At 36.2% G+C, this 144179-nt stretch overlaps 3 protein-coding genes across 11 annotated transcripts; 1 reads left to right on the top strand and 2 right to left on the bottom strand.

Moving 5' to 3' along the window:
• The first annotated feature begins 39759 nt into the window (after positions 1-39759).
• Positions 39760-87023, top strand: LOC114286712 (uncharacterized). 9 transcript variants are annotated; one of them, XM_028229922.2, is made up of 39 exons: positions 39760-40005; positions 41233-41309; positions 41863-41962; positions 42271-42378; positions 49406-49522; positions 50521-50671; positions 53266-53513; positions 53713-53901; positions 56579-56655; positions 56735-56852; positions 58071-58154; positions 59681-59776; positions 59959-60060; positions 61439-61507; positions 62478-62573; positions 62649-62756; positions 63615-63728; positions 64603-64686; positions 65295-65423; positions 67058-67256; positions 67418-67561; positions 67679-67722; positions 69291-69374; positions 69482-69550; positions 69715-69791; positions 72579-72648; positions 73886-74035; positions 74574-74639; positions 74729-74873; positions 74968-75032; positions 75137-75202; positions 82156-82249; positions 83102-83138; positions 83249-83306; positions 83442-83552; positions 84423-84490; positions 85743-85809; positions 85891-85959; positions 86441-87023. In XM_028229922.2, exons 1-39 carry the CDS (start codon positions 39943-39945, stop codon positions 86525-86527), a joined length of 3900 nt encoding a protein of 1299 aa, XP_028085723.1. In that variant the 5' UTR covers positions 39760-39942; the 3' UTR covers positions 86528-87023. The 9 variants fall into 9 exon arrangements, 7 of the variants coding, with proteins under 7 accessions (XP_028085723.1, XP_082729480.1, XP_028085722.1 ...); XM_082873354.1 differs by having other exon boundaries at positions 39787-40025; XM_028229921.2 differs by having other exon boundaries at positions 39793-40005; positions 53713-53907.
• A 4153-nt stretch (positions 87024-91176) lies between these two features.
• On the bottom strand, positions 91177-92606 carry LOC145793179 (short-chain dehydrogenase TIC 32, chloroplastic-like). The gene is made up of 3 exons (XM_082875931.1): positions 92486-92606; positions 92023-92069; positions 91177-91634 (listed from the first exon to the last, which is right to left on the bottom strand). The coding sequence occupies exons 1-3, from the start codon at positions 92604-92606 to the stop codon at positions 91470-91472; spliced, it is 333 nt and encodes a 110-aa protein (XP_082732057.1). The 3' UTR covers positions 91177-91469.
• Positions 92607-128508: 35902 nt separating this feature from the next.
• On the bottom strand, positions 128509-134715 carry LOC114278349 (catalase isozyme 1). Its single transcript, XM_082873357.1, has 8 exons — positions 134535-134715; positions 132536-132632; positions 131247-131524; positions 130135-130911; positions 129788-129877; positions 129038-129105; positions 128855-128948; positions 128509-128733 (listed from the first exon to the last, which is right to left on the bottom strand). The coding sequence occupies exons 1-8, from the start codon at positions 134547-134549 to the stop codon at positions 128674-128676; spliced, it is 1479 nt and encodes a 492-aa protein (XP_082729483.1). The 5' UTR covers positions 134550-134715; the 3' UTR covers positions 128509-128673.
• Positions 134716-144179: the final 9464 nt, after the last annotated feature.

Consider the following 144179-nt stretch of genomic DNA (forward strand, 5'->3'; position numbering starts at 1 on the left):
ACATAGACAAATAAAAGTTTTCATTTTAGAAGGTATAGTCGCAAAAAGGAAAGTAGCTTCAAATCAAAATTTTCGGGTACCTCATGAAGCCTTTTGGAAAGGCGAGGAGCGGAAGGACTGGCATCAGAAGTCCTCTTGTGAGCCATCTTCTTAAGGCGGGTCGTCCGAGGACCAGAGGCCTTATTCAAAGGGACTGGCTCCGGAGAAGTAATTGCCAAGCTAGAAGCAGTTGCCCGAGCAGAAGGGTCAGTTGGAGCAGATGAGGTGAAGAAACTCTCGTACATGTGGTCAGATTTTCGACTCTCGGGTAGCCGAAGAGAAGAATCCTTCTTATAAATCGGCGGAGGCAAACATACGGTCGGTCTGCTCTAGACAAATGCAATAAACGCATCGATATTCTTCTGCCAATACCGCCTGAAAGAGGAGGTGAAACCCCCTACTCGACTCAAGCCTGGCATCGTCAAAGAGCCGAATATGGGAAGCACGGTGTGTACAAGCCCGCGACTGAAGCGCCCGTAGCTCGCTGAAAATGATAATAAAGGAGGTGCTGGCCCCGTGGCACATTGATCAAACCCGAATTGACATGCTACGCGGTCAGGCCTATAAACGGCACTATCAACGCCTTCCTCATGCCATACCGGTAATGAACTCGGACGGATCATAATCAGCATATCAACAAAGGGTGCAGAGATGTTCTTCGGCAAAGGAAAGGACACCGAGCGGGAGGAACCATGATAGATAAGCGGTGTGGCCACACCCATAGGCGGGCATACATACGGCCGTGCCACAAAGCGTCGGGGATCATCCACTAGAGTATTCAAGGATAAGGTGGAAATGGTACGTGACCAACGTGTAATCAACGGCTGGCAAGACTTCGCTTTCCCAAATGTCCGAGACCCATCAGTATCGAGCGCGGGGATGCCATCTTTATTTACTATCTCCCGAAGAACCTCCGCCTCGAATACAGTCAGAGCAGGGGCAAATTTTGGGAACCTCTCGAAGAAGAAACAAAGCAAGAACTGGCTGTGAATAAAGGAGACAGGCTCATATCGACCCACGGAGCGAACCATATCTCGATGTAGTAGATCCAGCCGATAATAGAGATTCCCAAGAAATAGGGGAGCCAAAGGGATCCGATCTCCTCTGAAGAGCCTGACTGCCAAGGGGAAAACGAAAGGATTGAGGGAATCCGGAGGCGTGCTCGGAAGAATGAAGAATGAAAGGAAGCAAGCCAGAAATCCCAAGAAATAGAGCTTGGAGTCATACATCGGACCGACCTCATACTCCCGAGAGTTAGGGTCAGCATCTCTGGCCAAGGGCTGAAGATCTTGAAGAAGTGGCGGATCCATGCAGTATAGGAGGCACGGTCCGTCCTTACTCGACTAGTCCCCCTCGCTGAACCATCAAAAATGGAACTCCACCGACCACAAGTTTGAAGATTTAGCTTCAGAGATTGGATCAAAGAATCATCTTCGGGGGGTGTCTGCTCAGGGTCGAAGGCATCAGGGCCGGTCACTTCCAGACGCAGCAACATGAACACATCCTCAAGGGTGGGCCCCATCTCGTGCTGGCCAAGTATAAAGGTGTGTGTCTCGGTGCTCCACCGAAGAGCCATGGCTTCCAGGCTAGCATTGTTGCGACGGATGGATAGGGATCGAGATATTTTCACTGGGATCAATAGGCGGGCCTCTTGAAGCCGCTGACAGAAGCTCTTGTCCGAGAGAACATCATCGAACCACTCCTGCCAACCAAAAGGAGGGTTTGAGAAGGCCTTGAACTGAGGATAACAGTATGGAAAGTCCCTCCGCTCAATCCGAAAGCGTAGCACCGAGGAAGGAGAAATGAGGGCCTCGTGTCCAGAGTCAGTGTCCTCAGTGAGACATAATGGAGCCCCCTTCGGAGATAGAAGAGAAGTGGTGGAGGTAGCCGCCCGCCAGAAGGGGTCCTTCCGACTAAAATAAGGAGATTTCCTCCACTCAGATGCCGAAGGTACATCCCTCTCTTTCATGAGAGCCGGTTCTGATGACCCCGGAGCTACGGGTTTCTTTTGAGAAGACATATGGCTGAAATAACCGGTATAAATATTAAAGAGTTGACCGTATTAAAATTCAGAATATTGTTACATGCAACATGATGGGTTTATCAACAAATTCAACTTCGGACGTCATCAACAATTCATTTTCTCGGATATTCTTCAAGCTCAACAAATTTTAATACCAATGGGTGCATCATCAACATATAGATTTTCGTCTTCTATCATCAATAAGAGGTGCAATGTCATAGGTCGCTTCATGATGAAGTTCAATCGGGTCAATTTCTTAAAGTCACTATGTTCCATATTAAAGGTCCAATTTATACGGGGCTCAAAATTTGGACAGAGTGAAGTTCAATAGTAAATTTCAGGCCCGAGATCCGAAGTATATTACATTGCTTATCAGTAGCAAGATTCAATGGATCATTATGCAAATTACAAGAATGTCCTTTCCAAAGTCCATATTCATAAGTCCAGGGTTTTCTCTCTCCATGTCAAAAATGGAGCTCAAATACTAGTCAACAAGTTATATTCGGCCTTTCCTCAGTGATAAAGTTCAACAAATTATGTTCAAGCCAAGCACCTCAATAAGGTTTCAAGTGCTAGTGCATGTTTCCATATGGCCAAAATCACAGTGTTTGAGCTAAAAAAAATATCATTAGGATTGCCACAAAAATTGAGTCCATATTCAGATTCAGTTTTTATTTATTTATTTTATTTTTATTTTCATCAGATTGCTTGAGCCCTCTACATTGCCACAAAAATATATTTATATATATTTAAATATATTTATATTCGGAAGAGGGGGTCGAATGTCATACTTACAAATTTGGGCAGTTAGAGAGGTGAAGTCCGAAGCCGATACTGGAAATTTAAGCTGAAATCAGAGAGGCTTTACAGACTGTAATCAACAAGACTGGGCTAGGCTTGGGCAAGACCACACACGTTGCGTTGAGAGGGCGAACGTGCGTGGTCAACGTCGGATAAGCTGAAGCCGGAAGCAGCGATGTGGAGCTAGGTTGGGCAAGACCACACACGTTGCGTTGAGAGGGCGAACGTGCGTGGTCGACGTCGGATAAGCTGAAGCCGGAAGCAGCGATTGATTGTGCACAAGCCAAGGCTAATGTGGGTAATCCGAGCTCTAAACAAAAAAAATATATAAATGATAATCAATATATATATATATATATATTTGCCCAAAGTTTGTCAAGCAGCAAAGTAAAAGAAAAAAAAAATGAAGCACCAGCAGATTCGAAGCAAAAAATAAAATAAAATAAAATAACATATATATATAATAAAATAAAATATTATATATATATATACATCATAAGCCATATATATATATATATATATTGAAATGCTAGCCAAAAGCAGAGATGAGAAAGAAAACCAGTGGCCACAGGAATCAATTGCGAGTTGTGCCGGTGTTGGTGTGCAGTAACGACAACTCCGGTCGCGTTGCCGGCGGTGCCTAGAGCTACGGTGCAAACCACACACGACGCGTTGAGTGGGCGACGTCTGTGGGTGGTGCTGAACAGCTGGGGCAGAAGGCAAAGTCGGGGCAGAGAGGAGCTAACGGTGGTCGGTGCTGGGCAGCCGAGGCCGAAAGTTGCAGTGATGTTGCTGGGGATGTCGCAGAGTTGGGACTGTGCAGAGAGGTTCGTGTCGGTGCTGGTCGTCAGAGCTGGAACAAGGTCGTGGCTGGGCCGCGACACCTGCGGCAGTCAGAGTTGGGATGGTGTCGGCGTGTCTGGAATTGCAGCAGTCGGCAGTGAGCAAACCCGAAGCAGAGCTGCTTGAAGAAGGAGAAGGAAAGCTGCTTAAAGGAGAAGAAAGACGCTAGGTTGGTCTCTGTAGAGAGAGAGAGCAGGATCAGAAATAGTGTGGCGGCTGTGCAAAGTTTGTAAGGTTTAGGGTTTGGGACCCTTTCCTTAAATAGAAAAGAGGAACATTATCCTTTGAATATACACTCAGAATATTCTGAATATGTGTATTTGTGTAATTGGTTCGTTGTGTTTGCAAAAAAAAAAAAGAAAAAAAAGAGGGACACGTGTGAGCCTTGTTTGTAAATAAAAAAAAATAAAAAATAAAAATATTTTTGCTTGTCAATTTTTTCTGTAAATTGAAGTGTGTCATCAACTTTATCCATAGGCTCTGTCGTGACAACATGTTTTTTTTTTTTTTTTTTTTTTTTTTTTTTTTGGGAACGTGATGCGAAGCAGGGTCGAAGAAATGACAGTATGCATGTCTGAGAAATTTAAATTTCTCATACACGCAAGGGGCAAATGTAAGAGGAACTAATTTAAGCCCACTAAATTAATTAGGCCCAATAGTCCAAGATTGGTGGGTCCGAATTTATCGCACGTCCAAGATTGGTGGGCCCGGATTTATCGCCATCAAATGGGCTGAATCGCTCTAAGCCTCGAAAGGGTTCGGATCCACGAACCTAGAGACTTACTCGAGCCCGGACTCAAAAGGGTATTAAGCAAGCCTAGAGATCCGAGGCACTCGGACTCGAAAGGATTCGGATTCACGAATCTAGAGATCCGAAGCACCTGGCTTCGAACGGATTCAAACGCAATCTAGAAGTCGCTCCGTTAATGAGTCTCAGAACACTTGCGGGCTCGGAGCTTTCTGGGATCTACGCACCAGAACCATGGGCGTAATGGAGTTCGAACAAAGGACCCGATCCCGAGGACGGTGAGTGGAGATAAATTCACTCTTCGGTTAAACTAGCCTATACCCGGGTCGAGGTGGCACGACCTCGGGGGGTCCATGAGACTCGGCAATATTTTGCGGCAGGACGTCCTCTGGGACTACCCCTGACCCTTTGGGATGATTGGGGATCATTGGTTAGGTGTGGCTAAGAAGAAGGGTTCGCCGAGGGATTGATCTCCTCTTCGGGGTTTTCTCATCCTCGGAGAAGTCACCTCCTCGGAGAAGTCACCTCCTCAGACAAGGTGGTTAGAGAGAATATCCCCCATGTGCCTTGCACATGGGCTCCATCCTACATCATGAGGTGCCTATAAATAGCACCCACCCATAGCTTTACAAGGGATGGATTTTGGAGATTTTTAACTCTTGGGAAAGAACTAATTTCCCTTCTCCATTATCAACCTTGAGAGTGAAAGTGGGAGATCCCTGTGAGAGCCTTGCCATTATTCTCTCTCTAGCCATTTTGCCTTCTTCTTCACCCAATCTCTTATCTCCATCATCTCCTTTGTTGTTGTGTTCCTAAGTTGAGATTATTGAAGAATCTAAGCATCTCATCATATTCTAGAGAATTCGAAGTTGTTCTTCAAGGATCTTCGAAGATCTTCGAATTTTCCAACTCCTTTCTTGAACCCTCTCCTACAGAGATCAGATGGAAAATACTCAAATTATTTTTCACTGTAACATATGTCACCCGTTGCTAATTTTGGTTCAAATTTGACATATGCATCGCTCGAACTCCCGAAAGTCGATTGAAAATGTCTTGAAACTTTTTAGTCATTATACTAACTGTGTGGGGATATTCTACATCGGTCTGTGAGGGACTACTTTCCCACCTTATAAACTGATTGCCTCCTCTACCTAGCATAAGGCTTTTTTTCCCAGTGGGGGAGGAACAAAACCGTGAGGCGGGTTTACACCAAAGCGGATAATATTGTGCTAGGCACGGGGCGGGAGCTTCATTTGGCGCCGTCTGTGGGAACTCCCTCCGGTACGCATGATGGAAAAATCTCGTGTCAAAGCCAGTCAGCTAGGGACTAATGTGCGGGGAAATCCCACATCGGTCTGTGAGGGACTACTTTCCCACCTTATAAGCTGATTGCCTCCTCTACCTAGCATAATGTCTTTGGGCCGTGGTAGAATCCGGACAGAAGGAGAGTCGAGCTCGTTTGGGCTGAGCCAACTTGGGCTTGTCCATAGTTGGTTTGCTCGGTCGAGTCCCAGGTCCCATGTTTGGGCCGAGCTAACATAGCCGAGATGATCGTCTACCAACCTAGGTTATGGTTCGCACATTTAGCTCGGCGGTAAAGGTCTTCTGAATACCGGCTTAATCTGTCTGGAGCTCAGTTTTATCGGAATGCTACTAAGCTCGGTTGTGATGCAGCTCGGCAAGTGGTGCCGTCGGACTCGTTACGTAGCACGGTCGTATGAGACCGAGGTGATGTCGCCGGGCTGCCCAGTTCCCGCTAATGTTGTCTGGCGGTTTGATTATGTGGTTTTTAGCTAGATTTGCGCTGACGGATGGGAAAGCAGCTCCACGTGTCAATAGACGAGTGGGTGCAGAAGTGAACACAGAAAGTATATAAGCATGACTGCACCCCCCATGCTGGGCATGGAACATCATTTGGTGAGAGAAACCCAACATTCATTCAGCTCTTCTCTCTCTTTCTCTCTCTCTCTCTCTCTCTCTCTCTCTCTCTCTTAGTATGTACTAACTTGACTGTCGGAGGGGTTTTCCGGCAACACACCGCCAGGTAGCTCACCGCCGTTGTGTTCGCAGGTTAATCGGATAGAAGCGGAGCTTGGACGCAAGGAGTATGGGCGTTATCAAATATTTATCCCCCGTACAATTGGCGCCGTCTGTGGGAATTTTTTGCAGACACAACCTTGTCCTCCAAACTTATCTGATCGCCTTCCATGGCGAACAACGACGAAATACCGTTGTCTGCCATTGACGGTGTTACCCCGGAGTCAGCCAGACGGAGAGACGGACTCCCCGTCGCTCCAAACAAGCCGGACCTGGAGACTTCCCCAGGAGGACTTCCGAGAGATGCACGAGATAAGCGCGCCAAAAGTTTTGGTCGCTCACGTGCCCTCATGCGCCAACTGAAAAGGCGCGTGAACACTAATCTTAGGTACGTGCCCCACGCACCGTTTACTGTATCGGCGCGCCATCTTACTCTCAGGCACGCATCTGACGCGCGGCGGAAGAAAGAAATAGAGTGCACTGCACGTCAGCGCCACATCATCGACACGTCATCGGCCAAGTTAGTGACACGTGTCACCACATCATCGTCACGTGTCTGTCACGTTAACGCCACCGTCTGCCACGTCAGTACACGTGTTTGTCACGTGTCGTCCACGTCAGTACACGTGTCTGCCACGTAGCATTCACGGCGGCCATTTTTGACTAGTCAACCAATTGGGTTGACCCGATACGACCCAGAGATGGAGTAGTTATCCGGTGCTACGCGGCTACAGTACATCAGCAGATCTGAATCGTCGAACTTATTTTGGCTAGATCTAAGCCATTTGAAGTCCGATTTTGGTGATCCAATTATGGTTTCCAACTATTTAGAGTATTCCGGAGAGATCCGTACAGTCAATTTTTTGAATCAGAATTTCTGTGAAAAGTAAGAAGACAATGGAGAAATCCACATCAACTTCAAGATACATGATCAAGTTGAATCCTTCCAATTATGCAATCTGGAAGTCACAGATGGAAGACATCCTATATTATAAAGATCTGTTTGACCCTATTGCTCTAAAATGGGTTAAATCGGAAGAAGTAAATGATGAAGATTGGATAAAAATGAACCAGAAGACTGTCGGTTGTATCAGACAATGCATAGACCACAGTGTGTTCCACCATGTCGCTTAGGAGACAGATGCATATGACCTTTAAACAATGTTAGAATGAATATACCAGTCAAAGACTGCCCGAAACAAAGCCTTGGTGATGAGAAGGCTTGTAAATCTGAAGTTGAAGAATGGTGTGTCTGTCGCCGAGCACACCAGTGAATTCAAGAATCTGGTGAATCAACTTGCAACCGTCAAGATGCCCTTGGATGATGAAATGCACACCGTTTTACTGCTCAGTTCTTTACCGAACAGCTAGAAGACATTGGTGGTTTCTCTCAACAACCTTGCACTAGAAGGGAAGCTGACTATGAGTATGGTCACAGACGCCATGTACAATGAAGAGACAAAGAAGAATGACATGAGAGGTAATCAGTCCCATGCTCTTGTCACAGAAGATAGAGGTAGAAACAGAGATAGAGGAAGAGGCAGAGGAAGAAGCAAGAGTAGAGACACATGGAACAACAGGAGTAAATGCAGAGACAGTAAAAATCAAGGTAACTCTAGATTCACTTGCTTTCGTTGTAATAAGGAGGGTCACATAAAGAGGAACAGCCCAAGCTGGAAAGATAAACGTCAAAGCAGTAAGTCAAAAAGAGATGAGAACACGACAGCCATAACAACTAATAAAATACTTCTTGCAGTTAGTGAAGAGGAAGATTGCCTTCACATGGCTGACCACAACTGTACAGAGTGGGTGATAGATACAACTGCATCCTATCATGTCACTTCCCACAGAGAACTCTTCAGCTCGTACAACATTGGAGATTTTGGCACTGTTCGAATGGAAAATTCTAACTATTCGAAGATTGTGGGCATTGGAAACATTAGTATTTAGACTAATGTCAGACACAAGCTGGTTCTCAAAGATGTGAGGCACATTCCAGATTTGCGCCTCAATCTTATCTCCAGAAGCACCCTAGACCGACAGAGCTATACAAGTACATTCGCAAATGGCCGTCGGAAGCTGACAAAAGGAGCTTTGACAATCGCCAGAGAAGAGATGTCTTTAACACTGTACAAAACTCAAACGAAGATCTGTCTAGGAAGTCTTAATGTAACAAAGACAAGGAATAACTAGACTTATGGCATAGAAGACTGGCTCACATGAGTGAGAAGAGATTCCATCTGTTGGCAAAGCAATCCAAGATACCCTTATCCAAAGGGAGTGCCCTGAAGCCGTGTGATCATTGTCTTTATGGCAAGCAGCATAGAGTATCATTCAGTTCAACGAGCAAAAGGAAAACATAAGTGCTCAGTGTAGTATACTCGGATGTTTGTGGCCCAATCGAAATGGAGTCACTTGGCGACCTCAAGCATTTTCTGACTCTCATTAATGATACATCAAGGAAGTTGTAAGTGTATTTCCTGAAGACGAATGATGAAGTATTCCAACACTTTCAGGAGTTCCATACAATGGTGGAAAGAAAGACTGGGAAGAAGTTGAAGTGTCTTCGCACATACAATGGTGGCGAGTACACTTCCAATACTTTTGAAGTATATTGTGCTAACAGAGGTATCCGGCACGAGACAACAGTTCCCGATACCCTACAACACAATGGTATGGCAGAGAGGATGAACCGCATTATTATTGAAAGAGTCAGACGCATGCTTAGAATGGCAAAGTTGCCAAAGTCATTCTGGGCCGAAGCTGCCCGTACAGCTTGTTATCTCATCAACAGGTCGTCTTCAGTCCCGTTGAATTTTTCCATACCTAAGGAAGTCTGGTCTAGAAGAAAGGTATCATATTCTCACTTGAGAGTCTTCGGGTGTAAGGCGTTCGCACATATCTCAAAGGAAAATAGACAGAAGCTTGATGACAAATCCACTTCATGCATATTTGTAGGCTATTCAGATGCAGCATTTGGGTACAAGTTATGGGACCCAGTGAACAAAAATATGTTCAGGAGCAGAGATGTTGTATTCTAGGAAGACGAGACAGTAACAGATTTTAAAAAGTCTACAAAGTCTAGAGATGTCATCACTCTAGACTTGTTCCTAACTCCCGAGCCATCACAAAATGCTAGATATGATGATGTGCAACAAGAAGTGCCAGAGTTGCAGGATCCTATGCCAGAAATTAATGATTAAGAAGAAAGAGATGAAGACCCGGATGAAGAAGGTGTTGAGCAGGGGAAGCAACCCCCTCAACTAGAGGTAACTAGCCCTCAGTTGCGAAGATCTGGAAAAGTTGTCGTGCCATCAACCAAATATCCTATTTCTCAGTATGTTCTGATTACTGATGAGGGGGAGCCTGAGAGTTTTTCGGAAGTAAAGAGTCATACAGAGAAAGATTGTTGGATGCAAGCCATGAAAGAGGAGATGATTTCTTTGCAGAAGAACCACACTTATGAGCTTGTTTCACTTCCAAAGAGCAGGAAGTCATTGAAAAAAAAATGGGTGTACAAATTGAAGAAAGATGACAACGGTAAAATATTGCAACATAAAACTCGCTTGGTGGTCAAAGGTTTTGGGCAGAAGAAGGGAATTGATTTTGATGAGATCTTCTCTCCAATTGTGAAGATGACTTCCATTCGAGTAGCTCTAGGATTAGCAGCTCGCTTGAATTTGGCGGTAGAACAAATGGATGTCAAGACTGCCTTTCTTCATGGTGATTTAGAGGAAGAGATCTACATAGAGCAACGAGAAGGATTTGAAGTTAAAGGAAAACAAAACCTAGTCTGCAAACTCAAGAAGAGTCTCTATGGCCTGAAGCAAGCACCGAGACAATGGTACAAGAAGTTTGATTCATTCATGGTGAATAACGAGTACACAAGAACGATAGCAAACCAGTCTGTATATTTTTGAAGGTTTTCAAATGGAAACTTCATCATCCTATTGTTATATGTCAATGATATGTTGATCATCGGATAGGATACTACTATGATCAACAAGTTGAAAAATGACTTGTTGTAGTATTTTGACATGAAAAATTTAGGCCCAGCACAGCAGATTTTTGGCATGAAGATTGTTTCGTGACAGGAAAGTCAAGAAGATATGGCTGTCACAGGAGAAATATGTTGAACGGGTGATTGAAAGGTTCAACATGAAAGATGCCAAGCCAGTCAGCACACCACTGGCCAACCATTTCAAGGTGACAAAGCGTTCGTGTCCCACGACCAACTCTGAAAGGAAAGAAATTGAGGCAATCCCCTATTCCTCTGTAGTAGGAAGTTTGATGTATGCAATGGTGTGTACCTGGCCAGATATAGCTCACGTAGTAGGCGTTGTGAGCAGATTCCTCGGCAATCTAGGAAATGAGCATTGAGAGGCAGTCAAGTGGATTTTGAGGTACCTTAAGGGTACATCTAAAATGTGTTTGTGCTTTGGAGGAGCTAAACCAGTCTTGGAAGGCTATACTGATTCAGATATGGCAGGCGATCTTGATGGTAAGAAATCTACATCAGGATTTATATTTACTTTTACAGGGGGATCTGTGTCTTGGCAGTCCAAGCTGCAGAAGTGTGTTGCTTTATCCACAACCGAGGCAGAGTAGATTGCCGCAGTAGAAGCTGGGAAAGAAATGTTGTGGTTAAAACGGTTTCTCCAAGAACTGGGACTAAAGCAGGAAAAGTTCACGGTACATTGTGATAGCTAGAGTGCCATAGACCTGAGCAAGAATTCTATGTACCATTCTCGCACAAAGCACGTCAATGTTCGGTATCATTGGATACACGAAGTGATGAAAAAACAGTTATTGGAACTGGTCAAGATCTACACAAATAAAAATCCAGCTAACATGCTTACAAAGGTGGTCTCGAGAGACAAACTCACAGTAGGCAAGGACATTGCTGGGATGGACTTCCAGTAAGGATCCTACTCCCTATAGGTGTGAAGGGGGATAATTGTTAAAGATCCACACCATGTGCAGATGGTTTTTGGAAGTCAATAATGGAGGCTTCAGTAGTTTTTTTTTTCAACTTAGGGTGGTTGTGTATTAAGCTTGCCATTTATGTTTATGGTTGATGGTTGGCAAGCAAATGTTGAACTTTGGCACTCCCGTTTGTGTATAAAATGGGAAGAGTTGTGAGCTTAGATCATTAGAAAGAGAAGGAAACACAGAGAATGTAATATGTGAGCGAGAGTGCTATAGAGAGAGAGTGGGGTGTTAGTGTTGTAAACTCCCTCCGGGAAATTCTATAGTGGATATCTCTCCGTTGGCGTAGACAATTGCCGAACCACGTAAATTTCTTGTCTCTTTTCTGTGTGTGATTGATTTCTAGGTGCGTCTAATCCTAACACATACAAGGGTAAATTACAGGTATATCTTATGTGATTGATTTAAATACCTATATATCTTGTATATTATATTATTGTACAAATAAGTCCTAAATTTTTTATTTTTCCTCAACACTTAATAGGATATTGATAAGAGAAAAAAAAAATCAAAATTTATAAGTAAATAAGAGTGTCCCATAAGTTTCTAAATAAAAATCTAAAAAATTTGAAAAAAGTTTCAAAACTAGTAAACGATTTATGTAATTAATTATTTAAAACTAACTAGTGATTGCTTTATTTAAAAAAATTAAAAATTAAAAGCCGATTGATATAGTGAATTATTTAAAATTAATAGATGATTATTTTTCAAATACATAGATTGTATATAAAATATGATTAATTATATCAATTACATTTGTTTATGGAGAAATAAAATTTTCAAAATTAAAAGTTATATTAAATTTTACCTTTGGTTAATTATATCACAAAAAAAAAAAAAGAATGGATTAGCAATTTTATCCATTAAAAATAATTTATTTGATAAGTTGGATAATGAAAGTTTAATTAGTAATTTTGTAACTAAAAATGCGAGAATAATGATGTTTTGTTATAGTTTGTTCACTTTTTATTTAGTGCTTGAGTTTGGATTATTTTGGTCTTTTTTTCTAATTGTAAACTTAAGTATGAAATGCTTCACATTACGAGTTTTTAAGTATGAAATGCTTCACTTTTTCTAATTGTAAACTTAAGTATGAAATGCTTCACTTTACATAAGTTTTTAATAGTTATCTATGTAAGTGACCTTTTGTTAGCACTGTCAAATACAACTACAAAAATATATATATATATATATATATATAATAATAATCTTTTAATCACAATTTTTTTGAAATGTATGAAATGCTTCACATTACGAGTTCACTTTGGGACGTGAAAATATCGGAGCCTACCCTAATTGCGAGGTCACTCATTCATTCCTATTACGGATCACCGGTTACTGTTACTTAGAGACTCCATTTCCTAGTAGACTAGTTTGAATTCTCAAAAAATAATATAAAAAAAAAATGAGAGATTAATGGCAATTCATCTTGCTTTGCCTCAATATATCTCCTTTTTTGTTTTTAATAATTTTTATTTATATAATTTATTAAATATAATAAGAATAAAATATTAAAATTTTCACACACACAAATCCATAAAAAAAAATGATTCTTTATATCAATATTTATTATTTTTAAATTTTAAGCTTTCTTGTATATGCTATGAGTCCGTTTGGGAAGAGCTATTCTAGACTTTCTTTGACTATTTTAGTCACAAAAGATAAAATAGGCTATTTTAGTCATAAAAAATAAAACATTACACTTAACCCATAATCATTACACTCTTATCTCACAAAAAAAGTCAAAAAACCAAAAAAGTCCTTCACAAACCAAGATTTTTAGCTCAGGCTAAAATAGTTAAAAAATCAAAAAGTCAACTCACTTTCCAAACAGAGGCTACATCATTTATCTCATTGGTATTATTTTCCAATGAGAGTGATAAATTTTTTTCACATCTATTTGCTCCGGAAATTTTTTACATAATGGGTTGGTATGTGAATAAGTTGACATAATATATCCTTCTATGTGTGTTATCATGTGATAAAAGTGGAGATTAAAAGGTTATTTTGTATTCAGCCTAAGATATTTAAGTAATCGATCACATCAATATATGATATTGTTTTTTTTGACATAACAAACAAAAAAACTATATCACATCGACTCTACTGTGTGATATAACTATTACATAAAATATTCTTATCAAATATTTTGGGTTAATTATCTTTTTCATTTGTACTTTTATTCAGATTTTATTAGTTTCTATTGTTTTAAATTAAATAATTTAATTTTTTTACTTTAAGTATAGTTTTAATTTGATTATTCTATCCAAATTAGAGGTTAAAATTTATATTTTTGAGACACTTGTTAATTTTTTTTTTTAGTATACACAGACATAATTAATAAAATTTAAAGTATAAAGATCAAATCAAAATTTGACTTAAAGTAAATAAAAAAGTTAGGTCAAAATTTAGATGTGAAAAGTAAAATACTTATTCCCTCCACATGTTCAATTTTCCAGTCTTGTTTTCACCCCTAAATAGGGAAAAAAAACAGAATCGAATACCGTAAATTGCAGATCTAATTCCGCCCATTTTCGATCTTACACTTGGATTAGATTAGATTAGCAATACGTACAAAACTCCACCTGGCAGGTCAGGATAACTTTTGGAATTTTGAAGAATGTGGCAAAAAGCATTTTTTTTGAGTGACTCTTTTTTGGAGACCCCAGTTGGCCAAAAAAAAAAAAAAGAGCATATAAAAGGGGGAGAGAGAAACAAGAGTGATGGATGTTTGTTTTGGGTCTTTCTCTCTCTATCTTTGGCCAATGTTATTTTTTGGTTTTTTAGATTAAAATTTAGAAAAATGAAATAGGTTAAAATAAATAATAAAATAAAATATTACATTAAATTTATAATCATTTCACTTTTTCTCTCACAAATATCATATCTAACTACAAAAAAATTTAATTATCGTCCTAAACACAAAAAATTTAGTCTACTAAAATAGTTAAAAATTAAAATAACCTACTAAAATAACAACTTTTCAAACACCCACGTATATGGATATATACCACCAACACTATAACATCAGAATTATGAATTCAGAATTTATTAAAAAAATTAATTAATTGTTTAAATTTAGGCCAAGTTTGGAAAGACTAAATAAGGGCACCTTTTGACTTTTTATGAAATATGGGTTGGGTTTGAAGTGATGTGTTAGAGAGGTGATGTGACTTAAATAAAATGATGTGACTTAAATAGGATAGTGACTTTTTGACTTTTTGAATTTTTTGGAGATGCCAAACTTGACCTTAGTTTAATCATAAATTTCACACTTTATGAATTTCATTTTATCATATAAATATATTTTTAAAAAATTATGAAAAAATAAAGATAAGTTCATATTACTTATGTAAAAATGTTAGAGACTTCAAAAAATTTGATTAAAATTTTTATCAAATATCTTATATCAATATAAATTTTATACTTATAAATTTTTAAAATTTCTAATATTATTATATTTATATATATACACACACATTGGCATGTGAGAATTTTGCATGATCGAGGCGTGGAGTGGAGCAATGAAAAAGAAAAGAAAAAGAGTGATGTGATGATAACATCATATGAGTGCGAATGATGAGGGTGGAATGCTGTTTTTTTTTTTTTTTTTTTAATTATTTGTTTATGAAAGAGTCTCCCAAGAGTGGGCGTAAACTTCTAATACTCTATCCGTCTTAAAATAATGATTTTTTTTTATAGTATAATTATTATATTTGAAAAAAATTGATTTTCTAAAATGACCCTTTTGATAGTACATTTTTTTGATAATATCAATGTCATAATTGTACTTTTTATATTATTTATTAATTTAAAAGAAGGGCAAAATAAAAAATTTATATTATTTTTATACTTGATTTTAGAAGATGGACTAATATTTTGGGACAATGAAAAATAGAATAAGAGATTAATATTTTTGGATGGAGGGAGTAGTATGTATTGTTCTCTCATCTAATAGAATAAATATTAAATACAATGGTAATATTATGTGATAAAATTATTATTTAATAAATAATTTTAATTTATAATAATAATAAATTAATGAGAGAAAAAAATTATTAATTTAATTGATTTAGTACTTTTTATTAGTCATAACACCATATAAGATTTTAAATATTTTCTCATCTCACCCATGCCTCTTTATTTGTCCCCACCTACCACATCTAGAATCTCTCTCTCTCTCTCTCTCCAATTCTAAATGGCTCATCGCATCTCTCCTACCAATGACTCCAATGGTCCTACCCATCCCATCTACTCATCATTAATTCCATTTATTATTACTATTTTTACTATCTTCTCAACTGTTTGCCAATCAATGTGTTAAGTCATTGACCCAAAATTTTACATTTCATTAAAAATATGAGCAGTGTTGCATCTATTAATTAGGCCTTGTTTCAATTTTAAAAAAAAATTAAAAAGTCATTATTTTATTTAAGTCATATCATCTTATTTAATACAACAATACTAGAAGACCACAATTTTTGTGGCTACAATGGCTCAAAACTGTCAAAACGACGTCGTTTTGACATGTTTTGCACCCAAAACGACGTCATTTTGACAGTTTTGAGCCATTGTGGCCATAAAAATTGTGACCCTCAAACATTTTCCTATTTAATATATCATTTCAAATTTAATTTATATTTCATAAAAAATTAAAAAGTACACTTATTTAAATCATTCCAAACCACCCCTTAATGTATTGATTGATAAGGTGATATAATTTAAAATATTTTTAATATTTGTAACTTCAAAAATATAGTCAAAATAAATAAAGAGTAACTTATACAATTGACCAATTTTTTAAATTTGAAAATATATATATTATAATTTTTATATAATTACATTAATTTTCTTTTTTAATAAGATTAAAATGAATAAAATTAAAGCAAATTGTTTGTAAACGCAAATATAAATAAGGATTGTGTGGGTGATTTTCCGACCACACTGCCCGCTTAGTAACCAGCTGGAGAGCACTGGCAGAATAGATGGCCCCTGACTGACCTGCAATAGAAATATAAGAATCCCGCGGTGGTTTCGACCACCCGGGGGCACTCCGACGATCAAGTCAGTATATCTCTCAAAGATAAATCAAGTACTGAACTCACAAGCTTGAGTCTCAAAAGCATACCTTAGACCCATGGGGGTGCCTCTCTTTTATAGCCAATACAATCCTAGTCCCAAAAGGAGCCTGGCCCTAATAGACTTAGGATTACTGCTGATCTGGAACTCCCAGTGGATTTAGGATAAACTCTCTAAGAGTCTTGTCTTTACCCAAACTGAAGTCTTCTCCCAATCTAGGACTCTTGTCCATATCTAAGTTGAGTTCCCTCTTCATTCTAGGACTCTTGTCCCTTATCCGCTTATCTCGGATTCCGATATCTTCGGAGGAAACCTCGGCCTAGCCGAGATGACCTCGGCACAACGACCAAGACACGTGGCACCTCGGCTGACACGTCGGCGTCACCTTGCCACGTGTTGGTACTCAGAAAATATATCCCCACAACTGCCCCCTAGGTTCTATTACCTCGGCATTCTGAGGTGATGGAACCTACACTGTTCGTTCATCTGTGCCCCTCTGTCCGAGATCAAACTCGCCGACCTCAAAGTTCCCTAGACTTTACTGTCCACTTCTGTCAAGTATCAAGCTTCATGCTTTCCAAGCCGCTCGAGATCATACCTCCTAGCCGAGGTTCTTGTTCCATTACTTCGTAAACTCCAAGAGCTTTACAACTGCTCCACTCACATTCTTGATGGGTTCCTGACTTCCAGTCATCTATTTGACTCCGGCGATCTTCATATCGGCATTCATTTCTCTTGGTAGTTTCATAAACTCTTTTATTAAGCTCAATCGTTCATAACTCTTCTGAATCCGTTTACTTGCCCTTTGTTGTCTTCTTTTTTCCTCCGTTTTCAAGTTTTGAGTTTGTTTGAATGTCTGGCACTGTTCTTCGCTTTATCTACTTTCTGTTGCTAGCATAGTGCCTGGGTCATTACTTTCTTGTTCTTCACATACTTACTTAGTGTCTGTGTACTTGGCTTTATTCTTTGAACTTTGTCATCTTCTTGACTTCTGTTTTTTCATTCAATCCTCTGCCTTTTTCTCTTTCTAGCTCTTTTGCTTGAATCCGTCATTGTTCTAAGCTTTCAAGCTTCTGCAACTGTCTTCGTTTCTCTCCTCCGGTGAAGCTTTACGTCATTCTGTTATTGTCGTCAGACTTCGGCAATTCTCATTCCGGCTTCCCTCTTTCTGGTAAGCCACTGTTCCTCCTGGTTTTATTTCTTGTTGCTTTCCAAGAAGCTCTGCTTTATTGTTAATCCACCATTGTTGTTTTACCCGTTGTTTCCAAATCATCATCTTCTTGAATATACACTGTTTCACATATTTGTTGATTTCTGCCACTGTTCTTGGCTTGACACACCTGTACAACCTTTTTGTCTTGATTTCTTGATAGTTTCACCACCATTTTTGTTTTACGAATTACATTCTTGTTTCTGTTTTCTGTGTCTTTTCCCAGATTTTTGCTTTAAATCCTTGCTTTCAAAACTCCGAGGTGCCAATTGCCGAGAAGAGCTTTGATCAAACTCTTCAGGAGATTGATGCTGAGCTCGTGGCTGAGAAGGCTGTTGAGAAGTTCTTTCCAACTGTTTTTTTGGGGTGAGACACAACCTGCCGCCGATGCCGAGTAGTTTGCTTCCTTCTCGAAATTGATGCCGAAGTAACGGTAGAGAAGCTCCTCCAATTGACTGCCGAGGCTGAACCATCGTCGTCCGTTAAAGTAGATCAGTCCGACGTTCTTGCTTTCAGTCCCTAGTTCTTTAAGGTCTTCATTTCTGTACTTGCTAACCTTCTCAGCTCTTAATAAGCTAGTGGGCCATCTCAGATGATCATATCTCGGAAACGCCTTTCAGTGTTATCTCGGCTATACCAAACTTGTAAATTTTCAACAAGTGGTAGACTTCATAATCTTTGGTTAACTCATCTTGTATTTTGCTCAAAAATTTCAACAAGTGTTAACATTCCTTGCTCCTTAATTATCATTCATTCCCCATGTACCTTCTCCCTGCCCCCTAATGTGAACATAAGTTGCACTTAGGATCACTTTAGGGAAGTTGGCTTCGTACCGTGGTCACAGACCTGATGTGTTCTTCTTTTGCCGATGTATTAAACTTCTGGTATTTTAATTCACCCCCTTTAGACCCTCTTTCTCTTGGCATTTGCAAACTATCATCCCTGTTTCTTGAAGCATTTATTCCTTTCACAATTCTGGTCACCACTTATGGCGTGTACTTAGTGGTTCTAATCAAAACGACGTTTGACTCTGGCGAATCTTTTGCCGACATTTAACTTTGTGCACTCTTTAGCTTGTAAATTCTCTCAGAATTTCAACAAGTGTTAAACATCATTTCGCTTTAACTTCGGTTAAACATCATCTCAATTTAACTTCAGTTAAACATCACCTTAGTTTAACTTCGGTTAAACATCATCTCGGCTTAACTTCGGTTAAGCATCATCTCAGTTTTTGAAGTTTTTCCTTTGTACTCTTGTACCTTTTTGTTCTTGAATGTCTATTTCAACTTTCCTTCTCTGAATGAAGCGCTCTTCGTCGCCCTCCTGGACGAGGATTTTCCTCAGTGTCTCTTCACTCTTTTCGGCTGGCTCCTTGCCGACATCATCTAGGACCTCCATGTTCTCGTCTTCAATCTCTGGCTTCCCTGGTTCCTGAATGTTGCAGGTAGTTTTCATTGCTGCCATGGAGCAATTCTTTGCCTGCAGTTGGTCTCCTCTGACTTCCTCAATCCCATGTTCTGTGGGGAACCGCAATAGTTGATGCAACGTTGAGGGAACTGCCCCCATTGCATGCAACCATGGCCTTCCCGAGATGATGTTGTAAGGTGAAGGCGTGTCAATTACGACGAATTCTGTTTTGATCTTCTTCTAACTGCTCTTGCATGATTCTATACTTAGAATATTTTGTATGCCTTTCATACTTTGCCTCCTTTGTGCGATCTTCTCGGGGTTACATACCTCGGGTATAATAGCTACAAAAACTTTTACTTCGGCAAGATACTGACCTGCAAACTTTTCATAAATTCTAACAAGTGCGAAACATATACTACTCAATGTTAACTTTGTAAACTTTTTCTCAAGTTTCAACAAGTGTTTAAACGGTGATCTCGGTCTAGTCTACTTGTAAATTGTTACAAATTTCAACAAGGATTAACATAAACTGTAACAGGGATCAACAAGGATTAACATAACAAGTGTTAAATAATAATCTATTTGTAAATTCCTACGAATTTCATCAAGTGTTTAAACAATATACTTAGCTTTTACCTCAACCTGTAAATTGCTGCAAATTTCAACAGATGATCACATGTCGGCTTGACACTATCTTGTAAATTGCTACAAATTTCAACAAGTGTTAAGCATCTTCTCTGGTTTAACCAACCTGTAGATTGCTACAAGTGTGCAGACTATAACCTCGGCTTCACTTCGACTTGTAAATTGCTACAAATTTCAACAAGTGAAGAGAAACAGAAATCTCGGCTTAACTCCAACTTGTAAATTGCTACAAATTTCAACAAGTGAAGATAAGGAATCAGCTTAATTCCAACTTGTAAATTGCTACAAATTTCAACAAGTGAATTAAGGAATCAGCTTGACTTCAACTTGTAAATTGCTACAAATTTCAACAAGTGAAGACAAGGAATCAGCTTGACTCCAACTTGTAAATTGCTACAAATTTCAACAAGTGAAGACAAGGAATCAGCTTGACTCCAACTTGTAAATTGCTACAAATTTCAACAAGTGGAGACAAGGAATCATCTCGGCTTAATTTCAATTAAGCATCATCTCGGCTTAACTATGGTTAAGCATCTTCTTGGCTTAACTACGGTTAAGAATCTTCTCGGCTTAACTACGGTTAAGCATCTTCTTGGTCTTAACTTCGGGTTAAGAATCTTCTTGGTCTTAACTTCGGGTTAAGAATCTTCTCGGCTTAACTATGGTTAAGCATCTTCTTGGTCTTAACTTCGGGTTAAGATTCTTCTTGGCTTAACTATGGTTAAGCATCTTCTTGGCTTAACTACGGTTAAGAATCTTCTTGGCTTAACTACGGTTAAGCATCTTCTTGGTCTTAACTTCGGGTTAAGAATCTTCTTGGTCTTAACTTCGGGTTAAGAATCTTCTCGGCTTAACTACGGTTAAGCATCTTCTTGGATTCAAGCCGGAGTTTTCAACCCGGCCAACTTTAGTCTGATCTTCTGTGTTTCCTTTTTATCCTCTGGGATCTTAGATCTGTTCGCTGTGCTCTTCTCTTCTCGGACTCAGTTGCCGAGATCTTATCTTCTAGAATCTTGGATTTGCTCACTCAGGTTGAGCTCTTCTTTTCTCGGACCTACTTATCTAGGCCGAGATTATGTCTTCTGGGATCTGGGATCTGGGGTTTGGAATCCGGGATCTGCTCACTCAGGATGAGTTCTTCTATACTTGAATGTTATCTCCTTGGAAGCGCTCATGCCCCCTGTCTTTGCATCCCTTCTGGAAGGGTCTTCGTTCCTCCGCAGGTATCTATCATTCCATACCTGGAGATTGTCTTCGTTGCTTCGATCTGTTGTCTTTAGTGCGTCACCTTCCTGGCTGGCGTCTTTGACTCCGTGACTCTGGTCACGGGTTTCTGTGTTGCGATCGTCCCCTTCAATGTCGAGATCGATAGGTCTCCTACTCCCAGTAGGAGCATTGTCTCTAATCTGATCCTTCTGTCCGTCATTGGCCATCTATTCTTCTTTCTTTCCCACAGACGGCGCCAAATTGTGTGGGTGATTTTCCGACCACACTGCCCGCTTAGTAACCAGCTGGAGAGCACTGGCAGAATAGATGGCCCCTGACTGACCTGCAATAGAAATATAAGAATCCCGCGGTGGTTTCGACCACCCGGGGGCACTCCGACGATCAAGTCAGTATATCTCTCAAAGATAAATCAAGTACTGAACTCACAAGCTTGAGTCTCAAAAGCATACCTTAGACCCATGGGGGTGCCTCTCTTTTATAGCCAATACAATCCTAGTCCCAAAAGGAGCCTGGCCCTAATAGACTTAGGATTACTGCTGATCTGGAACTCCCAGTGGATTTAGGATAAACTCTCTAAGAGTCTTGTCTTTACCCAAACTGAAGTCTTCTCCCAATCTAGGACTCTTGTCCATATCTAAGTTGAGTTCCCTCTTCATTCTAGGACTCTTGTCCCTTATCCGCTTATCTCGGATTCCGATATCTTCGGAGGAAACCTCGGCCTAGCCGAGATGACCTCGGCACAACGACCAAGACACGTGGCACCTCGGCTGACACGTCGGCGTCACCTTGCCACGTGTTGGTACTCAGAAAATATATCCCCACAAGGATTATACATATTTTAGGATAAAAAATATGATAATATCATTTTTTTATTCATACTACTAACGAATTATTGATAAAAATGAAATTAAATGTTTTGTGAATTAGAATCTTAAAGAAATTTAATGTATTTGTGTCAAACTTGTGAGCCTCAATATATGTTTTTGAAATCTCTAAAGAGGTTAGGATAATTTATCCAAAAATAAAATATGTTGAATAAATTTACTTAATGTATAATCAAATCAACATGGAGAAATAACGTTACAGTGGGAATTAAAAAAAAAATTATTACGAAAAAATGATAAATATTATAAATATTAATAATTATAATTATAATTTTTTTGTTAATTTATAATTTTTTTTCCCGACACCCCTGTCAAGTAATTGTCTCAATCATCATTTTATTCATTTCATATTTGCATCACTTTTTGTTTTTTGTTTTTTTTGAGGAATATGGGGGTGTTTGTTTCAACTTTTCAAAGCTAACTTATGGTTTTTAGCTTTGAAAAAGTTATTTTAGACTGTTTGGTTAAACTTATTTCAAACAGCTTCTGATTCTAACAGCTTATTTTAACTCAAAAAAGCTGATTCTGAGAAGCTGCTCACCCCTTGCTTCTGATTATCAGCTTCTGCTGTGGACATGTTAATTTTTGGTTCTAATATTAAATTTTTTTATTTTTTATTTTTTTAAAAATAGAAAAAGACCCAAATGGACTATAGATTATTATTATTATTTTTTATGAGAAATGTAGACAAACAAAAAATAAAAATTAATTGAAAAAGCTATTTCACAGTTTATTTAACAAACACTACTCAGCAACTTAAATCTATAATCCAACAGTTACACCAAACAGATTAACAACTTCTGATTAAAGTCATAATCTATAATCTGTTAAGCTATAGTCTATAAGCTATTTTAACAGCTACACCAAACGGGGCCTATAACCTGAGAGAGTGGGAAATGGGATAATACGTCACTTGTTAGGGAAAATTTTTTATAAATTACAGTCATAGTAAAAGAATAAAAATATATTTATCCAAGCATGAAATCTTTAAAGAAAATAACAAAAATACTCTCATCTCTTTAAATTTTTTTCGCAAAAGCCCCTAGTTTCATCCACCCTCATCTACCACCTCATTGGCCATCCCTCGCCACCTCAACCATCCTCCACCATTCCTTCACCTATTTCAATCACCTCTACCTAGTGGCGGAGCCAAGAATTTAATATAGGAAGCACATATTAATTTTAATTTTAAATTTTTTTTCTCTAATCAATAGCAATAACATAATAATAATTTTTCGAACAACTATTAAACATTAAAAATTAATATTTATTATAAAAAAAAATTAATTCTAAACTTTTACAATTGACCCCAACGAGTTTTTATCTTTTGAAATCTTTTCATAATAGTATTATTGTCAATGCCATCAAAAATATCTCTCAATGTAGACAACTAAGCTATCATTCATCCATTTATCATTCATTCGGTTCCGCAATTGGTTCTTCACAATATTCATAGCTGAAAATACACTCTCAACAGTAGCAGTTGCAACATGTAAGATTAATACTAAAGTCAAGAGCAAATACACCAATGAATATACTTTGTCTCTTCTAGTCTCCACCATTGTCTTAGCAAGATCAGCAACTCCATTCAACATTGAAAACTCACTATTGGATAGCATGTCGATAATATATGTATCAAGTTGATCATTAACTACCATGAGCTCCACTAAAGAAAATTCTTTGAGGTAAAAGTCAGTAAGATGAATTAACTTTTTCCTGTCAAAACTAGAGAAAAAGTGTAATAACCCTGATCTATAATTAGCCACTAATCGATAGTTAAGGATGTTAATTAAGGCCTCGTTTGGGAACAGACTAATTTAGTAACTTTTTGGCTATTTGGCTAAAAAGGTAGGTAAAAAAAACTTGTATGTTTGGAATGACTTTTTGGCTAATTACGAAAAGATGTGCAAAAAGTAGAGAGAAAAGAGAATCTTTGACTTTTTGGTATGGGTTGTTGGCTTTTTGGCTAATTTAGTAACTTTTTGACTAATTGGTTAAAATAGCCTCTTGCCAAACGAGGCCTAAGTGAATAAAATAAAGTATGGGTTTATTATGTGATTTGCATGATATTTGGCTTACTATCTGTTACTTGTAGAAATATCTGTCTGAAATTCACTTTAATATATAAATTGAAAGCCTAATCGGCATCCGAAACCGAAATTGACCCCACCAATATGTTATTTGGAATTTTTAGAACCATATGGCAAGTTTTTTTAAAAATTAATTCAGTCTGATTCGTAAAGTCGCGTTTGGCAAGCCTTATGTTCTAATTAGTGTATTTTAGCATCATAGCTTTATATGTGAGCCTTAAGCTCATTTTTGAGCTCAATCCTTTTTCCCTTAGTGTTAAAATCTGGTGAAACATTTTAGAGAGAGAGGGAGCACAATTCTAGAGAGAGAAATGAAGAGATTGAAGAAGAATTAAAGGTTATAGCTTGAATTGATTAAAGATTGTGCTAGTACCTAGCTAATTGAAGACTCTAGGTAAGATTACAACCTCTAGATTGTGTAACTAAGTCATTTAACATCAAATTTCTTCAAGATTAAGAGTTTGAATGTGTACATTGAGCTTAGAATAAAGATTTGAGTTGCAATTCATGCATGCATGTGCATTTTCTCACAAATTGAGAATGAACTCCAAGAATTCTCTCATGCATGTTTGAAATTCATCTTAATTATGGGAAATCTTCAAGTTTCAAGTTGTTTTGTGGTGTTTGATCATGTTTTGAGAAGTTTGACACAAGAAAAATCCATGCAGGTTGTGTTCATAAACATTCTTGAAGTTTAAGTTGAAATTGGGAACTTCTGGCAAACCCTTGGGCCATGATTTTATGAAATGATCCTAAATTCTTCATGTTTTACAAGTTTTCTTTGTTATCTCAAGTTTTGGGGCTCAAGAGATGTGTTTTGGATGGTGGAATTCGAGTTTTGAACTTGGGAGGTCAATCTGGATTTTTCAGAAATTTGACCCACGCTCGAGCGGGAACTTTCACGCTCGAGCGTGAACCCTGAATACATGCACCACGCTCGAGCGTGGGTCGAACGTCCGTCGAGCGTGAAAACGTTGCATCCAGTACTTTTTGAGTTTACAGTCCGCTCGAGTAGGGAAATCCATGCTCGAGCGGAGTCTTCATTGTCTGCATCTCCGCTCAAGCGGGGAAACCCACGTTCAAGCGAAGCCTTCATTGTCTATACATCCACTTGAGCGGGGAAACCCATGCTCGAGCGTAGACCTCATTTTCAGAAAATTTGACTAAGTGTTCCAATTCATGTTTTGGCATTCTCATTGTATCTTAGGCATTCCTAAGCCTTAATTAAGCTATAGTAATGAGGTTATGGGTTAGAAACACACTAAGAAAAGAATGTACTAAGTTATGAGATTCAAGAGTGTGTTTTGAGCAATGTGTTAAGGAAGAACAAGAATCAATGTAGTGAGAGCTAAGCCTTAATGGCCACTTGAATGTGTAATGATAAGACGTACTTGTGTTATATATTTTGTGATTGTAGGCCAAGACTTGAGGATTGATTGACCGCTTACTGGAACCACTGTGAGTAACGTTACCGTAAAGATACGTTTATATGAATTATGTTCCAAATGAAATGTGATAAGCTATGTTTTCCGAAATGATATCTGTTTTTGTGAACGAATATTCCGTATTTGAAATCTATTATGGCATCCATAGATAGTCCCAAGTCATGGGAGACGGCATGGAAATGCGGGTCCATGATATTCATGTGTTTACGAGATCTCGTTAGCCACTTCATTGTGGTGATATGTGTTTAATCGGTATCCGGCAGAACCGATTACTCTAGTTGGAAGACGTTCTGTGATGTGTTCTATGGGATGTACCATTATTAAGTCCTGATATGGAAATGACTATGCTATGATCTGTTTTCCGCTTATGATATGATCGGATTTCGTTCACTAACCCCTTTATCTTAATGTTATTCATTGGGCTTTAGCTCATTGTGTGTATATCTATGTATAGGTGAGCATTCTGGAGCCTAAGCCTGAAGGCTTTTGTCTGGATCTATGTCCTGTTGTCAGCCAACCATTGTGCCTTACGTGGAGGTTCCCGAAGTGTCCTGTGTTCAAGTTCTGTTGGTTCTATGTATATGTATGACTTGTTTTAATTCTGTTGGCTGGACTTAAGATACTGTAATGTGTGTGGGTATGATGTATGAATGACTTTGATTTATGTATATAAAGTTTTTAAATATTCCGTTTCATATAAGTCAGCACAGCTCATTGGACAATTATATTTATGTATTTGTTTCCGCTAGCCCCTTAATCTTGTTAATCTGATCAGAGGCCTTCAGTAGTCCAAGGATTACTGGTCGGTTACGATGCTAAACCTATAGGGGCGGGTTTTGGTCTTGACAAAAATTTAGATGGATTCAAACATGCTAGGGGTGAGCATGATCCGAATAGGGATAAAACCAGGACTGATCCGTTACAAATAATTGTAAGTTAATACGCATAATTTTTATTTAAAACTAAAAAATAATAAATAAAGTTACTTGTAAACAATGAAGAGAAGATACAAAGGTTGTATTATGGTTCCAAATCTGTGTTGTGTGATCCTAATTTGATGAATCGCGAGTTAGTAAATTGCAAAGCAACAAAAGGAGACAAAAAAGACAAAGAAAATACGAAAATACTTAACAAGTATTGTGAATAAATAAAAAAATAAAGAATTCCATACACTTTTAGGGTTTTAAGGTTTTAGCCTTACCGTAATTAGAGTTGTGTGCACTCACCAAAAAAGAGAGTTGTGTGTCAGTGTTTGGTTGAGATTGTGATTTTTTTTTTAAAAAAAGTGGGTGCGTGTGGTGTGTCAGTGTGTTTGGGTAAATTGGGAGGATTGTGTATTATGTATAGGAAGGGCACTGTGTGTAAGTAATATCCCACCAAAAAGAAATAAAATTTTTTGAAAAGTCAAGAAGCACGTGACCCCACCGCCCCTATATCCCTCTGTCACTGCCCCTACCCCTACTTTGCCTACCACCACCAGTTGTTCACCCATTCTTGTCTATCCTACCAATTCCTACCACCTCCGCCACCCTTAGGCCATCTATACCCAATCTAATGTTCTAGTTGATCCAAACTCTAGCTGGTAGAACCACTCAAACACCTTGTCTGAGTTCATTATTATTTTAAATTTTCTTCTCATAATGTCTAATGGCAATTTTATGTGTAGTTATTAGTTTTTTAATAAAATATAATTTTTTCCTAGACAAAATAGTCATTACAAAACACAAGGCATTACATGATTGGTGGATTAAAACTGTTGAAGACACTTGTCAATGGGCGTCAAGATGGTATTTAACACTTGAAGACACTTTAGATGTCGTTTGGTCCCACCACAAATGGACTTGGGTTGGGTGGGGTGGGTGTAGATTTATATAGGTGGAGCTTGGGGTACTATGTTAGGATAATATTATAAATTATGATCATTACCATTTTGGCATTTGCAAACATTTTGGGTGTTCATTGCGTACCATATGTAATCATATATAAAATTATATAAATTTTTACAAATTTATATGAATGGTGTTATAACAATATGTTAGTTCAACACAAATTCATATAATCACATAAATTTTCATAAACTCATGCAAAATTATGTTTAGCTTATTCATTTTTGTGTGTTGTGTAGGGTTAAGTGTATATTGCATACCGAAATATTTTTCATCCATGATTATTTTGTTTTGTACAATAACATTCACACAATGTGAATAAAATGCAATTTATTATTGACTAAATCAATAAAGTGGTCTTATAAAAAATGTATTGGGATGGAATTTTTTGCAGTCTTCGTTGCCATTTTGGCATTGGCATTGGCATTGACATGGTTGTTTTGTTTTCTACAATAGCATTCACACACAATGCGAATAAAATATAAATTTTTATTAACTTAAATCAATAGAATGGTCTTATAAAAAATGTATAGGGATGGAATTTTTTGCACTCTTCATTTGGATTAGAGAGAGTTGCTCGGATTATTGTTAATTTTTTAGAACTCTTTGTATATATATTGTTTATATAAAAAATTAAGTCAATCCAATAACTATAGTATTTTCATTTTTTAAATTTTTTTTAAAGATAAACTCAATAAATGAAGATATTGTAATTATCATATTGATTTATTTTTTTTATGGGCAATATACATCAATAATCTTAAAAATAAATGGTTCAAATTATTGAAATAGATTCAGCTCTTTTCCAAGTCAAATAATCCGAAGACAGTCCCAACTCAAATGTAAAATTGACCGATAAAAAAAAAAAAAAAAAAAAAAAAAAAAAAAAAAAAAAAAAAAAAAAAAAAAAGAGTATATTCTATTCACATTTTTGTGAACAAAATCGCACTCAAGTAGTGCATGAAGTGGGTTGGTGATTAAGACATAAGAATGCTCTGTTGGCTCATAAAATCAAAGGAACGCCTAAACTGTGTTCAGACTGAGACTTTCAATTCAAGAGAACCGTGACATTCATATGAAAGAAATGTTAGGTATCTTTCCAAAATTACTGAAAATTCCATCCATATATGTAATAAGTAGAATTTTGAAAAGAAATGAAGTTAAAAGGTCAAAAAATATTACAAAAAGATAATTCATAGTTTTTGTTTTTTAAAGGGGAATTACAGTACAATGAAAATAAGAAAAAAATTACAAAAATATATGAGGTGCGTGATTTTGTGATAGGGGTCCAAGTGAAATGTTATACCCCTCCATATTTGTGTAAAAAAAAAAAAATAACTTTATCCCATTGTAATGTAATTTCCTTTTCTTTTTTTTTTTACACATGTTTTGATAAAAGTAAAAAAATTACTAAGAAAAATTAATTCTTAAACAAACTCTTACTTCTTATCTTTAAGGCTTAACTCATGGGCAAAAATTGTTTTTACTAATAACTACTTAAACTAATTTTTTTTTTTTTTCCAAAAAAAAAAATTGGTGATAAGTCCACTTTTATGGATGTATATGTTTAGTGATTGATCTACTTTGATTTTAAGGATATAGTTAATGAAATATATTGATAAAAAATTATAAATTATAGTTTTAAAAAACTTACCATTGCACTTTTTTTTATTTTTACTTTCTCTCTCTATTTTCACACACTATTAGTTAGGTGAAAGTGGACAAATAGGTGGACAGATGAACAGATATGTAAGAGTAATAAGATCTTTCAAATTATTGTTGTCTTTATGGTTAAAAAAGAATATAGTTTGAAACAACTGCCCTAAAAAAATTGAATTTAAACTATTGGTCGGAGTGTTTTTTCTTAATGTAATTTTTTTCATTTATGGAGTAAATGGGACGAATTCAAATTTATAGTTTTTGTTTTAAGGAAAGTATTCCAATTTGAGTGCTATTATACGGACATCTCTCATTATTCTAATATTTTATGATTTACATTGAAACAAAAAATTGTTAAATGGGTTTTTAAAGATTTTATATGATTTGTATTTCAAAAAGTTTATGGACCATGAAAATCAAACTCAGAAAATGTCCAAAATGCTAAAATTATAGTGTAAAATCAAAGTTGTATGTGTGGAATCATATCATTAATGAATCTGGATCTTTAATTTCAAATTTTATGTAGTTTCTGGTTCTTTTGTCTTGGTTCATAGAAATGCTCTTTGTATTTATGTAACTAGTCAGTTTAGTGTACAAGTGTCACAAAACCATTGAATTCAATAAATTCCTAAGATAGTTTCTGGTTCTTTTTTCTAGATTCATAGAAATGCTCTTTGTATTTGTGTAACTAGTCAGTTTAGTGTACAAGTGTCACAAAACCGTTGAATTCAATAAATTCCTAAGATTGCATCAATCTCTTGTTTATCAGTGAACAAGCTAAGAAAAGGAAACCTATATATCTTTGTCTACTAAAGATTTTTTTAGTAAGTGTTGTAAAAAGGAAAAATTGTTTAAAAGTTCTATTAGAGATATTCATGTTACATATAGTCATATTAAAAAAATTTATATTTTCATAAGTCTTGTGGAAAATTTGTTGACACATTTACTCTTAATATTAGTTGTTAATATCATAAATAATAATAAAATCATATATAAGAAATTGAATGTTACCATAGATCATATCTATATAAATGAAACATAACGTGATACCTATATAAACGTAACGTGACACCTATACGTAACATGACACCTACATAAACGTAACGTGACACCTATAATCTATGGTAACATGCAATTTTCTATATCTATATAAACGTAACGTAACGTGACACCTACATAAACGTAACGTGACACCCATGATTTATGGCAACATAGGAAATTGAATATTTTCATAGATCATATCTACATAAACGTAACGTGACACCTACAATTTATGGCAACATTCAATTTCCTACATAGGAAATTGAATGTTGCCATAGATCATATTTATATGAAACGTAACGTGACACCAACATAAACCAGCAACATTTTCACATTCAATTTAAAAAAATAAAAACTCATTAACTTTGCGAAACGTAACGTGACACGTTACGTTACGTTTATGTATGTGTTACGTTACGTTACGTTTATGTAGGTGTCATGTTACGTTACGTTTATGTAGGTGTCATGTTACGTTACGTTACGTTTATGTAAGTGTCACGTCACGTTATGTTTATGTAGGATCTTGTGGAATACATTCCTATCTAAATAGGACCTGAGACTCTATAAGAAATTACACAGGACTTAGCCTACCATAAGTGTCTGGAAAAAGACTTATAAATAAGTCTCTCTTCTAAAAATATTTGAAAATGTTACAATTGTAAATATTAATTGTGTTTACTTGTAAAATATAATAAAAGATAAATTACACTGATCTCCTTTGAGATTTGAAAAAAATATAACAAATCCTATAATTTTGATATAATTATAATAATATCTCTTTTATTAAGGGTAAAGAAACTAAAACAAATAGAGATGTTGTGAAAACAAAATGATAAACAATGAAAAATATAAATTTTAATATAAAAAATATGACAATATTACTTTAATCTATGACTGACAAATTATTGATGAAAAGTAGTAAGTGTTATGTGAATTAAATTATTAAGGGAAAAAACTATGATTTTTTTTTTTTAAATTTCAAGAAAAGTTAGTGTAATTTATCCTATAATAAAAGTAAGGCTAAATTTTGTGTCAATAATGAGTGTGTAAGTGTTATAGTGGATATTGAAATGAATGTTAAATAAGAGTGAAATCTATTTAAATATGTATATAAAGAAAATAAAATAATTACAAAATGTGTTTATATTTATTTATTTATTGCAAAAATAAAAATAAAAAAAGTATGTTTAGTACGTTACAAAATAAGTAAGAGGTAGTGGCAAAAGGTAGTTAGCGGAAAGTGGTGGTTGTCAATTGGAGGTGACTTTCTAATAAAAGGTGGTGATTAAAGTTGATAGCCAGAAGGAGACAATGGTTGAAGGTGATTATCGGTTGATAAGTATAATTGGTTGTCGTTGATAGGAGGTGGATGCCAGCGACCAAAAATAACTACCAACGGTGGGAAGTTGTGGTTCGGTAGGGATTTAAGAAAAATCAATAGAACCAAGCCGGCCGATTGAAATCAATTGAAATTTCAATTTTCAGACAATTTTTTATAATATATGATCTATTTTGGTTTTGAAAATTTTTATATTGATGCAAATCGAACTGACCGAATATTATATTTAAATACTTTTATGTTATAATTTTTTGAATATTATATGAGAAGTAACTAATATAGTACATTTTTGCGATAAAAACTAAGGATAAAAACATTTATAGACCACTTTGTATACATTTTATTTATTCATTTTCAATGTAAAATTCTATAATTTTCTATAAAATCTCTTGCAAATTTTTCTTATACATCAAACCGACAAAATCGATAAAACTGAACCGTAACATATGATCTGCATCGATTTCTCAACCATAAAAATTGAAAGAATCGGTTTGGTGCTAAATATGTCTTCAACACTAACCGAACTGAACCGTTTACACCTCTCATCCAAGGTCACAATAAAAAATGGCTGAAAATGATTGTCAACAATTATGATTGAAGAGAGGGGGCTCAAAATGAACGAGTAAATTAAAATTTATTTTTAAACAACTGAAACTCAAATTTTTTATTTATAATAGTTTAATACATTTTGTAAATTATTTACAACATTTTTAATTTTTTTATAAACCCTAAATGAATTTTTATTTGTAAATTTTTTAAATAACATGCGACTCCTGAAAAAAAGGAAAACCTACCCTTCTTAGAAAAGAAAAAAACAGAAAACCTTCCTCACGTTTTCAATTTTGTGAGTGTCACGTATTCTTGTTCAAGAAAGTACATACAAACTAACCGAAAGTAAGGGCATTTATATAATTACATACAGCATTTGTTTTTTGATTTAAGTTTGGTAAATTTGTTGAGCAAACTTTTTTTTTTTTTAATAAATTGGAATAACTTGATTTTTTGGCTTATAAAATTAAACTAAAATAAATTCCAAAAATTTCAAAAAATACTTTAAAAATTAAAAATAAGAAGTCACTAAAAAAATGGTAAATTACAAATGCACCTCATGAGGTTTGTTTAAAATACATATTGTCTTATGTGATTTAAAAAATTATAAATATCTCTTGTTAAATTTTTTTATTGAACATAATTAATTGAAAAAATAAAATTTCTAACTACTCTCTTATACAATAATAAAATTACCTAAATTATTAATTGAAATAAATTTTTAACATTATTAAAAACTGTTAATTAATTTGATGATTTATTAATAAAAAATAGTTATTCGTTATGAAATTGACGGGATATAATTTCCAGTACTACAAGGGACAATTTGTATTTTAAATAATTTTCAAGGAATATATTTATAATTTACTCCTAAAATAGTCAAATATCTCAATAATTTATGATTTTTAATCCAACTAAAAAAATTATGTTAAAACACATTTTTTGCACTTAAAAACGTCAATTTTACCCAAGTCTGGTTTTATTAAGATCAGCGTAGGAACAAATTTTTACCGAGGATTATTTTGAGAAATTTATTAAAAATTAATTTTTTTATTTTTTTTTTAAAATATATTAAAAAAATAAAGAAATGATGTAACTTAAAATAGCTTAAAAGATGACTTTTGACCTTTTTTTTTAATCTTCCCAATAGAGGCCTAACACATTACTGTTGATTTTTTATTTTTTATTTTTTATTTTTTTTTACAACGATCACACAATAACAATTCAAGATAAGTGCATCTACCTATAAGTGAATCGGTGATTTGTGTATGATATAGGTAAATGTTATAATATAGGTTGCAAAACTTACTTAAAGTAGTTATTATTATTGTTATTATTATTAGATTGGATAAAATTAGTTTGAAAAGTGATTTTTTTTTTTTTTTTTTTTTTTGCCAACATGTGCAATAAAAAAATTGCGGTAGTGTTTAGGAAAATTTTAAAATTATGATTTGAAAATAGAGTTGTATTTTAAATTTGTAAGTTTTGAAATTATGATTTGAAAATATAAAATTTGTTTGGTTATGAGTTTTGAAAAGAGTTTTCAAAACTTAATTGAAAAACTCATAATTCATAACCAAATACATAATTCAAAACTCTATTGAAAATTTTATTCAAAACTCATAACCGAACTCTTTTTAAAATTCAATTCAAAAAAATAATTTGTCATTTTGGTCTAAAAAAATAATTTCTAAATTTAAAAAATATCAAAAATAAATATAATTTTTTTCCCAAATAACAAGTGGCGATTGATAATTGCAAAAAAAAAAGTACTATGTCCTGGCGAACGATTGGATAGACCAAAGATTCAAAAATTATTTGCTTTATCAAACATTTTTCAAAATATATTTTGAAATTGATTCGGAATCATGATTTGAAAAATCAAACCAAACATAACATTAGGATGTAAGGATGAAATTAATTTTTGAAAACTCTACCAAACACAAATAGGAGAATAGTAGAAAACCCTTTTGAAATACTAGATATTCTTATATTAGTAAGTTAGTTATTCTTATATTAGTAAGTCCTATTAGTTTGAACATTTAAGTCACCAATTTTAATTCTTACATTTGAGGTATTTTATAAATAATTTTATTCTTACAAATATTTTTTGAACCCTTAGTAACTTGGTGATGTGAATTTTCACGTTTACAGTGTGAATGTTCACATCATAGAATATTCATACTGTTAATGTGAACATCAATGTGCGCTTCACCCTATTATTATGATATTTTGACAATTATGTCACCTATAGAACTTATTAAAATATTTTAAAAAAAATTCTACTTATACCACAATTTTACCTCTTTACACCTATTTTCTAATTACACCTTTAAGAAATAATTGAAATTCTCATTACACCGTTTATAATACCAAAACTAATTCTAAATTAAATCCATTTAAAAATTCCTATAGATTTTTCTCATTATACCTATTCCTTTTGATTTACTCCGATGTTATGTTATGGAACGAACGATATTTGTCTAGTCATCTATTGTCGTATATTTACAAATTTACTTTTCTTAAAACATCATTTTTTTTCTAAATTTATGATGGGCCTTTTCAGTTATACATTACCCAACAATTTAGATTATTCCGGTGTCGTGTTGTCAAACAAATTAGATTTGTCCAACCATTTGTTGTTGCACAATTACAAATTCACTTTCCTTAAAATATCAAGTATTTATAAAATCATTCAGCATACAAACATCCAAAAAACACATTCATACAAATTTTTAATACAAATATCTTCAAATTTGTCAATATCACAATTCATCAATGTTGATAGTTTCAGTAGTTACTACATCAAGGCTAATAAGCGTACAAAATTGAGCAATGCAAGTAGTATATGTTTTCTCCTATCCATTAGCACACGGATGGTGAAAACAAATCTAATTACTTGCTTTCGAAAGTATTGGATTACTAGGAAGCAAATAAATCTAATAAACCTCATATGTAATGAATTCATGACTGTAGTCTGTTAACAATATACTACTAACCTTGATACAATGAAAAGAAGCATCCTTCAAGGTAGAAAAAACAAAAATGTCAGGAAAAATGAAACTATAAATGTTTAGCAGTAAGTTATCAGACACGTATTTTTTGTTCAATAATAGGCTACTGAACAAGTATTTTTTGTTATGTATTTTTTGTTAGACAATATGATTCTAGGTAATTTGATTTCGTTTGATTCTGGTACACAGAACAAAAGTCGAATAACCCTCTTCAAAAGTGAAATGAAAGCATAAAAAACCAAAAATGCATTATTTCACTTTTGTGCTGGTCCTTCATCACCATTTATTCGTCAATTGCTTTCTTTTGTGATCAAAACACTTTTTGAAAGTAGATGTATAGTATAGAAGAAAAAATGAGAAGAATGAAAAAAAATGCAGAGATTAAAGTGTAATAGGTGCAAAAAGATAATCAAATCTATTTAATTTTTATCTTTTGTCCATAAAGGTTGCTGGGGCAATCCCACATGGTCTGGAAGGGACACTTGCAACCAACTTATAAGCGTACTGGCCCCCTCCCCCTTGTAAGACGCGTTTTAAAGCCGTGAGGCCGACGGGCGTTGTTTCGCCACCTTGCCAGAGCCGACAATATCTTGTCGGGGCGCAAGAAGCCAGTCACGTGAGTTTGGTAGCCCATGCAGATTGTCCAGCAAACTTCCCCGCTGTTCACTGCCCAGTACGCTGGGGGGTTATGTTGGGGCAATCCCACATCGCCTGGGAGGGACACTTGCAACCAACTTATAAACGTACTGGCCCCCTCCCCTTGTAAGACGCATTTTAAAGCAGTGAGGCCGACGACCGTTGGCAAAACAACGCCTGTCGGCCTCACGGCTTTAAAACGTAACGCGTTCGGCCCCGTCTTTTCCACTTCAAGTCATCACGTGACGCGCCGTCTCTCGAGCCCCACACCCCGCCATCTTACCCTTCGTGGTCGGCCCTTCTCAAGGTCGGTTCCTCCACTCGGCTATCCTTCGCGATCGGCCCTCCTCACGGTCAGTCCCTTCACTCGGCTACCTTCGCGGTCGGCCCTCCTCACGGTCGGTCCTGTCACTCGGCTACCCTTCGTTGTCGGCCCTCCTCACGGTCGGTTTCTCCACTCGGCTACCCTTCGCGGTTGGCCCTCCTCACGATCGGTCCCTTCACTCGGCTACCCTTCGCGGTCGGCCCTCCTCATGATTGGTCCCTCCACTCGACTACTCTCCGCGGTCGGCCCTCCTCGTGATCGATTCCCCCACTCGGTCACCCTTCGCGGTCGGCCCTCTTCACGGTCGGTCCCTCCACTCGGCCACTTCTGGTCGGTCGTTCATTTCTCTTGACCTTCAACCTCCATCTTCCTCATTATTCCCTTCGTTGGATTAAAGCTGCACTTGAGAATGGGGGACTACTGATGTGGGTAGGCCCATAAAGGCCATAACCCACTATGAACAACCCAAGCCTATTACTTAGGGCCCAATACATAACACAACTAATAAGGCCCAGTACCATCCGGAAGTCAACATGGCATGAAGGACCAATGATATCCAGACACGTGGCAGATAAAAGGCAAGCCACATCAGCAGACAAAGATCTGCAAAGTTACTACCACTGTACATCGCCATTAATGCAGCTCCTCACTACATTTATTACGACAACACCTCTCCGTCGGGACAACACGCCCTCACCCTGAACAAGGTAAGCTACAGTATAGACTTTTGGCCATGGTGACAGGTCGGAAGGGATAACGAAATGATTACCAAAGGATATAAGCAAACGTTGAAGACAAGAAGAAGGTTAACCTTTTCTATCTCTAATCTATCTACGTATTCCACTTCTTTTCTCTAACTTGCTCGTCGGAGGGTTCGCTAGGGGACTCCCCGTTCCCCGTTGAACTCTTGTGCAGGTTCCCTGATGGGCTTAGTCATTCGGATATTAGGCTTGAGGAGCGTGGATCATTCAAACTTGTCCTACCATCAAAAACTACATCATCAAAGGTAATTTCACACATAGATAAAATTAAAAAAATAAAAATAAATCTCAATTGGAGGGCATAAAGAGATAAATGTGTTGTATAAGTATAATTTTTTAAAAAATAATTTGGACTAAATGGAATATAAGTAGGTGAATAAGAATTTATGAATAAATGCCCATTGTATAATTTTTTAGTTTTTTTATTAAAAAATGTGCAAAAAAAAGAAGGATAAATTACCAATAAGTCCTACCTTTGGGACCTATTATTCATTAAGTTCTATTGATATGATAAATTTATCAGTCTCTATTGTTTTTATGAATAAATTTACGGTGATAAATTTATCAATAAGAATATGTAAGTAAATAACTTTAGTTAATATATATGACCCCAAAAAAAGAGAGAAATTGTACTATACACACTTCTAACCATATGCATCCCTAAGTTATGCTATTTTATTATTTAATTATAACTAATTTTCTTCTTTAGTTATTATCTTATTTTAATTTGGATACTTAATAAGTGGCCTTCTTGTCGTCTTATGAAAAAAATTTGTTATAAAAAAGTCACTAATTGTAAATTTTAAAGATAATTTATAAAAATCATGACAAAAAAGTCACTAATTGTCAATTTTTAGCGACATATATATAAAATTGTCAGGAAAAATTATTTTTAGCGACAGTTTTACCAAGACTTATTTTTAATAGGACTTGATGGGAATTAACTCTAACTATTAGAACCTATTAGTAGTTTACTCTTTTAATTTTGACTCATGAGATTTTTGATTATGCCTTATGTGTTATTTGGTTATAATTTTTTTTTTTTTTTTTTTTTTTTTTTTTTTTTATAGTTATGACTAAAAAAATATTAAGTTATGTTATTTTTTTTTTAAGTTATAAAGTACATATGGTACACATTCCATAGTCTTTTTCAAAAAAGAGTACATGATTTTTATTGTAGAGAAAACTACATGCAAATGAGAGTTGGGAAAAAAAATAACCAACACATAGAAGGGTGCATAGTCTTTCATTTGAACCCATCATATATACACTTGCACCCCTATATGTTGGTAATTTTTTTTTTCTTCTCCTATCTGCATTTAGTTCCCCTTTTATTGTATTACTTTCTAACTTTTTTGATTTTTTAGTAATTTTTAGATTTTTTTAACTAAAAAAAAAAATGACAAATGCACTTTTAGAGCGTTTCCAATGTTTACTCATTTGTTTCATTAAATTTAAGTAAAAACTCCATCTGATATCACAGCTCCAACAGAGAATTTTGGACTATCATCAAATCACCGATCGACTAGCTAGTATAATTTTCAATAAAATCTGAAATATGCTATGGATAATTTATCACCGAAGTGGTCATTTGGGGGGATAATCGGCCAGTTGTCTAAGTGTTGTACTACCTGCAACTCTAACGGTTCTGAATAGTAAATTGGTGAAAACCACAATCATCCTTAATTTGATGAAAACTTTGTCTTCGTTTGGGATGTGGGTTGACTTTTTGACTTTTTGGCTGTTTGAGCTCATGGTTAAAAAGTTTCGTTTGGGATAAACTTTTTGACTTTTTAAATTTTTGTAAGAGAAAAAAATGAAATGATTATAATTTGAAAGTGATATTTTATTTCATTATTTTTTTAATTTATTTTATCTTTTTATAAGTATTTTACTCTAAATAGTCTATGCCAAACATAGCCATTAACATATTCTAAATTTTTTTTTATTGATTTGACGAAATTATTGAAGTAATAACAACTCACTAAATTTGATGAAACAAAATGTGCAGCATTAGAGATGGTATTAGCCTTCGTTTGGCAATGACTTTTTTAGTTGGTTTTTTGATTTTTTTGACTTTTTTAGCCTAAGACTTTTTTAGTCGTTTGGTATTTTTATTTATTTATTTATTTATTTTTTTGTTACAGGAAAATCCTCATACTCTCCCGCAGGTCCAAGGCAGCGCCCCTTGAGGAGATCACTAGGGTGTCCTGTTATCTGTTCTGAGTAAGAGACTATAACCTGGAAGCTTGTTCCGACTTCCCAAGACAAGCTCCGCTTAAGTCAAGGCTCGCACAACGGGAGAGCATTAAACCCACACCAAGCTGCTGATTAGGCATCCTGAGATCAACCTCCCAACCAACTGTGCTACGCCCAGGAGATTGGCCCAGAGGGGAATCGAACCCAGGACCTAGGAGCTTAAACCCTAGGCCCTTACTAGGTTACCACCCACCCCTGGGTTTGTCGTTTGGTATTTTTATTTGGTTTTTTTGACTTTTTGGCTTTGGAATGGTATATTTTTTTTTGTCTTTTTGCTTATTTTGTCCTTTTGTGATTTTTTGATTTTTTTTTTTGTCCTTTTATGCTTATTTAGCCCAAAAGAAAAACCAAACATCACTATAGGTTCCGTTTGGTAGAGCTGTGAGAAAGTGATTATAACTTATAGCCTAACAGCTTATAATTTATAACTGTGAACATAAACTGATTTTTGACTTATAAATTAAGCTTTTTCTCCTCCACTCAAAGAATAAGTTAATTTTTGACTTACAAAAAGTTATAAGCTATATTATTAAGTTGAACCAAACACATCAAAATAATTTAAATTAAGCTAAAAACTGAAATAAGTTGAAAATAAGCTCTATTATTAAGTTGAACCAAACACATCAAAATAATTAAAATTAAACTAAAAATTAAAATAAATTAAAAATAAGTCCTATCAAACAGGGCCTTAGTCCTACTTGTATTTTCATAAAATATAATATATAATTTTAAATTATTCATCTTTAAATATAATTTTCCTTTTTTTTTTTTTTTTGTCTGAAATTCATTTTCAAATTTGCCATTTCACCAGAAGCGAATTGTCCTTAAAAACCGTGATGTGACTTGAGAGAGAGAGAGAGTACCACAACAGCAGAGTCTTAAGAGAGAGAGAGAGAGAGAGTATTTACCCCAGTTTCGACTCTTTATTCTCTCTCCTCCTCTCTCTCTTCCACAACGGCTACGCCTCACTTTTCACTTCCCTCGCAGGAGAGCATCATTGCCAATGAAGTTCTCAACCAGCACAGCAGCAATGGAACTCCGCCTAGGGTTTCGAGCTTTGCTTCAGGCAAGAAGCTTTTTGCCTGGGTCGTTTTCCACTCTCTGTTCTTCTTCGATGTTCAAAACCTTCGCGTTTTTCAGTCCTCAGAGAGCGTGTCAACGACATCACTCGCTTTCTCTGGCAGTTCAATCTTTGCTGAAAGCTTTGAAGATTCTCTATAATATCTCTGTGCTCTTTGTCTTTTGATCTGAATTCTTGTTGATTTTGAATATTCAACTGACTGAATTATGCTACAATTTAGAGATTTTAAGTTGGAATCTGAGATTCGGTTGATTTGAATCATCCGAATTCTCACTATTTATATAACAATTTTGCAGAAGAAACTTTCTTTTCTCTCTCTCTCTCTCTTGAGTTTCTCGGCTAGAAAGTTAATAATGTTCGTCGTTTGCTGTTAATTCTCTTTTTACAGTGTTTTCCTGTACTGTTACTGTTCTTGTTTGTCGTATGCGAATTTGAGTCAATTGGCGATATATATATTTTTTTGGTTCAATTTTGTTTCGTAAATATGTAATATGCAAATACACTTACTTGAATTTATAACTCCCAGTTGGTTTCTGCGATGTTTGTGCTTTTGTATTTGATTATTTCCTGTGACAATTTTGCTCTGAGTTTTTTCTTCTTCTTTAATGTTGGTGAATTGCAGTTCATCTGCTTTTTGCTGTGTCGTCTTTTACTGTTACTGTTGTTGTTTGTCGTGACTCATATGCGAATTGAGTCAGTTGACAATAGTTTTTTGGGGGTCAATTTTGTTTCGTAAAATTTTAATATGCAAATACAGTTCATTGAATTTATCACTCCCAACTGGTTTATGCGATGTTTGGGCTTTTTTGTTTGATTCATCTGTGATGAAAGTATTGAATATATTCCATGGTTGTACTTGTATTATTTTTTTCTTTTTTTGTAATTAAATGTGACATATTTGATTCTTACAAAAAAAAATAAATAAAAAAAAAAATAATAATAATAATAAAAAATAAAATAAAATATTAGAGACAAACTCTAGTGGCTTATTTGGTTTTTTTTTTTTTTTTTACCGGCTAAAGTCAATTGTTAGTTGTTATTCAACTCGCCTTAGGAGAGTTGAACCATGATCTGTAGTGGCTCATGAGGAACGTCTGTTCTTGACATGTTCTGGTATTTGCAATGGCATAGTTCGGTTTAGGCCTTTTTCTTTTGAAGTTATATGTGGACGAAAAGTTTGTAAGTTCTAAATTTGCGAAGTTATGTTTGCAGGTATTGTTTACTTTATCTGTTGCCACAGCAGAAAGGTCTGATATGCGGTTTCTTTTGACACCCAACGGAACATGGGGGTATGATTTCTTCTTGCATGTACTATAGCTTCTTTCTGTTGAGCTCACAACACCCAAATTTGTTTTTGATGCTTAATTTGGTATGATGATTGTTTATTATGTGTATAGAATCATTGGTTGTAAAACAGTCTATTTCTCTTTGCATATAGAAAGAGGTTCTATGAGCTCTTACTTGTACATACGTAATTATGTTTTTTCCCTTCTAGTGCAGTGTTGATGGATGTAGTGTTAATTTGCTGACGAGGCAACTGTGATAGTAGTTAATGCCTGAACCTACTATTGGGATTTGTGCTAGTGGCGCAACTCTTTGTATTTGACTTTGTCATTGCCTGTGCTAATTAGAAGAAAACTTGAAGTCTGCTTTATCAACCTCAAATTCAATAAAATACTTGTATCATGAATGTTAGTGGCATTAATTTGCATTTAACTCTCTCCATTTTCATTCTTGAGTCTTGACCATTCCTCTTGTTGCCCAGTTCAAACATATATTACACCTGCAGTAACACTTTGGAATATTATATAAGGCATCATTGTAATTCTTTATGCTGATCAGGCAAACACATGCTGAAGATTATTGTGCAATGTACGACATTTGTGGAGCACGTAGTGATGGGAAAGTACTGAACTGCCCTTTTGGCTCCCCTGCTGTGAAGGTATTAATTGCAGTAAAGGCAAAGATAATGTAATTAGTTAGCAGGACATCTTTGTATGAAGTTTGTCTTGCCAGACTGAAATTCATTCTTTGTTTATAATTCTTTAATGGTTTCACACCATTATATTTATTCTTCTCAATTTTATGCTCATCTATATTATGTTGTAGTTGGATTGTCCCCTGTTTTCTTCAGGTGGACGAGTGAAAGCCTGTGCTGCTTTTGAGTCCTACTAGTTTAGAACATTGGAATTTTGAATGCTGCTAAGGTTGTAATACCTGATGCTATATGTTTTTCGTTGTACTCTCCAGCCAAATGATCTATTGTCATCGAAGATACAAAGTTTATGTCCAACAATCACTGGCAATGTATGTTGTACAGAGACTCAATTTAACACATTGCGTTCACAAGTCCAACAAGTAAGATGTTTCATTGAAATCTATTTTTGAAGTTGTGTCATGTATATTAATATTATGAATGCTGTGCTATATATTGATTTATTTTTCATAATAATGTCTTCACTAATAAGTGAGATGGAAAAAGTTTTGAAGTGGCCCCAAAATGAATTTGTCTATCAAATGTTTCTTGCAACAATGCTTATTTCTAGGTTAAGGTCATCCAATCTACCACTGTTGGTATCTATCCTGTAACAGATATACTGTGTCTTAATCTACATTAGTTTAATACAAGGGTTCACTACCAGCTAGTAGAAGTTTTCCATTGCATGTGCTACGTATAGTTTATCTTTGTTTTTCTTGTCATTCCCCTTCTCTCTCTCTCTCTCATATCAGATTACTATTCCAAAAAATAAAAAATAAAAAAAAATTCGATGTCAGATCAATTAATTAGGAAACTCTTTAGAATGTATAATTTTGTTGTCAGCATCTTTTATTTTGAAGTGTATATATATCTTTTTCTTTTCTTTGAAATTTCCCCTAAAATTTTGCTCGATGGTTCTTGTTGGATGTGGGATTATACAACTGAATGGATGATATATAATAACATTAAGACTTAGTTTAGTCCTATTGCTGACATATATAAACCCTTCTTTCTATCAAAGCATCTGGATGGTGCGCTGTATACAATAATAACTGGATGCCTTCAAATTATTCAATGCCCTTTTCTGAAAAAAAGAAAAGCTAAAGAAGAAACAAAAGACTAGAAGAAACTTTGGCTCTAGAAGGCTGGATTGAGTTAGAGAGAGATAAAATTGTATGTCAATGAATACGACCTAGATAGAGAAATGAATTAGCTGATTCTTTTTATGAAATCTATTATAGTTGGGATGACACTTTGTTGAGTTCAGTTGTAAAATAAATACTGATTTAGAGTAATTATATGGAAGCACATGGTATTATTTTGAGGTTGTTATAATATAAATTGAAAACATTTGTGCCATAAGTAGTTGAGCTTCTTCGTTTACTTTGAAGAAGCTAAGAAAGACTCCTATCCTTCTATGTGGGAGCTAGGTTGATCAAAGTTGTTCTCGATAGAAATACAATAGCAAGATGATTTGACTTTTGTATTGCTAGTATATATATATATGTATTTTTGGATGGTTCTTGCCCTCACTTCGCCATTGTTCTCATTTCTTATCATCCTCATATACAAAGATTTCCGCAAATGAGTGAAAAAACTCGAAAAAGAAAGGGTAAATTACGCTTTGCACCCCACGCTTTGCACCTCTCCCATTATGGTCCCTTATTTTTTCAATTGTAATAGTCAACCCGTTACACTATCGATCAATTGGCAATGTGGCCCTTTTGTTAATTTGATGTTACATTTGCTAATGGAAAGTGTCATGTGACCCTCACATATGGCGTTTTTAGGACAAAAAATATAACTTTATTATTATTATTATTATTATTATTTTTTTCTCTATTTCTCTTATATATTCTGTTTGGGTGATTCTATTTACACCACAAAAACATCTCCTTGCACTGAATTCCTAATTACACCACACAAAAAATAAAAAAATAAAAAATTATCTTTTTAGACTCATCTTTACACCTTTTACCCTTCAAACCCTAATTCTAGCCCACCCACAAATAAGCACCTTTGACCCCCGCCACCTTCGACCACCAACCCTAGCCCTCCCACACCGCAATGCCCTTCAATCTCCTTCCCACTAGTGATCTCTTCCCCTCACCACTAGCGACCCCTTCAATCACTACAATCCCCCTCTTCTACTGCAACCCTTTCTTGTTCCCTTCCCCCACAACGAAACCGGCTCTCCACCTTTCTCCACCTCCACAGTGAAACCCCTCCCCAGCCCCCTTTTGGCACCATAAAGCCTCTTCTGTAGCCTCCTTTTGCTAACACGAAGCTATTTTCGTAGCCCTCTTTTGCTAACATGGTGTCCTTTTTGTAGCCCCCTTTTACCACCACAAAACCCCTTCCCCCACCACAAAGCCCCTCCCCAATTCCCTCTCCTACTACGAACTCCTTACTTTGTCTACTTCCTTACCGCGATCTCTTTTTCCAACCTCTGCCTCCACTACAACCCCTACCCTAACCTAACCCCCCAACCACCACGGTGGTTGGGCGCTAGGGAAGGGATTGGAATGGGAGAAGAAGGGGGTAGTAGAAGAGCTGAGGGGTTGGGGGTGTCAATGGCTTTCGGCGAAGTGGTTGTGTATTGGTGGAGATGTAGGGAATTGATGTGTAATGAGAAATTAGGATTTTAGATTTTGTGTTTATGTACTTTTTGGTAATTTCAAGTAGGGAAAAATTATAATAATAATAAAAAGAAAAATAAGGATGTAAGGTGGTGATTCTTATTTACACAACAAATTGACTTGTGACACCCAATTTTCATTTTCAAATATACCATACTCGTTACACGCTCAACCTTTCAAAGCCTAACTACCCCACCCCCAACCATCACCTTTGGCAGCCATTACCGCAACCTTTGACCATCAACTCCTAGCCCCTTCTCCACCGGTGACACCATTTCCTAGCCTCCATCCACCCTTCCACCACCACCATCACCCCCTTTCGGTCCCACTCACAACTGTCACCTTTGACCACCGCTACCCCCCTCTGTTGCTGTGATCACTTTTCTAGACCTCCCTTGCTCTGACTCCCTTTCCAGTCCCCCTCTTCCCTACTGCGACTTCCTTTCTAAACCCCTTTCCTCGTCATGATCCTCCTTCCCAGCTCCCCAGATTGCTGTGAACAGATTCTGCAATCTCTCCACATCGTCGCGACCTCCTCATTATCCCTTTACCAAAAGCGTATCCTGCCATGCCCTTCACCGCAAGCTCTCGCGTGAGAGAGAGCGAGGACCTAGGGTTTTTTTAGATCTATGAAGAAGAGGAGGTGGAGGAAGAGGGTGGTGGCGGGGTGAGGCGGAGAGGGGCTAGGGATCGAGCCGACAATAGTGGCCGGTGGCACTGACGATGGAGTTGAGCGACAACTGCAGTGAAAGTGGTGGTGGTCGGAAGAGAGGGTGGTTAAGGGGTGGGTGGGTTGAGAAATTAGGTTAGGGTTTGAGTTTTTTTTGTTTTGTTTTGTTTTTTTGTGTGGTAGTTTTAGATAAGGACAAGATTGTAATAATAAAAAAGAACACGGGGAGGGTAATGAGACAAAGTGTGGTGTAAATAGCATCACCCGTTGTAAGGAGATGTTTTGTGGTATAAATAGAATCACTCTTTCTCTCTGTTCTGAAAATGGAAGATATTACAAGTCATCCTAACAAATGATTTATGTGAGGGTCGCATGACAATTTATGTTAGTTAATTTAAAACCAAACTAACAGAAGGACCATATTACCACTTGACGAAAGTACAAGGGGCTGACTTTTGCAATTGAAAAATGAGCGACTAAAGTGAGATTAAGTGTAGAGTGCAAGGATGCAAAGTGTAATTTACCCAAGAAAGGAAGAAAGAGCCCAACCTTCATGGCATATACAAGCACTGCATTCTATATTTAAGAAATCATTTTACCACAATGGTCAAACAGTTTAGGTTTTGCATGTCACGACCCAAACCCGCCCCTAAAAGTTTGGCATCGTAACCGGCCAGTAATCCAAGATTACCAAAGGCCTTCCTGTACAAAACATAAATAATCGGGGTTAGCGGAAGCAAAGACAAAATACCATAAGTCCAAAGAGCTGTGCATATATATGAACAAATCGTTACATGCCAAAAATGTTAATTTACCCACTTACATTACATAACATATAACAAAATATCAACCACAAAATATAGGCACGTGTCACAAGTGTACAACAAAAACAAGGCTTGCTAATGGCCTTCCAGGCCTAGCCCCAGCTCGGAAGCACCCAAAACACCTGGTAAGCTTCAAAACGGCGGCTCGGTTCAAGACTCCGCCTAGGCTTGACTCCCAGAACGCTCACCTATAATACATATATATACAAACAATGAGGTATAGCTCAGTGAATAACATTAAAGTAAAGGGGTAGTGAATGAATTCCACATGTAAGGTATTCATAAAATAAATCATTCATAAACATTCATATCAGAACATAACATAATGGTACATCTCACAAGATACAACATATATCGTCTTCCGACTAGAGAATCGGTTCCGGTTACCGATTAACACATATCACCACAATGAAGTGGCTAACGAGATCTCGTATCACATATTTATCATGGACCCGCATTTTCATGCCGTCCCCCATGACTTGGGACTATCCGTGGATGCCAAACTAGATTCACAAATAGGACATTCGTTCACAGAATGAAAATCACATTTCAAAAACATAGCTTAACGTATCACATTTGGAACATAGTTCATATTAACATATCTTTACAGGAATGTTACTCACCGTGGGTTTCCAAAACCGGTTGTGCGGTCTTCGAGGTTTGACCTACAAATACCGACATTATAACACACTTCCTTAACACATATTGCCATCGAATCAATTAGTTAATGCCATTCTATTCTTTTCTTACTTTATTTCATGTTTATGAGATGCTAATGGATGCATATAACCTATGAAGCATGGACACGGCAAAATAGAAGCCGTGGCGGTGTCGGAAACGGGGACACGCCGGGGACACGGGGACACGCCAGGGACACGTACGGGACATGGCATCTGGCATGTCCCCTTAATTTAATCTATTTTTTTGCAGGGGACACGCGTGTCTAGAATCTGGACACGCATCTGGACACGCCATGGACACGGCGAGAAGAGTTAATGAAAGGAAAAACGAGGACAAACCTGGTCGGCGACGATCCAGAGCCCTTCGACTTCGATCGACGATCCAGAGCCCCATTCGACTTCAATCGACGATCCAGCCCCTTTGACTTCGACGAGCTCTCTCTCGCCTTTGCTTTCGCAGAGCGCTCTCTCTCTCTCGCCATCTCTCTCTTGCTCGCGATCGTCTCCCTCTCTCTCGCTTCTGATCGCGATCGTCTCGCTTCTGTCTCCTCTCTCTCGGTTCTCTCCCGTCTGTCCTTTTGTCTTGATTCATATATAACATTATAACTATTATATAATAACTATTATTATTATTATTATATATTCATATATAATATATATGACTAATAACTATTATTATTTTATTATATATTATATAATAGTTATTATAAATATACTTATAATATGTATTAATAGTATATAACATAAATATACTTATTAGATAATGGATAAAACATATTACAAGATAATATATATTTATACATATCAATAAATAAAAAAATAAACATATGTATGTAAAATAAAATAAAATAATTAATCACAATATATTATTTAAAAATATAATAAATAAAATAATTAATATGTATTAAAATAAAAATATTTATTAAAAAAATTAAAAAATTTGCCGTGTCCCCTGCCGTGTCCGTGTCCCCATTTTTTAGAAATTGCCGTGTCCCGTGTCCGTGTCCGTGTCCGTATGCGTGTCCGTGTCCGTGCTTCATAGCATATAACATGTGAAAATCAAGTAAATGAAGGCCCGGAAGTCAGAAAATGAGACAAAAACAAAATTGGAAAATGTGCACTGTTTGGCCGCTCGTGCGGTGGCCTAGGCCGCACGAGCGGTGGAACTGCAGTAGCCAAAACACTGTTTGGCAGCTCGAGCGGTGGCCCAGGCCGCTCGAGCGGTCTGGGTGAAAAACCAGTCCGAATTTCTGCTCAACCGTGGGTCTTTCTTTTTGCCAAATCAACCTCAAAATCATAAAACTCAAGGGCAAAACACTTGAAAACAACTCAAATTAAACATCATAACTTCCAAATAAAATCCAAATGCATTATATAAAGGATCAAACCTTGACTTGAGATGGAATTTCATAAAACATGCTCATAAACTCAAAATTCATGGAGGTTGCTCACAATTAAAGAACTAAGTGCAAAGGAAATACATATGCACAAGAATTTCATGAACTCATTCCAAGATCTTGAGATAACTTGCTAGATGTCAAGGATCAAACAACCTAATTTCATAACAAATCTTACCTTAGATGGTTAATTGGAGAAAGTTTAGCTTGGTTTCCCCTTTCTATCTTCTTCTTCCCCTTGGTTCCCTTTCTTTCGAACTCTCTCTCCCTTTCTCAGATATTTTCTTCTTTTGTTTTGAGTCAAACAAGGGTCCTTAGCCTTATCTTTAGATATATATATATATATATTTGTGCCAAAAAGTTGAGCCAAACATGGCTTAGCGAATCAGACGAAAATCAATTTTCAATTAAATTTCCCAAATGGCTCTAAAAATTCCTGGTAACATATAGGCGTGTTCAATTTCGTTTTCCGAACCCATTATGGTCGTCAATTTCAGTCCCGAAGTTGTAGCCTTAACAGATATTTTTCCAATTCAAACAGATAGTCCCCAATTAATTCATATTAGCGCATAATTAATTACGGATAATTGTGACATGCGTTTTGGGTCGTTACATTGCATGATTATGGACGGGAGGAATCCGGCAATGGGACTTTTAGGGTGCACATTTTTAATATTTTTTACAGTGATGTTTGCTTGATGCTTATTATAGTTGTTATTTTATGAGAATCTGTTACTTTTATCATTCACTTTTCTATTATTTCTAGGTTAATTCCTTTGGTGGGCCGAAGGCTAATTTTCTTGTTCAAATTGGGGGCAATGGCTAATAATCTCATTGAACTGGAGTTTTCATTTTTAAATTTTGTTTTCTCATTAATATCTATTTTAAAGAGGAATGGTACACATTGTGTGGTCTTTTTGTGTATCATTAAGTTATCGAATGTCTCACAACAATCCCTGCTGCATTGTGGTTAATGTATTTATTTATTTATTAATTTTTTTTGCAGATTGTTGCCCTATTTGCTAGAATTCTTTGTTTATGCCATATGTATTTGTACTGATGGGTGATACATTTAAGTGTTTCCTTTTTGTTTTAGGCTTCGCTTGGATATATTTTTTCATTTAGTCCTTCATAAGTATTCTACTGCCCTATGATATAAGATCACTTATGCATCTAAATTTATGTTCTTCCTTGCAGGCAATTCCTTTTCTTGTAGGCTGCCCAGCATGCTTGAGAAATTTCTTGAATCTTTTCTGTGAGCTTTCTTGCTCTCCAAATCAGAGCCTGTTTATCAACGTGACTTCTGTGGCCACGGTCAGATTTCTGTGTTTATTGCTTCATGGTGCCATTTTGAATTAGATTTCTATGAAACCCTTGGTTTTCTAGCTTTCCAAGAGTAGCTCAATTTTCAAGGCAATAATTCAACCTGGAAATCCCGAAACATTGAAACCCAAGAAAGGAGGGGAATAACTGAGTTTAGTTGAGAAAACCAAATTAAAATTATTATTTTTAACTCAGTCCTAAAATTTACTACAGAATACTTGCCAAAAAAATAAATAAATTACTGTAGTATGAATCTGTATAGTAAAATAATAGTATGAGCAGTAATGCTACAATGACATGGGCAGCATGTTCCTAACCAAAAAAAAAAAAAAAAATATAACTCTAGAGATTAAAGATTGAAGCTTGGTCTGCAGTAGTTACTCTTTTTTTGGTCCAATTTATGCATTAATAAAATGTTATGTGGCCAATACAATTGTTTTGTGCATGTTTTGGTTTTTGAAATTGATGGATCCAATAATATATCTTCATTAGGGCCTCTGAAATGTGGATGTGATGTGGAGATGAATGTGTTAAGACAATGAAGGGCTAGGTTAGCAATGAATACACTTGTGATGTAGAAATATATCATTAATGGGAGATAATTTGAGAAACCAAGTAAGATCAATATGGTTTCCAGTAATGGAGAGAGTCACATCACTATACACATAAAAGAAAATGCTAAAGAGATGGGAAAGGCCAAAATTAACACTGGCTGAGATAGTATGTGAAGATGTGGTAGCATGTAATTAAACTGAACTTATGGGTCTTCATGGAGCTGAATAGCAAAATAGTTATGCCCAAATTGATTGGAACAAGGCTTCATTGATAGAGTTTAGTGCTTGTAACGATAACTTGTCAACTGTTCCCTTCTCTTAAGAAACATAGAAAGCTTATAGGATACTCCTACATAATTGTTTATTTAGGGGTATGTGAATCTTGTACAAGGATTCTTATTAGTATTTTCTTTCATTTGTATGCATTACTTTCAGGTTAATGGCAATTTGACCGTGGATGGGATTCAGTATTATATAACTGACACTTTCGGTGAAGGGTTATTTGAATCATGCAAGGATGTGAAGTTTGGTACCATGAATTCTCGGGCTATAGAATTTATTGGTGCTGGTGCTAAAAATTTTAAAGGTACTCTCTCTCTCTCTCTCTCTCTCTCTCATGCATGTATGTGCATCCACACGTGCACATGCACAAGCTAACAGTCACATACACTCACACACAAGGAGTAGCAGAATAGAAAGGTGTATGGAATTAGTTCCCAAAAGAGAAGTGGCCAAAATCAAATGATGATTGGAATGACAAACTAGATATTTACATAGAAAGAGGACATAGAGTTCCTTCGATAAGGGTCAATGCCCATTCTTGATAGTTTTAATAGCTTGCTCCACACCAACATTGTGGAATCCAGGAAGGGTTTTAAGCACTTAGCAACTTTATTTGATTCATAGCTTGCGGAACCCAAAACTTAACCAGTGATCATGACCATATCGTTATTGGTTATTATACATATATGGATAATGGAATTATTAAGCATGTTGGATTTTCATGCTTTTTGTTCTCAACTCTATGTTGGATTTTTAACCTTTTTTTTCTCAACTCTTGTTGAATTTACTTACTGGTAGAGTTCATTGAAGTTAGGAACAACACTTTTATTGGAAAATCTACTCCTAGATTTCTACATGAGGTGGCCTGATTTTTACAGCTTTTCATTTGTTCTTCCATGCCCACATAAGATGAGTCCAAATCCTCTCCTTGGAGGATCTCTACTTGGCTCTCTACTTGGTGGGCCATTGGGCCCACTTTTGGGCCCAATTTTGATGATCTGAACCGTTTATATTTTAAGATCTGTCGAGTATATCATACTTGTAAAAAATCAAGTCGATCGGATATCGGAAACAACATGTTTGGATCATCAAACTAAAAACCGTTATATTAAAAAATAAAACAGTTTATTAAATTTTTTTAATAAACAATTTTTAGTTTGATGATCCGAGCACATGGTTTCCGATATCCGATCGACTTGATTTTTTACAGGCATGATATACTCGACAAATCTTAAAATGTGACCGGTTCGGATCATTGAAATTTGGCCCAATGGCCCACCAAGTAGAGATCCTCCAAGGAGAGGATCTGGACTCGCATAAGATGCCTAATAATGGAGGGTTGATCAATTTTCTATTTCTTTCAGAAATTGTTAGTGATGTTCTGTGGGCAGTGTTACAAAGTGGGATAATCTTTTTGATAAGAAAATAATGTAGCAACTAACCTAAAGTGGGCTCTGCTTTCATATGAGTTAAAGTTGATTTCAGTTTAGTTGTAATTAATTTAGTCTACACCTTAAATTGGCTGTATATGGAATTTATCTATCAGGAGCCTAATTTACTTGTAGTTAGCTTAATCGATATTGAACTTAAATAGGTTGTTTAGAGAATTTTTTCTGCCATGGTTGTTAGATAGCTTGATATACTTTCTCGGACCCATTTCCTAACAGCTTAAGCTTTTTGGGAAAATTAGTGACTCAACATGGCATCAGAGCTCAGGTTGATGAGAGGTCTTGAGTTCAAGTCTTTCCTTTGGCATTTCATATTCTATCCCCGTTTGGTTTCTTCTTTTTTGTTTGGTTATTCGCTTCTTTTGTTTCGTTCTCTTTTTGTTTCTCCACGTGCAAGACAAGGTTGCAGGTGAGGGAGAATGTTAGATAGCTTGATGTACATTTTTGGACCCATTTCCTAACAACTTAGGCCATGTTTGATACCACTGGATCCAATTTCTAGCTACACCACTTTAGCAACTATCACAATGCATTCTGCAAAGACCATGTTCCTATTGCACGTATCTAAAACTTGTACTTGCACCAGATACACCACCTCTATGACATACATGTTGCATCCCTCTCTCCCTCTCCCCCAAAGCATGTATGCATATTCACACTTACTATCACCTAGAGGTGACATTACGAGTGTGAGCAGTGACCAACAAGATTAATAATGCAAAATCTGAATGCAATATTGTTTTTTTTTTTGTTTGTTTTGGAAGAAGGGGGGGGGGGGGGGGGAGAGACATAGCTTGCTTTAATTTTGATTTATAGGAATAATGATTGGGACCAAAGCTTGTTAGGTTGAATTGAGTTATGTGAATGACTGAATAATCCAATTCAGTTCCTACTGGAGGAATTTGTACCAGAAAGAAAACTTAAAAGATTGGCTATGGAGCAAAATGTAAGCATGATAAATTTTTTATTGGAGGATTCTTTAAATTGCAATTACTTGTAGATTTTGATCTTTCCTTTTGTTCAAGAGAAATGGAGAATGTTAGTATGACACTGTTTACGAGGTTCATGAGGGCATAATGTATTTTTCTAGTAAATTCTTGTGGCAAATGATGAAAATTTTTGTGGTTTAAATATTTAAGAATCCACAAATGTAGCCAGTTAAAAAATTGTTTGTTTCATATTTTTTCCATTTAAATGTTTTAGATATTTCTATCAAACACTTTGCTTTTGTATGGCTTACATGTTAGTTTTTAATTTGAGATATGGTTCAATTTCTTTGTTTTGTTGATTATTTTAAAATCTTTTGAGTAAAATTTGTCATTTTAAATTAATTTGTTGTTCATATAAAGGTTTCATAAAAGGACTATGATCACCTTTGCTTCTTAAGTTACTAAACACTTTTTGTTGATGAAACTGTAGTTCTTACATCAATTTTGATTTTTTTGGGCAGAATGGTTTGCTTTTGTTGGTAGAAAAGTAGGCCTTACCGTGCCAGGTTCACCATATTTAATTGATTTCCAGCCAACTGCTCCTGAGTCATCTGGAATGAGACTTATGAACGTGACTACTTATTCGTGTGGTGATACTTCACTTGGCTGTTCTTGTGGTGATTGCCCTGCAGCTCCTGTTTGCTCTAATTCAGCTCCTCCTTCCTCTGTAAAAAAAGGCTCCTGTTCAGTGAGAATTGGGTCTCTTAAGGTGAGAGAGAACTCAATATGGAATGGCTCCAATTTACAACCTGTCTATGAAATAATTGTTTGTATGGAATGTGGATGTATTAGGCCATTAATGTGCTATTTAATTTACAATCTTAATCACTAAAAATGGTATCATGCAAGGCATAAATTTTAAATTCTAATACCATTTTCTGTTTTGGTTTTACTATCTATGACTGCAGGCAAAATGTATTGACTTTGCTGTTGCGATTGTGTACATTATATTGGTTTCTGTGTTTCTCGGATGGGGTTTTTTTCATCGAAAAGTGGAGAGGAGCCCAGCTTATAGAACTCGACATGTATTGAATGTTGCAAATAATCGTGAAAAATACTCTGCCAACCAGCAAAAAGATGAGAATCCTTCCATACAGGTGAATGTCAGTCTCTACATGTGACCTATGATTTGTTTTGTTTACTTGGCTTGCCTTTTCTCATTTCATCATTTGATGCACTTATGCCCCCTGTCTTGTAGTTATGAATTTCCCTGCATGCAAAACATAATGCATTAGTGGGGCTGTTGATGCAGGGAAGCATGTATGGAATGAACGCTCACAACAAACAAAACCAACCATGAACAAAATAAACAAGAGATGCTCTTTTAGAATTTTTATTATTCGTATTCAAAAGTTGATTTGCTTTGATGCATACATAGGTATTTATACTAAACTAACACTTGCAGAGCAAGCTAGGAAATAACCAACTTGGCAATTGTTGCTAATCAAGAATGCCCAAAAAGGAAAATATTCATTTTTGCTATTCAAGAAAAATAAATAAGGGAAAATGTTATTCTTGTTCATCAGGGAAAATTTAATAGCTTTGTTAAGAAAATTTGACTGACTGAATTTTTGTCAATCCAGTTTTGTTAAGAAAATTTCAGCCAGTTGTTCTGAATCAGATGGAAATTGATCTAATTCCCAGCCTTGTCCTGATAGCTGGGGGATGGATAACTTTAGCCTGCTTCAGGGGAGGAAAGTTTTCCCCCAGCTAGGTGCTACCTTTTTTTAACGACCATTCTTCATCATTGTATTGTTTCTTGAGGAATGATTTCTAACATTGAGATAGTCTTTGCCTATTTTCCTAGTCATAGAAATAGCTTGAAAATCTTGTATTAGGTATCTTTGCCTTGTTTTGGTTGCTTTGAATAACATTAATGGTAAACAACTGTAATTTTTTTTTTTTTTTGTGTGTGTGTGTGTGTGTGTGGTTGCTTTTGATTAGCATTAGAGGTCTCTAAGTGGTGCACTGGGGAGGAGATGTGAATAATAATTAGACATTACATGTTGGGTCACAGATGCCCCAAAAGCTTAAGCTGTTAGAGAATGAACGCATCAATGTATATTAACCTCTCACAACCTCATTCACGTGTGAATGTGACTCTCCTCTTGCATGTGGAGACTGGTAAGCCCATAAACTGCACTGAACAAGGTGCATTAATACATACTCAACAAAATATACAAGAACAAACATAATGGAAGGACAAACAAATACCATGAGACTTGAAACTAGGACCTCCTGGAACAAAGGCTAATACCATGTTTGGTGACAAGTAACCCCAAAACTTTGCCCAACAATGTATATTCAACTCTCGTTGTGGACAAAAAGGGAAGTCCAAAAAAGAGGGGAAAAAAAAAGGATAGACATTTGGAGAAGCTGATGACTAGACAGAAAGAAGTGCATAGTAGATAAAACATAAGAGGTTAAAATTTTGCTTTAAGATTCCTGACTAAATTGACAGACATACGTTCAACATAAAGGAGTTTTTTCTTCTTCTTCCTGAGTTTGTTGCTATAGCACTAGAAGTATATTCTGCATGTGGTTTTGGCGTTGAATTGTTAAGGTCATACTTGAATATTCAACAATGCACCGACAATTAGGGATGTAATCAGTTCGGTACGGTCGGCATTTAGGTAAAATTTTCCACTAAACTAATAATATTGGTTTTATTATTTTGAGCACCAATACAAACTGCTTATCTCATTAAACCACGCCAATTGAAACGGTTTGGTTCGGTACGGTTTAATCAATCTAGGACCTCTCAAATTTGAGCAACCTTTTAGTATAATCACTAATCTATGTAAAAACATTGAATTAGCCATCTGTCCACCACTTCAAACATGTCCAATCCATCCATTTAATAAATACTTTTCAATTCCTAGATTAACAAAAATACAAACAAAAAAATTCAATAAATACTAAGGGTGTGTTTGGTTTGTGTTTTGAGATAAATTTAAAAAAAAAAAAATTTAGGGGGAATTGAGTAGATTTGTGTGAGAGAAAAAGTTTTGGAGTTTGGAAGTTTGGGAGTTTGGGATTATTTGATATTTTGTTGTAATTGAGTAGATTTGTGTGAGAGAAAAAGTAATTGAGAAGGAGAGAGGAGAGAGAAAAAGTGATTGATTGATGTGTCATAGAGAGAGAAGTAATTTTAGGATTTTTTTGAGAAAATTTGTAACCAAACTTGTTTTTGGAAATTTCTTCCAAAAACATATTTCAAAATGCAAACCAAACACACTCTAAGGCTTCGAGAATAGTAAGTTAGAGTTAAGATTATATATAATAAGGGTTTACTAACTTAAGTTATAGGGATGATAAGGTTAATTAATTGAGATTAGTAATTTATTATACTTATCAATATCATTATATTATTAGATTATATATGTTATAAATACACTATATGTTGAAGCGGCCGGTTTTGGTTTAGTTCAGTGCACAAGGGATTTGAATTGGTATCGAACCAAAAAAAATCAAATTAAAAAACGCATAGACCAATTCTTGTTAAAAGGCAGATCAAATATGTCTGGTTCAATCGGTTTGGTTGGTATTTTGGGCTTTTCTTACATCCCTACTGAAAATTGCAAAAAAAAAAAAAAAACAACAAATGGTTCATTGGTGGGGTCCTTCTTTTTGGACTATCTGCAACTTTTATGTTTTTTTTCCTCCTTTTACTCTGTTTAGATTTAATGTCTATTCATGACTGTTGAGTTAAATTTATTGCGATTTTTCCTGATGAGATTCCCATATCAAGTCTATTTTATTGTTAATTTTTAGATGCTTGAGGATGTTTCTCAAACTACAAAAGGGGTTCAACTTTCGGTTGTGCAAGGATACATGTCAAAATTCTACAGGTCACCTCCTATGCCACTAATGCTTATATCAACTTATAGGGAATGGTTTTTGATTTTGTGGGCACATATCTATGTTCAGGAGATATGGAACAATGGTTGCTAGAAATCCAGTCCTTGTGCTATGTTCGTCGTTGGCTGTTGTTCTCTTGCTTTGTCTAGGCTTAATCCGTTTTAAAGTGGAGACACGGCCTGAAAAGGTATGATATGTTATCTAGATTGCTTTTCGCATAGTAAATCAATATATTCTCTTTAGTTTTGCAATCAGTGCCTTTTCCATAAATTCCTGTTGTGTGTGCTCATTATTGTCCTTGGGTCTATGGGTTTGCTTATATGGATGCCTAGCTTTGACAACTGACTATGGTAGCTCTTTTTGTATTAGATGCTTGATACATGCCTGCTAATGTATACTTACTAGAATGCTTTTTCCCCAAACTTTGCAAAATTTCTTTGTTATATGAGAACCCCAAAAGTTTGAGTTTGATGTAATGGTACTAGCAATGTATATCAGTTATCAACCTTTCACATCGTCCCACACATGCAACCACCTTTTGCATGTGGAGCTCGACCCATAAAAATGTAGTGAAAGTGAAAATAGAGAGTTGAAGTAGTAAACAAATGATAACATGGAGACTTGAACAAAAGACCTTGCAGGATCAAAGCTGTAATCGATTGTTCTAAAAGCTTAAGTTGATAGGGCAGTTGTAGCTTAAGTAGCTATATTATCAGTAGCTAGAATAAAGTGGAAAAGGACATTCATGACATATGGTCTCAATCATATTTGGTTTTGTAGATAAATATCTAAGGTTGCTTAAACTATGGTTAGTTAGCACAAACCAACCAACCAGCATGAAGGACTGATTTCATCAAGTGAAAGGTGCTAAAAAGACTAGATTAAGTAAAAAATGACATGGGTTAAGAACATGAGAAACTACTCTTGTTGAGTGAGTCGAGTTGAGTTGGTAGTAGAAGTACAAAACTCAAGGTTTGCGAAACCCATGATAGCAGCAGCCTTACCTTTTATGTGTATATTGTCTAAAAGTTGTTCAGTAATTGATTGCTAGCTACTCTTATAATTTCAAGAAAGTTATTACAAGTTTTTGGACGCTAAACATGACGGTTTGCATCCTTATTGAGGTGCAACAAGAGTCTCCTTGTCTAATGATCATAACTTTGTCATGCTTCACACTTATTTAGAATATTGTATATTTGGAATTAATAGTAAAACTAGAGGAGTCTCAGAATTGGATGCTGGATGAGAACAAGGTTGATTTTTTTAAAAGCTCAATGTTATGTAAATGTAACACATAAACAAGGCTTCTAGGTTTTTTTATGGTGTCTTATGTTTATCACAATATTGTTACTTGGGTGATATTTACAAAATATTGGTCAAGTTTTTGACATCTATACCATTTCAGCTATGGGTGGGACCTGGGAGTAAAGCTGCAGAAGAGAAACTGTTTTTTGACAGCCATCTAGCCCCTTTCTACAGAATTGAGCAGGTTCTGCATCTTTTTACTTCTTTGTTTGTTTGTTAATTATATGTTTTATCCTACTGCCTTTCAATTGATTTTACTTGCCACCATCAGATTTTTTGGAAACTTTTCTTGTTAGCTTTACATACTATCTTTGAAGCTGCTTGTCATTTTTGTGCACAAGAACACTACAGAAAACAAAAATTCATTTTTTGTTTCTCTTAAATAATCTCTAAGAGAGGAATACATAATATTTTGTGTAGTACAATTATGTTAAAACTGTTGTAGTACACTTACATTTTTTAAGCATGCTTTTCAAGTTCATGCTGGACTTCTGCTAAAATGCTTTTCAATTTACTTTTTGAGGATAGATTTTGAGCCAATCAATAATAGATGCTATATTCTATAGAGTTCGACTGAGTTGACTTGCCAAGGGATAATATTTCATGGAATAACTTTTATCTATTCATATATACACTATAAAGTTGGAGAACATAATCAACTCCTCTTTTTCTTTGAATCTTGTGATTGCTGATATGGTTAAGAGCAACTATTACTTATCCAAATTTAGTTAGTTTGTTTATTGATATATGTCATTATTTTATAACAAGATATATGGAATAACTGATTTGCTAGCCCTAGCTTCGTATGCTGGAGATGCAATTATTGGGACATGCACTCCGCATGTTTTGTATCACCTTTAAATTAAGCACCATCTTAAATTGTAGTTATTTTGGTCTGTGTGAGACATGGCTTTACTCACTAATCCCCAGGAATGTGCAGTTTATCTATTAATTAACGTGGAGTTGATGTTTGATCAGCACAACCATAACATAGTTTTCATATCCAGATCCTGAATGGACTTGTATTAAATGAAATGGAATCTAGAAAGCTAGTGCTCCTAGCTTTTCATTTGACCCTATCTACTTAATTTTTTGATCTTTAGAATGTCATCTTTACTACATTAGGATTAACAGAGGCAAAGCATTGTGTGAAGGTTAATTTGTTTTCACTTTTCAATTAAGCTTTCAAAGTGCAAGGATCAAGCCTGCAAGTTGTGCTCCTTTTGATTGTTTCAAACATCATATAAGAGATGAACCAAGCCTAGAACTGCATATATTTGTTGATTGAGTTCTTGTGTTTCCAATTTGACCATTAAATTCCAATTCATTAGAAAACATATTCTCTTTCCGTCTTTTGAGTTTGGTGTAGTTTATAGCCTATCTTTCCATATAACCTCTTTAAGTGGATATCTTGGGGGATATTCTAGTTACATACTGATGCTAGAAACATATTTTGTGGATTTGAATAGTATTTTGATTTTGATTTTGACGGAATTTAAACTCAGTTCCTATAATTAAATGTCTCCCATCTCGTTTGATATGTGGTAAGATTTAATAAAATCCAATTACTACTTTACTGGATTTGAAATGGTTTATTCATTTAAGACGTTCCATTCGTTGCTCCTTTTTTCCTCCCTTCCCCCTGTTATGTGGATAGGCCATCTTGCTTTAATATTGCAAGAGATTGACTACTCCTCACATGTTTTGCAGCTCATGTTAGCAACAATTCCAGATGCAATGCATGGCAAGTCACCAAGCATTGTGACGGAGAACAATATCAATTTGCTTTTCGAAATACAAAAGAAGGTATTTGTTTTGCTGTGCTACTCTTGAGCAGTAAAATTGATATGTAACTTTGATTGAAGTTGAGGCTTTCAATAGATATTTGACTACTGCTGCTATTATGTCCTTCGTTATTGTTCAATAGTTGAACAAATGTAGTTAAGGATATTTCTTTATTTTTTATGCTTGCTTATTCTGTTTTGAAGGTGGATGGAATTCAAGCAAATTATTCAGGCTCATTGGTATCTCTGAGTGATATTTGTTTGAAGCCACTAGGCCAAGATTGTGCCACTCAGAGTGTTTTACAGGTACCGTCTTGTCTGGATCTCAAGCATATTATTTTTATATGGATTACTTTCTTGTGATTGGTACAAAGCTCTACAAAAATCTCATAAGTTTTTACACAGACCAAACAAAAAATGTACTGGAACAATATGAATTTGCCTTTTCCCACTAACTGTAGAAATGATGTAAATGGCATGCAACTTGATCTATAAATTGATCCTCCCAAGTTCAAGTCATACACTTGAGGCCATCCCATGGATTTATCTTGGAAATTACTTGGTCCATGTAGAGGTTGTTACTTGGTAAGATGGCAAGTGCTACTGACACCAACGTTGCGTTGCGAGTTAGGGCCGTAAGGCTGCCTACATACTTCTCCCATTCTCCCAAACCCCTGCTACAAGTGGGAGACTTGTGCACTTGGCACATGCTCTGAGGCTCCTTGGGTGCTCTAAATGGCCCGGACACCTTGTTAGAAGGAGGAGAAAAAAAAAAAAAAAAAAAGATTCTTCAATGTCGACTGTGATAGCAATTGACTTCCCAGAGTTTTGTGCCCACTTTAAGGCTCATTTTTCACTGATCTTTAGTATAGCAGACCAATTGCCTCTAAATTAGTTTCTTTCTCCTTGAATACATGGTTCACTTTAGTTTATTTTTCATTTATTGGAAAGTGAAGGTGAAGGTTTACTGGAGTGGTTTAAAGGATGGATTTAAAAATCTCATTTTACCTGGAAGTGGCTTCAAAGACTACAATAATGGAGCAAGGATCTTGTTTTCTCACTGACCAGATTGTAGGGACAAAACACCAATGATAGACTTAAGATTATCTTCTCTTTTCTCTATGATTGTATGATCTAGTACTTCTCATCACCTTTTATACACCCTATTTGTATTCTTAGATTCTGTTTACAAGCTTGATCATTTCCCTAGCCTTTATGTTGTGATTTGTTGTTTTAGCATATAGTAAATGGTATCATCAACTAATTAGGAGTACCGTAGTTATTTGTCTGGGGTTTGTATACTAGTTGTCCTCATGCACTGGAAACTTAAATGTGAATACCACCAAGGCATGCCACTGACGCATATTTTTTGATGCTTTGTTTCTAAGCCAACTTTTTTTTGTTCTTTCTTCTTACTTTTCTGTTGCTCATGTTGATGTGTTGATGTTAATGAGTTATGCTACGAGTAGATTGCCTTTTTTATTATTATTTAAAATTCTAATGGAACCTAAATTTCCGTTTGCATCATTGTTGGACTGATGTGCATTACTGAGAGTTGTGCCTCTGTACTTTTAAGATTGTTATAGAAAATTGTCATATTTACAGCCATTTATTGAAACTTGGATGTAGTTCATATTATTTCACCATCCATGTTGTGTTGACACAGCTTATTTTTCTGTGATAGTATTTCAAAATGGATCCTACAAATTATGATGGCTATGGGGGTGTTCAACATGTTGAGTATTGTTTTCAGGTACATTCTAATGATCCCTATCTCTATGTTGTAAGCTTGAGATCCTTAACCTTTTTTGTTTTTCATTTGCCTTTACCATTTGGGCCTTTTTTGGGGGTGGGGTGGGGGGGGGGGGGGGGGGAATTCAATTGTTTGAGATGAAGGACCTTTTTCAGAATAAAACCAGAAGAGACCATTATAATGAATTTAACATGCGAAGTTTTGTTTGTTTGTTTGTTTTAAGTTTTAATTTGGATCGAGTTATGGGCATAGGAGACTCGAAGCCTGGTATTCATCTTAACCTTCAGCTTGTGTCTCATGTCAGGAGCCTATTCCATATACAGTGAATATAAGCTTAAAATGTCGAAATCTGAATTAGAAAAGGAAAAAATAAAATGGGGAGATCGAAATCAGTGAAGTTTCATTCACACGGTGTCAATAGTTTTCACATGCATCTATCAAGGAGAAAAAAACAAAAATGTAACTACATCTAAATTACTGAGGCTTTTTAATTCTGCTGCTGCTGTTGAATTTTCCAGTTCAAAACCTGTGTTGGCATACAAATGTCTCTTGAAATTTTGATCAAATGGATATATAAAACTTTTAAGATAACTAATTTATCTTATTGAATAGTTATTTTTTGTTCCGGTGGACAGTACTATATCAAAATTTGATTCCTTTGCCATTACAAGATTTGTACACTCATTGGTTGTCCATTAGAAGGATTTTTTTTTTTTTGGAAGAGGGGAGGGTGAAAATGAAAAATCTTTTTTGGGAATGAAATTTGTCTTGGGGCGCACCTATATAATTTATTATGGAGTATCTTGTGTGAAAGAGGAAGCATTGAAAATTTCTTGGTCCGTAATAATGAGTAGCCTTGTGTCTGTATTTTACAATGTAGTTTTATTTTTAATCAATATGATGATTATTATATATTATTTGCAATAAACTAACTGCTTATTGATGATGTTACCCTGCATGCTTCTTTAAGCATTATACTACGGCAGACACATGTCTAAGTGCATTTAAAGCCCCTCTTGATCCAAGCACTGCATTAGGAGGTTTCTCTGGGAATAACTATTCTGAGGTAAGTTGCTGACCACTTGTAAAGTGAAGATGTAATTAAGGTGCACAGTAACACAATATTGATGTTCCATGGCAGGCTTCTGCATTTATTATAACGTATCCTGTGAACAATGCTATTGATAAAGAAGGCAATGAAAGTAAGAGAGCAGTTGCTTGGGAAAAGGCATTTATTCAATTAGTGAAGGTTTGCATTTTGTACTAGTGGTTTTTTTTCCCCCCCCTCAACGATAGCTGATTATTTTTTCCCTTGTTCTTGAATTAGAGAATTTATGGAGTTTTATAATCTGATGTCACTTTATTTTCCTGTTACAGTGCTAATTAGTGGGGTACGTTTTCAGTGGTGGAATGAATTTTTGGAAAATTTAGTAAGAACTGAGATAGAGTTGGACTTGTTTGTGGTTAAGTAACAAGAAAAAAAGATGTGATTTTACTGCTGAGGATTGCGTTTTAGAATGATGCCAATCAAACAACAGGAGTTGTGTGCAACTATTGACCTAGGAAGGTGTTCAAAAATGGCTTATCAGGGAAAAAAAAGTGGACAAATGGCCATACTCTCATTTTATATCATGTTTTTACATTTGTTCAAGTATGAGAACATGGATTGGATAAGGATCAGAAATGTTTGTTTCACTAGAAATGCTGTTCTTGTTAGGATGATCATAGCCAATTCTGCAATTCTTCTCTAGATATCCCAACTACTTATCGCTTTTAAGAAAATGAGGTTTGGTGGTTTGGAGGGACGTGGTTGTCTAATTGCTTATGAATTAACAGAAAGATCTGGCCCTGGCCCTAGTTACCACAAATATCCAATTGAGTTAGGTGCCCTAATTAGTCGGTAAATTCTTCACGTCCTCATATTATTTTTCTGGAAGCTAGATATATTTTGAAGGCACTTGATTTACCTACTTAAAATTGTATGATGATGTGGCTTAATGTTGTTTTCTCCTTGATTTTACGTATTCCTCGCCTCCCCAAAGCATGCAACAACATTCGTTTCTATGAATGCTTGTACTACAGACTTTGACACAGTTTTTTTTTGCAGGATGAACTCTTGCCAATGGTGCAGTCTAAAAATTTAACAATTTCCTTCTCATCAGAAAGCTCCATTGAGGAAGAATTAAAAAGAGAAAGTACTGCGGATGTTATAACTATTTCAGTGAGACATTGCAAACTTTCAGCCTCATCTCCTTTTTAACAGCAAAATATTGTTTTCTTCTTCCCTTTTTTTTTTTGGATAAATAAAATTTTATAAAGAAACTAAAGCATCAAGGAGATGCATAAGAATACAAAGTGACACCCCCAGGATAAGAGCACCACGCACAAAGACAAACAAGAAACAAAAACAAAACTAAACCACTCAACCAAACACATCATCAAAAAAATCTAAAAAGGTAAACAAATCTGGACCCACCCACCACCCAGATACCCAACCACACAAAACATGGAGAAGCCGTGTTTCCAACCAAGACACCGAACGGACAACCTCCTGGAAAATACGACGATTCCTCTCTAGCCAAATGAGCCACATCAAACATAGAGGAGCCCACGCCCAAGCCTTCCAATGCCTCTTCTCCACTCGACCCTCTGCCCAACTCCACAAGACCCCCAACACCTCCTCTTGTTGCTCCCACTGCACCCCAAAAGTAGAAAAAATAAGATCGCACAAGCAAGAAGCTGCCGGACATTGAACAAGCAAATGGTCCACTGAATTTGCAGCCTCACAACACATAAAGCACCAGTTAACCAGAACATGCCCCGACGAACCAAATTATCAATCGTCAGAATACTATCATAAGCCGCTGTTGAAGGAACACCTATGACCGAAATCTGACGCCAAGGAAACTCCCCCTCCACAGCACCCCACAATCCCTGATAAAATGAAGAAACCAAGAAAACACCCTTCGAACTTGGCCCTCACCAAACCAAGACCTCTTGATTATGCAATTTTGGTAGGTTATTGCAATTTTATTTAAATAAGTGAAATTTGTGATTGCTTGTTCATTTTCTTTTGCTACCCTATCTTGTTTCAGATAAGCTATCTTGTGATGTTTGCTTATATATCTTTGACTTTGGGCGACACACCAAGTTTCACTTCATTTTATATATCATCTAAGGTATGGTGCCTTCCATTCATGTTTTAACTCTCTTTATTGTATATATTTTCAATCTTTATATGTCTTGGGTAACGTTTGATTTGTTTGTTTTTTTTCTTATTGATAGTTGTATGCCATTTACGTAGTAGCCTCTTTTACCTTTTTCAAAACGTGAAAATGAGGACTAAACATAATTAGGAGTGGATTCTTGATTTTTCAAGTATCCACCTTGATCTTAGCATGAAATTGATATGGATGCTTTGGAGTCACTATATATCTTTTGGTAGTGTCTGTGTCTTTGTCAAGGGTCTGAAACTTAAAAAATTTGGGCTCAGTTTTCTTCTGCTCCGCTATTGGGCAATGGGATGATTTTTGGGATGTAGTAAATTAATGAACACTTCTAATTTTGCCTCGCACATCCTTGCGTTGCTTCTTAAAAAAAGTACTCTCACTGACATCATGTACTCCACAGGATCTCCTTCATTTTATGCTTGGTTTATCTTTAAGCTTCCCTTTTACTACTTTGGAACACATTATTTGTATTTAGGAATGCTAGGTTTTCACTTTAAAAAAAAATTAACCTTATCTTCTTTTATTTAGTTTAAATCATTTGACTGGTTGGCTTCCAGGTATTGCTTGGTCTTTCAGGAGTTATGCTTGTCATGCTCTCTGTTCTTGGATCGGTTGGGATTTTCAGTGCATTTGGAATAAAATCTACACTTATAATTATGGAAGTCATCCCTTTTCTTGTTTTGGCTGTAAGTTCCACTTGTTTAAAAAATCCTTGTAGCTTTAATATGATTTCTATATTATTGTGGACTGAGGTTTTTTCTCAGTCCTGTCTTGAGTTATATGGCTACTGTCAAAGTAGGCATAACACCCCTAGAAGTTGAATTCTCCAAAATAGTGTTATTATACAGAATATTCTTCTGCTGTTAGTAATTTTATGTCTTATCTTAATCACATACCCTAGAGGTCACCACGCAGGGCGTCCAAATTGTCATAGTTTGAACATTCATTTTCGGAATATTGAAAGAAGTTTGGAAACATGTTGAAAGGTAAATGCAAAGTTAAACCTCAAATATTGAGTTCATTGGCCTGTACCTTTTACACATATAAGCTACAAACCAGAAATCGGAGAGCCTTTTCGTTGTGTGTGGAAATATTGCCCGCAGGATTATGGATTTATTTATGCAAAATGTGTTTAGGATAAATAGAAGTATTAGATTCCTGTACAAGTATATATTCATATAGGGTATGTCTCTAACCTAAACTATTTTTTTTCTGCTGTTATAGAAAGCTCTCTCCATAACATGAATATAAAATCCATTATCTATGACCCATCTCAGTAATCATAAAATGAGGCACTGGGAGAGGTATTGATGGGGCAACCTAGCTTTTGGCTGTTATATGCATAAATACGGCTATTGTCAAAGCTGAATACACATTCTCATGTTTGTAACTGGGTCTGGATTATGTACTCTAGTGGAAACCTACATAAATAGTTGATGAATAATGTGTGTCGTAATAACAAATAACCCACAAATCTAGGTGACCTATCATTTATGGGGTGATGTCCTTCAAGTATAATTTTTTGCTACTACTTGTAAAACAAGCAATAGGTGAAGAAACCCAGTCTTAGATATGAAATGTTGACACAACAGGCAGTGGGTTTTTAATTTTTTTTTTTGGATAACCGGGTGTCCGGGCCAGCTTACGCGTACCTTTGAGTGATACAAGTCCAACACATGATGATGTGTGAAAGGAGCAGTGAATTGAGGCATTATACCAAGAGCAATGCCATGAGAGGTAGACTAATTACAATCTTGTGATGACACAATTAGATCATGGGAGAGCGGACAAGGCTTGTGGCTTGGTGGGTGAAGTTGGGGACATTTGGAAGAACTTAATATTTGAATAAATCTCCAGACCAATGCAACATTGGGGTGCTCCAATGTTTCTGTTACTGAAAAAAATGCATTAAGACTTGGCAATATGGTTTGTTAGCAAAGTTGGCACTGTTTTCTTATGGTAGCTAAGTAAAAATAATATTTCAAAGAAAAACATTGTGGAGGATATAATGAGCCTTTGCTACACTGAGTTGCATCATTTGGAAAGTTCAACTATGAGGAGGAACTCAACATTTTCATATATTCTAATGCTTTTTCTGAGATAGTTGCTTCAATCTTATTTGGTTTCCAAATGTTAATTAGCTTTTAAAATGCCTTACATGTTCTATTGCAAGGACCGTCACAGAATATGTTACTTTAATTGCAAGCTTTGTTGGGAAATATTAGTTTTTTTTTTTCTTGACAAAATATTTCTTGATAATTCTTTCCTTAGTTTCCATGTTAGCTCAGTGTCCATTGAACTCTTTTTGTTTTTACATCAGGTTGGGGTGGATAACATGTGTATACTGGTACATGCTGTTAAGCGGCAGCCATTGGAGTTGCCTTTAGAAGGCCGAATAAGTAATGCACTTGTAGAAGTTGGACCATCCATAACCCTTGCTAGCCTCTCAGAGGTTTTAGCATTTGCAGTTGGAAGTTTTATTCCTATGCCGGCATGCCGTGTGTTTTCTATGTTTGCAGGTCAGAAAAGTACTCCCTATCTTAATTAATGACATTGAAAAAGTAGCAGAACTAGTAGTAGCACTGTAACTGCAGTGGTTGTCATCATTATTCTTGTCCTTGTTAGTTTTATGTTTATTGTAGGCTTATCAGTTGACTTCCATAACCGCATTATTTTGCAGCATTGGCAGTTCTCTTGGACTTCCTTCTGCAAATTACTGCTTTTGTTGCCTTGATTGTTTTTGATTTTATGAGAGCTGAGGAGAAGAGGATTGATTGTTTTCCTTGCATTAAAATTTCTGGATCATATACAGATCCAAATGAAGGTACAACTAAGATTTCTCGCACATCTGCAAATTTTTATTTTTCACTGCCATTATCGTTTTTGTTTAGTAATCCAAGCATGGACACTGGTTGAAGAAAATTATTACATGACTATGTAGGCATTGGTCAGAGAAAACCTGGATTACTGACTCGATATATGAAGGTAATAACACGCGGTTCTGGTTTTTTTTTTTTGGCTTTGTTTTTTGTTTTGTTTTGTGGTTTTTCTTAAGTTGGCCAACTACATTATACAACTACATAAAGCTATTATGGATTCTCTGCAGTAATTCAGAAAATATATGGTCATTTTGGTACAGCTGGAACTGTCCAACTATTTTTTTGTACCTTATATACACATACACATATACATATATATATATATGTATGTATGTATATTTGATTTACTGTGCGGTACCTCAGGGCCTCAGATGGTAAATCCATGGGCATAAATAGTAACACAAACAGTGCAAGGTAATGTTGCTCGTATATGACCAGCATATAGAATGATTGTAAGTAATACTTTTTGTTTTTGTAAAATGTAGTGACTAAAAGCGAATTATTGATGTGTAATAAGGGAATTTCTGGTTACACACCAAAAAAGAAGTATACATCTTCTGTTGGTGTTCTTAATTTTGGTGCATAAGCATGCCGGTTATTGGCATTTTCCCAGGGCTTAACTAAAACCTATTGGAATGTGTCCCACATCGCTTGGAGTTGCCCCATCTGTGCTAGTTATAAGGCTCTAGTTTCCCTCTCCTTAATACCTAGGTTTTAAGGAGAAGTGTGGACTGGACTTTTCACCTTTGTGTACTTTTTTTTTTGATAAATTAAAACCTGTGTACTTGTTAACTCACTCAACTTTATCAACCAAAAAAAAAAAAAAAAAAAAACTTCAAAAATCCTAATTATTACATGCCTTTAATGTCAAATAGTAACAAGTGCCCCAGAGCACTAGTTAATTTTTGGATTGGGATAAAAAGTGTTTTGGAAAAAGGAAAAAAGGTTAGATGTTTTATGAAATTCATGAAAAGTATTTTGAAATTGGTGAATAGTGTCTCGTGATCTTTCCCTTTTTGTCTTTTTTTGTTTGTTTGTGGGTGTGTGTCTCATGGATACTTTGCAGCAAGATTCATTTTTAATATATCAGCCGTGGTGTTGAAAATGTTGACTGCAACCAATTGCACTGGGAGCTCTGTTTGGTTGAGTATTTGGAAAATTTGTTTTTTAAAATTGTTATCAAAACTGGTTTGGTAAAAATTGTAAAAAAATAAAAAAATTACTCATTATTTTGATATGGCTCTCTTTTTGGGGACATAAATGTTTTTTGAAAATTAGAAAATATATTTGTTGTGTTTATTTTTGTCAAACTATTTTCTAATTTGTTTTTTAAGAATATTACAGAACACAAGTTCTACAAAATTTCTAGGTTGGTTCGTGTGTGTGTGTAGTTTGTGTGTGATATGTACTACACACGCACATACATGTAGATGGATCATGTAGGTGTTGTGTATCCTTTAATACTTGACTTTGTGAATAGTTAAACACTCAACACTAGGCTAAATGGGGACAGCAACTCATGGTTGACCATGTTCCTTCCAAAATATTTGTAGATTTATGCTTACTGACTACTTATTCATGATGCTCCCGTTTGGTAAGGTTGTGCATGGTTACTTTTTTTTTTTTGTGTACCTTCTTTATCTTAATCTGTGGGTTTTCAATTGTCCTTTCTAGGAGGTTCATGCACCCATTCTGGGTCTTTGGTGGGTGAAAATTGTTGTCATTTCTGTGTTTGCTGCTTTGGCATTTGTTAGCATTGTAAGCTTCCCCAACTTTTATTAAAATCTTTTATGTACATGGTTGTATTTATTTTCTCTTTGTGTTACTTGATTGAGTTAACCTTTCATTTTTGTTGATCCTTGAAGGCATTATGTACAAGGATTGAACCTGGCCTGGAACAACAGATTGTTCTCCCCCGAGACTCGTATCTTCAGGTTTGATTTGATATCTGATGGTTTTATGGAATATGCATGTCTTGGGATGGCAACCGGGTGGTTTGGGTTGGGGCCCTTGGGGGACCCTTCTCCTAATTGCTATCCCTATGAATATCAAGTCATATTGGGCTTGGGATCTTACCAAAACATTCCGTCACTGGCAGGGTTATTTCAATAATGTTTCAGAGTATCTCAGGATTGGACCGCCTGTATATTTTGTTGTGAAAAACTACAATTACAGGTATCATGGTGACAATTATTTATTCTTATGCATTTGCTTTGATACCTGATAATCATTGTTTTTTTTTTTTTTTTCCTAGGAAAAAGTATCAAATTTGTTGTTTACATGTGACCATGCATGTGTTAACATGCAAGGTATAGAATTTTGTTTAATTTAAAGTCAGAATCATAAACACTTGTGTTTGATAATTTGTTTGACTTTAATTAATTTTGGTTTGTATTGACATTTAGCACCAAATTGTACACTTATGCCCTTTTGTGAATGGATTAGTAGAACTCAAACATCTTTAATTATTCAATTATTAGGTTACATATATGTTTAGATAAGTTTTAGTTTTGTTTTCAAACACTTTCACGCATTTATTTTTCTTTTTTCTTTTTAAACTGTTTCCCTTGTTTTTCGGAAATGTTTCCATTTCCGAGCTAACCAAATAAAAAGTCGAAACCAAATTTGGATCCTTGATTACATGCGGATTTCTCTATGTCCATAAAGAGGAAGGATTTGCTTCCTGCCAATGCTCATAATCAAGGTTGTTAAAATCGGGATCCTACGTGGGATTGTTGGAAGAGACTTGTGAATCGGATCGTAGAATCAGATTGAGGATCATAAGATTCTACTTTCAATGTAAACTAAAATGAAAAATTATCGATAATGATAATATATGTTACATAATTTTAAAAAGATTAAATAAAAACGATAAATTTGATATAATGTATATTTTATGTTAACATCAATTAGAAAAGACATTTGACAAAAGTGTTTATAGTCAAATTTTTTATATACATATATATAAGAAATAAATAATAACAAAAAAAATTGTTAGTATTGGGATCATAGTAGAATCAGGATGTATGCGATTCTACACGATTTTATGAATAGGATCGTAATAAGTGTAAGATTTTACTAAATTTAAGATCCTAGTGTGATCATTTGGCCCAATTGAAGTCGCAGAATTGTAAGATTCTACAATATGGATCAGGATTCTAATAACCATGCTCATAATACAAGATCAACCTATGGAATTTGCTGTTGACTGGACAGTTTTGATTCTTCTGAACTATCTAAACTTCATTAAAATTTGGAACTTGTGAAACTATTGTTGAGAGAATCGGATGTGTGCACATGTGCCTGTGAGCAAGTGAGAGACAGAGATGCATATGTAAGAACAATTGTGGAAATTAAAATTTCCTAGCATGCCATCCATGGCTATATGAAATATCTAGGAGATATGGTAGATATGTTGTCACTGAAATTAAATATCTATGGAGGTCTCATGGAAGTTTTAAATTGTGTGTTAATGCTAATGTACAAGTAGTATTGAACCGGTGGAAGTTTTTGTTACACCGCCTTGGGTGAAACTCAACCCCATAAGCTAGTTGTTAAGGTGAGGATGCCCTCCCGCGTATATACTACACATTACTTTTTTACCTAGGCAATGTGGGACTTCACTTCACACCCTCCCTCACACGCAACGTGCTCACTTACATCAACTGCCTCATGCAAGCTAGGGGGACATAGCCTACACATCCGTGGTACTCCAGCTCTGATACCATGTTATACAGTCTTGGGTAAAACTCAATCCCAAAAGCTAGCTGATAAGGTGCAGGTGACCTCTCACTTATATATTGCACATTACTTTTGTACCTACGTGATGCGGGACTTCACTTCATAGTTTTCAGTATGCTTTTCCCTTACACAGTACTTGTTACTTGCACAATTCTTTAACTATACGCTGGTTCTTCGAATATTTCATTGTTTTTATAGATTTCTGAATGTTTTATATCAAGTTTCCATTTCTAACTCTGCTTTCTCTAAACATTGATTTTTTAATCGTAAAATCTCTATCAATATCTTATGTCTCAATCGTTGACATTACTATTGCCGTCAACATTTTCTTCAGTGAACAACTACATGCTATGCTAGATCACTGACCCATGTTTATGAATCTTGTATAACTTCAACGGATTTTCATGTTCTATAGATAGAAGAAGAAAGTATCAGCTATAGAAGTAAGTGCTAAAAGGATCAATTTAATACATCAAGGAATTCCAGGGAATACTGGAAATGCTTTTAAAATAAGGATCAATTTAATACATCAAGGAATTCCAGGGAATACTGGAAATGCTTTTAAAATAAGATAATTAATTTCAAGGTTGAGTACTTTTCAGTAAACTGTCAAAAGCGTATATTATTTTAAATTTATTTACTTCTTAACATTCTCTGACACTTACTGTTCAATTTTATTTGCTGATCCTTAATCTGGTTTTGACATTATGTTAGTTTCTGAGTGGCAGTCTACGATTAGGCTATTAGCTATAAATCATATTACTACAATGATGATAATGGTCCTTAAAATGTTTTGGCTTCTTGTTATCTAGTTCTTGTTTCTACATAGTTGATCTTGCTTTTGATGATTTGACAAAAGTCATAGAAAAACATCTTATATGTAGTGATGTTAGTGATACCAGCTGGTATATTATGAAGGTTGCTGCTGTAGCATATAGTATCAGCTTGATATTATCTTGTCCACCAATTACTCCAATCACAACTGTATTTAACATTTCAGTGGACTCCGTATCTCCAACATGTCTCTAATAATAAAAGAATATTGTCCAGAAAACAAGATGGCAATTGGCCTTTGCATAATTGGAATGAAGTACACAAACTTCAATTGTAATTTTTAAAGTGGTTTATGGTTGAAGGTTTTTATTTTTATTTTTATTTTTAATCTTCAACCTAACATAATTTTATAGTGGTTGTCATAATGATGTTGCTCTATCTCCTCAGCTCAGAATCAAGACAAACCAACCAGTTGTGCTCCATTAGCCAATGTGATTCTAACTCTCTTTTAAATGAGGTATATATGCATAAGTTCTCTTCTAATATAGTGTTGAAGAATTTTTTTTTTTTTTTTTTTTTTTCTTCACTGTCTGTGCCCTATGTGTAACACCTCTCCATTGCCATGTATTTATGCAATAACTCATAGCATCATACATACAGCTTCAGATAGGGCCTTCTGTATAATGTTAACTGTATGCATTTTGATGTTGTAAGTTGTAACATGGTAGATGATTTGTTTTAATCTGGTTTTTATGTCAAACTTGTTGCTTCTTGGATATCAGATATCTTGAACTTTATTTTGAACACTAACACTATGACTGGGCCCTGTGTGAGGCAGCATGGGGTTCAACTGATGCATTGTCGTTAATTATGATGATTCAAATTTATTTCTATTCTATACTTGGGAAGATTTATCTTGGAAGACCAGAACTAATTGTATATAATATATTTCTATTACCTTGTGTAGAACTTGAGGTAAATCACACCGGATTTCATTATAGTTTTCTAGAAAATCTGTGTGAAACTATTGTATACTCGTATTTGTACTGGTTTGTTTTCTTTAGTTGTTAATCTCTCTTCAATCTTGTTTTACTAAATTAGTAATTGATTTATACAGCTATTAGTGTGTTGATATTGTTCATGAATGACTGGCTGCTCTGCAAACATAAAATTGACAGATATAGCATGACTTCTATTTATATCATCGAAATTCCCCTTCCTATGTGGGCAGAATACCACGTGTGTGTTGTATTTTTCAAAGGGATGTAGCAATTCAAACAAATGACCTTCCTTTTCAAGGTCATATTAGAATTGCTTCCCTCAAAAGCTTAAGTTGTTAGCAAATCAGCCAAACAATGAATATCAAGCTTTCACTTCTACAATAAGCGAAGGTTCAAATCATTGACAAGTATCTACATAACAATGTCCTTGTGATTGCTGCGCAAAATAAATAAACCTGGATCTTGTGATTGTAATAGTTTCAAATATATATGGAATTGTTGTGCTCACAAATCCCAACAAGTAGGGTGCATTTTTATATTGGCGAGGGTATTTTTGCTTGGGATAAGGTGATTGAGAGCTCTTGTTGGGTAGCTTTTTCTCGTCCTTCCATTGGAAACCTTTAACTCTTCTCTGTGTTGGTTAAATCATCGGAGTGTATGTTACTCTCCCAAGGTTTTTCATTTTACTCTTTGCGTCAGGTTGCTCCAAGAGTTGATTTTTTTTTTTAAATTTGAAAGTTTTGTCTTCTGCAGATTGCAAGAGCATCTTTAACACCAGAGTCAAGTTACATTGCTAAACCTGCTGCTTCATGGCTCGATGATTTTCTTGTGTGGATATCTCCAGAAGCTTTTGGTTGCTGTAGGAAGTTCACAAATGGAAGTTATTGTCCCCCTAATGATCAGGTAATAGCTTTTTTATTTTATTTTATTTTATTTTTTTCTATTTTCAATCAGCTCAATGCCTGTCCAATTATTTTCAACTTTTTAGCTAAATATTCTATTTTTGTTTTAGGTTTGCATGAATTGCGAGTTACATGATTCTCAGGTTTATTTATATCAATCATTATAAAATATCAATACTTTGAAGTAGAAGTTTTTTATGCTGAAAGTTTTTATGTAGAGAAGCATTGGAAAACACAAATCTGTGTTTGTGGAAAATGAAAACAAAATTTGAAAACACAACCAAACAAACTTGTATTAGCCTGAATTCTTTTCTGTCAATTTGTATTGTTGATATGTGGTTGACCTAGCCAACCAATGGTATGTGAGTCCTTATAGGCCATAACTTGCGTATCCTTCCTTAAGATATGATGTACATCACTCTATGTCTTAAGCCAGTGAAACATTTAACTTTAGCCTTTTTTTTTTTTTTTGTTATTTATTTGACATCAGTTATTGCAAGATGAACTAGTTTATTGAAGCACATAAAATTTCCTTTCAGCCTGCTTGTTGTCCACCCGATAGTGGTTCGTGTGGCATTGGTGGAGTATGCAAAGACTGTACCACGGTAATTTCACTCTATATCAATTGTGGAGTCAGGAGTATCTCTCAGCTTTGTATCAAAATTTTACAACTAACGGTACTGGAGTTGTCCAGTGTTTCCGTCACTCGGATTTGCAAAATGATCGTCCATCTACAGCACAATTTAGGGAGAAGCTTCCATGGTTCCTAGATGCTCTACCTTCTGCTGATTGTGCAAAAGGTGGCCATGGGGCTTACACAAATGGTGTGGAACTCAATGGTAAGTGAATTCACATACTTGTTTTACTTCATAATTGTTACTTCTATCATTTTTTTAGTATCATATGCATATGTGGTTTTTTGTTTGTAATCAGGGTATGAGGATGGTGTTATTCAAGCATCAGCTTTCCGGACATATCACACACCTCTTAACAAGCAAGTATGACTCTATACCTGGATAGTTAAACTTAGACTAAAAGCTTATAGGGTCACCTTTTGTCTTGTGTATAACTCCCAACTTGATATTCCTATAACTTATTTCAGACTGACTACGTCAACTCGTTGAGGGCTGCACGAGAATTCAGTTCCAGGGTTTCTAATTCATTGAAGGTAACACAAGAAGGCATTGGAAGTAGAATTAACAGTTTATACAGTAGATGCTACATTTTTATGATGGTATAATGATGCAGACATGAAACTAAGAATGAGTATAAATTTTCTATATTTTTTGTCTTTCTTTGTCTACATGCTTGATATTTTTGAAAGAAAGAAAAAATGTTTTGCATTACCATGTTGCTGCATTAATACCATTTCTGTGATTGTGACTGTGAAATAGGAGGTATGAAATCACTACAGACTGTTGTGCCACTCATTTCATGGTTTTCATAATTATCTACTGGATGCCAACATTCTCACATTTTTCTTTTGTGCAAACTTGAATGAATGTATACTTTCATGGAAAACATGGTGGAATAAATCACCTGAATTACATCATGGTTAGGACCCTAACTCTCGGATATCCTAGCTGCACATATTTATTAGTTAGGATACTTTATAACATCATAGTTTTTATGTAACCCTTGCCTCAACTTTTCAAGGATCTGCCATTTGAGTTCTTTTCTTCCATTTCATGATTTGGAGTACATATTGATTATGTTTTGGAACATCAGATACTTTTCTCTCTTCACATGCTGTTTTTGGCCGCTACTAGTCTATTTTGTCAAACAAGCCATTTGTACATATGTTAGGCCCTAATATCATTTTTTCCCTTTATCCTTTTATCTATAATTCCAGCTTATGAATTTATCATTTGTTTTTTTATTTCCATTCTTTTGGGCTTTAAAGCATTGCCTGATAGAATTATGACTCATTAGATCTTGATGTAAGAAGAGTAAACTTTGGACTTGTAGTCCAGCTAATGCAGGATACCCCACTTGGATACTCAAAATATGTCTACCTACGGAGGTTTTATGGTGGGGAAGGCTTTTAATAGTTTGTGGATTATAGTTTCAAAAAGTTGTAGGGAGGGTGTGAGGCTGTAGCCAGAAAACGGAAGAACTTAGTTCAGCTTTAAAAGATAGATTTTCAGAAATCTATTTGTAACAGATCTTGGACCATGACTAAAATATAATGTTTTTTGAGTTCAATCAATGGCCACAAAATAAGGGAAAGCATGAGGTTTGGTTAGAGTTCTGTATGAGAGAGTTCTCGGGCTGGGTATCTGCTTTTTAAGAGCTGTGAACATAATTTGAGAGTAGTAATTTTTCCTTGTGGTTTTGTTTGTTTAGGGTTTACTCTTTATGAAAGGAAAGATGGGTCTTACTAAAGATTGTTTTTTAGTGTTGGAAGTAACAGTTTTTAACTGGTGGCAGATTATAAATGTGACAACTTGCAAGAAAGAAAGAGAAGAGTAGTAGGAGGAAGCACCTAGGGAATGTTAGTTGGACTTCACCCCCACAAGAGCCAAGTAAAATCACTCAAACATGTTCTTAAACTCTATAGAAAGATTACTTGCATATCTGTAAGTTGTCTTCTACTAAATCTACTAGACTAGACTTCAGGGTGCAACTAAGAGATTGTGATTAATAAGACTATTGTATATTTACTTAAGCCTTTACAAAAGACCATTTGGACAAACAAAAAAAAAACTCTACAAAAGACCTAGTAACATAACAACCAATGATACAATCCCTAGACAATAACTACTTCCCATGACCAGCAAGCCTGGGGGAAAATCAGGGTTATACCGAACATATGAGGCTCCAGTTTTGAAGCAGGGTCTCAGAGAGATTTTAGGTAGGTAGTCTTATCCCCTCTTTTTTTTTTCCTTCAGAGAAGCTGATCCCCGTGACTTGATTCCGTGTCACGGCATTGAGGCTGATTAGCAAGCTTTGATATAACCACAATACCCTTGACTCATAAAACATAGTGAAATGCAAATAACATTGTACCAGATCAATATGAACATAAAATTAGCAAAAGGAACTGTCTCAAATTAAATTTTAACTTGATTTCACAATGTTCAAGGTGTGTTTCATCTGAAATTCCAGAGCACCCTGTTACGCCTTTCATTATTAACACATAAAATAAGTAAAAAATAATTTCCTGAACAAGTTAATGCCTTGATGAGTTGTTTTAAGTATTGGAAGACGTGTGATGAAATTATAAAGGCACCCATAAAGTTGTTTGTGTAACCAACCAAGCAATTGGGAGGCATTTTGAGTTGAGTTATACTTCTCTTCTCATATTTAAAAGGCCCTACTGAGTGCTGGTCCATTAAGATTCAGTGAGGGGTGGTGTGACATGAAGTGGCTGTCATCAGAGTTGCTGTTGCGTTATAATTGTTGACACCTGAACTTTTACCATTACACTTGGCAGTGACCCGGGAAATCATACAGTTCCTTTGCAATTTTTATGTTTATCACTTGTAAATGTTGGAAAATATTTGATAATTTAAACTAAAGTGTCATTTGGCATATCAAAAGCACGTCAATAATGAATATTTATGTGGAAAAGAATGATACTGTTTGCATGTGTTAATGCACTACATGTTAAGAGAGCCCATGACGTATTTCTCGATATTAATCTGCTTGTATTTCCATGAGCCATATATATGTAAATATGTCTACGCATGGGCAAAACTCAAGCAACTGATAATAATTTGGTTGCACCCAAAAGTCCTTTTTGGTTCTGACTGAGCTTTCTCTTGTTTCATTGTATGAGGGAGACAAGTAGTTTTGGTTTTGGGGATGGGACCATGTCTCTTATTTTCACCGAAGAATTTTGTTGAGGAGATGTCACCCATTTGCTTTTAGTCAATTCTTGGACAATTGATTGCCTTCATCAAGTGATCTGACAGCGTCAAATTCAGTCTAGTTATAGAATTCACAAGTCCTTTTTTTAATAAGGGTAAATGTAGAAATTTAATGTATAAAGAGAAATAGAGAATTGTATTATTGATTGATTTATATTGATTGATGTTGTTGTAAGATTGATAAATTACAATTCCTATACAATCTATATATAGAAGAAAATGTGGTAGTAGGTGTAGTGGAGGTGATAGTGGGTTAGGTGAAGTGGAGTGTGTGGTGAAGTGGAGGTAGGTGAAGTGGAGTGTGTAGTGGAGTAGGTGAAGGTAAAGATGGGAAATTCTAACAGCCCCCCGCAAACTCAAGGAGGAGAGAAACTAACCAACTTGAGTTTGGAGAGAGTAACAAAACAAGAAAATACATAAAAATAAAAAAGGATAGGAGACACTGTATGGTCGTGTCAGACCGATGTAGAAGACAGTTTATGGGGTCATGTCGGACCGTTGTAGAAGACAGTTTATGGGGTCATGTCGGACCGTTGTAGAAGACAGTTTATGGGGTCATGTCGGACCGTTGTAGAAGACAGTTTATGGGGTCATGTCGGACCGTTGTAGAAGACAATGTTGTGACAGTTTACGGAGTCTTGCTGGACCCTTGTAGAAACTAACCGGAATCAATGTCGGGACAGTTTACAGAGTCTTGTCGGACCCATAAAGGAGCTAACCGGAATCAATGTCGGGACAGTTTACAGAGTCTTGTCGGACCCTTAAAAAGTCGCACCCTCAAAAGGTGTGCCCAAAGTTGTCAAAAAGTGTGCCATCAAAAGGCGTGTCCATTTTATAAAAAAGATGTGCCATGAAAAGGCGTGCCAGTGTGTCGGGCGGCAAGAGGCGCGCGATGCGCGTGGCTGCCTCGGCTATTTAACCATGACAGAGCCTGAGGCCGAGGCAGAAGCAAAAAAACTGCGAAATCCTCTGTAAAACTCTTCGTTGTGCTGAGAGAGAGAGGCTGTAACACTGTTGTGCTGAGAGAGAAACTCTGTAATACGCTGTAACACTCTGTTGCCCAGAAAAATGGCGGCGTCCTCGTCTTCCCGTGGACTGCTCACCCTCTTTCCCGACCTCAACGAGTCAACGAGAGAGAGAACTGGTGCGGTGGCACTGGAACCTCAACCAAACACCGCTGGGTATACTCCGTTGAACTTTCCGATGCGGTCTGTGGAGCAAAGAATGGCAGTGCTGTCGGATGTGGAGGCCAATCAGTATACTTTGAAGGTATGTGTGGAAAGCATGACGGCGGTCACAAACCTGTCGAACCGGCTGCAGAGTAGGACAAATGAGGTGCAGCAGTTAAACTCCCAACTGGCTCTGCTCCAACGCATGTATAAGGATGCGCGAGCAGAGATAAGTGTGCTGAAGGCGGAAAATAAGGAACTGAAGCGGAAGGCCACCGTGATGTTCCGATTTGGAGGGCCGCCATATGCTGCAGTGGAGGAGCAGGGAGTAGTGATCGTGCCCAGTGGAGTGGGAAACACGGAGGCAGCACCGTCAAGGGCCGCTCAAGACGGAGGCAAGAAGAAGAGACCTGCGGCAGAGTAGAGAAGAAAAAATCCAGCCGGTGGATGGGGTTGTTTTGTGTGTTTGTTTGTTTTTTTTTTTTTTTTTTTTTTTTTTTTTTTTTGTGTGTAAAAGTGTGATCGGGGTTGTGCCCTGAGATGAATAAAATATGATTGGGGGTGCAAATTTGTAAATTGTTTGCAATGGTGTTTGGTTTTTTTTTTTTATTTTTTTTTTATTTATTTTATTTTATTTTTATTTATTTGTTATTTTTTTTTGTTGTTTTGAAAATAATAATAATAATAATAATAATAATAATAATAATAATAATAATAATAAATAGGTATGGAGTGGGCGGTGGAATGATGGGTTGGTAGTTTCAATCATAACCTATCAAAAGTAGAATAAACAATAATAATAATAATAATAATAATAATAATGATGAAAGAGGGTGTGTATTAATGATGAAAGAGGGTGTGTATTAATGATGAAAAGTGGAACCAACCCATGTGGGATTGAATGCTGCCCATGTGGGATTGAAAGCTGCCCAATGATGCACTCTGGCTCAATTGTGCAAGACCGCAAAAGACTATAAGCACCAATTGTCATGTATTATTATTATTATATATATATATATATATTTTTTTTTTTGAAAAGAAGAGATAAAAAAAAAAATAATAAAGAAATAAATAAATAAATAAACTATCACGTGGGTGGAGTTGTATAGAAAAGAGATAAAGTGGATATAAAGATGGGATATTTGATTAAAAACAAAAAGAAAGGACAGTGCGCGTGGCTGGTGAGGAAAAGCCTCAGATGCAGATGCAGATCTCAGTATCCTCCCAAAATACAAACTCCAAATCTCTGACTTTCTGGGTGTGCTCTCCATCATAATACCCCATCGGATTCAACTCATCTCTCTTCACCTTAGTCTTCTCCTCTATTGACTGTTTAAAAAAAAAAAAAAAACTCTCTCGACACCGACTCAATTGATTGGCGATAGTTGACAGAGACTCCATGGTTGATGACCTGGAAGAATCCCCAGTCCTTGCACGCATTGCCTATCTCGGCTACGAGGTTTTCCATGGCGGTGGAGTCGGGTGGAGAGTTGTGAAGTGGAGAGAGATCGATGAGTGGAATACCCTCGGCTTCGGTGGAGGCGAGTTTGGGCATGTGTTCCGTGGATTGGATGAATGATGGATCGATCTCTCCCATTGTTTAGAGAGCAACAGAAGATGCTGAGGGTTCAGCTATGATTTTCTGGCAGCGGAGTGAAGGTATGTGTAGAGGTCCGGCGGGCGGCCAAGGCGAGGCTGCCGCCCACCGGTGAAGCAGAATTACTAGCTTCTCAACCTTGCTCTGATACCATGTAGAAATTTAATGTATAAAGAGAAATAGAGAATTGTATTATTGATTGATTTATATTGATTGATGTTGTTGTAAGATTGATAAATTACAATTCCTATACAATCTATATATAGAAGAAAATGTGGTAGTAGGTGTAGTGGAGGTGATAGTGGGTTAGGTGAAGTGGAGTGTGTGGTGAAGTGGAGGTAGGTGAAGTGGAGTGTGTAGTGGAGTAGGTGAAGGTAAAGATGGGAAATTCTAACAGTAAATTACATGGACACCCCTTGAGGTTTGTCTTAAACTTCCTCACGTTCTGGAAATTACATTCCATTACAATTTAATCCTTCCGTCAGTCAACCGTTAAGTCATCTAACGGAAAAAACTAATATAAGAAGTTAATTTTTTAAAATGCCTATTTTACCCTTGTTTGCATATATAAAATTGACAAACAATTTACCATTTAGGAAAATTTTATATGCCCCAGTCATGGTCTTTGGTTATGACCTATTATGGTGTTAGTTATAACTATTGATTATAATATTATTTTAATTATGATTCAAAAGGAATTTGGTTATACCTTATGCAGTGTTTGGTTATAACTATTTTTTTTAGTTATGATTGAAAATGATCTAATTATAATATTTGTGATAATGAACACCACAAAAGCTTGTGTACCATAGCATTACCTAAATGTTTAATAGTATAATAAATATATGTATTGAATGAATTTTTGTAATTCCCTATAGATTTTCTGTACTCTAATAATTTTTTTTTAAGAAAGTTTTTTTTTAATAAGAGTAAAATAGGCATTTAAAAAAATTAATTTCTTATATTAGTTTTTTCCATTAGTTGACTTAACGGTTGACTAACGGAAGGATTAAATTGTAATGGAAGTTTAAAGCTCAGAGGGGGATGTAATTTCTAGAACGTGAGGGGGGTACTTGTATTAAAGACAAACCTCAAGGGGTGCCGGTGTAATTTACCCTAATAATATTATATAGTTAGTAATACTGGAATTTTTTTATAAAAAAATTCAAAATCTTGTGTGACAAAATGGACCACAATGCTCAAGCTTATCCTTTCCTTCAAAATTAATCCAAAGTCAAAGTGGATTATGTACAAGAGTCTTCTGTCCAGTTAATGGGATGGAAGTCCTACGATGTTTCCTCGTCTCGCACTACCTCCAAAAATTTGCTCCATTTTAAGAAGCATGTTCTTTATTATTGAGCTATGTTAAATAACAATCTATTGATCCTTTCATGTAAGCCTTCGTTTACTTAAGCAAATTGCAGAAATCTGTCCATTTGTCATGCCATGTTTGTTTGTGTAATTTTTTTTTTTCCTAATGCAGATTGAGATCTTCCCATATTCCGTATTTTATATGTTTTTTGAGCAATACCTTGACATATGGAGGACAGCGTTGATCAACCTTGCCATAGCTATTGGTTAGTGATTTTTTAGAACTGACAACACCTAAAATATCGATGCACAAAGGGATACTTTCTTACGGATTCTTACTTTTAATTTGGTCGGCACTGCTAAAGCTCAAAATTTGTAATTACTTGAAATTTTTGGCTCTTATTTATAACTGAAAAAACAGAATTATTTTCTCTTTTTCTTATTCTCAAGGGTTAGTCTACTCTGAACACCATTTTAAACTCTTCTCGTGTTTTTGAGAAGTTGCCTATTTGTTTTTTTGATGGTCTTCGTGATGGCAAAGTTATGTTAATTTTTTTTAAACTAGTGACTACATTTTGCCTGAAGAACCTAGGCTTGCCATACATAGCTTTGATTCAAATCTTGCATTTAATCAAGTTCTCATAAACATTTTTCATAATTGTACATGTATCCCTTTGGGATTATAGTCTATGCTTTGCTTTTTATATTATATATTTACTTTTTTTTGCTTGGTGGTTGTGATCTATATGAAGATCAAGGAGCTGGCACTATATATAGTCATTTTTCTTGTCATTTAACTTTTTTACTCAAAGTGATGCTCAAAGGTTTCTTTGACATCTGAACATGAAAACCCTCAAGTGGCTTGATATCAAATGAATTTCAGTTCTGACCATTTCATAAGTGGATTTCAACCATGTCCTGAGTTCATAGCTCCTATCACTTCATACTGAGGTGTTAACACCAGACTGTAATTATTCTGGTATAGTTATTATATATATATATATATATTTTTTGGACAGTAATGAAACCTGAGTTAATACTGCATATGTGCATTTGTCAGGTTATAGTGCTGCTCACTTTTTAAAAGCATTGATTAAGTTTGTTTGATTCTTTAACAGGTGCAGTTTTTGTTGTTTGCTTAATTATCACATGTAGGTCAGTATATTTCTTCCCTCTTCTGGGCTTTGCTATTGCTTCCTAAATAAAGTGCTTTCTTTTCCCAGAAAAATATTAATTTTGTTCTGCTCTTGCTATTTCAACTGTAGTTTATGGAGTTCAGCAATCATTATACTTGTATTGACAATGATTGTTGTGGATATGATGGTACATTTTCTTCCTCGACAATAATTTATGAAATCTCTATCATTTAATTAATGATTACACTTATGATTCATCATTTCATAATTAAGCCAATCTACACCAGTTTGTTGCCTCCACTTACAAGATGAAACTCTGCAGGGTGTAATGGCAATTCTACATATCCAACTGAATGCGGTGTCTGTTGTTAACCTTGTAATGTCGGTGGGCATTGCCGTTGAGTTCTGCGTGCATATAACACATGCTTTCTCGGTCAGTTTTACTCTGTTTTTAATTTTATCTTCATAATATAGATTCACTTGGAGAAGTGATTTCAATTGTTTATTCTGGAGTTTTATGCAAATTTGTGCCAGACCTTTAAAATACTATGACAAAGTGAGGTTGTAATTCTTTTCTTTTTTACAAGCTCTACTGAAACATCCAAACAAAAAAAGAAAATATGAATGTGAGAAACATAAATGAAACTAAGTGGTCTCTCCATATTTCTCTTTTTCCCTCAGAATCTACTCTCCCTCTCTTTCCCACTCACAAACACACACCCCCTCCTTCCACATACTCCCACCCTCACAAATCTGTGCTCACCACCCCTTTTTATTATCAATCAACCAAAAAATCTTTCGTTGTGCATCAAAAAGGATCAAGATGTGCCATTTGGTTCATTGTAAAGCATGATCTAGAAAAGGAAAATAAGATTTTTTTTTTAACTTCAAATTGAGGGTTGCAGGTAATCAGTTTATGCTTCATTAGTTCTCCAAGTGTAGAGAAAAGCACAAGTCAGATAGGAAAAAGAAAGATCATCGATGTTAAAGCTTTTTGTGATGTTTAAAAGAATGCCTATATTATATTATAATTTAGCATGGTGTATTGAACGCACTGATGATAATAGAATTCTTTCAGCCTCAAACACCTGAGCCTTTTTTGAAAGGGATTAAAGAAAATTTATTTGATTTGTAAAGTTACTCCTAGTGAGGACTAGTAAAGATTACGATTGGTAACTTGATGACAGTCAGGGTTTTTTTTCTCAAATAGAAAGCTATTGATTTACTTATTTGACTTATATTTAATATGCAAACTGTGCATTATGGTCTTCCACCATTATGTTCTCACACATTTCTCAAGCAGGTAAGCAGTGGAGATAAAAACCAACGCACAAAGGAGGCTTTGGGTACGATGGGTGCTTCTGTCTTCAGGTTCTTTTTCCTCTCTACAATCAAATTGTGTGTTTTATTGTCTGGATGAGGCTTTTGCACCACTTAGTTAACTCCTATAGTTGCACTCTTAACTAGTTTTTCAAAAACCAAAACAAGAAGGCACAATACATCAGCTGTTGACAACAAATAATTGCACTCGTAACAAGTTTTTCAAAAACCAAAACAAGAAGGCACAAGACATCAGCTGTTGACAAACAAGATGGAACAACATGCATGTGTTTGAACCCATATGAATGAATATTGAGTGGTCGACTAACACTTCGAAATAATCAATAAAATTAACTACCCTTCGGTTGTTCAGAGAATCAAACTCTGCATTTCTGCTTTTTCTTTTTTTGATTTTTTTATGACTCTATTAAAATGGAAACTCTTTTGTATATGCCCTATACCATAGTGCCCATCTTAGGAATCATGCAATTTCCTTTTTCTGATTTATGAAATCGAATTCTTTTGTTATATGCCGTATACCATAATGCCAATTTTTGGGATCCTGCAATTCTTGGGTTGGACCAACATGATTGATTTATTTATTTAATTTACATAACTAAAAATTTTAAAAATTAAAAATAAAAGTCGATTTATCGATTGAGAGAGCAGATAATGCCTTCACCTCCCAGAAATTAAAAGTAGAAACAGATAATGCCTGATTATTCTTTGTGCATTTGGTTTCTGCTTTCCTTTTTTCTTTATTCATTTCAGTATCTTTCAATGGATACAAGTGCTTATCGGTGGATAGATATCATAGATTTATAAACTCCATTGCTGATTGTATATATCTTATCCTGTTCAGTGCCCTTTAAGCTTAACAGATCAAAAATAATGATGTGATGCACTGAAATTAAACATACCAAAATAATGATGTGATGGTATCACTGCCATCCATTTTTCCTTAGTAGGGAAACCATCGTTTTGACCACTCCTTCCCATCTGCATCTTTTCTTTTTCTTCTTTAGAAAAAAAGGAAAAGAAAAGAAATTTCAGATTACCCCACGAACGTGGTTGTGTAATCAATCTTAATATGATTGTAATGCACATCAGACATACCCTACAGATCAAACTCTTTCTAACAAACCGGCCTGTAAAGTAAAGCTCAATGCCTTGGGCAGGTGTCTGATCAGCTGCAAAAAATTATTAGTTTTGTTGTACACAATAATTAAGTGCGTTAATTTTTCTCTGTCAACATGAAATGGTTTTGAAGTAACAAATCCATCTTCCTGATGTGCTTTTGCAGTGGAATTACGCTCACAAAGCTAGTTGGAGTGCTTGTTCTTTGCTTCTCAAGGACAGAAGTTTTTGTGGTATCTGACATTACGCATTCGATTTTTTATTGTCAATACGCTTTTTCATTGGTAATATAAATTTTATCTTTTGTTTTGCAGGTTTATTACTTCCAAATGTACTTGGCATTGGTCCTTCTTGGTTTCTTGCATGGGCTTGTATTTTTACCTGTAAGTTATATGCATACTTCCTCTCTTTGTGTTCTTGTGGCATTCAATAACTTATTTGTAAAAAGTTCAATTCTCCATACTGGTATGTTTGATTCCAATTTTACTACGCTTTTTATTAAAATATGAATAGCAATTGTATAAACAATTTGAACTTACTTGAAAATTATACTTTTTAATTGTAAAAATTAAACAAATTTTATCAAACAAAATCATAAACAGCTATTTAAAATAAAAAAAAAACAAGACTTAATTGTCCATATTATCATGTTTTTGTCTTGATATATTCTACTTGGAAGTAATTTCATCCTAGGGTTCTGTGGTGTGAGATCATTTCTAAAAGTTTCCTTCCAATTATTGGCAATTGTTAATCTTAATTTTATTATTAATCCAAAAGTCATAGACAATAATATCAATACTTACAATTTATTTGCTTCCTGTCATGGGCATTTGGAATAAGTAAATTTTTGGTAACTGTGTGTAGGTACTATTGAGCATATTCGGTCCACCATCAAGGAGTTTAGTAATGGAGAAGCAAGATGAGCAAACACCTGTTCCATCACATCCGTAAAAGATGATTTGGTGCATTGCAAGAGCCTCTTGTTTGTTGGGGTAAAATTTTGCTCTTTAGATGCCTTACCACCTGTAAAATCAGTGCAAGAACACATTACAGTAGTATTTCTACTTGTAAAGTATCCATGTATTGATATATTGAAAGAAGTGAAAAAAAAGAGTATACATATCTTTCAAAAAACTCGAGTTTCATGAACATGCAAATTCAAGTAACTAGTGATTGGACAAACGATGAAGATTCCCAATTCTTCAAGAATTTAGAATCATAACCAACGGTTGGAATTTTTTTCCACAAATTACTTAAAATACGATTAGCTGCTAAGGGAACATTTAATTTGTGACGGGCCTATTTGAGCTTAACACAAGAATTTAAGGGAAGCACCCCTAATCAGCTGAAGATCCGACCTGAATCCGACTGACTTGACCATAATATGGGCAGTTTCGCCAATAACACGGTCGACTGTAGTTCAATTTCATAAAAAATTTTCAATTTTCGATCGGATGTCGAGCTAAATGATTTAGAATCTGCCTTATCCGAACCAACCGAATTATGTATATACATATATTTATATACTTCAATAATGATGATAGGTTTATTCATCTAGATATTTTAAACATGTAAGCCTCACCTTTTAATTTTGTTTCTTTTTTCCCCAAAGCAAATATAGCTTTCCAATGTACAAACTGACACTTCTCATTAATAAATAAATAAATAAAACAATTGATTTGACTGCACAACAACTTTTTTTTGTCTCTCCACTTCTCAATCCTCTCATTTTGGTATTTCTCATTTTCCTTTTCACATATTCGTAGACCATCTCTAACGCTATATCAAATTCATCACCAAATTTAAATTTAATGAAAAAGTATTCTTGTTTATGCTCTAATGGTTTCATCAAACATGTATTAAATTGAGAAAATAACAAATGTTTCACCAAATTGAAGATCTGGGCACCTTTTATTAGAACACTGTGCAAAATCGTTGCAGATGGTACACATAAGACAACCGGACGGACGTTCGGCCGATTGTTCCCCTTGTCATCTTGTTACTTGAACAATTCCCAGAACAGAGCAATGGTTTAGACTGTCAACAGACTTCCAAAGTTGTTTGCTTCCGAAGCAAATCTGTCTCTGCTCTCTCGTTGTTCTTTGCATTCTCTCTCTCTCTCTCTCTCTCTCTCTCTCTCTCTCTGTACATCTGCCAGATCTTCCAAAGTTGTTTCATCAAACATGTATTAAATTGAGAAAATAACAAATGTTTCACCAAACTGAGGATCTAGGTACCTTTCACTAGAATACTGTGCATATCGTTCCGGATGGTACACACAGGACAATCGACGATTGTCCCTCTGGTTATCCTGTTACTTGAACAATTCCCAGAACAGATCAATGGTTTGGACTATCAACAAACTTCCAAAGTTGTTTGCTTCCGAAGCAAATCTGTCTTTAGCCTTTCGTCGTTCTTTACATTCTCTCTCTCTCTCTTTCTGTGTACATTTGCCAGATCTTCCAAAAGGCATATATCGCATAAACATACATCACTTTCGCTTTCCTTTCTTTTGCTCTGCTGATAACATCTTGTTCTCTCAAGCATTTTGTCAACCATTCAATACCCCTTGAGATCTATGCTTTCTTTCTTTTCCCCTCTCTCTCTCTCTCTATATATATATAGCTCTTTTTATGTTCGTCTCTCTGTGTGTGTAGAAAATAAGAAGAAATGAGTGATGAGTTGGTGTTTGATGGGTATATGATGGATTGGGAAATAAGGGTTTTCTTGTGATTTATGGTCTCTTGAATAAGAAGAAGGAAAGGAAATTGTTTCATTGTTTGTTTGTTTTTGTTTTTTTTTTTAATGGCGACTTCTAAGGATTGGAGCTGTTTTGGAATTTTATTATGATTTGGGCCTTCAAGGAAATAGAATTCCTGGGAATTGGTATGGATTTTACTATGATTTCTTTGATTTTCTTTGGTAAGGCAATTGGGTTTGGCTGTTTGAATTCATAGTATGGGATCATATTTAGTTTTTTAGTTTTTTTTGTTTGTATGGTTTGATGGTTTTTGTTTAATCAAACAATTTCCAAAACAGAGCAATGGTGTGGACTATCAACAAGTTGGTGAATTTTTATTTCTTTTTTTCATTTGCTCTTGCCGGTTGACCGATCGGACGACCGGCCGGTCATCTCCCCGGACAACCTGTGTTTTGATGACAGTTACAAATTCACCGTTAGAGTAACTGATATCAGATAGAAAAATTCGTGTTTTTTTTATTCAAATTTGATGAAATATTAGTGAATAGTTGGAAATGTCCTTATATCCATTTCTCTCTCTTACCCTTCCCATCAATAAATTAAAAAATAAAAATAAAAATAAATAAATAAAAAAACTTTCCAAGAATAGATTTGACTACTCACCAAGTCTCCTCAATCCTTTCATCTCTCTATCTTCCTCAGACCTCTCTTCTTCCTCTCACCTGCACTCTCTTTCTTTCGGGACTTTTCCCAAACTAAGCCTCTTTTGCCTCCTATTTCCCAGGCCTAGTTTTGACGGAATTCCCAAACTAAGCTAAAGCGCTATTACAAATCGCGCTTTAACTATTTGGAGGCCAAAATTTGATGAATAGTTAAGGTGCTATTGTGAATCGCGAGTGTAGACACCTCATTTTTTACCGCCCTTAAGACTTGGGCGTTACTGATGGTTTACTTGGTGGAGAAAGGTGTGCAGGGCAAAAGTTCAGTTTCTTCGGCAAGGAGAGAGCCAAATCTCAACTTCACACCCCATTTTGGACCAAAGTTATTTTGGAGGGCTTTTGACCTTAGAACCCTCTCTTTCAAAACATTTTTGAAATAAAGTTTCTACAATGTTCCGAGGCTCACATTTTGTCAAATGATGCGTTTTTCGATAAACCGAGCAAGGACAAAGTGGAAATGAATGAAAGAGAGATGAAATCTTTAAAAATCTTTCAAAACACCTTGCTTAGGGGTTTGAAGTTGAAGAAAGAAGGGGAGGAGAGAAGAAACCAAGTTGGAGAAGAAGATAGGCAAGAATCGCTAAGAGAGAGACGAGCAGTTCTCGCTAAATCAAGCTTTTCTGTCTATACAAATGAAGTTAAGCTATGAGGCCACCACCAATGGAAAGAAGACTTTCGAGGCTTCATTTTTTATTCAAGAATCTCTTAAATCCGAGTCCGGATGGCGGAGATATGATTGGTTGAAGTTGGGCATCATCCCGGTTGGACCGAAACTGAGCAGCCTTCACCAAAACAAGCATAACTCTTTGTACAGTTGGAATTTTGATGCAAGGCTGGTGCCATTGGAAAGCTTACTTCTGGGGCTTCAATTTGACACAAGATTGACCTGAAAAGGAGTTCATATGAAGAAGTTATTCCCGTTTGAAGTTAGACTTGCAAAGCAGATTTTTCCTGCCGACCGGCCAGAACAGATGGCCGACCGACCAAATAGATGGCCGACCGGCCAGAACAGATAGCCGATCGGCCAAATAGATTGCTGACCGGCTAGTTAAAGTAGCCGACCGACCAATTTTGCTAGCCGACGACCTTCCGGAGTATTCTATAGATTGAAGGGATGCCAGTTGTGCCAGCTATTCTCCACTCAACCCACTGTCCGAGGGGCTGCCTTTTGGGGTGAAATTTGAATTTGTTTTCCCTCCCCTTTTCCTTAGCCTCTCTCCCTCTATATAACCAGCCCTCCACCACCATTTTGAAGGGTTACAAAAACCAGCTGAGGCTTTGATACATACACCCTCTATATCTCTCTCCTTCAACCCTCCAAACCCTAAGGTTCTTGCACCTTTTGCACTACAACCCATAGCGCCACACCTCTACACTCCATTCCAGCAACTTGGAGGCCATTTGAAGAGGTTGAGAGCTCAGAAACTTGGTCCAAGTGCTGCTGGTTTACTGCTCTACAAGGATGAGTCACTACAAAAAATATGACTTTTTGCGACGGTAAAATACCGTCGCTAATACTTTTTGCGACGGCAAAATGACTTTTTGCGACGGCAAGAGGGGGTCGCAACTGCAGGGGTTGCAAAAGAGTTTTTGCGACGGTAAGTGCCGTCGCTAATGTTTTGCGACGGCATTTTTTACCTTTTTGCGACGGCACCGTGCAGTCGCTAATAACGTTTGAAATTTCTTGACTTTTTTGCGACGGCCCTATTTTACCGTCGCTAAAAATGTTATTTGAGACGGCAAAAAATACCGTCGCTAATAGTCTTTTTCTTTAAAAAAATACTGTTTTTGCGACAGTGTGGTACCGTCGCAAAAAGTATAAAAAATATAAAATTTTCTATTTTTTGCGACAGTGTAATGCCGTCGCAAAAAATATTAAAAAATAATAAAATTTCTATTTTTTGCGACAGTATAATATCGTCGCAAAAAGTAAAACCTATAACAAAATTAATAAAAATATTAAAAATTTCTATTTTTTCCGACAGTGAAAAGAGCTGATTATTTACATTCCATTCACAAAAACATCATAACAAAAAATAAAAATAAAAATTGATCAAACCATCAAATTCAATATTTTACAAAGAATAATTAAACTGCACATCCATTTGTGTTGATTAACTTTACAAATTTATAATTATTATTGTAAAAACATGCACATTTTTTCTAATTGCCGAGCTGGATTAAAAGAATAAAACTATTTACATAGAAAACCGTTCACAAACAAGACGTAAAAAGGTGAGCTCTATCCTCTTATACTTCGTATATAAACTATTTAGCTTCCATCCAGCATGTCTATCAAGTTGATTATGAGAAAAGATTACAGCATGTACTGAACTTATGTCAAAAGTTCACAACATTAAATTCCATAAATTTACAGCTATTCAAAGTAGGTCTGTCACACAATAGGGTTTCATAACACTTAAAACTTAGGACAAAATGCTTTCATTCTACACAAATCAATTCAACAAAAGCATCACTTAGGATCAGTCAAGCTCAAGCTGAAATCCCACAATTTCTTCGCCAAATCGGAATCTTTGGCCTGAGCGGTTGGTTTGGCTATGTTACTATCCGAAAAATACTCCCCTGTTACCCCCTTGACTTGCGGATGCAATGCCACATAGCATGTAGTTGCCGCCCCCTACAACCACAACCGTTGAAATTAATTACCATACCGTGTCATAGAAATACCCTATATAAAAAAAGGTTGACCATGTTTCCTCGTCAAGTGAAGCCATCAAGATGTTTGTACGTGCTAATTTTCCATAAACAAAAACAAAGAGAAGTTAGGAAACACCTACATTTTCATTTTTGTGGGAATATAGTTTTTGAAAGTTCAGAAAACAATTAAAAAGTGTTTCCTACAAAATGGGTGTATTCAAAAAACTTTCCTGAAAACAATTTGGGCAACAACTTTTTTTGTGTCAGCTTTTGTTTTTCTGTTTTCCACAACAGAAAACTAGAAAACAAAATTATGTTCAAAGAAATACTGTTGTGCGTCTTAAATATAAAAAAGACAGAGAACAAACCTGCGCAGCGTTTTTCAGCACATATTTACCAACCAGATTAACTAAGCCTGCAACAGACAAGAACCAAAGCAGTAATATCAATCTAAAAACCATGATGAACCTTATGAGACAATTAAGTTTCAACTATCCATGGCTTATTTTGTTTTAAAAGACCTATCAAATTTGTAACCATACTTCATGAACAGAACTCTTCCGGTACAGTTACATATTTTGCAAAATATCCCAGGTAAAATATCAAATAAAATGGCACACAATCTACATACTTCAATTAAAAATAAAAATAAAAATTGTCTACCAAGATTTTTGTACTGATCCAAAACAAGCATCACTGCAGCTTCTTCTTTTCTTTTTCTTTGTCTTTTTTTTTAAATGCAAGCGAACCACTACCAATCCAATAAATTGGAATATCCACAAATATACTTTAAGAACATAGCTATATGAATTTCAAGGCTCGGAGGTTTACCATCAAGAAAGCCGTGGTGACGCAGAAGGTTGGTGGCAATGGCTCCAGGATGAAGTGAATTAGCAGTTATCTTCACCCCTTCTTCCTGGTTAATTATACAGAAGACAACCCAATATGTCATTTAAATGTTCAGCCCAGCATATTATTACAAAAATAATTAAATAATGAAGCAAAGGTACAAGTGACTATTCTCACAGAGTCAGGACCAACTGATTGTACCTATCATGAATTTTGAGTTGCAACAATACATGAACTCTCTATTGTTAAAATATATCCAATAAGTCTATGAACACAGAATTGGAACCAGAACCAAAAAAACAAGTGGAAGGATAAGATTTATGAAAAGTGGCTCCACCATCAAATCTTGTCCATTTATGTGCTTTTTGTGTCCAGTTTTGTGTTCAGTTTTTGTGTTACTGGCATTGTTGTAATTCTTTACTAAAGATGATGTAACTGACCAGAGTCTGTGTATCTCACTAGACTATCACAGGTTCGTCTCCCCTCTACCCCTGCTCCATTGTACCAAAAAAAAAACTCTGTACTCTCATAAGAAGAAGATGTTGTTATTTATTACCTAGATTCATCATTGATTTTATCAAATCGAACTCCTTCACTGTATGCAAACCGATGACCCTCTGATGACACATTAACAATCCTTCCTTCTTTGTGGCTTACACGTGCTGTATTTTTCATGGTCTCCAACAAAAGATTTGTCAAAAGAAAATGACCTGTACAAAGGTAACATAAATCTCTTATACATGCAGTTCTGCACAGTTGCTTTATGCATTTTAATGATAGAGTAGTGGGACCCAGAGAAAGTAAATATATTTCAAGAGAACAGAGCATACATGGGAAGGAGCTTTAAGAAAATTACCATCACAAATGTAAATAAGACTAGTTGGTCATTTCCCATTTGCAGCATGGTTCCACAAGTAGCTTTGGTAACTATGCACATACCTGCAGTATAGAAAATTGACTACATTGTAAAATTTGAAAACCAAAATCTTATTGAAGTTCCCAAATCACACTAATTCCTCTCAGCAACTAATTACTTCTCCTTTCTCTGCCCCCGTAGTATTTACTTTCTTGGTTAGAGGGAGCATGAGCAACCAACTAAACATTTTTAATTCCAGGGAATTATCGTGCATGGTTCTTAATAAGGATAGATAGTCTTTTTCTTTCATACTTTTGTATACCAAAAAAATTTCAGAAAGGTCTTATAAAGACCAGGCTAAAGAATTTATTTCTCACATATAACCTACTCATAGTTTAATCTCATCAACAACATCACAGGGGCTACTTGCGGGTATGCAATACCAGCCATAATAGCACTTTTTTTTGATAAATAAATTTTTATTGAAGAAAGAGCATCAAGAAGATTCTAAAGAGTACAAAATTGAAGATCTTTAAAAAATGGGAACAAAGCGATAATAGCACTTTATTCTGGAAATGTTTCAAAATTCCAAGTTGGGACAACAAATTAGGTACCCAAGGGCCAAGGTTGAATCTGCTGGTCAGTTTTGACACACAGAATGTTTGCAAGTATTTCGTAATATCTGTACGGAAGATGGTTTAGTTTTTTACTTTAAAAGTGCATACAGCTAAAAATAATTATTCATTCTTGAACTCTTTACAACATTAAAAACAAGAAGTTCAAAAAGTTTACATACTTACAAAATACATATACATGAACTGCTCAACTTGATAATAAATACCAATGGCATTCAAATTTCATAACTTTAAAAAATAAATATCATTTTCTCTAATCACACAAACTATGTTGAGATGTGAGAGAGAGAGAGAGAGAGAGAGAGAGAGGCTTATCCGTGAAGTCGATCGGTGAGGAGTCGATCTTGCGAGGTTGATCGGTGAGGAGTTGATCTTGCGAGGTCGATCTGTGCAGACGAAAATGAGAGAGTGAGAGAGAGACTGATGAGATGAAGTGAGAGAGAGACTGATGAGATGAGAGAGAGAGAGAGAGAGAGAGAGAGAGAGAGAGAGAGAAGCTTACCTATGAGATCGATCGGTGCAATGAGAGAGTGAGGTCGATCGGTGAGGAGTCGATCTTGCGAGTTTGATCGGTGTGGAGTCGATCTATGCAGATGAAAATGAGAGTGAGAAAGAGACTGATGAGATGAGATGAAATGAGAGGAATGAGAGAGCTGTGTGCATATTAGGGTTTTTTTTGGGGATTTTTGGTTGAGGGGGGAAAAACCAGCGGGAATGGAAAAGGGGGAAGGGATTAGGGATTTTTGACATTGGGGATTTTGGGTTTGGGGTAGGAGAACCCGAGTGGGAATGGAAAAAGGGGGGGGGGGGGAGATTGGAAATGTTTTTTGGAATTTTTTTTATTTTTATTACAAATGAATATTTAAATAATAAAATGATTTTTTTTTTTTTTGGCAACGAAAGAATTGTTAAAAAAATTATTTTTTATTAAAATAAATTTTTTTTATAGTTGATGAATTTTATTTTTTTTTACATTTAGTAAGGTTGAAAATTTATTTGTTTCATATTTATTTTAATGAATAAAAAATTATTTTTTTTTTATTTGGTAGAAGTAGGGATAATATTTTTCATTAAAATAAAGTTAATTTTTTGTGGTCAATGATTTTTTTGTGACTCATTTTTTTTTTATACTAAAAATCAAGAACTAATTTTTTGTGGTAGAGGATAGAAATGGCAGTAGTGGTGAAAGTGGTGGATAAGAGGTGATAGTGGTGGTGGTAGTGATGGTGAATGAGATAAGTGGTGAAGTTGTGGTAGTGGTAGAGGAGATAGAATAGCGGTGGTAGATGAGAGGTAATGGTAGTAGTAGTGGTGGTAGTGGAGTGGTAGCGATGATGGTAGTAATGATAGTTGTAGAGATGGAGTGACAACAGTCGTAGTAGTGGAATGGCATTTGCAGTAGTGGTGAATATGGTAGAGAAGATGGGTGGTGAGAGAGAGATAAGTGAGAGACAGATAGAGAAGAGAGATAAAGAGATAGAGAGAGAAAAAAAACAAACAAACAGAGACAAAGTGATGAGCGAGAGAGAGACAAAGTGGTCGCTAAAAGTGCATTTTCTTATAGTGGATCGATAAATCGAAAGGGAGCTCAGTAAATAGAGAAGACGGGAGTGAGAGAGTGAGCAACGCAAACAGAGAAAAAGATAGAGAGTAAGAGACAGAAAAAAAGATAGAGAGAGAAGAGAGATGAACGAGAGAGATAGAGAGAAGAGAGATGAACGAAAGAGACAGAGAGAGAAAAGAAATGAGAGAAGAGATAGATAAATAGAGAATATGAGAAGGAGAGAGTGAGCAAGGCGAACATAATGAGGGAGAAATAGACAAATAGACAAGCATACAGAGAGAGAGATGAGTGATGAGTGAGAGAGAGTGAGAGTGAGAGAGAGACAAAGAGAAAGAGATAGACAGAAAAAGAGACAGAGAGAAAAAGAGAGAGAGAGAGAGAGATAGAAAATGAGAGAGAAACAAGAGATGAGCGAAAGATAGACAAAAAGAGAGAGAAATAAGGCGAAAAGAGATGAGCGAGAGAGAGACACAGAAAAAGAGAGAGACATAGAGAGAAGAGAGACAGATAGACAAACAGACAGAGAGAGAATAGTGATGAGTGAGAGAGAGAAAGAGAAGAGAGAAAGGAAGATGAAAAAATGGATGAAAAGATATAGACAAAGAGAGAAAGAGCGAAAAGAGATAAATGAGAAAGAGACAGAGAGAGATGAGCGAGAGAGATAAAGAGAAGAGAGATGAGTGAGAGAGGCAGAGAGAGAAGACAGATGAGAGAGATAGAGAGAAGAGATATGAACGAGAGACAACGAGAGAAAGAGAGAGACAGAGACAGACAGACAGACAAACAGAGAAGAGTGATGAGTTAGAGAGAGAGAGAGAGACAAAGAGGGAAAAAGATAGAGAGTGAGAGACAGAAAAAGAGACAGAGAGAGAAAAGAGATGAACGAGAGAGGTAGAGAGATAGAGAGATGAACGAAAGAGATAGAGACAGAAAAGAAATGAGAGAAAAGATAGATAAATCGAGGAGAAGCTCAATAAATAGAGAATATGAGACGGAGAGAGTGGGCAAGACGAATATAATGAGGGAGAAATACACAAATAGACAAGCATACAGAGAGAGAGATGAGTGATGAGTGAGAGAGAGTGAGAGTGAGAGTGAGAGAGAGACAGAGACAGAGAGAGAGAGATAAACAGAAAAAGAGACAGAGAGAGAGAGAGAGAATGAGAGATAGAAAAAGAGAGAGAAACAAGAGATGAGCGAAAGATAGACAAAAAGAAAGAAATAGAGCGAAAAGAGATGAGCGAGAGAGGGACACAGAAAAAGAGAGATGGGCGAGAGAGATAGAGATAGATATAAATAAGAGAGAGAGAAAAAAAAAACGAGAGAGATAGAGAGAAGAAAGATGAGCGAGAGAGATAAAGAGAGAAGACATAAGAGATAGAGAGAAGAAAGATATGCGAGAGACACAGAGAGAAAATGAGAGAGATACACAGACAGACAGAGAAAGAAGAGTGATGAGTGAAAGAGATAAAGAGAACAGAGAGAGATAAATACAGAGAGACAGGAAGATGAAAAAATGAATGAAAAGAGATGTTATATTAAAAGAGTAAGACGACATCGTTTTTTTTGTTTTTTTTGTGACAGAAAAATACCATTGAATTTATTCAAACTATTTTGTGACTGTATATATATGAAGCTGTCTCAAAACCACAATCACTATGTTAGGTTAGAGTTTTTCAAAAACTCTTTTGAGAAAATTATACTTTCTTGTTTTCCGTGTTATATTATTTTTACTGAATTTTTTTAATATTTAATTTTTTTAATTTTTAGACACACCTAACATAAATATACCTAAAAAGTAAAAAAATCTTTTAAAAATTCACTAAATACCAAAAATACAAAAGAAATACAATAATTCAATACATTTTTTTTATATTTGTATGTATTTATTAATTTTTAAAAATATTTTTTCATAATTTTTTTTTTAGATACATTTAAGTAAAGTGGATCTAAAAAAAATATTTAAAAATTTAAAAATATTCACTTAAAAAAAAAAACCACAAAAGTGACTTTTTGCGACGGTAAAAAATACCGTCTCAAAAAATTAGAGTATTTGCGACGGTAAAAAATACCGTCTCAAAAAACAGAGTATTTGCGACGGTAGAAAAATACCGTCTCAAAAAAGAAGAGTACTTGCGACGGCAGAAAATACCGTCGCAAATACTCTCTTTTTTTGCGACGGTATTTTTCTACCGTCGCAAATACTCTGTTTTTTGAGACGGCATTTTTTACCGTCGCAAATACTCTGTTTTTTGAGACGGTATTTTTTACCGTCTTTTTGCGACGGCAAATGTACCGTCGCAAATAGTTCCGTCTTTTAAGTCCCATTTTCTTGTAGTGAGTTCTTCTTTTCCCTTTTCTAGTCTTTTCTTGCTTCATCTATAAGCCATACTTGCAAGCAATTTTGGGCTTCGACCCAAACTGTAAATGGTCATATTTTGAGTTCCCTTTCATGTTTGATTAAGGACCTCTTGCTGTTTGAGGTCTCCTACTATCACTTGTCTCTTTATCTCCCTTTTAGGCCTTTTTCTTGCATGATAGTTTAGCCTCACTTGTGCTAATTTTCGTGGCTTGATGTAAACTGTAAAAGGTCTTATTTTGAGCCCCTCTTCAACTTTGTTGAGGGGCTCATCACCATTTGGGGCCAGCTGCTGTCCCTTTGTGTTTAATCTCTCTTTTAGGGCCATTTTTGCATGATAGATTAGCCCTATTTGCATTCATTTTTGGGACTTGTTATAAACTGGAAATATGCATGTTTTGGGACTGTCTTGCATCTGTCTTCATGCTTCATGATCAAATAATGCATGCTTTGTATAGCTATAGGCCAATGCGTATGCCTAGTTTTGTGTTTCGGGGCCATTCCATGCATCGGGTGCCATGTTTCCATGATTCGGGGCTGTTTTGTATCACATTTCAGTGCTGGAATTACATGCTTGTATACCATATTTCATGCCTTGCCATGCCTTGTTAGAGTTGCATACTATGCCTTAGGTTTGGTCCTCGGTTTGCGTGCATGCGTGCACGCGTTTCGAGAGTCTCATTTTCATCTAATGGCCACTGATTTTGGCATGCTTGTGAGCTATCCATGTTAGTTTAAGTCCATCATCGCATGTTGTTGCATGCCATGTTTGCTTACATGTTTAGGTTGCACGCCTAGTATACATTGCTCATTTGCATGTTCATGTTGCATACTTAGCCTCCATGCCTAGGTTGCATGTCATTGAGCATGCATCCCTTGTCTCTTGATCAATCATGATAGGGGTTGGGGCCCTTTAATGTGTTTTGTGCTTGCATTTCATTTGATATCGAAATTGCAAAACTTGGCCTCTTAGGCCATCATGCATAATTGATGGCCCGAGGGTCGAGGGGCATACTCCCTTGAGTCCATTACATGATTGGGAGAGTGGCCATACATACATTGCTTTGAAAATTTCATGCCATACACTGCTTGCCCTCCGTTGCCGTCAATTGCAAGTTCTGTAGGAAGTTTTGGCCGGTCGGCTACATATAGTGCTGATCGGCAAGGAATTTGCAGCCGATATATCAAAATGCAGCCGGTGATCATTCCCCGCGGCCGGTGACCATTCCTCCTAGCCGGTGGTGCTCCAAAGTGTGCAGAGAACCTATTCCAAGACTTGTGCAGTCTTCAGAGGAGCTAGGACAGTGTAAACAGAGGCAGTAGTGCTATGACAGCGAGTTTCCGGGTAAGACGAGTCAAACATGCATCATTCGCGCATTCTGAGGCACGGCTGCGGCCACCTTCTTTCTGCATTTATTTTGTTAATTAATTAAGGGTCTGTAATAATTAATTAGCTAGGATAGTTGATTTGTTATTCGGACTGTATTATTCTTTCGGATCCTCCGAGTGAGGGCAATTGTGTAATAAGTGTGCGTGAGTACGTGTATGTCTTCCAACCCCACGTCTTTCTTCCCTTTTATTTACCCGCTTATGATGGTAGACTAGGGCATATTTAAATTAGCATACCTTATGCTTAGCATGCGTGCATCCATACATTTGTCTTACATGCACCAGGCTCGGTACATCATGCTAACTGCACTCGCATTTCAATTCCAAGTTGAGTATTTGTTAGTTGCAGCATTTCGCATGCCATGTTTAGGATAGCCGAGCCTGGTTGGATTGCATCTTTGCATGTGTTGCATTAGCCATTTCAAATATGAACTAGGATCATGCATGTGATTACTAACTGGTTTCTGTTTTGGCTTGGAGTACTAGGTGAACTTTTGTGCTTTAGCATGCCGCAAGCGTGTGAGTTTTGCCATAATTGCATGATTACCATGAGGCTAGCTGCTTATGTGATATAACTGTTTGAATGCCTGTGGATGGAGGTCGAATTGCTTAAATTGGGATAACGCATTAAAACTGTGAATTTTAAGCCCACTAGATAGTGGCAAAATCATCTTTTCTAAAAGCCCACTTGAGGGTGGCAAAACCTGCATTTTAGCCTACTTGCGAGTAGCAAACCATTTTCAAAACAAACATGAAATATTTTGTTCCAATTTAGGCAATTTGGTCTATACTTGTTTGTTGTGCGCATAACATAGTAATTCTAGGCTAATAACTGGAATAAGAACACATAACGCTTTCAAAACAAGATATCACGGTTAGTAGAGGCCGATCTTTGATCGGGCGAGAGGGGGTGCTCATAGCTGACCTTCCCTAATCGTACCCAAGTTCCCGAGCCGAGGCAACTTTGGTGATGACGGACACGTAGCCTTTGGCACCGAGTCAGGGTTTTCTAAATTTTCCAAAATAAAAAATATTTAGGTGGCGACTTTGTATCTGGCAAAGCAGTCCATGTTTAGCACTTCTTTTCAAAAATCTGTTTCTCAAAACGATTTGCCGGATTTGGACTCTTTGGTTCAGATTAAGAACCGTGACAAAATGATTCCGAACTGTAGCACGAAGGGCCTCACGCGGGCGCGTCTACAGTTTCTGGTGACTCTGCTAGGGATTTAGAGAGCTTGACTCGAACTCGTGATATCCTGTTTTGATTTCATTTATGTGTCTCTTTGCATTGCATGTGCATTGGTGCGCCTAGGACACCGTGTTTACCATCTGCCATTCCTGAACGGTTTGCCGGAGGCTTGACTTTGTCAAAGCATGCCATAAGGCTGACCGATTATGGGCTCTGACAGTATGGGAACACAAACCCCGGTTTTTACCGGGGCACCCTTTTTGACCATTCAACCTAGTGCATGTTCGGAAACCATAGTGACCATTCCAAGCTAGGACAGGTTGCATACCCGATTATAGGTTGTTTGAAACCGCTGCGTGCGTAGTGAAACCCTAGCTCCTGACAAAATAGGATAGGGAAACCCTACCCCAACATAGGGGTGTTTTGGCTCTCACTTATCTGCTATGTGCTTTAGAGTGCGTCTCTACAGGGAATGCGTGTATCAGTTTGCAAGTTTGGGCATCAGGCCTGCGGGCACCAGTTCAGTATTTTGGGATTCACTTTACCTGAGGGTATCGGTTTATAGGCAGAATTTTAGGGCAGAATTCAGTAGAAGGGCACAATCATCCTACTATGCTCATATCTGTTTTGGCGAAATCAGGCTGAGGTGCTGTCTATTTTCTCTTTTGCTAGGTAGTCTGGGAACCATAGCTTCAGAAGACTCCACTATCCCCCGGGTACATTGGATTTGTGCTGATAGACTTTGTCGGGTCAGAGATTCAGTTCAAGGGCAATCGGTGTTCCTTCACCAGAGACAGGGTAAAAACGCCAGTCAGGCACAGATCATTAGTTCAACAGTCTTCGGATCAACAGTCATTATCCATCTCACCTGCGTGCAGTTGGGTTGAGATATCTGCTTTTACCACAAAGACAGATATACCGATAGATCAGTTAGATCAGGGCAGTATGGCAAGAATGGAAGAGATGGTGCGCCAACTCCAAGAAAGTATGAAAACCATGCAGCAGGACGCTGTTCGTCAAGCCGAATTTGCCAAACAACAGGCCGAGGTCATGGCTCAACAGGCAGAGTTAATTGCCCGGTTACAACAGCAAACTGGAGCATCTGCTCCACACCAGGTCCCTCCCCCACCAAGAGTCCCAATACCCGGGGAGACGGTGAATGTTCAGAACGTTTAGGAGGATACAGAGATCCCAACGGGGCCGGCTCCGCCCCCGATTCTACCTCAACTATCCAAGGCATCCACTCCTATCAATCAACCGGATTCTCCCTTCGAGTCCAAGGTGGACCCCATGGCATTAAAAGTGAGCAAGCTTGAAAAGCTGTTCAAGAAATCTCAAGGTGTGAAGTCCATTCCGGACATTGAGGACGGGTATACCGACGCAGCCGTGACGCTGTCAGATCGGTTTAAGATGCCACAAATTGATCGTTTTGACGGATCCGGGGATCCCATGGTGCATTTGCGACTGTTTTCGGACATACTAAGGCCGATGGGCCTCACCAGATTACAGAAGCTATCATTGTTTGGCCGGACCCTGTCTGGGATAGCCGCAATCTGGTATGCAAAATTGGAGAACTCTGTGAAACAGAATTGGGAAGAGATGGCTGAGGCCTTCAGTGATCAATACTCATACAACGCACAGATTGAGGTCACAACTCGTGATCTTGAAGTCACCCGCCAAGAGCCAAAGGAGAGCTTCTCAGAATTCGTGGCCCGTTGGAGGGCCAAGGCCTAATGACCATTAGGCCAACGGATAAGGTTCAAATACGGATGGTTGTACGCAACCTCCAACCTAAGCTAATGCAGAAAATGATCGTGCTCCCCTTCCCTACCTTTTCAGATTTGCATGAGATGGGAGTACAGATCGAGGATGCCATGAAGCAGGGCCTCATTGACCAGGAGAAGGAGCAGCCCAAGAGGGCGTTCACCCGCAGTTCGAATGCGACCACCAGCGGTGATGCAGCTGTTAGGACTTCAGACGTAGGCATGGTCGCCACCACCACACCGAGAGCAGCCACCCCCTTTGTTGGTGCATCCACTTTAAACCCCCGAACTTCGGACTATCTACCCTGAGGCAAGAGGGTTTTCACCCCGCTCTTTATGCCTTTGTCTAAAGCTCTAGGGGTCCTACTCAGGAAAAGGCATCTGAAACCGTTAGAACAACGGCCCCTACCCGATCCTCTCCCTGCAAAGCATGACCCAACTAAGTACTGTGCTTTCCATCAACAAACTGGTCATGACACCGACAGTTGCGTCCGTCTCCGCCACGAGATACAAAATTTAATTGACAACAGGGTCATCCCCGCACCAGGTCTTGCAAAGTCTATCGACACTTGATCAGTGAACTTGTGGGGGATAATGTGACTATGTAATCGGGGGATGAACCACCTGCGGGCGGCACTCAGTTTACTCCAGATATGGCGTTTGGCACGCACTGTTTTAAGCGTTTGCGAATGTTAGTTTTGTACTTTTTGACTTGGGTATTGGGTCAGTCTTGTCATTCTGTATTGAGTCAGTCTTTTCATACTGAGTCAGTCGGGTCTGTCTTGTTGTATCGAGTCAGTCCTGTTTTGTTAGAGTCGGGTGATTCCGGGGGTGTTACCTCGGACATCACTTGCTTGTTTTGTGTCTGTTTTTTTTTGTTTTCTTTTGAGTATGTTTCTGCCTTGGAGCCAGTTACGCCAACAGATCTGAATGGAAATGCAGTGATTTTCACACTCTTGTGTTTGTTTCTGCCGTGTACCAGTCGTGCCAGAAATTCTAAATAAGATGGCAGTATTTGACTAGAAGCTGTGTCTTTTCTGTGCCTTGAATTCATTGCATCGACCTAAGTTTTCCAAAACTTTTTTTCGAAACATTGTGATAAAAATGAGGAGGAAGGAATTCCTCGGGTTTTGTAAAATTTGATCAATTGAGAGAAAGAGAGGCATGCTAAGCCCTTAATGATCGAGATCATGCTTGTTAATGTAAGTACTGAGAAGGATCCTGACTTGATCCAGATTGGTTCCGCACTATCTTCAACGCGAGCGATTTGTCGCTTTCTTAAAAGATTTCAAAAACTGTTTTGCGCGATCTTGCGAAGACCTATGTGGAATCACTCTTGAGATTGTGCCGCCTAGGATCGCTATCAGCCTCAAGACTCGACCCCTCATTGTCAAACCTTGGACTTAAGTTCAAAAATGTTCAATGGTCAACTACAACGTGAGGCCTGTGTGGTCAGATTCAAAGCAGCTCTCGAACAAGAGGCACCAAAGTCAGATCAAGAAGATCAGATCAAAGGAAGCTTGTAAAGCTAGATCAGAAGCCCCCTCTCAAACTAGGGGCAAAAATGTCAGATATGCTCGAAGAGCCGAAGATGGATCCTTCAGTAAATCAATACAACAACCACTCTCCTGGATACAGATGGCTTCAAAACCCTAAAACCATTTGGCATGGACTTGTTACACTTTTACCATTTGAGAGGCTCGCTGGGCCGAAAATCCGGAAGGGCGACCCAGGCAAAAGTTAGAGCAAGAGAAAAATACAAAAAAAGCAAAAAAAAAAAATGCAAAAGAAAAGAAAAAAAATGCAAAAAAAAAAGAAGAGAAAAAGAAATGAAAAAAAATTGAAAAGAAAAGAAGAACAAAGCTCGCAAGGTCGAAAACCCGCAACGGGCACCTTGGCAAAAGTTAGAGCCTAAAAATAAGAGGATAATACCCGAGTGTACCTTACCTCGAACTACGTAAGGCTTGATTCCCATCCTTAGGATACGTAGGCAACTTCATTCTGAAGTCCAGCCCTAAAACACTTCAAATTTGATCATGTCCATGTAATGGTTCTGATAATCTTTGCCTTCTCTGTATCCGAGAGTTCAGTTGCAATCATCGCTTCGAGGACTGATTATAATGCGCTGCGGTGCCATTCACACAAGGGGCCACTTTCCGTTGCCATTCAATGCACTGCGGTGCCATTCAAACAAGGGGCAACTTTCCGTTGCCATGCAGCTCTCTTCGAGCAAGGGGTAATTTTCGTCCAGATCCGAGGTTGTACGTCTCAAGAGTAAGTTCCGCGCTTGTTAAGCATCGGCCGTTTGCAAAAATAATTTTTGAGAATTTTTACTGAGGTTGACTAATTTTCTCGAAAATTGTTCCATATTTTCCAAAAACTGGACCATTTCTTGGACCCAAAAAAGGAAAAATTTTCAGTGCTCATAGCCTGACTTGCATGATTTCAAATAAAAAATCGAACAAATGTGTTAATCTAACTCTCATGTTGGTCAAAATTGTTTTAGTAGAAAACCAAAACAAAAAATGGTCAAAATAATGAACTAGGGGCACAGTTGAGTCAGGCTTCCTGTCTTTTCCCTGTTGCCAATGCATTTGCCAGAAAGGGCACTCTACTTGCCAGAAAGGGCACAACTGAAGTCAACAACAAAGGGCTGAAAGCTCTCTCATCCTCCAAGCAACGAGGTATCAAGACAAGTGCGAAGCACGAATTGGAATGGGGCGAGATATTCCACTCCCTCATCTGGACAGATCTGATCATGTCCGAACTTCCCAGCAGAGCATCATCAACTGATGTCAGCTACAGATTTGCTACATACCCAGTTGTAGCGCAACCCCTCTGTGGGAGGAATTCACTGTTGTGAACAAGAATCAAAAGCTGGTAGAATACCAGGGGCAAGGGCCCACGACTTCCTGTTTATCTATTAACCACCCAGGGGAGAGATTGAAAAAAAATGAGAGATTGAAGAATAGAGAGATGTGCGATGAGAGAAAAAGTGAGAAAATGGCTTTTTCAGAAAAATAGAGCTTGAGGGCTGAGTGATGTGAGGATCACAAATGAGAAAGGGTGGGAAACAATACCCGGTGAAATAGGCTCCCTGTACACGTCTGTGTGTCGTGTCTCTTGTTTTGTTTGTCTCGATTCTGGATTTGAGTCGTTCCGAGCGTGTCTCGATGTGTTTAGGTTGTTTACCTTTTGTTTTTCGTTGTTGAGTCTTTTTCGCTGTGTTCAGTCGTAGGCTCAATACCTGGTCGAGAACTCATTTTCTCAATTTCAAAAAAATGATTTGTTGTGTGCTTAGAGTGCTATGCCATTCTCCACATTTGTGCAAAAAAGGGAATTTGTTCTTTCGAAAACTGCAGGGTTCAACCCAGGTCATGTAAGAACAGTAAAATTAGGATCTATTTGAAGCTATATTGGTTCCGGACTGCAAAGCAAAAGAAAATAGGGAAAATCGAAGCATCTGAGTGTGTTTCACCTTCAGCAAATTCCGTGATTGTACTCTGGATGTACCTCTTCAGGCCTTGTCACTACTCCGAAGTATGGGTGTGCCTCTACCTCAAGCTCAAGATTAGGTTTGCTTCAAGCCAGAATGGCAATCAAAGTGCTCCCTCAGAAAACCAGTCCCTGCCAGAGGCATCTTGGTTGTGTTTACAATGAGTTCCTAGGAGACCAACTGCGACGGTGGAAACTAGAGTTCGAACGGCTATTACCTAGAACACAAAGGTTCGGGATTTCCGAGACTAAAGTCTGGTTTAAATACCGAGGGGTGTATCCCCAGCTTGAAATCTATATGGTAGCCCCATAGATTGAGATATCGTGTATGCACCTCAATTTTGGATACTGAACCAACCTAGTCTGTCACCCCGTTGGAGAATAGGGAAAGTTGTGAACATGGCTGGGAAAGAAAGGTAGTAACTGCGTTTTGGAAGTATAAGCAAGAGAAACCCACTTTTCAGCTCAAATTGTTTCTGCGAAATTTTCAATTCATGTCTTCGATGTGTAGCTCATCGTCAGTTGGCATGCACAAGGTGTATCCTTTTGAAATATATTGTGACCCCTCCGAGAGGTAAATCAGAGGTTATGTTTGAATTGATCTTGTTAAGGCTTGTATTCCCTTATTCGGAATTTTGTTTCAAATATGCGTTGTCACGCACGTTCCACTTGCATTGTGATGTACGTTCCAATTGCATTATTATGCACCCACTTCACTTGCATTGTGATGCACATTCCAATTGTATTGTTATGCACCCACTTCACTAGCATTGTTACGCTAATTCATTGCATTGATTTTGCACATCTATCTAGTATTGTCACGCTCATTACTTGCATTGTTATGCACCTTTTCACTTGCAATTATCATTCTTTCTCCTCGCGCGTGCGACGGGTTAGACCTTCTCTGGTTAAGAGCATTTGGAATACGTTTCAATGCTCACACCATTCCGAAACACCAGGATACGTCCCTATGTTTCTCCTTTCTTTTGAAACACCGGGATACGTCCCTATGTTTCTCCTCTCTTTCCGAAACACCAGGATACGTCCTTATGTTTCTCCTCTCTTTCCGAAACACCGGGATACGTCCCTACGTTTCTCTCTCTTTCCGAAACACCGGGATACGTCCCTATGTTTCTCTCTCTTTTCGCCACCGGGATACGTCTCTATGTTTCTTCTTCCATTTCGAAACAACGGGATACGTCCCTATGTTTCTCCTGCTTTTTCGAAGCACCGGGATACGTCCCTATGTTTCTTCTTCCATTCTGAAACAACGGGATACGTCCCTATGTTTCTCCTACTTTTCCGAAGCTCCGGGATACGTCCCTATGTTTCTTCTTCCATTCCGAAACAACGGGATACGTCCCTATGTTTCTCCTACTTTTCCGAAGCACTGGGATACGTCCCTATGTTTCTTCTTCCATTCCGAAACAACGGGATATGTCCCTATGTTTCTCTTACTTTTCCGAAGCGCCGGGATCCATCCCTATGTTTCTTCTCCTTCCATTCCGAAACAACGGGATACGTCCCTATGTTTCTCTTTCCATTCCGAAGCAACGGGATACGTCCCTATGTTTCTCTTTCTCGCCGAAACACCGGGATACGTCCCTATGTTTCTCTTCCTCTCCGAAACACTGGGATACGTCCCTAATCCTTGGGATACGTCTCTAACCTTTGGGATACATCCCTAATCCTTGGGATACGTCCCCAACTTTTGGGATACGTCCCTAACCTTTGGGATGCGTCCCTAATCCTTGGGATACGTCCCTAACCTTTGGGATACGTCCCTAATCCTCGGGATACGTCCCTATGTCTCTCCCTCTTCGGTTAAAAGCGTTCGGAATACGTTCCAAAGCTCACACCATTCCGAAACACCGGGATATGTCCCTATGTTTCTCTCTGTCCCATTTCCCCACACGATTTCAGTGTGTTTGGAATTCATCTTAGGTTGCATTGTCATGCACACCTCTTCACTTGCGTTGTCACGCACATTCCACTTGCATTGTTTTATCAAACCGGCTTCGCGAAAGCGTATAAGTCCAATTACAAGCCGGCTTCGCGTAGCGTATAAGTCCAATTATCAAAATCTTCCTGCATATCATTTGCATCATGCCCCTGAACTACGCTGGTTTGATTCCTTGCAAAGGGATACGTAGGCAGCCTGCGGGCATAACCATTCATTCATTTGTATTTTGTTTGTTTGTCCAAGTCTTCGGCCTCATCAAAAATGGGTCGTCTCTGGGCTTTGACATTCACTCACGTCATTTCATGACTCATGAGTTCTGTCAAAGAGAGGCAACTGTAGACACCCCATTTTTGACCGCCCTTAAGACTTGGGCGTTACTGATGGTTTACTTGGTGGAGAAAGGTGTGCAGGGCAAAAGTTCGGTTTCTTCGGCAAGGAGAGAGCCAAATCTCAACTTTACACCCCATTTTGGACCAAAGTTATTTTGGAGGGTTTTTAGACCTTAGAATCCTCTCTTTCAAAACATTTTTGAAATAAAGTTTCTACAATGTTTCGAGGCTCACATTTTGTCAAATGATGCGCTTTTCGATAAACCGAGCAAGGACAAAGTGGAAATGAATGAAAGAGAGATGAAATCTTTGAAAATCTTTCAAAACACCTTGCTTAGGGGTTTGAAGTTGATGAAAGAAGGGGAGGAGAGAAGAAACCAAGTTGGAGAAGAAGATAGGCAAGAATCGCTAAGAGAGAGACGAGCAGTTCTCGCTAAATCAAGCTTATCTGTCTATACAAATGAAGTTAAGCTATGAGGCCACCACCGCTGGAAAGAAGACTTTCGGGGCTTCATTTTTTATTCAAGAATCTCTTAAATCCGAGTCCGAATGGCGGAGATATGATTGGTTGAAGTTGGGCATCATCCCGGTTGGACCGAAACTGAGCAGCCTTCACCAAAACAAGAATAACTCTTTATACAGTTGGAATTTTGATGCAAAGTTGGTGCCATTGGAAATCTTACTTCCGGGGCTTCAATTTTGATACAAGATTGACCTGAAAAGGAGTTCATATGAAAAAGTTATCCCCGTTTGAAGTTGGACCTGCAGAGCAGATTTTTCCTGCCGACCGGCCAAAACAGATGGCCGACCGACCAAATAGATGGCCGACCGGCCAGAACAGATAGCCGACCGGCCAAATAGATTTCCGACCGGCTAGTTAAAGTAGCCGACTGACCAATTTTGTTAGCCGACGACCTTTCGGAGTATTCTACAGATTGAATGGATGCCAGCTGTGCCAGCTATTCTCCACTCAACCCACTGTCCGAGGGGCTGCCTTTTGGGGGAAAATTTGAATTTGTTTTTCCCCCCCCCCCTTTTCCTTAGCCTCTCTCCCTCTATATAACCAGCCCTCCACCACTATTTTGAAGGGTTACAAAAACCAGCTGAGGCTTTGATACATACACCCTCTATATCTCTCTCCTTCAACCCTCCAAACCCTAAGGTTCTTGCACCCTTTGCACTACAACCCATAGTGCCACACCTCTACACTCCATTCCAGCAACTTGGAGGCCATTTGAAGAGGTTGAGAGCTCAGAAACTTGGTCCAAGAGCTGCTAGTTTACTGCTCTACAAGGGTGAGTTCTTCTTTTCCCTTTTCTAGTCTTTTCTTGCTTCATCTATAAGCCATACTTGCAAGCATTTTTGGGCTCCAACCCAAACTATAAATGGTCATATTTTGAGCTCCCTTTCATGTTTGATTAAGGACCTCTTGCTGTTTGAGGTCTCCTACTATCATTTGTCTCTTTATCCCCCTTTTAGGCCTTTTTCTTGCATGATAGTTTAGCCTCACTTGTGCTAATTTTAGTGGCTTGATGTAAACTGTAAAGGGTCTTATTTTGAGCCCCTCTTCAACTTTGTTGAGGGGCTCATCACCATTTGGGGCCAGCTGCTGTCCCTTTGTGTTTAATATCTCTTTTAGGGCCATTTTTGCATGATAGATTAGCCCTATTTGCATTCATTTTTGGGACTTGTTATAAACTGGAAATATGCATGTTTTGGGACTTTCTTGCATCTGTCTTCATGCTTCATGATCAAATAATGCATGCTTTGTATAGCTATAGGCCAATGCGTATGCCTAGTTTTGTGTTTCGGGGCCATTCCATGCATCGGGTGCCATGTTTCCATGATTCGGGGTTGTTTTGTATCACATTTCAGTGCTGGAATTACATGCTTGTATACCATATTTCATGCCTTGCTATGCCTTGTTAGAGTTGCATACTATGCCTTAGGTTTGGTCCTCGGTTTGCGTGCATGCGTGCACGCGTTTCGAGAGTCTCATTTTCATCTAATGGCCACTGATTTTGGCATGCTTGCGAGCTATCCATGTTAGTTTAAGTCCATCATCGCATGTTGTTGCATGCCATGTTTGCTTACATGTTTAGGTTGCGCGCCTATTATACATTGCTCATTTGCATGTTCATGTTGCATACGTAGCCTCCATGCCTAGGTTGCATTTCATTGAGCATGCATCCCTTGTCTCTTGATCAATCATGATAGGGGTTGGGGCCCTTTGATGTGTTTTGTGCTTGCATTTCATTTGATATCGAAATTGCAAAACTTGGCCTCTTAGGCCATCATGCATAATTGATGGCCCGAAGGTCGAGGGGCATACTCCCTTGAGTCCATTACATGATTGGGAGAGTGGCCATGCATACATTGCTTTGAAAATTCCATGCCATACACTGCTTGCCCTTCGCTGCTGTCAATTGCAGGTTCTATAGGAAGTTTTGGCCGGTCGGCTACATATAGTGCCGACCGGCCAGGAATTTGCAGCCGATATATCAAAATGCAGCCGGTGATCATTCCCCGCGGCCGGTGACCATTCCTCCTAGTCAGTGGTGCTCCAAAGTGTGCAGAGAACCTATTCCAAGACTTGTGCAGTCTTCAGAGGAGCTAGGACAGTGTAAACAGAGGCAGTAGTGCTATGGCAGCGAGTTTCCGGGTAAGACGAGTCAAACATGTATCATTCGCGCATTCCGAGGCACGGCTGCGGCCACCTTCTTTCTGCATTTATTTTGTTAATTAATTAAGGGTCTGTAATAATTAATTAGCTAGGATAGTTGATTTGTTATTCGGACTGTATTATTCTTTCGGATCCTCAGAGTGAGGGCAATTGTGTAATAAGTGTGCGTGAGTGCGTGTATGTCTTCCAACCCCACGTCTTTCTTCCCTTTATTTACCCACTTATGATGGTAGACTAGGGCATATTTAAATTAGCATACCTTATGCTTAGCATGCGTGCATCCATACATTTGTCTTACATGCACCAGGCTCGGTACATCATGCTAACTGCACTCACATTTCAATTCCAAGTTGAGTATTTGTTAGTTGCAGCATTTCACATGCCATGTTTAGGATAACCGAGCCTGTTTGGATTGCATCTTTGCATGTGCTGCATTAGCCATTTCAAATATGAACTAGGATCATGCATGTGATTACTAACTGGTTTCTGTTTTGGCTTTGAGTACTAGGTGAGCTTTTATGCTTTAGCATGCCGCATGCGTGTGAGTGTTGCCATAATTGCATGATTACCATGAGGCTAGCTACTTATGTGATATAACTGTTTGAATGCCTGTGGATAGAGGTCGAATTGCTTAAATTGGGATAACGCATTAAAACTGTGAATTTTAAACCCACTAGATAGTGGCAAAATCATCTTTTCTAAAAGCCCACTTGAGGGTGGCAAAACCTGCATTTTAGCCTACTTGCGAGTAGCAAACCATTTTCAAAACAAACATGAAATGTTTTGTTCCAATTTAGGCGATTTGGTCTATACTTGTTTGTTGTGCGCATAACATAGTAATTCTAGGCTAATAACTGGAATAAGAACACATAACGCTTTCAAAACAAGATATCACGGTTAGTAGAGGCCGATCTTTGATCGGGCGAGAGGGGGTGCTCATAGCTGACCTTCCCTAATCGTATCCAAGTTCCCGAGCCGAGGCAACTTTGGTGATGACGAACACGTGGCCTTTGGCACCGAGTCAGGGTTTCCTAAATTCCCCAAAATAAAAAATATTTAGGTGGCGACTCTGTATCTGGCAAAGCAGTCCATGTTTGGCACTTCTTTTCAAAAATCTGTTTCTCAAAACGATTTGCCGGATTTGGACTCTCTGGTTCAGATTAAGAACCGTGACAAATTGAGTCCGAACTGTAGCACGAAGGGCCTCACGCGGGCGCGTCTACAGCGAGTTTAATTAATAAAACGCTGTTCGGAATGGCGATGTTAGCCTCAATTATAAAACGCTATTACGAATAGCGCTTCATTCTTGAGAAAACGCTATTCAGAATAGCGACCTCACTGTGCATCACCTTTGTGAATAAAACGCTATTTCTAATGGCGACTTCACTGTAGCTAAATGAAAACGCTAATTGAAAAAGCGTTTTTCACACTGCTATAAAAGACGAACCCCGTCATTTGCATTCATGTTTTTCACACTTACATTTTTCGTCTCTGCTCGATCTACAGACTCTCCATCTCTCACTCTTCATCTCTCACTCTCCATCTCCCTCTGCTCTCAGACTCACTCGATCTCGCTCTACTTCGGCTCACTATCGCTCTCCCTCTGCTCTCTGCTCTCTGCTCTCTGTTCTCACCCTGATCTCTGCTCTCTCTCTCTCTCTCCGTGGTATGACAGTTAACCCTAATTTTATGTATTTATTTTTTGTGTTTGTGAAAATGTGAATGTGTTTTAATTTGCTGTGAATGTTAGGGTTTTATATGTGAATTATTAAATGTGTTAGGGTTTTATCAGTGTGGTTATGAAATTAGGGTTTGGAATTTTTTGAAATCAGAAATCGGGGTTTGGAAATCTGAAATCAGAAATGTGAATGCTTTTGAATTTGTGGAATTTTTTATGCTTTTAAATTTTTGGATGTTACTTGTGAATTGAATATTTGGGTTTGGATTTTTTACGCTTTATCAATGTGGTTATGAAATTAGGGTTCTAATGATAATTGTTGCTCGATATCAGATTGTTCACACATCCTTTTAGGATGACATTTTAGGCTTCACATTATTAATGGTTCTAATGCTTGTGAATTTTTATGCTTTTGAATCATAAATTAGGTTTGGAATTTTTTGAATTTTTTGAATTTTTTAAATAAATCATAAATATGAGAATTGAGAATTGAAAATTGGAATTATGAAATTCATAAATTCATAAATCATAAATATGTTAATGTCATATTATGAAATTCATATAATTGAAAATTGAGAATTGAGAATTGAAATTATGAAATGTTTATATTTTGAAATTTGAAATTAGAAATTGAGATTTTGAAATTATGCTTGTGAATAAACCAACTTATATTTGTTGAATTGGAAATTGTTTTTTTTTTTGCTTGTTAAGAGAAATTAAAAGGAAATTAGGGTTTGACATTAGGGTTTTAAAAGTAATGTTTTTTACTTAAGAATCGTGATTAAAAAATCCGAAATTCATATGATTGATAATTGTTAATGTCATATTATGAAATTCATGTAATTGAGAATTGTTGAATTGAAATTATGAAATGTCTATATTTTGAAATTTGAAATCAAAAATTGGAATTTTGAAATTATGCTTGTGAGTTTTTTTTTTTTTTTTTTTTTTTTGAGCTTGTTAAGAGGAATTAAAAGGAAATTAGGGTTTGAAATTAGGGTTTTAAAAGTAATTTTGTTTAATTAAGAATAAAATTTAAAAATTTGAAATTCATATAATTCATAATTGTTAATGTCATATTACGATATTCATGTAATTGAGAATTGTTGAATTGGAATTACAAAATGTCTATATTTTGAAATTTGAAATCAGAAATTGCAATTTTGAAATTATGCTTGTGAATCAAAATGTCTATATTTTTTTAATCAAATTATGCTTCAGAAATTGTTAATGTCTATATTTTTTGAATCAAAATGTCTAATTTCTACTAAATGTAATTATTAAACAAAAAATATTTAATTTTGAATGTATTTTATTAAAAAAAAAATTGTATTTACTTCAAAATAATAAATGAAAAGATCATGTTCTCTCAAATAAAAGATCATGTTCTCTGAAATATTTAATTTTGACTCTATTTTATTCAAAAAAAATATTTTTATTGACTTGAAAATAATATATGAAAATATCATGTTGTCTCAAAATATTTAATTTTGACTCTATTTTATTTAAATAAAAAAAATTGGTTTAATTTCGTTTGGTTTATTTTACTATATTTGGGGTCAGGCACCCAGAATATGATTAAAAAAGTTAATGAGATGAATTTGTAATACATATAATAGCATTATAGTACAAATTAAAATTTCCTTTGAAAACTTAAGAAAATTTGAAAAAGTTTTTGAAATGGGTATTGAACGAAGTGATTTATCGCCACTTCCGCTTTGTGACTGTCCACCACCATTGAAAAGGAAAATCTAAACATTATGTTTTAATAATTTTTATTTTTATTTATATAATTACAAGTCATTATTAGACTAGTTATAATATATGCATGAAAAGAGTCTTAAACTATTTTAATTAATAGTCCATAGCAATTTCGTAGGTAAGAAGGAAAAAAAAAATGGCACTTTGATGGGTAAGCCTGTGTTTCGTAATACCAAATAATTGGTAAGGATGGCCCGATAGATTCACATGGATAACTATTCAAAATTTAGTCCATACATTTAACCACCAACTTCAATTTAATTCTCTCTAATGGGTATTGAACGAAGTGACTTATCGCCACTTCCGCTTTGTGATTGTCCACCACCATTGAAAAGGAAAATCTAAACATTATGTTTTAATAATTTTTATTTTTATTTATATAATTACAAGTCATTATTAGACTAGTTATAATATATGCATGAAAAGAGTCTTAAACTATTTTAATTAATAGTCCATAGCAATTTCGTAGGTAAGAAGGAAAAAAAAAATGGCACTTTGATGGGTAAGCCTGTGTTTCGTAATACCAAATAATTGGTAAGGATGGCCCGATAGATTCGCATGGATAACTATTCAAAATTTAGTCCATACATTTAACCACCAACTTCAATTTAATTCTCTCTAATGGGTATTGAACGAAGTGACTTATCGCCACTTCCGCTTTGTGACTGTCCACCACCATTGAAAAGGAAAATCTAAACATTATGTTTTAATAATTTTTATTTTTATTTATATAATTACAAGTCATTATTAGACTAGTTATAATATATTCATGAAAAGAGTCTTAAACTATTTTAATTAATAGTCCATAGCAATTTCGTGGGTAAGAAGGAAAAAAAAAAATGGCACTTTGATGGGTAAGTCTGTGTTTCGTAATACCAAATAATTGATACGGATGGCCCGATAGATTCACGTGGTTAACTATTCAAAATTTAGTCCATACATTTAACCACCAACTTCAATTTAATTCTCTCTAATGGGTATTGAACGAAGTGACTTATCGTCACTTCCGCTTTGTGACTGTCCACCACCATTGAAAAGGAAAATCTAAACATTATGTTTTAATAATTTTTATTTTTATTTATATAATTATAAGTCATTATTAGACTAGCTATAATATATGCATGAAAAGAGTCTTAAACTATTTTAATTAATAGTCCATAGCAATTTTGTGGGTAAGAAAGAAAAAAAAAATGGCACTTTGATGGGTAAGCCTGTGTTTCGTAATACCAAATAATTGGTACGGATGGCCCGATAGATTCACATGGTTAACTATCCAAAATTTAGTCCATACATTTAACCACCAACTTCAATTTAATTCTCTCTAATTTTTGGCCATTATAAATTATGTCTCTAATTGTTTTCAGTCAACTATAGCCTAATATATCTGATTTTTTGTTCAGGTGGTTCGAGTTGGGAGGTCATATCACTTGGCTGAGGACGCCCTTTTCAGGCGTGATGGACAGCTTGGTCTGCAGGCCCTTGCAGAGATCCGAGAGTTATTGTACGAGGGGATCCAGCATGCCCATCGGGTAGATCGTCTGCATTTTGGAGACTACGGTGTACACAGTGCAGCAGCTGCTCCAGACACATCAGTCCCGTCCACGTCAGTGCCTCCCACTTCAGCGCCAGCCACAGCAGGTCATTGGACTTTAGTCACCCCACCGCATGATACCCCATACATTTCTCCAGATTCCCCACACGTACATCTTACCAGCATGCTGACCCTGACCCTGACCCTGATTAGACACCGCCCCGGTTCATGCATGATGTTGTTATCCCACCCACCCAGTTACCACCTGCTTTTCTGGGGAGTACTTCGACCGCGCCCCGGTTCATGCATGATGTTGTTACCCCACCCACCCAGTTACCACCTGCTTTTCTGGGGACTATTTCGACCGCGCCCATGAGTACACATGATGCAGTTCTCACTGACATCTCCCACGTTAATGATGAGGCCGATATTGAGCCCTCCCCCAGAGCGCGAGGGAGAGGCCGAGGTTATGGTCGTGGGGGACGTCGCGGCCGAGGTCGGGGTGCGGGCAGAGGCAGAGGTCGAGGTCCAGCTGCAGATCGTGACACAGTTGCACCAGATGAGGGAGTTTCATAGCTCACGGCAGTATCCGATCTACAGGCACAGACAGGATCAGGGGCAGCAGATGCAGGAGAGGGGGGGTCACACTCACAGGCGCCACAGGCAGTCAGTGGAGGGCCACATGCAGGGGAGGAAGTGCCAGATATTCAGAGAGTCTACCGCAGGAGACCGAGGAGGGAGGTCCACGGTCGGGGTTGTGGGACTGGGGGCAGGTTAGGGCATTAGCGGTTGTGATATGGACTGTATAGTTTTTCTTTTTTTTTGGTAATTGTTATAATTTTTGTAAATCAAACTTGTACAGCTGATGTAAATGTGTCATACTTATTTACTCGTAATTATAATTATTCTTACTTATATTGATGAATCACACAAATCTCTTTCACATCTCTACCTCTCTCTCATTATCCGTAGTCTGTGCATTATTTATAGTAATTTACGATTTTTCCTCAATTTTACAAATTGAGACAACAATTTATAAAATTGAAGTTTAAATAAATTTGAAGAATTAAATTATAAATCCTAAACCCTAAAATAAAAATAAATAAGGTAGCGTTTGGTAACATTTACGTTTTTGGTTTATGTTTACAAAAAAATTAAAAACTGATTTTTGTTTATTTTTAGAAAAACATAAATTACAAACGCGTTTAGTTTGAACAAAATGTTTAAACAACCCATAAAAACATAAAATAAAAAATATGTTTGTTCATGCTTAAAAAATGTGTTTGTTCAAGCCTAAAAACAATTGAAATATCTCCCTTAATTGATAAGTCGTGGATAAACATTACAAATTCATTACAACATAAATAGTTTGGTCATTCATCCAAACAATTTCATTCATTATCATCATCATCTGACATCTCAATATCAGATTCATACATAACATCCATGCTCCACGCGTAGTACTGGTGTGCATCATCCATTAACCCATCTTCGGCATGCTCATTTGCGGTCTTCATTAGTGAGGACCTTTGCAAACGTTGAGTCATGCGATTAACTTCGTCGCGGATTCGATGCAATGCCCTTTGCAACAACTGTGCAGTGTCAGTTGGCATACGCATGGCTAACCGGCGAGGAAATTTAATATTAACTTCACGACATAACTCAACGAGAACGTTTGCTCGAGTTATGCGAAATTCCCACTCAGCTCTCATTGTATTGACGGTGCCACGTGAGTAACGCAAATTTGGATTTAATGGGTATTGAAATTCATCTCCATCCGCAACCCAATAGCGACCCATTGCTGAATATAGATCAACCACTGTATATTTCATGATGATATCGCTCGAAATAGCTGTAAAACTTTTGTTGTGGTATGATGCAATATTTATACCATATATACACATGGTAGCTGTATGTTTGAAATTATTGTAAACAACTATGTCAATTATGCATCAGAGTTGTCATGTCAACTTTGATGACTTGAACAACTATGCATCAACTTGATAGGAGTTGTCACTTCGACTTTTATGAATTGCATAATTTATTGTTATTTGAAAACAAAAAGTAACAAATTTGTGAAAAAATATTTCAAGAAATTAATAAATACATGAAAATATAAAAAATGTACTGAATGCTTGTATTTTTTTTTAATATTTTTGGTATTTAGTGAATTTTTAAAAGATTTTGTTTAGAATTTTTTTACTTTTTAAGTGTATTTATGTTAGGTGTGTCTAAAAAGTAAAAAAAAATTGCTTAACATATTAAAAAAATTCAATAAAAGAAAAACATGAAAATTAAGAAAGTAGAATTTTCTGGAAAATATTTTCTGAAAAATAAAAACAAGCAAGCTAATCAACCGACTAAACGTCTGAATTAGTCAAATTTCTCTGCTTGGAATTTTTTTGAAAAAATAAATGTGAAATTATAATTTAAAAATGCAAAACAAACACCACGCCCGTAAAATTGGGTAAAAATGTAATTGACAAATATAACTGAACACAACCTGAATTTTGACTACAACATTGCATTGAAATATACTTATAATTTTAAGTACTAAAATATTTTAATTTATTATAATATTTTGTCTCAACCAATTTATGAGCATTTCCTGTTGGATCACATGCATGCCACTGACCTTATACAGTGCATTCGGCTGGCAGGACTCGACTTTTGTCAAGTCATGAACGAATCAAAGGCCTGTAGCATCGACTGTTGTGCCGCAGATAGTGTCAGCCTGGCTACTGTAAAAATGTAACTTTACCTTCTTTCAAATGGAAGTTGAAAATTAAGAGGTTGTTTGGGATGATCAAAATAAGTGTATTTTTTTCCTCACATTACAATATTTTTCTACAATATATTTTTCTACCCATTGTTCAAACCACTTTTTCTACAATATTTTTTACTTTTATGTATTTCTTAATTTGTTATTTTTTAACAAATTTTTTTACTTTTTACGTGTATTGTAATGGTTATTAATTTATTGTTATTTTGTTCTGACACCCCTTCAAAATTTGTATGAATTGCATAATTCCAATGGGAACAGTAGGTAGGTATGTGACTTTGTGCAGCGATGCAGTGATGTATCTGACTTTGTGCAGTGATACGGTGATGCATGTGACTTTATGCAGTGATGCAGTGATGCATGTCACTTTATGCAGTGATGCAGTAATGCATGTGACTTTCTGACTTTGCCATGCTTCCTCACATTACGTGATGCATGTGACTTTTTGCAGCGCAACTTACATGCTTTTTTTTTTCCTCACATTTCAGAATTCATCTAAGTCACATTAAAACGACTGTGAAAAGAAGCAGAAAATGCAATTATGTTGGTGAAAAAAACATGATGGACGGTTGTGTAATAACAATGAAAATGGGATGACTGTGAAGTTCATTAAGTGAAAATAAGAAAAAATATAGGCTGCAAAGTTCCAATCGTGTTTGCATATCAGGTGACCATTTTATTATTTTGGAAAAAAAAACAACGATTGTTTTGTAGGTCGAAGTGAGTTGGACGGTTATGTATTTACTTGCATTTTGTTTCATAGTTGTTTATGAATAATATTACTTTAAAACAAAGAAAATTAAAGCCGTTGTTTCATTTTCAGATTTCAATTAAAATTTTTTTAAAACACCTATACGTATTGAAATCGTCAATTCCAAGTGACTACTTACTGTATTACAAAAGTAAGCATGACAAAATAGTTTCATGTGGCGATGTGACAACTCACTGCATTTTGTTTTATTTGACAACTCATTGCTCGAATATGAAGGGAGTGCATTCTGATTCTCTGGCATAAAATTATGATTTTATCTGACAACCACGTCTGTGACTACATCACAGGTACACAAAGTCACGGGTACTCAAAATTACATGAAATGAATAACATAAAATAATATCACGTGTATAACTTTGTCCATAGTGCCCTAGCACACATTATCGTCACCAGATCATCTCTAGTTAAGCCCCACTATGATGTCTATAAATACCCCTGTATAATGTTTGTTGAAGTCATAACAATAGTAATATATCTACAATTACTATTATTATTAAATTTTTTATTTTATCAACAATGTCTTCAAGAGGTGCAGAAAGTTCACGCCGGCAAAGAAATCCGAAAGTGTGGCTGCTACCTCCATTTACCTATGACTACAAGAGCGAAAAGTACTCGAGTCCGAAGGATTATTATGCTGGTATCCGAGCAGAATGGGCGTTCAGGGTAACGGAGCAAGAAGGATTGTATAATGATCTACGTAACTTTGGGGCACCAGTACCTCATCGTCGTTCATTGACCATGGCTAGACGAAATGTGAGTGACTATGAAAAAGCAGTTAGCAGAATTAAGAAGGAGAACAACAGAATGTTGATGCGGAGATGTCGACATTTCATGCTTCAGCTAGCCACTGAAATGGCAGAAGCAAGCAACAGAGATTTGACAGTGATTGAGCGAAATAATGTCTTAAACAATGAAAAATATCTCTCTGACTACTACATGTCAGATGAGGAATAAGAAATCAAACACCGTTATCTTTCATATATGTTTGTATGTACGTTGTGTCGTATGTTCGTTACTGGAGTATAAGACAATGTTGTTGTTCATCTCACGTACGGATCTATTTCAAGTATTTGTTTTATGAACCTGAAGTTTATGACATAACTACATTTATAGTAATTTACAGTTATTAGTTCATGACTTTCTTTATTGAATTGCAATGAGTTAATGAATGTTCTGGATTAATGAATGGATTAATGTGCGGATCAATTATGTGAATAATTAAAACACATAAAACAGAACAGGTAGCTCGGTGAAAAACTTTCCTTAACTGCGCCTCGTTAAATAGGGATCCTCTACATAAAGAATTTCAATCTCCATCAGGAAAGAAGAAAGAGTCACCTTCCAATTCTTGTAAGTCTAGTACAAATGATGACTCTGGTAAGGAATGTGGGGTTGACAGAAAACTAAACTTGGTGAAACGAACTACCGCCTTCAATGACACATAAAACAGAGGAGGTAGGTCGGTGAAAAGCTTCCCGTAACTGGGCCTCGTCAAAGGCATTTTACTCTACGTAAATAATTTCAATATCTATCAGGAAAGAAGAAAGAGTCGCATTCTAATTCCTGGAAGTCCAGTAAAAATGATGACTCTGGTAAGGAATGGGGGGTTGACATAAAACTAAACTTCGGGGGCTGGACAAACAGGCTCAAAACCAAGTGGTTGGTCCAGTTGGGGGACTAATAAAGTTCAGACAAACGAACTACCGTCTTCAATAACGCATAAAACAGAACAGGTAGCTCGGTGAAAAGCTTCCCTTAACTGCACCTCGTTAAATAGGGATCCTCTACGTAAAGAATTTCAATCTCCATCAGGAAAGAAGAAAGAGTCACCTTCTAATTCTTGTAAGTCCAGTACAAATGATGACTCTGGTAAGGAATGGGGGGTTGACAGAAAATTAAACTCGGTGAAACCAACTACCGCCTTCAATAACACATAAAACAGAGGAGGTAGGTCGGTGAAAAGCTTCCCATAACTGGGCCTCGTCAAAGGCATTTTACTCTACGTAAATAATTTCAATATCTATCAGGAAAGAAGAAAGAGTCGCATTCTAATTCTTAGAAGTCCAGTAAAAATGATGACTCTGGTAAGGAATGGGGGGTTGACATAAAACTAAACTTCGGGGGCTGGACAAACAGGCTCAAAACCAAGTGGTTGGTCCAGTTGAGGGACTAATAAAGTTCAGACAAACGAACTACCGTCTTCAATAACGCATAAAACAGAACAGGTAGCTCGGTGAAAAACTTGCCTTAACTGCGCCTCATTAAATAGGGATCCTCTACGTAAAGAATTCCAATCTCCATCAGGGAAGAAGAAAGAGTCACCTTCTAATTCTTGTAAGTCTAGTACAAATGATGACTCTGGTAAGGAATGGGGGGTTGACAGAAAACTAAACTTCGGGGGCTGGACAAACAAGCTCAACCCCAAGTGGTTGGTCCAGTTGGGGGACTAAGTTTAAAACCCAATTGGTTTTATTTGATTTGGTTGGGATGAATCACTATTTAGAATTAATTATACCCAAGCATATTGTTTTCTGCACATTTTTGAAGAAATTGACGATTCTCTTAGTATAGAAACTAGAATTGTTATTAGTTCTAATGACGCTGATTTGTTAATTTTCAGATTTATACCCAAAGAGAACAACACTTCCGACATTACTGTGTAACACTAGTTTTCCAGACAGATTTGAATGCACCACTTTTCTGGACAGATTTGAATGCACCATGATATTCATAAACATTGCTGGCCAAGTACTCCTACGTAAACCAGGTTTCACTCACAAGATTCACCATTCTTTTAAAGTTGATTTCAAAAGTTGAGATTGTAAATGTTTCCCAAAATATTACAAATCGAATATTCAAAAGTTGATTTTAAAATAATTCCAAATGACAACAGAAATTCAAATAGTCATACTTTTCCCGTTGATAGAAATAGTAGGTCGTAACAACGAATGATGCATAGCTAAGTGAAACACAACATTGCCTACATAAGCTTTATTTTTTAAAACATTGAGTAGTCAAATCGTGGAGAGACTTGTCATTGCGAAGTCATGTGACCTGGTGCATAGGCTTTGGTTTTCTCGATATTTTGCTCGATTATTTGATACCCAGTGACAACTCATCTCTTATTGATATATGTGGGATTCTCAATTCAGAAAGTCACATGGCAATAGTGAATTCACTGATTTACCTTACAGTGAGCATGCCCTTATTTTGTCCGTATATGCAGATGGATTGTCAAGTCATGTGACTTGGTGCACAGGCTTTGGTCAAGTTGATGTTTTGCTCGATTTTTTAATTACAGTGACAACTCATCTCTTATTGATATATGTGGGATTCTCAATTCAGAATGTCACATGGCAACAGTGAATTCACTGATTTACCTTACAGTCAGCATGCCTTTATTTTGTTCGTATATGCAGATGGATTGTCAAGTCACGTGACTTCGTACACAGTATTTGCTTTTCTCTGTTTTTTCAGTCTAGTGACACTCATACCTTGTTCATATATGTGGGATTGTGATGCAGAGGCATCTTTCTAAAGCCGTTCATAACCAACTATATAAACGGCTAAAGGTGAAGGCACAACCTTACAACTCATTTCGCTCTACGAAATTGTCATTTATTTGTTTTAAAAAATTAGCATGGCTACATGGTTCATGGGAGGGAGTGGGAATCGCAGAGGTGGTAGGAACTTGCAAATGGGTGACAGTTCACGACGAGGAGGGGGAATGGGAAGTGGCAATGCTGAAGATGAAACACTATTTCCTTTGTTAGATGCCTCTTGTGCTTATCATGATAGGTTTGGGAAGCGACATTTTGTCATGCCCAAATACTATCGAGATCCATGTGGTTTGGTGGAGGATCCATCAGATAATCAAACAGGATATGGTTTAGCAAAAGCTAGACTTCTGAAGTGGCCTGCACTATTTATAGAGCGAGTGCAAATGGAAAGATTATGTCGGGAAAATCGACTGAAGGTGCCAAAAGCACGTTCTGTTGAGATCCAAAAGGAAGATCCTGATAATGTTGATCGACTATGTGAAAGACTACAACGTGAGATTTCTCAAATGCGCCGTAAGTTAGCCCGCGATATGCAGCTATACATAGTTAAGAAGGATGCCCAGAAGAACAGAACAGAACCAAATGTTGCGGCTATCAACGGTATCATGGAGGATCCTGAGCTTGTCTCTGATGCTGAGCTTTCAGATTATTCAGACTCTGAGCCACCTGCCGATTTAAGCGCGAATTAGGTGTTAATGTCTACACTTCGGCAATATTAGGTCATGCATTAATATGTAATGTTTGTGTTAGAGTAAGTATAACTGTTATGTTATGTTTATGTTTATGTTTATGTTTATGTATTGTGTCTGTCAAATGTTGCGGCTATTAATATGCAATATTAGGTCATGAATTATGTGTTTGTCTGTCTAACTGTTATGTTTATGTATTGTGTGTTCAGTTCAGGATGTCCAGGATGTATGTAATATGTGTTCAGTTCATGGTGTCCAGAATGTATTTTTGTGGGAGAATTATGTCTGTACTACCTATGTAACTGAAAACTATTACATTTGCAACTTCAGTTATGTTGTTTTCATGCTTGTATGAGTATTTAGTAAATTAGTGACTTCGTATATTATGTATTAAGATTTATTACAAAAATGTTGACAAAATTTATTTTAGGAGCTCTCGCTATGGCCTTCGTCTTCTTGGCCTACTCCGCGGTGGTCTTCGCGTCTCACCCTTCATCGTTGTTCGTCGAGCTGCACAGTGTGTGGGTGTGCTTCGGACTGTAGAGCATGCATATCACCTTCTAACCCATAACAAAGACGAAACAAAAAAATTAATTTTTTTAATGAAAACGGGTACAAAACGGTTTTACTAAACTGGTTTTCTGAATTACATTCTCACCTTCTAACCCAAAACAAAGACAAAAGGATTAATATATATGTATATTTAAATGAAAACAGCTTTTGTAAAGCCAAAATAAATTTCTGAATAACACCTTCTAACTCAAAACAAAGACAAAAGAAAAAAAAAAATTACATGAAAAACGACTTTAGTAAAGCAAAAAAAAAAAATTATTAATTACATTATCACCTTCTAACCCAAGACAAACACAAAACAATAAACAAAAAAAATTTACATGAAAACGGCTTTAGTAAAGACCAAAAAAAATATTGAATTACATTTTCTAAACCAAAACAAAGACAAAAGAAAAAATAAAAAATTTAATATGAGAACGGCTTCAGTACAGCTAAACAAAATTTATAAATTACATTATCACCGAAACAATGACAACAGAAAAAAAAAATATTTACAAAAAAAAATTAAATCTAATTTAAATGAACAGTGAAAGTGTGGTTTCAATCCATGCTTACAATAGTGAACAGTGAAACCATGACTTTTGTAAATGAACTTGATTGGCTTAATAATATCTAAATGAATATGACTTTAAAATTATATATATGAAAAATATTATGTAAAATAAATATATGAAAAGAGGTTTTTCTCATATTATGTAAAATTTCTGAATTACACCTTCTAAACCAAAACAAAAACAAAAACAAAAGAAAAATAAATAAATTTTAACATGACAATGGCTTTAAAGCCAATAAAATTTTATGAATCACATTATTACCAAAACAATGACACCAGGAAAGGAATGGCCACTGAAACAGTTTAAACGCTATTCTAAATAGTGTTTTATTCACAATTAAAATCGCTATTTGCAATAGCGTTTTATTCAGAAGTGAACTCGCTATTTGTAATAGTGTTTTCTTTATTAAACCAATCAGAAAATGAAGCGCTATTCAGAATAGCGTTTTATAATTGAGGTCGGAAAAATAGCAAATGAAACACTATTCATAATAGCGTTTTATAATTGAGGCTAACATCGCTATTCCGAACAGCGTTTTATTAATTAAACTCGCGATTCACAATAGCACCTTAACTATTCATCAAATTTTGGCCTCTAAACAGTTAAAGCGTGATTTGTAATAGCGCTTTACCTTAATTTGAGAATTCTGTCAAAACTAGGCCTAATTTGAAAAATAGGAGGCTTAGTTTAGGAAAAGGCCCCTTTCTTTATGTCTCTGTCTCTCTCACCCTCTTTCATCTCTATTTTTCTGTCAAACATTTCATTTCCCTCACCCTCACTCCGATCTCTCTACCCTCTCTCTCCTTCTCTCTCTCTCTACAGTTTATTTAGCTTATTTTTCTCCCTTATATCAGATTTGCATCTCTCACGATTTACACTCTCTCAATATGTCACTCCTTTGCTTTCCTTGCGACTAGAACTTCTCAATATGTCACCTAACTTAGCACCATAGCAAAAGACTTTCCTTAAATACCCCATTTGTGCGTACAGACTTGGACATCAAGTACCACAATAACTGTGTTAATTTCAATATGAAGCAATTATCACCTCCAAATGTGTTGCAGGTAAATTATGTCAATTTTGAAATTGTGAAATTGTGAAATTGTGCTGTACACAGTCCAAATTCATGTCAATTTTGGATTTAGGGTAAATTATGTCATTAGTCTATGTAATTTAAGCGAAGAATTACTTTAATCCTTGTACTTTAAATTTAAACAATTTGCACCCTACATTTTTTATTTTGTTACAATATAATCCCTTCGTTATGTGATGTTTTAACAATTTAAATGGAAAAAGATCACGTACAAGATTAGAGAGGCTAAAATAGAATTGAAAGGAGACTATAAGGACCACCTGTAAAATTGAAAGTGTATGGTTCAAATTATGCAAATTGAAACTATAAGGCCCAAAATAAAATTTCAGTTAGGTCGTGTTTGGAAGATAGATTTGAATAGGAAAAGGTAAAAAGTAAATAAAATTTAGGTAAAATATAATTATATTAGTGTATGCCCATGGCTAAAGGTATAGTGTAATTAATAATGAGATCAAAATATAATTGAGTATAAAATTATTAGTAAAAATGTAACTTATTAAATTTGTTGTTAAAAATTTGAAAATTTTGAGGTGAAAATATAAAATATACGTCCGATTAGTTATCCGGAAATAAAAATATGTTATCTTTGTCATGAGCTTTTTAAGTCTTTAAACAAATCACACCACCCCCGTTATCTCTCTTTTCTCTCCTTATGAAAAGATTACATTTTAATAGTAAAACTAAACCACTTTTTTTTGTTAACAAAACCCAATTTAAATTTTGAATTCAAATTTGTTCACAAAAGAAAAAAACATTTTCCAAAAAAACATCTTCTAATTATATTTTGATCTCATCATTAAACATAAATATTTCTAATAATGTTTCGTCTCTTAATAACTAAGCAACTTCATTTTTTTTTTATTTAAATTTTAAATTCAACTTCGTAAACTTAAAAAAAATTCCACGAACATTTTTTAACATAACCATAATCAAACCCAGCAACACCAACCGGTACATAAAGCAAATGCCAAAAAAAAAGAAGACCAATTTCACATGTCCTTTGCCTCCAAATCCCTCTTCCCTACTTTTTTTTTTTTTACCTTTCCTACAAAAATCCATAAATTTAGGACATGCTCCTCACTTTTAAGAGCATAAAACACATAAACCCAGAAATCTAGGGCATGCCCAGGTTATAGAAAAAGATAAAAAATAATAATAATAATAATAATAATAATAATAATAATAATCATGTTTGGTTTCTCACTCTTCTTCCTTTCTCTCTCTACCTCTCTCTCCCGACCCCTCCAATTCCAAACCCTTTTCTTACAATTTCTTCCAAAATCACAGTCCCTTTCATAGACAACAACCCGAGATTCAAAAATTCTCACTGCCGAATCAAAATCCGAAATCACCCTCACCGTACAATTACACCACCCTCATCGACAACAACCCTCTCCGAAACCACCCTCACTGCTGCCCCAGAATGCCTCTTCCACGCTGCCTCCAACGCGACACCGTGGGCCAAAACCTTATCTGCGACTATTTACGGCAACACTACTGTCGGCCACGACTTCAGCAGGTATCGTACGGTAACGGTTCGTTTGGATCTAGTGCTTCCCGTGCCAAAAATTTTACACTTAGACTTGCCCGATCTTCGATCTAACCAAATTGACTCATTAGGCTGCAACAATCATCGGATGTGTCTTTACCAGGTATCGTACTGCAACGGTTTGTTCACGGTGGGTGATTTCTTAACCGAAATGTTGGTGTTTCGACCCCGTCAAGTTGTTGGGTTTGGACCAGGAGAAGTGAGGCAAAGAGATAAAACAAAGAGTATTTAGAAAGAAAGTGTTTAGTGAGGATAGAAATTGGGAAGTGAGGCTGAGAGCCTTAAGAGAGATAGGAGAGTTTAGAGAGAGAGTGAGAAGAGCATTGGGGAGAGAGGGAGTGAAGGTGTGTTTTGAAATTTGAAATTTGGAAAGTAAAGTTGAGAGAAAGAGAGATAAGAGAGTTTAGAGAAATGATTATATGAGACGTGAGAGAGAAAGAGGCAGGATAGGTGGGTGAGTGCAAAGTTTTAGATGTGGAGAAAATAATTACGTTGGAGAAAGTCGTGCACTACATTTGAAATTTGAGAAAAGACTCAAAAAAGAAGAGAGAGATATTTTGGGAAATACATTTTGAGAAATTTTCAAAAACCATCTTACCATAATATATAGATTTCACACTCTTTTTTCTTTTTTATTTTTTTGTTTCTTTCAAATTTTTATCCAAATTTATGTTCCAAACACAACACTGAAAAGAGAACATTAAAGAGAAACCAATGATATAAATTACCCTTGGATTTAATAGTCCCCGGTGTGAAAGGCACCCACATGGATAAGATTCAGGCACTGTTTGATTTGATTTTCAAAATCAACATGTAAAATTGTTTTTTAAAAAATTAAAAAATAATTTGGTGAAAAAAATAAAAAAAATACCTATCATTTTTATATAACTTTATCATTTGGGAAGTAGAAATAATTTTTAAAAATTTAAATAGTTTTAATGTTTATTTTTGTCAAATTGATAGAACTAAAATCTAACATTAAAGAGGACAAATATTTCGCTGCAAGACAAAATTCCTATCTACGCCACAGCCTTGGAATAGGCATGGGGCACCATGCATAAGGACAGCAAAAATCACCTTTTCTTTTCCTTCTTACTAATTTAAGATCCAATCAGAACTTTTATTAAGTATCAGGATTTTATTGTTCAAGTTCATCTTGACCATTTTATCAGAGCAGAAATTGTTGCTTCAGCATACAACTACTTGCAGAAGGGAGAAAAATGTAAAAACCTAAATAATAATTCCACATATAGCTGTCCTTTATTAAGATTGGGACATCATCAGATCAAAAAAGTCGCATGTCATGCAACATATAGTTTGGTATATAACATAACAGTGTATCAATGTTTAATTCATACTTTCATGCAACTGTGCAACTCGAAACATCCAGGCTAACATTGCCTTCAAATGCTTGGTCTCACATTCAGGCGAGATGCTATCTTCTGCCCCAAAGACCTATCAGCCTGCAACTCGCAACACCACCCATTATTGCATCAGCACAAAACAACCCAACTCTTTCAGAATTAAAATTGCAAGTCCTAGCTATAATTTGCAAAAACACTTGAAAATGGTAAGAAGTCTAACCTGAGACCAGTATGAGATCCAGATACTGCAGATCTCATGGGTGACACGAGGGTCAGATAAAGCATCAACCCATCGGCAGATGAACCGCTCTTGCCTGGATAAACATCAAGATACCATCAGAGGAAAGTGTTGTTATAAAGAATATTTAACCATTTTTGGAGCAATCGAGGGACAAGATAGTACCTGTCTGGTGACCAGGATCGGTATCTCTCTCCAGGCTGCTTGAAGTTGTTCTCTTTCTCAATGATGACCTGCATCGAGAGAGGGAAGCTTGAGGCGTTATAACATCTTCAAACCATATAATAGATGGTTGCATGTGAGTGATTATTGCTCACCCATCAATTTGATTAGTAGATACTACAAAACCCATGTAAAACTCTTAAAACCTATAAGCTAACTGAAACATAATATGACAGTGTATGCATCTAATTCATGATCAGTAATGAACTTTCAGAATATGCATCTAGGTAAACAAAAAGCACTATCTATCACTTTTAGTCATGAGACAAACTCGTGGAGATATGATGACTTGTAGACCAAAGAAAGTCTTTTCTTCAACATATTATCATCACCACCAGCAGCACCACCATGATGTGAATGTTATGCACAACCTTACTACCGCTAAAAGATCATGCAGTGTAGAAGGCTCCAAGGTCCAAGACTAGGATAGGTAGGTATGTCGTCAGCCTTACCACCACTATGGTAAATATAATATACATCAATAAGTATTATCATCACCGATGTGGTTTTAAAGCATATCATTTGTCTACTTAGTAATCTGCCAAAGAAGATTGTGAACAAAAAACAATCTACTGATTTCAGACAACTAAAATTGTTCAAGTCATGGTACCTAACATTGAGACATGGTACCTAACATTGTTCAACTCATTAAACTACCTCAAATCAAACTCAAAACTTCACTAGGCAACTTACCTTATCACGCCTTCCCTTCAAAACGGGAGGAGGTATAGGGAACGTCTCAGCATGGCGTACAGGATCATACCTTGAAGGGAAGTAATTTACCTGGAACAGAAAATAGCATCTAATCAAGTCACAATCAAAACAAAACACAAGCAACAAAAAGTAATAATGGCTTGCGACTTATGCCCATACATTTGGCACTCAAATCTCAAGGCATGCAATTTTTAGGCATCTAAAATAGCTATCAAAACACAAGTCGTTAGAAGAGGCTGTTCATAGTGCTGGAAGAGGTAAACCAGATACCAACCTAACCTTTCCCGGTACTTGCACAAAAGAGAAGATTCAAAAGAGACTGTTACCTCCTCATCCCTGTGCATGAAATTCATGAAACCCTCATGGTGATTGTTGTGATGAGCACACTTGGGAGCATTAGCTGGAAGCTGCAGATAGTTAGGTCCAAGACGGTGCCTCTGGGTATCAGCATAGGAGAATATCCGAGTTTGAAGCAGCTTATCATCTGAATAGTAGACACCGGGTACAATGATAGCAGGGCAAAATGCAAGCTGCTCATTCTCTGCAAAGAAGTTATCAATGTTCTTATTCAAGACCAAGCGGCCCACCGGCTGCAGAGGTATGATGTCCTCAGGCCAGGTCTTGGTTACATCAAGTGGATCAAAATCAAATCTGTCTTCATGATCAGGATCGATTATCTGGATGAAAAGTTTCCATTCAGGGTAGTTCCCAGCTGCTATTGAGTCATACAGATCCTTGGTGGCATGGCTGTGATTAGCTCCCCCAACCTTAATGGCCTCTTCCTCCAACAAACACTTCACTCCACAGGTAGGTTTCCAATGAAACTTGACATAGTGAGCCTTCCCAGCTTTGTTGATTAAAGTGTAGGTGTTAACACCAGAGCCTTCCATGTGCCTGTAGTCTTGCGGAACACCCACATCATCAAAGAGGAAGGTGAACATATGCAAACTCTCTGGATGGTGAGAAAAGAAGTCAAGGATTCTCCAATTCTCCTGGATGTGAGATTTGGGGTTGGGTTTAAGAGCGTGGACCATGTCTGGGAACTTCATTCCATCACGGACGAAAAAAACGGGGAAATTGTTTCCCACCAGATCAAAGTTACCCTGAATCCACAAGGAAAAGGTCACAACATAGACAAGGAGGACCCAACTCAACTCAAGAAAGCCTTAATTCTACAAAAGATCCCAACACGATAATGGAAAGACTAATTATACATCTTTAGTTACAACTCTATTACTCTTTTAATCAGTTAACCTCCATAACTCACTAAGCTATGTAGCTTTTTTATTAAAACAAGCAATATATTCAAAAAGGATTTCTTCGTAGATTGATGCATACACATGTACCAGACCCAAGTGAACTAATAATCACTGTCGCTAAAGACATAAAAAATACCTCCAAACAGAGAGGGCGAATATTACAAAAGAGTATCACTTACCTCTCTGGTGTAAAACTTCACTGCAAAACCTCGAGGATCCCTCAGGGTTTCAGGGCTACCACGCTCATGGATAACAGTGGAGAAACGAACAATAACAGGTGTCTGGACTCCTGGTGCTCGCAGAAAATCAGCACATGTAAGTTGAGAAATATCATGGGTGACCTCAAAAAAACCCTTTGCACTGGCCCCCCTTGCATGGACAACACGTTCTGGGATACGCTCCCTGTCAAAATTGGCAAGTTTCTCCACCAAATGATAATCCTCAAGAAGAATTGGACCTGACAAGTGGAGTAAATTTATATTATACATCATTATGTTAAGCAAAATTTTGAATGGCAGCACTTGAAGAGTTAAAGCAACCAGAATATTAGTCTCTTAGTATTGTACCACTGATTTCAGTTGTCCACCGTTAATAATTTCATTGCGGAAATGTCTTAAGAAGTATGTATCTACATCTCAAGCACACATGACAGATATTGTTTGAACATCACATGGCTATAGCTTTCAAATGACAAAGCCACAAAGTTTATTAATTGCTTTCAGAAAGAAACCTCTCTAAGTCCCACATGAACAATAGGGAGTTCTTATGCATATAATTAACAACAATTTGATAAATGAAATAGTTCATAATTTTAAAGACAATATAGGATGACTTAAATGCCCTTGATTCTATATTAATTCTAACACAAAGCACTTAGATCTCATCATTGTGCATATGCTGACATTTCAAGAATAAACAGTAGAAATTTTTATATATCAGAAGATACTACATGAAAACATTCTAGCTAGAGCTAAAAACTAAACTTGAAAACCAAAATTGGCAACAATAGAAACAGAAGAATAAAAAACTTATTACAGCTCTTCATATTGCCTATCTGTCAATATATATATTGATAAATATTGGCTATCTGTCATTATTACATCTGGTATATATATCACACAAGTTAGAGAATATTTACAAGGAATATTCTAGACACCCAAACAACAAGAATGATAAGATGACTGTCATAATTTTTTTTCCTCCCCTTCTACGATCTCAAGACAATTACAAATTTATAATTCTGAAATACTCTGAAACATGGTTCACAAAAAAACTGTACTCCATCCATATCTAAACAGCTTGAACAAAACAACAATAAATGCATATCAAACACAATAAAAGGATCTCGTCAAACAGAGAGTAATCATTGACTAGCTCAAAAAAAAAGTCCTATCATCAAAAACATACAACTCTGGGACTGATAAAACATTGTCAGGCTCACAAATTAGACATATTTGAATGAAATTACCTCTAGTTCCAACAGTCAATGAGGAGTTATTGTTCCACACTGGAGCTCCAGAATTTGTTGTCCAGAAAGGAGAGTTGAAAGCACTTGAAGGACGGTACTGCGTAGTGTAAAAAGGAGCACGTGAACGTATAGAAACAACATATATATATATACTAGATGGTGTGCACACCCAATAGGCATGCTATGAAAATGAACCAGTTGAATGTAGAAGAAGAAAGAAAAAGAAAATGAAAAAGAAAAACTGAAAAATTATCAAAATTTGAAATTCAAAAACAAAATTTGAGGTAGTTGTACAAGTGCAATTTGGAAATGGAAAAAAAGTGTGACAATTCACACCAACTAAGTTGTGCGCATTATATAATAGAACGGATAGATAGTATAGATAAATAAACAAGGGGGAAATCTATAATGTGCACCTCTGAAAAGGGGCACATTGTAAGAGAGTTATTATTTTTTTGTGGTGAAAGTTACCACTCTCTCCGTCCCAAAATAATGGTCCCTTTTGGGGAATCCAACTTTTTTTAGTAGTACAATTATTGCACTTTTAAAAAGTTGATTTTTCAAAATTACCCTTTGATAGTATATTTTTTTGGGAATATCAATGTCATAATTGTACTTTTTATATTATTTGTGAATTTAAAAGAAGGGCAAACTAGGAAATTTATATTATTTTTGTACTTGATTTTTGAAGAGGGACTAATATTTTGGGACAATGAAAAATGGAATAAGGGACTAATATTTTGGGACGGAGGGAGTAATTTTGTGGCATGTTATGCCAATTTGGGGTAAAAGTTAAAAATAGCGAATTTATTGATTAGAGTATCAGTTATTGATACATTGGGGCATCAAGGCCTACAGCAGAGGGTGCACCAATCAAAGAGGTTCTTAAAGTAAAAGTTATACTTTTTGTGGTTTGGAAAAGTCATTTTTTTGTGGTGAGAAAAGTTATAGCATTCTATGGCTTATGTTACAAAATTTTATGATATTGTTATGAGGTGCATAGCATTTCCCTAATCAAGAGAGACCAGTACTCGAAAATCTGAAGAAAGAAAACCAAACAACATAGATAAAACAATCCCCACAACTCTGTTTGGATTATAAGAAAGCATAAAATGAAATCTGTTTGCATATCCAGTTTTCAAAAAAGTCTGTTTGGTCAATTCCTATTTTTATATTTTTAATGAATTTTTTAAATATTTTGGTCAATTTTTTTTTAGACACATCTAGTCTAGATGTATTCAAAAAAGTAAAATATTTATGAAAAAATCTTTAAAAAATTCAAAAAATAAAATACAAAAATTCAGTACATTTTCTTTTCTTTTTTTTATTAAATGTTTTTTTTTGAAAAAAAAAAATCACAAATATTTTACTTTGAGTACATATAGTATAGATTAGATGTATCTAAAAAATTAAAAAATTTGACCAACATATAAAAAACTAAAAAAAAAAAAAAAATACAAATTCAAAACTCAAAACTCAAAATCTTATTTTGAAAACTGGATAACCAAACAATTTTTTTGTCAGAACTTTCGTTGTATAGAAACCAAACAATGAAAAGATAGCACTCCCCAGGGTAAGCTTAAAAACACAGTGAACAGTCTTAACATTTTCCTCGAATTTTCTCAGCTACCAAATGGAGCGCAAACAAAACATATTATTAATAATGAAAAGACGGAAAACACTAAAAAAAAAAAACCCCCCTATAAAACTAGATTAATCTAAAAGCATCGTTATGGAAGAGAAAAGCAGAGCAACACTTGAAAGAATCTCTGTACAAAATAAAATCAATGTTTCCAGAGAACAATAACAACGTAGAGTCAATTGAAATCAGAAACCAATTCGAATTAAGATTATGAATTCAACTAACATTAGATTAAAAGGTGGATACATAGATAGATAGAGTCGAGAGGTCCAAAATGAATCGAATAGCGATAAATCGAATGATTAATTGATTGAAATTGAAAGATAAATTTGAAGGGATTTGAAATCAAGTGCGTACCTTGTATGGATCCATAGCTGCAGATGAGAGAGAGAGAAGCAATGTCGATCACACTACTTGTGTCTATCCTCTGAAAGAAATGTCTGAAGATTTATATTTATAAATAGTTGGGCCAGCTCGACTCGCGCTGCTATTTTTACAGTTTCTATTCACTACCTACCAAAATAAGTAAATAAATTCCTTCAAAAAATATGATATACATGGAGATAATTTTAAAATATTAGATACTAATCTGTTCCTCCGATTCCAATTTTTTTTAAAAAAGTTAATGGTTAAAATAACATAAATTTTATATTTTATCATTTTTTTAAATTTATTAATATTAATATTTTTGAAATGTAATAATCTTACTATCAAATGGTAATTTTGAAAATTTAATATTTGTAAAGTGTAATAATTGTACTATCAAAAAAGTTAAATTCTTCAAAAAGAACTAATATTTTGGGCAAATTGCATACATCCTTGAGGCTTAGCTAAATTACAATTTTTCTATGAGGTTTCAGAAATTACATCATGGTCTCGAGATTTATATTTGCATAACAATTTATTCCCTGCCGTAAAGTAAACTTTAGGAATTGTTACCAGAAACATGCTAATACCATGAAAATAGATCTTGATGGATAATATTACTCCTGGTACCTTTGCAAACCATTAAAAAAATGGGATTTAACCTAAAATTCATTTGGCCTCCGTTTAGGAAGTGGGTTGACTTTTTGGCTTTTTGACTTTTTTGATTTTTTTGTGAGAGAAGAGTGTAATGATTATGAGGTTGGATGTGATGTTTTGTTTGTTGTGGCTTATGAGCCTATTCTGTCTTTTATAGCTCATTGAGCCAAAAAAGCCCAATGAGCCCTTGCCAAACCAACCATTGATAAGCCAACAAAATTAACAAAAGAATTACGTTAGATAAAAAAATAAATTAAGGCCCGTTTGGTTTAGTTTTTGAATCATGATTAGATTTTTGGGTTGTATTTTGAGTTTTGAGTTTTTGAAATGAGTTTTGAAAAGAAAAAAGTTGTTTGATTATGAGTTTTGAGTTTTAAAAAAAAAATTGAGTTGTATTTTGGGTTTTGAGTTGTATTTTGAAATTTTTTGGATTTTTTTTTAAATATTTAAAAAATTTCTTAATTTTATTTTTGTAGTATATTTTTTTTATGTGCGCTGTATTTACTACATTCATGCATTGTAGTTTCTTTAAAAATATTTTAAATATTTTTTTATTTTAAATATATAATTATTATTTCAAATATTTTTTTATTTTTTATTTTAGTTTAAATACTTTTTGAATTTTTTTAAATTTTTTTAAATTTAAAAATTTTTGGATTGCCCATATATATCTAAATCATAACAAATTATTTGGCTAATACTTAAAAAATAACCAAATATTTTTTTCAAAAAAAATAAAAAGCTAAAAAATATTTTTCTTCTAAAATAAAAAAAAAATAGTTTTTGAAAAATAATAATAAATAAAAAATAATTTAAATAACAAAATTTTTAATTTTTTTTTTTAAAAATAGAATTCTGTAAGGAGTTTTGAAAAGAGTTTGATTATGAGTTTTGAAAATAATTTTGAAATTTTTTTATTCAAATCATGATTTGAGTTCTAAATCAAATGTTACGTAAGTTTTTGGAACCATATTTGATTTGTTGTTTGAAAAAATAGAAATTAATTTAATAAAAATATATTTAATTTGTAAAAATTATTTCTAACCTCTCAAAAATAAAATTATATAAAATGATAATCATCTATTATTTTTTTTATTTCTTAAACAAACACTGAGTAATTATTGACTGACTTGACATGATATATTAGCCAAATATCATCATTTCTCTACATAACACAGTTAGGGGTGTTTTAGTCAATTTACTATCTCCATCAACAACGTTAGCTGCAATGGGGCGGGATGTAATTTTTGAAATCTCAAGAAGAATCTATAATTTAACTAAATCTCAAGAGCGGATGTAAGTAATTTGTCCTAATATTTTGGGATGGAGAGAGTACTAAAATTTGTACCAAATACACACTGGAGTGTGGGTCTCACACACATTTGAGTACTTGGTCAATTTTTTGTATTCTTAGCATTGTTGTACACAATTGTCATAGAAAATTTAAGGCAATAATTGTTGGAAATATATTTCTTCGAAAATAATTAATTTACCAGAATAATAAAACAGATAATAAATAAATACAGAACTTTAACTTACAACTTTCTGGAGAATCAAACTTAGAACAAATTTTGTGATTGAGGCCAGTGTTTGGACACTGTGTCTTTAAGACAGAAATTCGTCCTCTCCTAGGTGCTTGAGAATAACGGACGTCCTGCCTCCAGGATTCAACAATCACCCCAAACAGATGCAGCACTGCAAACTGATTGTACAGCGAACTAGGCTGTGATTTTTTGAACTCACACAAGATGCAAAATGAAGAATGTATGTTGCAGAGAATGGAGAAGACTGGAACGGAAAAACTATATATCTAATTTGGAATGGAGGATTGCTATATATAAAGGCAGTGTAGTGCCATTTCCGGAACAGACAAAACCGTTATGAAGAACAGTCGCGACTGGTCGGAAAAGGCTTATAACCGAAAATTTTGAATTCAAAATTTCGGTATTTGAATTTTTCCCCGTAGAATTTATTTGAAACATTTCAAATAATTTTGGAGCAAAAAATAAAGGACGGGTTAGACCCACACCCGCGCCCGCCCCGACGGACGGGGGCGGCGGCGTACGCGTGTAGTGATGGTTTTGGGTTTGTCCATAACTCCTTCTTCTACAAAACTTGGGTACCCCTTGGGGCCCAACCCAAGGTCTCCAACTTAGAGCTTATAAACACATTGAAACTCTTCTACGTTTCCTATGTGGGACAAGGTTTTAGATACCAACTCATGGAAACCATACCAAATATTTTCATGTTTATAAGGCTCACTTTGGTATCAATTTCTCATTCACTCGTAAATGGTTTTGACCACCCGAGTATATATTCTTGTTCACCACATGGCAAGGAACGTATTGCCACTCGGACCCACCCAAACCGAGGTGTGGGACCTACATTAATGAAAGCTCAAAATTACCAGAAATTAAATGGTGATAAACCATTTTTCTCTAACAATCCCCCACATGAATGAAATTGAAAACGAATATGCAACAACATGCAGACACTGAGAGTACAAAACTGAAAATATCCTGCAAAGGATAGGTAACTTTTGGCTTTGAACCTTCCCTTGTGAAAGACGATCGGGTTTACCGGCTGATTAGTGAACATGATGTCTTGAATTATTCTACAATTGGTGTAAACCGAGACAACAGTCTGTCACACAGTTTTATTTCCATACACAATCTGGTTCTATCGGTTGTGCCCATTTTGGCCCTGGACAATTCCTGGTTTTCCTGAGTGCTCTAGAGAATTCAGCCTTACCAATTTCTCATAAAACCAACCCGGTTCACACTCATATAGGTGATTCTCATTAAGAGTATTCTGTTATACCCCACTTGGATTTCCAAGATATGAATATCATAAAAGCAAAGCTTAACCTGATTAGCGCTGCAGACATCACTATGTCATCATAAGAAAGATTAGGAAAATTTTTCCTTAGTGATACGAATGAGTCACACATAATTCGGTTGTCCCTTTGAACCTAGATTTTGGGATCTCCAGTCAGCTAGGTTGGGTTGCCATTAAGGCGACTCTTTAGTTAATAGGCTTTAAACCCATTCCCCTCGATGATCTTAAAACTTGCTCTATGGTTAAACCTATGGTTAACGGATCCGCGATATTAACTTTTGACCTTATATACTCAATGGATATAATTCCATTTGAGAGCAGTTGCCTAACAGTATTGTGTCTACGTCGAATATGACGAGACTTACCGTTATACATAATATTTTGTGCTCTTGCCATTGCTGCTTGACAGTCGCAATGAATGCAAATGGCTGGCACAGGTTTTGGCCACATTGGGATATCCTCTAGAAAGTGACGAAGCCACTCTCTTTCTTCACCTGCTTTATCTAAAGCGATAAACTCGGACTCCATTGTGGACCTTGCAATGCACGTCTGTTTGGATGGCTTCCATGAGACTGCTGCACCTCCCAAGGTAAAGACATAACCACTAGTAGACTTGGAGTCTTTAGTGTCTGAGATCCAATTAGCGTCACTATAACCCTCTAATACTGCAGGATATCTCATATAGTTCAGCCCATAGTTTCAAGTATACTTTAGATATCTAAGTACCCTAACTATTGCTGTCCAGTGGTCTGTTCCTGGATTGCTTGTGTACTTACTTAATCTGCTAACTGTATATGCTAAATTTGGACGTGTGCAGTTCATGAGGTACATTAAGCTTCCGATGATCTGGGAGTATTCTACTTGTGATACACCTTCACCCATATTCTTCATCAAATGAAGATTAGCATCTATAGGGGTCTTAGCGAGACGATCGTCATGCTTGTTAAATTTCTCAAGTATTTTATCAACATAATGTCCTTGAGACAAAGTATATCCTTTAGATGTCTTTGTAATTTTTATTCCAAGTATAACATCTGCTATTCCCATATCTTTCATGTCAAACTTAGAGTTCAACATTTTCTTTGTAGCTTTGATCATTTCATTATTACTACCAAGGATAAGCATATCATCTACATATAGGCAAACAATGACATATCCGTTTTCTGTGTTTCTCACATAAACACAGTTATCACATTCATTAATTTTAAATCCACTTGACATCATTACATTGTCAAATTTTTCATGCCATTGTTTGGGTGCTTGTTTTAGACCGTAAAGGGACTTCACAAGTTTGCACACTTTTTTCCCTTGCCCTGGAACTACGAACCCTTCTGGTTGTTCCATGTTAATTTCCTCATTCAAATCGCCATTCAAAAATACAGTCTTAACATCCATTTGGTGGATCTCAAGATTATACAAAGCTGCAATGGCTATTAACATTCGAATAGATGTTATTCGTGTTACAAGTGAGTAAGTATCAAAATAATTTACTCATTCAGTTTGCCTGTAACCTTTAACCACAAGTCTCGCCTTGTATTTATCAATTGAACCATCCGGCTTCATCTTCCTTTTAAAAATCCACTTATAACCAAGAGGCTTACAGCCTGGTGGAAGATCCACCAATTCCCATGTATGATTTTGCAAGATTGATTCAATTTCACTATTGATAGCTTCTTTCCAGGAAGGAGCTTCAGGAGTGGACATAACTTCTTTGAAAGTTCGAGGCTCCTCTTCCAGTAAGTATGTTAAGAAATTAGGACCGAAAGTTTTTTCTGTCCTAGCCCTTTTACTACGTCTGGGTTCTTTCTCGACTTTTCGTTCTAGATTTTCCTCAACCTGTCCTTGATCATTATCAAAAGCAGTATCATAAGTCCTTTTAGGCTCTTGTGTCAATTTACAAGGAAACACATTTTCAAAAAATAATGCATTCCTTGACTCGATAACTGTATTGACATGAATCTCTGTGTTCTCACTTTTATGTACTAAAAACCGATAGGCACTGCTATTGTTTGCATAACCTATGAAAATAAAATCAACAGTCTTGGGTCCAATTTTAACCCTCTTCGGTTCTGGAATTGCCACCTTAGCCAAACACTCCCACATTTTCAAGTATTTGTAGGAAGGCTTTCGACCTTTCCACAGTTCATAGGGTGTTTTATAAGACTTCTTATGAGGAATTTTATTGAGAATATAATTAGCGGAAAGAATAGCTTCCCCCCACAAGTTCTGAGGTAACCCTGAACTTGTTATCATGACATTCATCATTTCTTTTAAAGTGCGATTTTTTCGTTCAGCAACTCCATTTTGCTGAGGTGTATAAGGTGTGGTGGTTTGATGTATTATTCCTAATTGTGAACGTAAGTCACCAAATGGTGCTTCATATTCACCACCTTTGTCACTCCTTATAGTGTCTTTATTTTCTTGCCAAGTTAATTCTCAACCTCAGCCTTAAATTCTATGAATTTTTCTAAGGCTTCATCCTTGCTTCGCAACAAGTATACATAGCAGTATCGAGTGCTATCATCAATAAAGGTTATGAAATATTTTTTCCCCCCTCGTGTTTGAACAAATTTCAAATCACATATATTACTATGGATTAGATCCAGAGGTTCAGTATTTCTTTCAATTTACTTAAAAGATGCCTTAGTCAATTTTGATTCAACACATACTCCACACTTATGATTTGCAACAATATGAAATTTAGGTAGATATTCTAAGTTAATTAATCTACGCAAAGCACCATAATTAACATGACCTAATCTACCATGCCACATATATAAAGACTCAACAAAGTAAGCAGAAGATGTGTTATTCTTATTAAAAGTAGGAACCACTGTCATTACATTTAGTTTAAAGAGCCCATCGCTCAAATACCCTTTCCCCACATACATCCCATTTTTAGTGAGTACAAATTTGTCAGATTCAAACACAAGGCGAAACCCATTCTTGCTCAGCAATGATCCAGATACCAGGTTCTTCCGAATTTCTGGTACATGCAACACTTCTTTCAAAGTAAGCTTTTTGCCTGATGTCATCTTGAGTACTACTTGTCCTTTGTCTTCAACCTTGGAGGTAAAAGAATTGCCTATATAAAGTTGTTCTTCATTATCTACCATTTGATATGTGGAGAAAATCTTTTTCTCAGAGCAAATGTGGCGTGTAGTACCTGTGTTCACCCACCATGTTTTGGGGTTGTTTACCAAATTCACTTCAGACACCATTCCGGACATATGTAATCCCGAAATCATTGCACAAAGATTTTCCTCCTCTGTTATGTTGGCTTGAGCAGGTTTCTTTTTCATGGTTCGTTGAGTCCGACGCTTGTAACAATCTTTGGCACGATGTCCTTGCTTGTTACACACATAGCATTTGCCTGTGAAGTTTTGAATCTGTAGTCTTTGAACCAGAGCTTCGTTTTGAACTCTCACCAGGATACTTCCTCTTCTTACTGTTGTTCTTAGGCTTCTGTTCCACCACATTAGCCTTGGCCTCCATGAGATGACGCCCATTTTTCTTTTCAGACCCACGGTTGTCTTCTTCAATCCTCAACTGAACAATCAAGTCCTCCAGTGACATCTCTTTGCGCTTGTGCTTTAAATAATTCTTGAAATCCTTCCAAGACAGCGGTAATTTTTTAATTATAGCTGCTACCTGAAAAGACTCGCTCAGAGACATACCTTCTGCGTGAATTTCATGCAGGATAAGTTGTAAATCTTGGACTTGACTGATCACTGTCTTGGAATCCACCATCTTATAGTCCAGGAAGCGGCCAACAACAAATTTCTTTGTTCCTGCATCTTCCGTCTTATATTTGCGATCCAAGGAATCCCACAGCGTTTTTGCTGTCTTGATTGGACTATACACATTGTATAGCGTGTTGTCCAATCCATTGAGGATATAGTTCCTGTAGAGAAAGTCTGCATGTTTCCATGCATCTACTGCAGCGACAACTTGCGCATCACCCTCATCTTCTTTCAGAGTTGGCGCATCTTCTCGTAAAAACCTTGCCAAACTCAAGGTAGTTAAATAAAATAACATTTTTTGTTGCCACCTTTTAAAATCGGTACCACTGAATTTTTCAGGTTTTTCCCCATGGTTCACTAGAACATGTCCATGACCTGGGCCATGAGTCAGAGTAGGAGTAACAACCGGAATAGAAACCACCGGTGGAGGCACAATGGGATTGGGAGTAATAACAGTACACTCAGTTGCCATTTTCTGATTAATAAAATAAATTAAAATAAACAGAAATTATTTTCCAATAAAATAAATAAACTAACAAAATTCTGGAACAAAATACTCTATAGGAAAATAAATAACAACATAAATGTGAGGAGAACAAGCTTTTATCTTAATTGGAATTTAAAAACAAAACAGATTATACAGTATGAACAAAGACAAACAAATAATCTGTCAAAAGATTCAATTAAACTGACCAAATTAATTATCTACCCAAATTAATCAAATAAAAGACCAACAGAATATGACCAATTAAAGTAACCAATCACAGATTCATACTTGTGTAAGAAACACTACAAGTTTATTTAAACTAGAAAAAACAAAATTCTAATGATACGTTAACATTAATAAACCAGTAAACAAAGTTACTGAAGTTTGGAAAAAGAATAAACAAACAAACTAATAACCAAATAATTTTATTCAACACAGTGCATGTGATAAAACTACTTGTGCATTAATGAAATAAAGAATAAAACAACCTATCAAAATATTATCATTCACCAGTGGATCTCAAATAAACTGGAATCTACACATAAACAACTTTAATATTCTGTAAATTTATTTTTAATCGAAGAATATATGCACTAGATTACAGAAGTAAAACAGGAAATAAAGAAGGTAATGTCTGTCTTAAAATTGTTGGAAATATATTTCTTAAAAAATAATTAATTTAACAGAATAATAAAACAGATAATAAATAAATACAGAACTTTAACTTACAACTTTCTGCAGAATCAAACTTAGAACAAATTTTGTGATTGAGGCCAGTGTTTGGACACTGTGTCTTTAAGACAGAAATTCGCCCTCTCCTAGGTGCTTGAGAATAACGAACGTCCTGCCTCCAGGATTCAACAATCACCCCAAACAGATGCAGCACTGCAAACTGATTGTACAGCGAACCAGGCTGTGATTTTTCGAACTCACACAAGATGCAAAATGAAGAATGTATGTTGCAGAGAATGGAGAAGACTGGAACGGAAAAACTATATATCTAATTTGGACTAGAGGATTGCTATATATAAAGGCAGTGTAGTGCCATTTCCGGAACAGACAAAACCGTTATGAAGAACAGTCGCGACTGGTCGGAAATTAGAGTAGGCTTATAACCGAAAATTTTGAATTCAAAATTTCGGTATTTGAATTTTTCCCCGCAGAATTTATTTGAAACATTTCAAATAATTTTGGAGCAAAAAATAAAGGACGGGTTAGACCCACACCCGCGCCCGCCTCGACGGACGGCGGCGGCGTATGTAGTGATGGTTTTGGGTTTGTCCATAACTCCTCCTCCTACAAAACTTGGGTACCCCTTGGGGCCCAACCCAAGGTCTCCAACTTAGAGCTTATAAACACATTGAAACTCGTCAACGTTTCCTATGTGGGACAAGTTTTTAGATACCAACTCATGGGAACCATACCAAACATTTTCATGTTTATAAGGCTCACTTTGGTATCAATTTTTCATTCACTCGTAAATGGTTTCAACCACCCGAGTATATATTCTTGTTTACCACATGGCAAGGAACATATTGCCACTCGAACCCACCCAAACCGAGGTGTGGGACCTACATTAATGAAAGCTCAAAATTACCGGAAATTAAATGGTGATAAACAATTTTAATGGTGATAAACCATTTTTCTCTAACAATAATAATGTGACAATAATATTCTTGCAAGAGTTATGCTAGGGATTTCAAAAATTTATTTAATTTTTTACTAAACCTCTCATATTGGTGTGAGACTCACATACATGTGAGTTGTGTAGGTCATACACCCATCTGAGAAGTTTAATAAAAATTTTGATAAAATATTTAGGGTCTAGCATTTTCCTTCTTGCAATTATAAATCAAAATAATGGGTGTTTTGACTTCTAAAAAATAGTCATAAATAAGACGCATCATTCCC

This window comes from Camellia sinensis, chromosome 6, assembly GCF_055761805.1.
Source record: "Camellia sinensis isolate YWXY chromosome 6, ASM5576180v1, whole genome shotgun sequence".
NCBI lineage: Eukaryota > Viridiplantae > Streptophyta > Magnoliopsida > Ericales > Theaceae > Camellia > Camellia sinensis.

Excerpts from the sequence above, each read along its gene's own strand:
- LOC114286712 (XM_028229921.2), top strand. The coding sequence starts at position 39,943 with ATGAAGTTCTCAACCAGCACAGCAGCAATGGAACTCCGCCTAGGGTTT. Across the intron at positions 65,424-67,057 it reads TCCCTTTTCTTGTTTTGGCT|GTTGGGGTGGATAACATGTG; the intron begins GTAAGTTCCACT and ends TTTTTACATCAG. Across the intron at positions 69,375-69,481 it reads CTTTGGCATTTGTTAGCATT|GCATTATGTACAAGGATTGA; the intron begins GTAAGCTTCCCC and ends TGATCCTTGAAG.
- LOC145793179 (XM_082875931.1), bottom strand. The coding sequence starts at position 92,606 with ATGACATATTGGGTTGTCTTCTGTATAATTAACCAGGAAGAAGGGGTG. Across the intron at positions 92,070-92,485 it reads TCACCACGGCTTTCTTGATG|GCTTAGTTAATCTGGTTGGT; the intron begins GTAAACCTCCGA and ends TGTCTGTTGCAG. Across the intron at positions 91,635-92,022 it reads TGCTGAAAAACGCTGCGCAG|GGGGCGGCAACTACATGCTA; the intron begins GTTTGTTCTCTG and ends TTGTGGTTGTAG.
- LOC114278349 (XM_082873357.1), bottom strand. Across the intron at positions 129,878-130,134 it reads TCATGCACAGGGATGAGGAG|GTAAATTACTTCCCTTCAAG; the intron begins GTAACAGTCTCT and ends TTTCTGTTCCAG. Across the intron at positions 128,734-128,854 it reads GGATCTCATACTGGTCTCAG|GCTGATAGGTCTTTGGGGCA; the intron begins GTTAGACTTCTT and ends TGCGAGTTGCAG.